A 103926-nucleotide genomic window follows, 5' to 3' on the forward strand; every position below is an offset into this window, starting at 1 on the left:
CCCAGTTTTTTAAGGAATCTCCACACTGTTCTCCATAGTGGCTGTACTAGTTTGCATTCCCACCAACAGTGTAAGAGGGTTCCCTTTTCTCCACACCCTCTCCAGCATTTATTGCTTGTAGACTTTTGGATAGCAGCCATTCTGACTGGTGTGAAATGATACCTCATTGTGGTTTTGATTTGCATTTCTCTAATAATGAGTGATGTTGAGCATCTTTTCATGTGTTTGTTAGCCATCTGTATGTCTTCTTTGGAGAAATGTCTGTTTAGTTCTTTGGCCCATTTTTTGATCGGGTCGTTTATTTTTTGTAGCTGTTGAGTTTCTTATCACCACTTGTTGAAGAGGCTGTCTTTGCTCCTTTGTATAGTCTTGCCTCCTTTATCCTAGATTAATTGACCACTGGGCAGAGGTTTCTCTCTGGACTTTCTGACTTGTTCCATTGATCATTCAATATATTTCTGTTTTTGTGCTAGGACCAGTGTTTTGATTACTGAAGCTTGCAGAGTAGGCTGAAGTCAGGGTCCCTGATTCTGTCATCTCTTGCTTTTCTTTCTCAAGATTGCTTTGGCTATTTGGGGTCTTCTGTTTCCATACACATTGTAAAATTTTTTGTTCTAGTTCTGTGAAAAATGCCATTGGTAATTTGATAGAAATTGCACTGAATCTGTAGATTGTTTTGGGTAGTATAGTTATTTTGACAGTTATATAGTTTTAATGTCGCTTTGATTTCTGTGTTTATTTCAGCTTCCTGTCTTTCCTTCTTAGTTTAGGTAAGGGTTTATTGATATTGTTTGTTTCTTTCAGAAAATGAACTTATAGTTCTTGCACATGTACACTTGTCAGTCTGGCACACCAAGCCACTGTGCGCACGGGCAATGTGTTTCAAGGTGTCGCTTAGCAACGATCATTCTGGGTTGAAAGATTCTAAACTGTTGAGCTTCCCAGCTGGGAGGTTGTGGCAGGACTGCTCTGGCTTACCTGTAGTGCTTGTGTTGGGTTTAGGGGACTCTGAAGAGCTGAGGGGGAGGTGAGGTGTGTTTGGAGCTTGTACGCTCTGCGATGAAGAAGAGTTTTGACTTCAGGAGTAAGAAGGGCATCTCGCCCTTTGGCTCCTCCATCAACCCGGTGAGAGACAGTGGTCATAGAATCAACTTCCAGCCCGGGTACCGCATCCGAGACAAGGACCTTGGAAAGATCCACAAAGCTGCCAGTGTAGGCAACATTGCCAAAGTGCAGCAGATTCTGTTGCTTGGGAAGAATGGCCTGAACGACAGGGACAAGATGAACAGGTAAGCGGGGTGGAAGGGCCTGGCAGGGGTCCCTCCTGTGAGTTTCCCCTCCAAGGCTCTTGGACACCTTCCTGGGATCCAGCACACCGAAGACTTTATAGGCAGCAAAAAGCCTTAGCTGGTTTCAGACTCACTTGTAATTCCCCTTATAGGACATCTTGCTGATCATTTTGAAGTCATTTAACTGAATGTCAGTAGTCACAGAAATGAAATGAAACATGAATAGCATCTGTTTTTTCTGTCTTCCTCCTACTTTTTATTTGCATGGGTTAGCATGATGTACTCATAAGTAAGAGCTCTCAAGTTCTATAGCCTTCAAGAAAACTTCTGGAACCTCCTGGCTCTCACATTTTTTCTCATGTGATTTATGGAAACACTTTTTCATGGATCGCCTATTGTGGATCATGGCAGTGGACAGATTTCTGATGGTGTCAGCATCTTATTTTTAATGTACACATTTTTATACCATAAGGTTATATATTACAAAAAACTGCCTAGTGAGCAAAATAATTCCCATGACAGATCAACTTCTGGATTAAAAATTCTTCAGGTACAATTCAATATCTGTTTTATATCAGTGTACACTTAGGTATATATGTTCTTTGCTGAAGGACCTCAGAAGACAGCTTTGAAGTAGGAATAGAAAGACATTTTCTTAGGATGTATGGTCTTTCTGTACTTAAACCAAATCAACATATCATGATTTTAAACATTTAGGGTTATATATGCTGTCTTTAATTTTTGTGATGAAATTAAAATTGTACGTGGTAGACTAAGACTTGCCCTTTTTGATACCAAAATGTGCTGTAAGTGCCCACAAAATATTCATTTACTGACAACTGAAAAGGGGATCTAGAACTAACATCCAAAAAAGATGTCCTTTTCATTATAGGGGACTGGAATGCAAAAGTAGGAAGTCAAGAAACACCTGGCGTAACAGGCAGGTTTGGCCTTGGGGTACAGAATGAAGCAGGGCAAAGGCTAATAGAGTTTTGCCACGAGAACGCACTGGTAATAGCAAACACCCTATTCCAACAACACAAGAGAAGACTCTACACATGGACATCACCAGATGGTCAACACCGAAATCAGATTGATTATATTCTTTGCAGCCAAAGATGGAGAAGCTCTATACAGTCAGCAAAAACAAGACCAGGAGCAGACTGTGGCTCAGATCATGAACTGCTTATTGCCAAATTCAGACTTAAATTGAAGAAAGTAGGGAAAACCACTAGACCATTCAGGTATGACCTAGATCAAATCCCTTATGAGTATACAGTGGAAGTGACAAATAGATTTAAGGGACTAGACCTGATAGACAGAATGCCTGATGAACTATGGACAGAGGTTCGTGACATTGTACAGGAGACAGGGATCAAGAAAATCCCCATGGAAAAGAAATGCAAAAAAGCAAAATGGCTGTCTGAGGAGGCCTTACAGATAGCTGGGAAGAGAAGAGAAGTGAAAAGCAAAGGAGAAAAGGAAAGATATTCTCATCTGAATGCAGAGTTCCAAAGAATAGCAAGGAGAGATAAGAAAGCCTTCCTCAGCGATCAGTGCAAACAAATAGAGGAAAACAACAGATTGGGAAAGACTAGAGACCTCTTCAAGAAAATTAGAGATACCAAGGGAACATTTCATGCAAAGATAGGCTCGATAAAGGACAGAAATGGTATGGACCTAACAGAAGCAGAAGATGTTAAGAAGAGGTGGCAAGAATACACAGAAGAACTGTACAAAAAAGATCTTCACGACCCAGATAATCACGATGGTGTGATCACTCACCTAGAGCCAGACATCCTGGAATGTGAAGTCAAGTGGGCCTTAGAAAGCATCACTACGAACAAAGCTAGTGGAGGTGATGGAATTCCAGTTGAGCTATTTCAAATCCTCAAAGGTGATGCTGTGAAAGTGCTGCACTCGATATGCCAGCAAATTTGGAAAACTCAGCAGTGGCCACAGGACTGGAAAAGGTCAGTCTTCGTTCCAATCCCAAAGAAAGGCAATGCCAAAGAATGCTCAAACTACCGCACAATTGCACTCATCTCACATGCTAGTAAAGTAATGCTCAAAATTCTCCAAGCCAGGCTTCAGCAATACGTGAACCGTGAACTTCCAGATGTTCAAGCTGGTTTTAGAAAAGGCAGAGGAACCAGAGATCAAATTGCCAATATGCGCTGGATCATCGAAAAAGCAAGAGAGTTCCAGAAAAACATCTATTTCTGCTTTATTGACTATGCCAAAGCCTTTGACTGTGTGGATCACAATAAACTGTGGAAAATTCTGAAAGAGATGGGAATACCAGATCATCTGACCTGTCTCTTGAGAAACCTGTATGCAGGTCAGGAAGCAACAGTTAGAACTGGACATGGAACAACAGACTGGTTCCAAATAGGAAAAGGAATACGTCAAGGCTGTATATTGTCACCCTACTTATTTAACTTATATGCAGAGTACATCATGAGAAACGCTGGGCTGGAAGAAACACAAGCTGGAATCAAGATTGCCGGGAGAAATATCAACAACCTCAGATATGCGGATGACACCACCCTTATGGCAGAGAGTGAAGAAGAACTAAAGAGCCTCTTGATGAAGGTGAAGGAGGAGAGTGAAAAAGTTGGCTTAAAGCTCAACGTTCAGAAAACTAAGATCATGGCATCTGGTCCCATCACTCCATGGGAAATAGATGGGGAAACAGTGGAAACAGTGTCAGACTTTACTTTTTTGGGCTCCAGAATCACTGCTGATGGTGACTGCAGCCATGAAATTAAAAGACGCTTACTGCTTGGAAGGAAGGTTATGGCCAACCTAGATAGCATGTTTAAAAGCAGAGACATTACTTTGCCAACAAAAGTCCATCTAGTCAAGACTATGGTTTTTCCAGTTGTCATGTATGGATGTGAGAGTTGGACGGTGAAGAAAGCTGAGCGCCGCAGAATTGATGCTTTTGAACTGTGGTGTTGGAGAAGACTCTTGAGAGTTTCTTGGACTGCAAGGAGATCCAATCAATCCATCCTAAAAGAGATCAATCCTGGGTGTTCATTGGAAGGTCTGATGTTGAAGCTGAAGCTCCAATACTTTGGCCACCTCATGCGAAGGGTTGACTCATTGGAAAAGACCCTAATGCTGGGTAGGATTGGGGGCGGGAGGAGAAGGGGACGACAGAGGATGAGATGGTTGGATGGCATCACCGACTCGATGAACATGGGTTTGGGTAGACTCTGGGAGTTGGTGATGGACAGAGAGGCCTGGCGTGCTGCAATTCATGGGGTCGCAGAGAGTCGGACACGACTGAGCGACTGAACTGAACTGAACTGAAAAGGGGATAGATAAATGAATGGAACAGAATAGAAAATGCCCAAACACCCAAATGTATGTAAATCTCTAGAACTTGATACTGATGACATTTTCTGTTAGAAAAGATAAATTGTGTGTAGATGGTGGAGAAATAACCTGATAAAATAGAAAAGTAACTAGATTTTTATCTCACCAAAAAGTTTCAGATGGAGTGTAGATCAAACATTTTAAATATGCACAGTGAGAAAAGTACCAGAAGAAAACTCAAATTCCTATTTATACATTTTTTTCCTGCTGACAGAGACCTTCTTTTTTTCCTAGTGTTTCTTAACCTCAATGTTTTTTAATTGGAGAATAATTGCTTTACAATGTTGTGTTGATTTCTGCTGTATAACATCATAAATCAGTACTAAGTATACATCTGTCCCCTTCCTGTGAGCCTCCCTCCCACCCCAAAGACCTCGCTAAGAAGAATTCTGGAGTTTCTTGGATTTTGGCACAAAAAAAATAAAAAAGGAAAAGAAATCTGGAGGTTGAATTAACATTTTAACAACAACAAAAAATTTAAAACTCTGTGTCAACCAAGCTGTCTATAGGCAAGTCGGATTAGCAGACAGGGCTGGTCTTTTTGGCACTAGTAGGAATGTAGTACAGATAAAAATAATTTGTAGCTTTCAGTTTTTTTTTTTTGAGGATTGATATCTTCTGACAACTTTCAGCCCTTTCAGAAGTCAAGGGAATCTTGGGAGTTCCTTGGCAGTCCAGTGGTTAAGACTCACTGCTGTGGGCCCGGCGTTCGATTCCTGGTGGGGGAACTAAAATCCTGCAAGCTACCAGGATATATTGTACACCATAGGGAATATAGGCTATAGCTTATAATAAATTTAAATGGAGCATAATCTATAAAAATTGAGAATCACTATGTTGTGTACCTGTAATATATAATAATATATAATATGCATCATCAATACTTTAAAAAAAGCAACTTTAAGCAAAAAGACCTTATGATAATTAGACCAACAGGAAAAATAAGCAAGGAACAAACAAAAATGCTACTAATTATAGTTGTACAGACATTGTGAATTATAAATTTCATTCCAATGTCAGAGATGTTAAAATGTGAGAAAATGAGGATATTAGAATCATCGAAGTACAATGTTGTCTCTAATCCTCAAAATATATCTGCAAAGGATGTGTCATATCCTTTGACTTCATTGAGATGTTGTCCTTGTAAAATAGTAGTCATAGTAATAAATATGATAATATTACCTAACAATTACTGAGCTGTCATCTGTGCCAGGAACCATTCTGAACCCTTTGCATGGATCTCATTTAAGCATCACAGTGCTGTCCTGTGAGATAACTACTACTCCCTCTCCATTTGTTGATGAGGAAATTGAGGCACAGAGAGGCCAAGCAATGGCTAATAAGTGACAGAGTGAAAGTCAAATACAAACCCAAGTTGAGCTGAATCTCAAGGTCATTCTCATTCTATTCAAGTAGATTGTTCTTTCATTACTGTGGTAAGAAGAGCTAAAGCTAATATATACTGTTCTTTCTCCAGAAGAAAATGAAATTTGTTTTAGAGCAATAGGAACGAAGTATTTGTTTTAGAGCAATAGGAATGGCATGCTATTGAATGTTTTCAATTCGTTTGTTCTGAAACAGTAACACTACAGTTTCCTAAAAACTGGTCTCGCTTTTGTAGGACTGCGCTCCACTTGGCCTGTGCCAATGGCCATTCAGCGGTGGTAGCTCTCCTCCTGGAGAGAAAATGCCTGCTTAACCTCTGTGACAATGAAAAGAGGACAGCACTGATGAAGGTATGGGGCAGCGAACCATATCCACATGAGATGGGTGTGATTTACTGAGACTAAAAGTAAACTTAACTCATTTAAGTATAGCAAACTGGTGAAGCTTGTGGACTATTTATTTTGAATTCCTAGAATTTACACTCTGTTTCTTGGCACAACCCTAACAGGCCGTAGAATGCCAAGAGGAGGAGTGTGCAACTCTTCTGCTGGAGCATGGTGCTGACCCAAATGTCATGGACGTCTATGGCAACACCGCTCTCCACTATGCTGCCTTTTGGCAGAATTTATCAATAGCAGCAAAGCTGCTTTCCTATGACGCCAATATAGACGCCAGGAACAAGGTATTGGTCAGCTAACTTTATTTACAAAATATTTGTGATGCATTTTTTTTAATCTACAAGTGTTTTATTTACAACAGTATGTAAATAGGTAAACTGAATAGTGTCCATCAGGCCCTGTTACCATGGAAACAACTCCAAACCCAAGTCTGGGGGCGGGGGTGAAAAAAGTTGGTGCCCACAGAAAGCGCAAAGCTCTGTCTCCCAGCCACCCTGCTACCCTAGAAGGAAGATTTTCCCATGTGCCTGGGAGTAGGCGGTAGGCTCAGAGCCCACAAAAAATGAAGGCCTGAGGGGAGTGAAGTGATGTAGGGACTGGCTGTTTACAGGGGTTCAGGGAATGTGCACCACTGGGGGTGGGCAGCGGAGGAAGGAGACCCAGTGCCCAGAAGGGGGAGCTGGGTGAGTGCAAGTGGGCCTGGGAGGCAGCAGGCCTGGAGCCCTGAGCCGTCCAGGACCCCGGGTTCTAAGATCTGGCTAGGTGGGTCAGGTTATGTTTGACACCCAGCAGGGGTGTTCACTTGTGCTGGTGACCACTTGGTTCACCAGACACACCTCGTGGTCTTCCACACTCATCCCTGGGGAGCTGCTCCAGGGGGTTGCAGCTGTGCCTGGGGAGCTGGTGATGGCGTAGCTGCCTCTCCTACTCTTTCTTTGGGAAGCATGTGAAGTCCGGCCTCCGCAGCCCCGCCAGGAACTCCCTCCACTCTCACAGGCGGGCTCAGTTTTCTGTGTTTGGAAGCTCCAGTCTTCCCTGAGTGAAAGTATTTTGAAGGAACCAAATTGTCTAAGACTTCACTTTAAATCATGATATTTCTCAAGAATTAGAGAGTAAAGCATTCCTTTATGTGTTTATGGCAGATATTTGTGATAACACTGCACTTGTTAAAGGTAAAATATTTTCCAAATATTTTCCCCTACTTAATTTTTTTTTTCTAATTAGTCTAAAATAACACAGTAAAGCAAAGTTTGCCTCAGCAGTAGACTTTGTCTTAAAGTTCAAACATAACAAAAGGATTTTACAACATAATATAAATCTTGCTGCTGTTCACAAATTCCCATTTTATGAAAAATGATTTATATAAACATGATTTCTCTCTCATTGCCCAAGTCTTAAGAGGGTAAAAGGAAAGGAAAAGGAGCGAGCAAGTGAAAAATGCAAGTCAAGTTGGAATTTTGGCAGTTGGGAAATGCCAAGAAGAGGATTTATTTATTTTAATATTTATTTATTTGGTTGTGCTGGGCATCCAGCATCTAGTTTCCCGACCAGGGGTCAGAGCCAGGCCCCCTTTACTGGGAGCACTGACACCCAGCCACTGGACCACCAAAGAATTCCTGAGACTTTAGTTTGTGCTTTTTATTCCCTTCAGTTCATGTATTTCTGTAAGGTGCTTTTCAGTCTTCAGGGATAATAGTTGTTATTTTGAACAAGAGAGTGAGTGAATTGTAAACTTTCCTAGATACCAGTTTTAAGAAGACTCTGAGCAAAACAGACTGGCAGTGGACAGGTGGCGATTAAGTGGGAATTAGAAGAGAAGAACAAATAATTAACTGATATATTATCCTATTCTGGGAGAAATCGCCACATAGATAAGAGTCTTGACTCTGCTCTTCAATCTAGAATGTCTTGATGGAAAGTAAGGGGTTTATAAATAATGAGATCAGATTGCCTTTTGGGTTTATTAGTCCCTGTTCTACCACTGCTTACCCAGGAAAATTTTAAAAATTTGCAGTTTTGATGACTCTTACCTGTTACACTTTTCTTTTTTATTCAAATCCTCAAGTAAGAGAAGAAATTGGCCTTGTGGGTAAGAGGTGAGACTGGAGTACTTGCTTCCCTAATTGTTGGCTAGATTGTGCTGCCGAACCACAATTACTTGGGAAAACTGATTAAAAAAATTTACAAGCCTAGGCTGTTCCCTGAAGATTTTGACTGAATAAATTGAGGAATGCTTGGACGTGTGTATTTAGAACTATTCCCTTGAGATTCTGATCCAATCCTTCATGAATAACTATGGAGTGAATACATGTAATTTCTAAATGCACCTATCACACAAAAAAAGTAGTCTCTAGAAGAGTTGGATTTGATCAGTGCTAGCTACTTCCATCAGCTCCCTCCTTTCCAACAATATTAGCCTGACTTTTTCTCTGCCCTTGTGATTGAGACGTTAAAAGGAATATCTTTGGCAATATGTATTGGCTTGAATGATAACTCCTTTTCCTTTCAACTACTCATCATTCAGTGGCACTGCAAGAGTCTTTAGCGATTTGCTTATGGGAAGTCACTTTGTCTGTAGAGTCTGACCCTGTAAGGATGTTGCACCTTCTCTTATCATCCAGGTCATTAGGTCAACAGATGTTTGTTACCAATAGGGTTTTCCTGACTGCAGTAATAGTAACTCATGTGCCTTCTTTTGGTGTCAGCTGCAGGACAGACTCTTGCAGTGTGTCTGTTAGATTTGCTGATCCCTGGCATAAGCAAATGAGAGCTTTAAAACCCATGAAGTTAGTAACAGTACAGATGGGAATTGTTTTAAACATTTATTTTCAAGAGGCTTGGGAACTCATTATCTATTTGATTAACAATCTAGAAGAATTCTAGAGATAGATTGTAGTTTCAACAGGCAGTGGAAACATTCTTGATTGTGAATTATGAGTCTTTTTAAAAGAATTTATGTTTAATTGAATTATGAGTCTTAATAGCCATATTTATTACATATTGGGACCCACTTTTTTTGTGAAATGTATGATACTAAAGAAAGGGAAGTTTTCACATACAAATATTTGCTTTTTATACCCACCTGTTTGAAAGCAGCAAACATAAAACCAAAAGTAGGCCATAGGCCAAACTTGGCCCTTGGATATGTTTAGTTTACCTACACACACTGAGTCAACATTTAAAATTTAGGAGACTCATGCAGAAGTCTGCAGTTCAGGTTTCTCCAAGGACCAAATCTGGACCCCCTTGAGTCCATCCTACTGTTTGGTCTGCGTGCAGAGGCCACCTCTTCTGTATGGGGCATGTGTTCTCAGGTTTACCGGTCTCACCTTGCTTTTTCTCTTACTCAGGTCATCGGCTTTCCCTCCATAAGCATTTGAGTTCCCAATTTTTTATTTATAGTTTATTTTGACAAGTATTTCAAGGTTTTAAAGACAGTCTAATTAATCTATAATTGATTTCATATTTTAAAAAATCTCTTAAGAATGGGTTGAATTTTTCAAATTAGAATTTTTTAGTTGGTTGTGGTGGTTTCACACTGAATAATTCTCACAAACACACAAGATTATAAGAGACAGCGCAGGGAGAGCTCATGGAAGAGCAGCTCCCCGAGAAAATGTTGAGTGCATGTTCATTGGTAACTTATGTTGTAATCTTTAACTAAGAGCAGTAAAGCAATACAGACACCAGAACTCTGGGATTTTGGAAGCTTCCTCCCTGTGGTCTAGTGGTAATCACATGAGAGTCATCAAGAAGGGTCTTTGAAAATAAGAGGGTGAGGGGGCACTCATTTTGCCTGCAGATAGCATCTAGCTAATGCAGACCTGTCAGGCAGAATGTCTAACTTAAGGATGGTGGAAAGAGCAAGCAAGGGAGAGAGACTGAGTAAGATTAAATTCTAGGAGACATTTCTGAGAAAGCAGTAAAACATGGTTCCCACAGTTGATTCTTTGAAAAAAAAAAAAATTCTCTCTTTGCATGTTCATGTAGAGTAATATTCCCACTGTAATGTCTGGAAATCTTTTGAGTTTACTCATGGTCATCCTTGGATAGGTTGCGCATGCTACAGATAATATTATATATTTCTGCCTCAGCATTGTTCCTAAAATATGCAGTTGATATAGTAGCTAAATGATACCCAGACCCCCTGCATTGGGAGCTTGACTCTTAGCCACTGGACCACCAGGGAAGGTCCAGAGGAGGAGCATATTAAAGAGAAAGAAGGTGCACAGGGGGATGAGGAGGAGGGGGCTCTCTTTTATTTACTTTCTGAATTATATTTTTAAGTTCAGAGAATCTATTGCACAATTTTAATTTCAGTTTAGAAATAGGTTAACTGTGTACATTAGAAATGGTTTTCCCTGTTTTACAGGATGACCTCACACCACTCCTGCTTGCTATACATGAGAGGAGAGAGCAAATGGTGGAGTTTTTAGTAAAGAAAGAAGCAAATATACAAAGGTACTGTTGTTCTTTTTCTTTTTCTTTTTCAAACCCTTGGTGCTGTTCTAGGATGGTAATATCAAGATTAAATGAATAAAAGGATTCATTTGTGATCAACACATCATCACTCAGGTAGAAAATCAATTATTCTGACTGGGAATCATGAACAATATATATAGCAGGAATATATAGCAGGATTCATATTCCTGTATAATATTGACTGATGTCATATGCAACCTGTTTTTTTGTTTGCTTGTTTGTTTGATCGATCTTGTAATAGCTGAGGGATTTCATATTAGTTTTATTAGCTTTATAAAATATGGATTCTGCTTTTTAGTTTACCTCATGACAGTATCGAGTTTCTTAATTCTTTTAAAAGAATTCTCTAACCTCTACTTTGTGTGTATATATTTTTAAAAGATGCATAGTAAACCTAAAAAACTTGATCTTGTCTTTTGGATAACTCTTTGCTTTAAATTACTTTATTTGAAGAATGCTGATGTTATTAGGTTGCAAAAGAGTCAGATACAACATAGCAACTAAATAACAGCAGCCACAAAAATGTGATTATTACTCGCTGTCACCAGATACTGTGGACTCATCAGTTTTTATCCTTCCTCATTTTAGTACATTTTGATATTTTCATTTTTAATGCAGGTAGAAGGAAGAAAGATAGCTTTGATTGGATAAACAGTTCCTTTAACAAACACAAGTCAGAGGTCGCTGATACAGACGAAAATGATGGGCTTTATATTCAGACTAGGTTCAGTTCCTAGGTTTCCTACTGATTAGGGGTATTTATCATCAGCAAATAAGTTTCCTGATACGAAAGGCGAATAGTAATGCATCTTTCAAAGGTGGCTGTGTGTAAGAAAGATTTTATATATAGTATTTCATTTTTAGTGCCTAGCACATGCTTGTCTACATCATTAACTGCCACCATGACTATTTTTATTCCCATTATTATCAATATTTTTGTTTTAAGCCTGCAAGTAGCCTTTCCTTAACCCAACCTCTAGATGACTTTGAAGCCGAATATATCAGACTAAGGAGGAAATGGGGAATTCATCCGTTAAATAGTCATCTGCCTCAGTTAAGTGACCTCAGCATTGTTTCTTGTCCATCAAGGACTTAATTATTTTTTTTTTAAAAAATATTCATTTATTTATTTCGTTGCATGAGGCCCTAGTTGTAGGAACTCTTAGTTGCAGCATATGGGATCAAGTTCCCTGACCAGAGATGGAACCTAGGCCCCCTGCTTAGGGAGCTTGGAGTCTTATCCACTGGCCCACCAGGGAAGTCCCCATCAGGGACTTTTGAAATAGTAAGTGCTGCTACCTGGCATCCCAATGGGACAGGAGGCTTCTTTTCCATCCCTTCATTTTAGCCTTGGAGGTAATTTACAAAGATGAATACTTGAGCCTGTAAATGGTCAGTTCTTCATGAAAGGGCAAGATGTTCACTTGGTAAAGCATATCACATTAACTGTTTAAGTAAGTTAACTCAACTTCCTAAGACTGAAGTCATCTCTCTGTAGTTTTAGAACAGCCCTCATGCTTGCTGTCAATTATGAATCACCAAATGTAGTCAGACTTCTTCTTCAGCAAGGTTTTGACATCTTTTCTCAAGATGTTTTTGGATGGAATGCAGAAGAATATCAGAGAAGGCAATGGCACCCCACTCCAGCAGTCTTACCTGGAAAATCCCATGGATGGAGGAGCCTAGTAGGCTGCAGTCCATGGGGTCGCTAAGAGTCGGACACGACTGAGCGACTTCACTTTCACTTTTCACTTTCATGCACTGGAGAAGGAAATGGCAACCCACTCCAGTGTTCTTGCCTGGAGAATCCCAGGGATGGAGGAGGCTGGTGGGCTGCCGTCTATAGGGTCACACAGAGTTGAACATGACTGAAGCGACTTAGCAGCAGCAGCAGCAGAAGAAGAATATGCTGTTATTAGTGGTTCTAATATGTAAGTGTTCACATTAAAATGCCAGTTCTCACTAAACTGCAGCCAAAAATAATTTTAACTGTTACTTGTTATGTGACCAGTGAGAGTTCCAGTTTGTTTGGATAATGGTGGTGAGATGTTCCCCCTCATTAGCTGAAAGCCAAGCAAAGGCCAGTTAATTGCTTGTGTCCATGGGTTTGGGGTGCTTTATCTCAGGAAATATAGACCTTGATCCTTAGAAAGTTTAACATTAGCCATTTCATTCCAAGTGTGACCTCTCGGTATGGGATACAAATAGTGTCACAATTGTGATATTTCTAACTAGTTCTTTGGGTCTTGAAATATTTAGTTCAGCAGCAAATCCTGTTTTCCCTTGAGGACTTGCCTCCCTATTCGTTCCCGCTTGAATTTTCCAAGAACTCGGCGGATTCCCTAAGATCAACAAGACAGTCCTCTTCCACAAGTCATTTGGGGGGAAAAAAAACAATTCATTCTCATCATTCTGTTACTTGCATTGATTCTACTGCTGCAGCACTGCTGCTACAGCTGGTCTTGACAGGGTCTCCTTGGCAGCTGGATTTGAAGTCTGGATGTTGCTCTATAAAGACCTTTAATAAAATCATTTTAAAAGAAAAAATAAAGAAACTCATCCTACAGTTGACTCACGATTGACCTTTGCTCCCAGGCCGCCCTGTGGGTCCACGTTCCCCAGTCTTTATGGTGATGCACATGTTGACTTCAGAGTGAGAGTTTCTTTGTTCTCATACATATGCTTGTCGCTCAGTCACTGTTGCAAAGCACCAGCACCCAGTTCAGGCAGCTGGGCCTCCTAGCTTCCCCCACACTCAGAGGCCTTATGTGGAGCCCATGTGTAAGCCTAGATCTTCACGATGAGGGGCCATTGAGGCTCTTATTTATCTTTTCTGCTAGCAGATGTCAGTGGAGACCATTTCAGGCTGTCAGAGAGGTTCGAGTGCTCCTGCAGGGATTGAGCAGCCTTCCCTTTCTGCTTTGTATCTAGACTTGAACCTCAAGGCAGCTTTCTCTCCTCTGGGGGCACCTTTTCTTAGGTCACAGGTTCCCTGTCATCCTTCCCAGAGTAATGGGTGCCAGCTTGCATGAGATTCCCTAATTATGGTTGGCCCCTCAAGGGATCTGTTTCCTGTAATAATGAAAATCTTCCAAAGGATTCCTATCTGCCTCCACCTGAAATGTTTTCAGAATCTGCCCATAAGGAACCCATTCACCAGAAATCCCTAAATCTCAGGTAAGATAGTTGGAATTCAGAGAGGTAAGCCCTCTCTAGAACTTGCCAGTATCCACCATAAGAGTAGGGATATGTCTTCCAAGTGAATTGGAGAGGAACATGGAGATTAAACATCATTGTCAGAAAGATCTGCTGGTTCAGAGTTTGAGTAGGTAGAGAAGGAAGAGTAGTGGTCCAGGCCAGGTCTTGATTGTGATTAGTTTTCTGCTCTTGGTGTGATTAGCTGCAATAATGGGGGATAAAATTATGTTATCTAATGTAGTGAATTCATATGTTATAAATAAATTTAGGTACACATTATATAAGAGCTGAGATTCCCTACATTACAAACCACAAAGAACAGCTAATCACCAGAATTAATAACAGTTTCATGAAACACTTGAATGTTACATGTATGAAAAAACACACATTGGGTTTTACTTGGAATTCCAAAGTAGTTCCAACGATAAAGTTCAAGAACAAATTATTCCATTCTTTGACTGTTTCTGCAAGCATTTTGGGGGTATATTATCTCATTAAATCCTCTTGTGAAATAAGGCAGTAAGATCCCAGTTGTGTAGAGGAAGACTTTGAACTGAAGAGAAGCAGCTTCTCCAGGAACAAAGAGCAGTTGGTTACAGAGCTAGGATTTGCAAGCTCTAGAGAGTTTTCGTATGCCAAACTAAATCTGGTTAATTAGTGGAGCCGTACTGCCCTCACTTCTTGACTACTTCATCTTCCTTTTCTTTCTCCTTTAAATACATGCTAAAATAAGAACTTAGAAACTTGAAATGTATGGGACAATTGAAGTTTTGATATTATCTCTGACATTGTCTGAAATGATCTAAGAATTTGGTAGTTGTTTTTCATATTAGTGTTAAAATATTATTTATCACATTTTTAATACGTAGCAGTCACCAACTGATTTCTGAATATAAAGAAAAGAGACTTCAAACTTTTCCTGAAAATAGCAACCCAGGTATGTCATCTGATACCAAATTACTCTTGGTGATTCTACCATAGATAATGTAGGAGTGAAGAAGTTTCAATAATGAAAGAACTATGAAAAAATTGGTGTAAATTGCATGTGTGTTTTATATTTTAAATTAATTTCTTAATACTCTAGTGTTGTGATCCTTTAATGGACCGGAACGTGGGGGTACAGAGTCGACCAATAAGAAAGTAAAAGAAGGAAGAAAAGAGGCTGATATTCCCTGGTTTACGCAGTATGCCAATATAACTCTAGGACAAAGAGCTAGCACCGTCTACGTAGGTTCAGGGCGCTCTCTCGAAGAGGTCTTGAAAGCCCAGGTAAATAAGTAGACACGGTGGACACCTGTGCTCCGTGGAAGCAGCCTGAAAGGGAGAGAGGGAGAGAGCGAGAGAGAGAGCGAGAGCGAAAGAGAGAGTGAGAGCGAGAGTGAGAGAGAGAGAGAGAGAGAAAATGAGGAAAGACACGGGGACCAGTGCTCTGGTGGAACAAAGGCATTTATTCAACATAGTGTGGGCATATATATACTCTCTTACAAAATAGCCCTTTTTAGCAGAGACAGGGATCAAAAATCTAACAAGTCATCTAGAAAGCCAGAGGCTAGACTCATTCTCAAGAGAGGGGCTTGTAAAAGTTACTTTACATGTTAGAAAGGAAGAGACTTGTAAATGGCTGCTGTTCACCGTATGGAATTTCCATACGAATGAGATACATGAATTTCTATTATTCCCGAAAGCCGGCTTGCCAGCTGTCTGGCACCTGTATTCAGGTGCTGTTAAGGAACATAGAATTCATGCAAGACTGAAAACAGCACACAGGAAGCCTCCTGTTAAATGTATTCTGACACTCTAGTATTCATAATTCTTTAAGAAGTTAATTGTAGGTGATTTAACATCAAAGACAGTATTGTCTGAAAAGAAATGCATGTATTTAATATGGCCCCTAAAGTCCTATATTAGATCTTTGTGTAAATAAGAAAAAAAATTTTAAGTTAGTATGATGTATATTTCATCTATAGTTATATCAAATTGGACTTCTTATGAAAGTGAACTTTCGTTTTTAGAAATGGTTTGCATTTAGTGAATGGTTAGTAGTTACTGTGTAGTCATTAGTCTCACTAAAATAGTTACCATCATTAAAACTGGGAACCTGAATGATCCCTTCCTGGTAGGATAAGAAATGATAAGCAATAAGAACTGCAAAGCAGAGCCAGTGTGTAGCATAATAGTGAGAGATTATTTCTGAAAGATACATACCAACAGTACAGAAGGTGGAAAAGCAATGCCTGGTTGAGAGCCAGTTATTTTGCCTATTGTTGTACCAAGCAGGTCTCTATCACCAACTTCATTCCTTATAGTTCCAAAGAGAGTGAGGTAGGTTGACTTCATTAGGACCAGATGTTTTCTTTTGTGTGTTGGATAATTGTCATGACAGTATAGTTTTGTAAGAACAAGATGATCTCTTGCCATCAGTTAAAAGATTATCATAATAGATATTCAAATAGATCAACTTGGGACTCTGCAGTTTCTAATAAAAGCACAAAAAATACTTTGCATTAACAAAAACAGCATTAAGTCCACTCGATGTGGCACCTAGCACATTGTACAGGGTGTCTGAGGATACCTACAACTGAGTACACTTCTTTCTAATCAAAGGGGGCTTCCCAGATGGCTCAGTAGTAAAGAATCCACCTGCCAATGCAGGAGATATGGTTTGATCCCTGTGTCGGGAAGATCCCCTGGAGAAGGAAATGACAATCCACTCCAGTACTTTTGCCTGGGAAATCCCATGGACAGAAGAGCCTAGTGAGCTGCAGTCCATAGGGTTGCAAGAATCAGACACGACTTGGTGAATGAACAACAAAAACATCTATCAAAGAACTGTAGGTTGGTTTAATACATTAGTCAGAGGAGATACAGAGATGACAGAGTCTTGGTCTTCAATACATTCATAATAGAAAAGGGTTGTCTCTGGTTAATTTCTATATTTTTCTAAACAAAATTTTCAAAGAAAACATGCTTACTTATTTGTTCATTTGTTCACTAAACAGATCATTTTCAAGAGTCTTTTGTGTACTAAACATTGTTCTGATGTCACAGGGTGCAAACATTTAAAAATCACTGCCCCTGCTCTCCAGGCTCAAGCTTGCCATGCTCCTCTCCCGTGGAGTCACTGCATGTGAGTCATGCCTCCAGCATCAGATCATGACGACCTCTGGGAAATGTCGTCCAAAGGCATCAGAGTCCGTGGCTCCCTCCGTCCTTCCCTCCCTCCCCTTGTTCATAAGCTTAGAATGTGATGATGTATGACTTCCAAGCTGAAAAAGCATGATTTCTATAAACATTTGCCATATAATGGATAGGACTGATATAATGATATCCCTCACTAGTACACAGCACTCCTTGGACCATCCTGCTCTATGTGGTCCAGATACTCTTGAGCAATGGAAGGAGAGAGTCTCAAGAGATTGTTTTTAAACATATTAGTGTGTGTGTATATGTATACACACACACACACACACACACACACATATATATATATGTATTTAGACTTTTTTCAAAAGTTCAGCTTCTGTGTACCCTACTGCATGGTCACCACTACAAGTCTAGTCCCCATTCTCACAACCGAGTTGACCCCCTTTACCTGTTTGCCCTCCCCCACCTCCCTTTCAAGAGATTATCCTTTCTAAACCTGGAATCACTACATCTTTCGTACTTCTCTTGCCTTTGGAAAGAGGGCCAGGAAGAGAAGACTTTGCTTCCTATGTTTTACCACGCTCTGAAGTTCAGTGCCTGTAGACGAAGCTTCCCTGTGATAGGGTGTTTTCGTTGTGAACTGAAGAGCCAGAGAAGTTGTGTTATGTCCCAGCAAGACACCTGTAGGCTCTGTTCACTGCTCCAGGCAATGGAAGTCCAGAAGTACTGTGCTGTTTAAGTGTGCTATTGTCAGCTTATAGTACTGATTCTATTAATGGTATAATATCATTTTCTGTCAGTCTCTTGGAGTTTGGTTAAGATTATGGTCATTGTAAACAGCAGTTCTTTCTTTGTTTTTTTGTTTTGCATTTGATGACTATAAAAGGGAGGAGTGGTTCTTAGGCATTAGTGGCCTACGAGTATAGTACAATCACTGTTCCCTCTAGTGTGGTCCCCAGGTGTGGTTTGAAAGGAATACTTTTAAACAAAGCATCAGTCTTGAGGTTTTAATATTCTGTATTTTTCTTTTGTTGATTTAAAATGTGTCTTGCTTTTATCTTTAATAGTGGATGAGAGTTCTGAAGAAGACTCTTTAAGAAGGTAGGATTTTCAGGATGTTTTAAATTATGTGTTTAACTAAGGGAACATGGAGAAGAGAAACTAATGTTTGCTGAGCGTTGCACTCTGGGTTAGACACTGCATTATGTGCTTAACATCTGTGACCTCATAGAGTCATCACAGCAGCTTTGTAAAGTAGCTGTGTCCTACTTTTACCTAATTAGGCAACTCTGGTTTCAGGAGGTTAATGAATTGACCCGCGATTCCGTGATTAAAATGAGTTGACCTGTGATTTGACAGTTGGCCTTCATGTCTCCCACGTCCACTCCCATGTCCCCCTCAGCAGAGACTGAGAAGTACCCATATAGCATATAAGTTAAAGATAGATATAAATTAGTTCTTTGACTTGTCTACATTTTAAGTTTTGACATTGTGGGGAAACTCCCTGTACTCCCTTTTAGAGTAAAGGAGAGAACTGGTGCCTTCTCAACAAGTGGTTTCTCTGCTGACGGACCTAGACTCCCCTTTTAGATGGACTCAGATTAGTCTCTGAACCGGGAACAGACAATGGAGAATGAAAAGCCTATTCTTCCACTTTGTTTTAAGTCATCAGGTTTATTCCAGCTTGGGCAAACAAAAATTATTTCAATCCATCAATTGGATTTTCTGTTCAGCTTAGAACTTTGGGTGAAGACAAATTATTTTTAGGCTCGGCCAATATATTGGCTGTCACTCTCTGTTATGGAAACTAAGAATGAGTATTAACTGGATATTTCATAGCTTGGGAGAGATGGAAGCAGAAATAGGTAACTAAAAACTTTTTTGGAGACTTGCCTAGGGTTGCAGCGGTTAAGATGGTTAATAAGACTTCTTCCACACTGTAGGCAGTGTGGGTACGATATTCAGTCAGGGAAGCTAAGATCTCACATGCCTCAGGGTCAGACAGCCAAAATATAACATAGAAGCACCACTGGAACAGATTCACTAAAGACTTTAAAACTGGTCCATATCAAAAAATCTTTAAAAAAAAAAAAAGCTGTTTTAAAACAGGCCAAATTTTATTCATGTCAAGAAAGTTCATTTATTATATAGAAAACTTTCACTTGTTTTTTTTTGTTGTTGTTCAAAGAAATGAACTCATTCATTTTTTTTTAAATAAATTTATTTATTTTAGTTGGGGGCTAATTACTTTACAATATTGTAGTAGTTTTTGCCATACATTGACATGAATTAGCCATGGGTTTACATGTGTTCCCCTTCCTGGACCCCCCACCCACCTCCCTCCCCATCCCATCCCTCTGGGTCATCCCATTGCCCCAGCCCTGAGCATTTGTCTCATGCATCGAGCATGGAATGGTGTTCTGTTTCACATATGATAATATACATGTTTCAATGCTATTCTCCCAGAACGTCCCACCCTCACCTTCTCCCTCAGAGTCCATAAGACTGTTCTATGCATCTGTGTCTCTTATTCTGTCTCGCATATAGGGTTATCGTTACCATCTTTCAAATTCCATATATATGCATTAGTATACTGTATTGGTGTTTTTCTTTCCGGCTTACTTCACTCTGTATAATGGGCTCCAATTTCATCGATCTCAATAGAACCCATTCAAATGTATTTTTTTTTTAATGGCTGAGTAATATTCCATTGTGTATATGTACCACAGCTTCCTTATCCATTCGTCTGCTGATGGACATCTAGGTTGCTTCCATGTCCTGGCTATTGTAAACAGTGCTGTGATGAACATTGGGGTACAAGCATCTCTTTCAATTCTGGTTTCCTCGGTGTGTATGCCCAGCAGTGGGATTGCTGGGTCATATGGCAGTTCTATTCCCAGTTTTTTAAGGAATCTCCACACTGTTCTCCATAGTGGCTGTACTAGTTTGCATTCCCACCAACAGTGTAAGAGGGTTCCCTTTTCTCCACACCCTCTCCAGCATTTATTGCTTGTAGACTTTTGGATAGCAGCCATTCTGACTGGTGTGAAATGATTCCTCATTGTGGTTTTGATTTGCATTTCTCTAATAATGAGTGATGTTGAGCATCTTTTCATGTGTTTGTTAGCCATCTGTGTGTCTTCTTTGGAGAAGTGTCTGTTTAGTTCTTTGGCCCATTTTTTGATCAGGTCATTTATTTTTCTGGAATTCAGCTGCAGAAGTTGCTTGTATATTTTTGAGATTAATTGTTTGTCTGTTGCTTCATTTGACATTCATTTTTATTGTATGTTTTTGCTTTAAAGGTTTCCGATTAAACCTGGTGTTGATTTAGGGCCTACATCAAACGATGAAGTCTTAGATTTTAAAACCAAGGTAAAGTGTTCTGTTGTGAAATTAATTTTCCTGCTCTGAATTTAGTTTCATGTAGTATTTATTTACTCTTATGATTAGACAATGAAAGTGAAAAATAGATTCAAAGGATTAGATCTGATAAACAGAGTGCCTGAAGAACTATGGACAGATATTTGTGACATTGTACAGGAGGCAGTGATCAAGACCATCCCCAAGAAAAAGAAATGCAAAAAGGCAAAATGGCTGTCTGAGGAGGCCTTACAAATAGCTGGGAAAAGAAGAGAAGCGAAAAGCAAAGGAGAAAAGGAAAGATATTCCCATCTGAATGCAGAGTTCCAAAGAATAGCAAGGAGAGATAAGAAAGCCTTCCTCAGCGATCAATGCAAAGAAATAGAGGGAAACAGCAGAACGGGAAAGACTAGAGATGTATTCAAAAAAATTAGAGATACCATGGAAATATTTCATGCAAAGATGGGCACCATAAAGGACAGAAATGGTATGCTCCTAACAGAAGCAGAATATATTAAGATAAGGTGGCAAGAATACACAGAACTATACAAAAAAGATCTTCACAACCCGGATAACCAGGATGGTGTGATCACTCACCTAGAGCCAAACATCCTGGGATGCAAAGTCAAGTGGGCCTTAGGAAGCATCACTAGGAACAAGCAGGTGGAGGTGATGGAATTGCAGTTTAGCTATTTCAAATCATAAAAGATGATACTGTGAAAGTGCTACACTCAAAATGCCAGCAAATCTGGAAAACTCAGCAGTAGCCACAAGACTGGAAAAAGTCAGTTTTCATTCCAATCCCAAAGAAAGGCAATGCCAAAGAATGTTAAAACTACTGCATAATTGCATTCATCTCATATGCTAGCCAAGTGATGCTCAAAATTCTCCAACCCAGGCTTCAGTAGTACGTGAATCATGAACTTCCCGGTGTTCAAGCTGGATTTAGAAAAGGCATAGGAACCAGAGATCAAATTACCAACATCCTCTGGATCATAAAAAAACCCAGAGAGTTCCAGAAAAGCATCTACTTCTGCTTTATTGACTGTGCCAAACCATTTGACTCTGTGGATCACAACAAAGTGTAGAAAATTCTTCAAGAGATGGGAATACCAGACCACCTGACCTGCCTCTTGAGAAATCGGTATACAGGACAAGAAGCAGCAGTTAGAACTGGATATGGAACAATAGACTGGTTCCAAATCGGAAGGAGTACGTCAAGGCTGTAATTGTCACCCTGCTTATTAAAATTATATGCAGAGTACATCATGTGAAATACCAGGCTGGATGAAGCACAAGCTGGAATCAAGATAGCCAGGAAAAATATCAATAACCTCAGATATTCAGATGACACCACCCTTATTGGCAGAAAGTGAAGAAGAACTAAAGAGCCTCTTGATGAAAGTGAAAAAGGGGAGTGAAAAAGTTGACTTAAAACTCAACCTTTAGAAAACTAAGATCATGGCATCCAGTCCCATCACTTCATGGCAAATAGATGGGGAAACAATGGAAACAGTGACAGACTTCTTTTTGGGGGCTTCAAAATCACTGCAGACGGTGACTGCAGCCATGAAACTAAAAGAGGCTTGCTCCTTGGATGAAAAGCTATGACCAACCTAGACCACATATTAAAAAGCAGGGACATTACTTTGCCAGCAAACTTCTGTCTAGTCTAAGCTATGGTTTATCCAGTTAGTCATGTATGGATATGATAGTTGGACAATATAGAAAGCTGCGCACCTAAGAATTGATGCTTTTTACTGTGGTGTTGGAGAAGACTCTTGAGAGTCCCTTGGACTGCAAGGAGATCAAACCAGTCTATCCTAACGTAAATCATTCCTGAATATTTATTGGAAGGTCTGATGCTGAATCTGAAACTCCAGTACTTTGGCCACCTGATGCGAAGAGCTGACTCACTGGAAAAGACCCTGATTCTGGCACAGTTTGAAAGCGGGAGAAGAAGGGGACAACAGAGGATGAGATGGTTGGATGGCATCACCGACTCAATGGACATGAATTTGAGTAAGCTCCAGGAGTTGGTGACGGACAGGGATGCTTGGAGTGTTGCAGTCCATGGGATCGCAAAGAGTCTGACACAACTGAGCAACTGAACTGAACTGATGTTGATATTTTCATAAAATTTGAAGAACAGTGTAGATGCATAAAAATGTATTAAAATCATGTAAGACAGAGGCTTGGCTTTGCTCATAGCGTATCCTTAAGAATACTGATATATTACTGATCTATTGTATATAGATGAAACTAAAAGACGCTCCTTCAATGAAAAGCTATGACCAACCTAGACAGCATATTAAAAAGCAGGGACATTACTTTGTGTATATATATATATACATTACTTTGTATATATATGTGTGTGTGTGTGTATATATATATATATATATATATATATATATACTTTGTATATATATTGCCAACATTCGCTGGATCATTGAAAAAGCAAGAGAGTTCCAGAAAAACATCTATTTCTGCTTTATTGACTATGCCAAAGCCTTTGACTGTGTGGATACATATAAACTGTGGAAAATTCTGAAAGAGATGGGAATACCAGACCACGTGACCTGCCTCTTGAGAAACCTGTATGCAGGTCAGGAAGCAACAGTTAGAACTGGACATGGAACAACAGACTGGTTCCAAATAGGAAAAGGAGTACCTCAAGGCTGTATATTGTCACCCTGCTCCTTTAACTTATATGCAGAGTACATCATGAGAAATGCTGGGATGAATGAAGCACAAGCTGGCATCAAGATTGCCAGGAGAAATATCAGTAACCTCAGATATGCAGATGACACTACCCTTATGGCAGAAAGCAAAGAAGAACTAAAGAGCCTCTTGATGAAAGTGAAAGAGGAGAATGAAAAAGTTGGCTTAAAGCTCAACATTCAGAAAACTAAGATCATGGCATCCTGTCCCATCACTTCATGGCAAATAGATGGGGAAACAGTGGCTGACTTTATTTTTGGGGGCTCCAAAATCACTGCAGATGGTGATTGCATCCATGAAATTAAAAGACGCTTACTCCTTGGCAGGAAAGTTATGACCAACCTAGACAGCATATTAAAAAGCAGAGACATTGCTTTGTCAACAAAGGTCTATCTAGTCAAGGCTATGATTTTTCCAGTGGTCATGTATGGATGTGAGAGTTGGACTATAAATAAAGCTGAGCGCCAAAGAATTGATGCTTTTGAACTGTGGTGTTGGAGAAGACTCTTGAGAGTCCCTTGGACTGCAAGGAGATCCAACCCGTCCATCCTTAAGGAGATCAGTCCTAGGTGTTCATTGGAAGGACTGATGTTGAAGCTGAAACTCCAATACTTTGGCCACCTGATGCGAAAGGCTGACTCATTTGAAAAGACCCTGATGCTGGGAAAGATTGAGGGCAGGAGGAGAGGGGGATGACGAAGAATGAGATGGTTGGATGGCATCATCAACTCAATGGATGTGGGTTTGGGTGGACACCAGGAGTTGGTGATGGACAGGGAGGCCTGGCGTGCTGCGGTTCATGGGGTCTCAAAGAGTCAGACACGACTGAGTGACTGAGCTGAACTGAACTGAACACCTTTACTTGTGTAGTAGATCCCCGTCATGTGAAGGAGAAGATGACACTTCCTTTCTCCCATTTGAACTTGATTCTCCCATTTTGCCTCTCTGTACGGTTCCCAGTAACTCTGCTCTAGTTTTCCACATGACTTGTGAACACTGTTTCACACCTCATCCATTTTTTCAGGCCACCCTTCCTAGAATCCCCCTCACATCCTGGCTCTGCGCTCTCTGTCCTCTGAGACACAGCCCTTTGTCACAGTGTTCCTTGAGCTTCGCAGGTCCACCTGCCTCCTCTCTCCTTTGTGCCGTTCCTGTGCTCTGTCTGCTTCAGTTGCAAAGCTGTTGAAGGATACTTTGCTGCTCTTGTTTGTTTTCATGTGTCTCTGCCTCACCTAGAACACAATGCAGAATCACTCTTTCCTTTACATTTCTGACTTCTCCCAGGACAGTGTCTATGATTTCCTAGACACAGTGAATGTTTGTCATCTTACTGATTGAGTGAATGACCAAATGAATGACTATGTTTTCTGAGGTTGGGTTTTTGTTTTATTTTGTCTTGTTTTTATAGGAAGGAGCCACAAAATCAGAACTTGTTGCAAAAGAAAGGCATACTGATATTATTGACAGGGCTCCCCAAGAGCAAACAAATCATGATGATTTGACTTCTGATGATGGAGCATACAAAAATAATGGAAGTGGTAAGTCGGTGAATGTCTGTGAATTTTTTCTATGCTTAAAAGCTAATATAAAACCATCTAAAGGGTATACATCCAAATATCATATATATTTCTTTTTAAGTACGTTTCTTTTGCTCTCTTTCTTCAGAACTGTCCCACTTACTACCAACTTTTTCTTCCTGAAAATGCTTCAACCCTCTGAAATTCTTTTCCACTACTTTATTTTATTGAAATATTCATGGATAGAGATAGGCTTATATATGTCTTTAAAATTCATATTTAGCAAATGTTCTCCTTAATGTATCTGTGACACCATTTTACAGATATGATGTCAGCCTTAGGATTGGGAGAGGAGAAATATATACAATCACCTTGGGATTCAGAGGTATTGTCTTCTATTATTATTTTGAAATGTAAGCACCGAGTGATGTAAGAACATAAAAGCAAGAGATGCTGTGACTTTCTCACCTTTGCATTTTCCCATCAAAACTTGGTTCTTATTTTAAACCTGTATTGAATAAAATAATTCTGTGCTAAATACTACCAAATAGTACACTTTTGTTCATTTGCAAGATTCACCTAATGAAATCAGTGTTGTACAGAAACCAAGGCTTAGAAGTCCTAAGGAATCTGTTTGGGTTCTGAAGTTACATTTATCTAAAAACTGTAGCATTATTCCAGGTCAGACTATGATCAAATGTTTCTTTCTTTCTTCTTCTGTTCCTTCCTTTCTTCTTTCAATTTTTATTGAAGTACAGTTGATATACAGTATTGTGGCAGTTTCCGGTGTGCAGAAAAATGAACCAGTTATATATATATATACACACTATATGTATATATATATTTAAATCAAATATATCTATATATTCAAATCAACTCTTTTTTATATTCATTTCCCATATGGGCTTTTACCGAATATTGAGTAGAGTTCCCGGTGCTATACAGTACGTCCTTATTACTTATCTGTTTTATACACAGTAGTGTGTATGTGTCAGTCCCAATCTCTGAACCAAATGTATGTTTCTTTGGTACATATGCATGTGTAAAACTGTTAGGGTCAGAGAGAAACAGGTTGAATTGTGGTTTTTTGCCACATCGACGTTGAAAAGCAAGTGCTTGAAACTTGAACGTATTACTACATTTGGATTATCAGGCTGATCTGCAAAGAGCATTTCAAGAGAAGCGAAAGCATGGGAAATAGTAATAAATATGTGGGGTTATAATAACGGCAGTTAGCTTTAGTGATGTTTTAGTAAGTGCAAACCATTTTGGATCGCTTAAGTGGCACATGCAGAGTAGATTTATGGCATCCGTACTTTGAAGTAACATAAAGTAACGATGCCCTGTTTGAAGGTGGCAACAATGGAAGGAGATAAGAAGGGCCTGATCTCTTAGATGCAGGCAGCCACTACCTGGTGATCCAGCACCGTGTTTGAATTCAGCATCCTGGTTCTGTCACATAGCAACTGTGGGATCTTGGCAAAACCTGTCTTAACCGGGTTAAAAGTAGGCAGTTTTTAAAAGTACAGTATTTTCTTCAAAAGGGACTCTTTGTGCAACTCATTATTATCATTAATTCTAGCTGAGTATCTCTGAGAGCCTTCCACAGAAGTATGTGGATTATTTATCTGGAACTGCTGGTGAAAGAGGAAAAAAGACATTAAATGGACAAGTAGAAGGTAAGAACGTATTTTACAGAAATGTCATTTGACAGAACGTTGATTGAAAATGGGAATGCTGATATATTCTAACAGGCAAAGAAAATCACCTGTCAGATGAGTAGTGAGAAAAACAACAAGAAAAGGAGGGCAATTGTGTATCTTATCAGGTGTCAACCACAGATTACATTGAGAATCCAGTTTAAGGAGCTAAATTATTAGGTCTTAGACTTACTTCGTGGTCCAGTGTTTAAGACTTTGTCTGGTTAAGGCTCTCCAATGCAGAGGGTGCAGGTTCGATCCCTGGTCAGGTAACTAAGATTCCATGTGACATATGAACAACAACAAAAAAATTATTAGTTCTGTTTCAAGACACTCTACGACCTAAGGAAGGTGAAGAAATAAGAGGCAAGAGGGTATGAAGGATGAGAGAGGCAGAGGGCACAGGGAGGAAATGAAGAAAAGGAAGCACAGGTCTGTTGGGGAAGGTGGCAATAAGTAATAAAGGTCTTTAGATAAAAGTAGAGTATTTGACATGAACGATGAATTTGAAGTGAGCTTCTGGCACCAAAACTTGTCAGAGAATAACAGCAAAGTTCTCCCCTTCTTCCTGTTTTACTCATTACTAAGAAGACATTCAGATCTGAGGTCCCTAGGCATGCAGAGCTGTGTTTTATCCTCTGTGGAAGAACACAAGCATAGGTGCTCAGCAGTAAATGTTTGCAAATTGATGTCATGGGAAATGTTGCTGCTTTCTAGGATGGTGTCACATAGGCCAAAACAAGAGAACTGGAAAGAAAGAGAGAGCAGGGGGGCGTGATGGGGAGACCAAGGAACACACAGCCTGAAAGAGAGTCCACTGGAAAGTTTCCAACTTCTAATGCAGTTTCAGTTTAGGGGAAAGTGTTAGTGTAAGGAAACAGAAGCTAAGATTTCAGGAGAATGAATTAAGTTGAAGTAATGTAGAAGTCAGATGTTCAAGCTGGTTTTAGAAATGGCAGAGGAACCAGAGATCAAATTGCCAACATCTGCTGGATCATCAAAAAAGCAAGAGAGTTCCAAAAGAACATCTATTTCTGCTTTATTGACTAGGCCAAAGCCTTTGACTGTGTGGATCACAATAAACTCTGGAAAATTCTGAAAGAAATTGGAATACCAGACCACGTGACCTGCCTCTTGATAAACCTGTATGCAGGTCAGGAAGCAAAAGTTACAACTGGACATGGAACAACAGACTGGTTCCAAATAGGAAAAGGAGTACCTCAAGGCTGTAGATTGTCACCCTGCTTATTTAACTTATATGCAGAGTATATCATGAGAAGCGCTGGGCTGGAAGAAGCACAAGCTGGAATCAAGATTGCCGGGAGAAATATCAATAACCTCAGATATGCAGATGACACCACCCTTATGGCAGAAAGTGAAGAAGAACTAAAAAGCCTCTTGATGAAAGTGAGAGAAGAGAGTGAAAAAGTTGGCTTAAAGCTCAACATACAGAAAACTAAGATCACGGCATCCGGTCCCATCACTTCATGGAAAATAGATGGGGAAACAGTGGAATCAGTGGCTGACTTTATTTTGGGGGGCTCCAAAATCACTGCAGGTGCTGATTGCAGCCATACAATTAAAAGACACTTACTCCTTGGAAGGAAAGCTATGACCAACCTAGACAGCATATTAAAAAGCAGAGACATGCTTTGCCAACAAAGGTCCGTCTAGTCAAGGCTATGGTTTTTCCAGTAGTCATGTATGGATGTGAGAGTTGGACAGTGAAGAAAGCTGAGCACCGAAGAACTGATGCTTTTGAACTGTGGTGTTGGAGAAGACTCTTGAGAGTCCCTTGGACTGCAAAGAGATCCAACCAGTCCATCCTAAAGGAGATCAGCCCTGGGTGTTCATTGGAAGGACTGATGTTGAAGCTGAAACTCCAATACTTTGGCCACCTCATGTGAAGAGTTGACTCATTGAAAAAGACCCTGATGCTGGGAAGGATTGGGAGCAGGAGGAGAAGGGGACAACAGAGGATGAGATGGCTGGATGGCATCACCGACTCGATGGACATGAATTTGCCAGGAGTTGGTGATGGACAGGGAGGCCTGGCATGATGCGGTTCATGGGGTTGCAAAGAGTTGGACACGACTGAGCGAATGAACTGAACTGAACTGAATGTAGAAGCAGACTCCGTATAGACCAGAGTTTCTCAAATTTTAATTAGTCACTTGGAGACCGTGTGTGAAGTACACATGCTGAGCAGGAGGCCTGAGAATCTGCGTTTCTAACAAGCTCTCAGACTAGAAAGAGTGTAGCCTTGCATTTAGAGAAATCTGGAAGAAGAGCTTTGGATAGTGCAGGACATAACAGGATCAAGGAAAAGCATTATTTTGTTTTTCTTTCTGAGCGTGTTTATAGCCAGAGGGAAACAAAGAGTTGAAGTAGCAGTTATAGGTGTAAAATACCATTGCTAAGCAAAGAGGGAGAAAGAAATGGTAGGGATGATCCATAGAAAGGATGTAAGGGGGGAAGATTTAAGACCACAGATCCAGAGATTACCATTTGGAGAGGAGAGAATCTAGTGAAAGGACAAAGGGAGGAACTTAAGGCCTTGGGGAGGTGAGTTTGGAGTTGATGAGGACACTTGAGAGAACTCCTAGATGGCTTCAGTGTATTTACAGGGAAAAGAGATAAGATCGTTGTTGCTCCAGAGAATCCTGGAGGTGGGAGGGGGTGCTCGAAGTGGGGGAAGCTGCAGCCACTCAGGCATCAAAGATATATGTTGTACCAATATTTGTTATTCAGATTAGATTAATTTGAAAAAGGAGGCATAGATTTTTTTTTAAACATAGCTGATTTTTTGAGAGTTGTTTATAGAAATCCTTTGAAGCATTAGCCTGATGTACCAACCCAAACTAAGTTTTGAAACCAAACAGATTAATATGGTTCATTCCCTAAATGCTAGAAATACTTTTAATAAATACTATACTGATTTTGAAACATGCAAATTTTTAATTTCTGATAATTCTGTGGCAATTAAGTTTATTATTTCCTTTTTGATAATTGTATTTCAGTATTGAGAATTTATTATACATTATTTCCTAGATGTGTCTTATATACCTTCTTTTATGAGTGGATCAAGAAACTTTAAGATGGCTAAACTAGAGGAGCCAAGACATGTGGGCAAACCAGTAGCCCACATGGATATGGGAAAAAAATGAATATTTTTATGAGCCATTTTTCTACAAGTGTATATCCAGACTAATCAGTTCATTACTCTATCTCTGATGAGAAATGAATTATACATTTTAGTGAACTGTCACCCCAACTGTGCACTTCTTAAATGACTGGACAGATTGAAGAACATGATGCTGCTAAGTCACTTCAGTTGTGTCCGACTCTGTGCGACCCCATAGACGGCAGCCCACCAGGCTCCCCTGTCACTGGGATTCTCCAGGCAAGAATACTGGAGTGGGTTGCCACTTCCTTCTCCAGTGGATGAAAGGGAAAAGTGAAAATGAAGTCGCTCAGCCGTGTCCGACTCTTAGCGACCCCATGGACTGTAGCCTACCAGGCTCCTCCGTCCATGGGATTTTCCAAGCAAGAGTACTGGAGTGGGGTGCCATTGATAAATACTTGTAATATAATGGTGCAAATGATAACTGCTGTGTTGCATTCAAGATATGCTGTTGCATTTTACCATCTGCTTTCACATTTATCTTCTTGGGTTCATGATTTGCTCCTCTGATTAAGATCCATTTTCTCCTCATCAGTCAGCATGTTCACATTGGTCTATATGCACTTTAATATTTTATAAAGCCATTGAAAACGTAGTGTTACTTTTGGAATATTAACTGTATGTTTTGGTAAACCTGTATTCCTATTTTTTTTCTTCACTATCTTTAGTGGATTCATATGTCTGTCTTACCAGTGTCCTAAGATCTCCCTAAAAACAAGACACTGAAACCAAATGTATTCAGTGCAAAGGCTGAGCACAAGGATTCTGCTCAGTACTAACTGCATGAATATACAGCTGGCTTTCATATTTGCATGTAATTAACTCTATGTCCCTTTTCCCTTTTAGATTCTCCTGGGAAATATCCTAACATGAAGGTAAAAATTTTTATGATTTTATCTTGAATTATGAACTGTAGATTGTATCATATATGCATTATTTAGTAATCAACTTGTTTCCAAACCCCATTCAGCCTGCAGTCAGAATGAAAGATTATGTTCCTAATAAAACAGTCAGAATGAAGGATTTACAAACATCTGGTTCAGGTAAATTTTGCAGTACATAATTAACTCTGGAAAGAGGAACACTGAAATATTTGAAATGCTCAGTCTTCATACTTCTAACATTTTTTTTTTGCAAATTTAATTTAAGAATTTAACATAAATAAGGCAAATGTTATTGTTGATACCTGTGCTTTGAAACAAAAGATATTTACAAGCATAAGAAAAAGAAATTTTTAAAATGTAAGCTTGAACTCAAGATGTTTCTGTATATGTTTCGATACCCTAAAGTTCTCAGTAGGGAATCTCTATACTTCTCAGGAATTCTCAGAGATTAGATATTAGACTCTTAAGATTTTTCCAATGTCCAAAAATGCTTGTTTGAACTCTGATCTTTCACTAGAGTAAAACTTCACTTGCTACTATGTCAGTTATATTTCAGCTTATAATTATTTCATTATAGTGTTGTTATACAGATGAATGTAGGCCAATCAGATGTTTTGATTAGCAGACTGTGTGTGTGTGTGTTTGTGTGTGTATGTGTGTGTGAGTTTGTGGTGACTTTGATTATTAGAAGTAGGGAAAGTTATCATAGTTTAATAAATATTTGATAGACATAATCTTTTAAAACAGTGATTCTGAACGTTGTTCGCTTCAGGATCCTTTTATACTTCTAGAAATTATTGAGAATTCCAAGGAACTTTTGTTTATGTGTACTGATGTTTACTATATTGGAGTTCAGTTCAGTTCAGTCACTGAGTCGTGTCCAACTCTGCGACCCCATGGACTGCTGCACACCAGGCTTCCCTGTCCATCACCAACTCCCAGAGTTTACTCAGACTCACGTCCATAGAGTTGGTGATGCCATCCAACCATGTCATCCTCTGTCATCTCCTTCTCCTCCTGCTTTCAGTTTTTCCCAGCATCAGGGTCTTTCCCCGTGAGTCAGTTCTTCACATCAGGTGGCCAAAGTATTGGAGTTTCAGCTTCAGCATCAGTCCTTCCAATGAATATTCAGGACTGATTTCCCATACATGGACTGGTTGGATCTCCTTGCAGTCCAAGGGACTCTCAAGAGTCTTCTCCAGCACCACAGTTCCAAAGCATCATTGCTCAGTGTGCAGGTTTCTGTATACAGTCCAACTCTCACATCCATACATGACTACTGGAAAAACCATACCTTTGACGAGACAGACTGATATTGGCAAAGTAATGTCTCTGCTCTTTAATATGCTGTCTAGGTTGGTCATAGCTTTTCTTCAAGGAGCAAGCGTCTTTTAATTTTATGGCTGCAGTCACCTTCTGCAGTGATTTTGGAGCCTCCCCAAATAAAGTCTGTCACTGTTTCCATTGTTTCCCCATCTATTTCCCATGATGGAATGGGACCAGATGCCATGATCTTAGTTTTCTGAATGTTGAGTTTTAAACCAACTTTGTCACTCTCCTCTTTCACTTTCATCAAAAGGCTTTTAAGTTCTTCTCCAATTTCTACCATAAGGCTGGTGTCATCTGCATATCTGAGGTTATTGATATTTCTCCCTGAAATCTTGATTTTAGCTTGTGCTTCATCTAGCCTGGCATTTCATATGACGTACTCTGCATATAAGCTAAATAAGCAGGGTGACAATATACAGCCTTGACGTACTCCTTTCCCTATTTGGAATCAGTCTGTTGTTCCATGTCCAATTCTAACTGTTGCTTCTTGACCTGCATACAGATTTCTCAGGAAGCCAGTCAGGTGGTCTGGTATTCCCATCTCTTTAAGAATTTTCCAGTTTGTTGTGATCCACACAGTTAAAAGCTTTGGAGTGATCAATAAAGCAGAAGTAGATGTTTTTCTGGAACTCTCTTGCTTTTTTGATGATCCAGTGGATGTTGGCAATCTGATCTTGGTTCCTTTGCCTTTTCTAAATCCATCTTGAATATCTGGAAGTTCACGTTTCATGTACTGTTGAAGCCTGGCCTGGAGAATTTTGAGTAATACTTTGCTAACGTGTGAAATGAGTGCAATTGTGCAGTAGTTTGAACATTCTTTCGCATTGCCTTTCATTGGGATTGGAATGAAAACTGACCATTTCCAGTCCTGTGGCCAGTACTGCGTTCTCCAGATTTGCTGGCATATTAAGTGCAGCACTTTCACAGTATCATCTTTTAGGATTTGAAATAGCTCAACTGGAATTCCATCACCTCCACTAGCTTTGTTCGTAGTGATGCTTCCTAAGGCCCACTTGACTTGACATTCCAGGATGTCTAGCTCTAAATGAGGGATCACACCATCATGCTTATCTGGGTCATGAAGATCTTTTCTGTATAGTTTTTTTGTGTGTTCTTACCACCTCTTCTTAATATCTTCTGCATCTGTTAGGTCCATACCATTTCTGTCCTTTATTGTGCCCATTTTTGCATGAATTATTCCCTTGGTATCTCTTACTTTCTTGAGAAGATCTCTATTCTTTCCCATTCTATTGTTTTCCTCTATTTCTTTGCATTGATCGCTGAGGAAGGGTTTCTTATCTCTCCTTGCTATTCTTTGGAACTCTGCATTCAAATGGGTCTATCTTTCCTTTTCTATTTTGCCTTTAGCTTCTCTTCTTTTCTCAGATATTTGTACGGCCTCCTCAGACAACCATTTTGCCTTTTTGCATATCTTTTTCTCGGAAATGTTCTTGATCACTACCTCCTCTACAATGTCATGAATCTCCATCCATAGTTCTTCAGGCACTCTATCAAATATACTCCCTTGAATCTATTTGTCAGTTCCACTGTATCATCCTAAGGGTTTTGATTTAGGTAATACCTGAATGGTCTAGTGGTTTTCCCTACTTTTCTTCAGTTTAAGTCTGAAGTTGGCAATAAGGAGTTCAGGATCTGAGCTGCAGTTAGCTCCCAGTCTTGTTTTTGCTGACTGTATAGAGCTTCTGCATCTTTGACTGCAAAAAATAGAATCAATCTGATTTCATCATTGACCATCTGGTGATGTCCATGTATAGAGTCTTCTCTTGTGTTTTTGGAAGAGGGTGTTTGCTATGACCAGTACGTTCTCTTGGCAAAGGTCTGTTCGCCTTTGCCCTGCTTCATTTTGTACTCCAAGGCCAAATTTGCCTGTTACTCCAGGTATCTTGTGACTTCCTATTTTTGCATTCAAGTCCCCTATAATGAAAAGAGCATCTTTTTTGGGTGTTAGTTCTAGAAGGTCTTGTACGTCATCATAGAACCGTTCAACTTCAGCCTCTTCAACGTAACTGGTCGGGGCATAGACTTGGATTACTGTGATATTGAATGGTTTGCTGTGGAAATGAACAAAAATCGTTCTGTCATTTCTGAGATTACATCTAAGCACTGCATTTCGGACTTTTGTTGACTGTGATGGCTACACCATTACCTCTAATGGATTCTTGCCCACAGTGCTATATATGATGGTCATCTGAGTTAAATTCACCCATTCCAGTCCATTGGGTGCTTCCCTGGTAGCTCAGTCGGTAAAGAATCTGCCTGCAGTGCAGGAGACCTGGATTCGATGCCTGGGTCAGGAAAATCTCCTGGGGAGGGAAATGGCAACCCACTCCAGCATTCTTGTTTGGAAAATCCTATCGCCAGAGGAGCCTGGTGAGCTACAGTCCATGGGGTCACGAGATTCGGACCTGACTTAGGACTAAACCACAAACTAGTCCATTTTAGTTCACTGAGTCCTAAAATGTCTCTGAAGAACTCCACTGTGCATTCAGAACAGAATGAGAATGGAAGTAATGTTTAGAGTTGTGAAAATAGTTTTGACCTCTTGGACCCCTGGCCCAGTGGGTCTCTGGACTTCACGGATTCTCAGGACACACTTCAGAACCACCATTTGAAACCACTGACCTGGTTGGATGTGAAATGATAAAGGGGCCCTTGTGTTGACACGGAGTTTAAAGTTTCAGTTTTACATTTCTTGCTTGTTTCTTTGATTTCTCTTAAGTAATTTAGACATGACAATTCATTTTTTTTAAAGCAAATATTTCTGTATTGTATTCATTCTTGCCTCATGGCACTCTGTACTCTTTGGATCCAGTGTGGTCCTAGACTTATCCTGTTTTCATGTGGAAACAATTAGTCACCCACGAGACTCATTTCTTTTTTTTTTTAATTTTTTATTTATTTATTTTTTTATTTTTTTTGTTTTTATAAATTTATTTATTTTAGTTGGGGGCTAATTACTTTACAATATTGTAAGTTTATGATGTCTATCTAAGGCTTAAAAAATCCATTCTGAAGATATTGATAATTTGAGGACAGATTGTCTCATTGTAATTAAAGAAGTTGGTGGTGGTGGTGGTATTGAGTCGCTAAGTTGGGTCCAACTCTTTGTGACCCATTGCACGGTAGCACGCTAGGCCTCCTTGTGCCTCACCATCTCCTGGAGTTTACCCGAGTTCATATCCATTGAATCAGCGATGATATCCCACCATCTCATCCTCTGCTGTCCCCTTCTCCTCCTGTCCTCAATCTTTCCCAGCATCAGGGTCTTCTCCAGTGAGTCGGCTCTTCACATCATGTGGCCACAGTATTGGAACTTTAGTTTCAGCATCAGTCCTTCCAGTGAACGTTCAGGGTTGATATCCCTTAGGACTGACTAGTTTGATGTCTTTGCTGTCCAAGGGACTCTCAGATGTCTTCTATAGCACCTCTCTCTGAAAGCATCAATTCTTCAGTGCTGAGCCTTCTTTATGGTCCAACTCTCACATCCGTATATCACTACTGAAAAAACCACGGCTTTGGCTGTACGGACCTTTGTCAACAAAGTGATATCTTTGCTTTTTGATGTTGTCTAGGTTTGTAACATTAATTAAAGTAGTAGCATTCATTAAAAGTGTTTTTAAAACCATGGTCTCTAGAACACACAGGATTATAAGGCATAATTAAGTATAAAATAAGGTATACATAGATTTTCTTAACAATTTATTTGTATGTTGAAAAAAATAATTGGTAAAATTCTTTTGGAATACAGAATATGTAATAGAAATTGAGTGAATCAAACTCAGTAATACTAGACAGTTAAAAAGTAGAAGAAATCAGACACACTAGTTAACATCTCTTCATGAATGACAGTGACGTGTAAGATACAGTTAGCTGTGAAGGACTAGTGAGTTTCAGGGGAGAGGAGGACATGGAACTGATTCTCTGAAGAAAAACTTTGTACAAGTTAGTCAGAATTGTATTCTTACTTACGTTCTAATAAATGGAGACCTTGTTTTCACATTTTTCAGATTGGGCTTCTACTGCTTTGAGCCTCAATAATGAGACTTGTCAAAGAGGCAGGCATTTGAAAGTTGTTGATCAGTTTGCATTGGTTCCCAATCAATGACCAAAAATCAGTCAGCATCCACAGAGTTTGGACAGAAGACCATAATAGATAAAGTAAAGATGACGATTGCAGCAGTGTTCATGGTAGGGAATTACACGCTCCATCAGCTGTGCAAGTCTCAACTGCCAGAAAACAGACAAAGCAAAGAAGTTAATGCAGAAACCCAAAGCAGTCAGCTGTGGGCCACCTGGGCGTGGCCTTACCATCCTTCTGATGGTTCCAAATTAGATTTGGGGGCAAAATCTACCTTGTGCTGACTGCTTTTATGCAAACTACAGCCAATCAATACCTCTTAGCAAGGTGTTTGCATTCTTTTTCTGACCATAGTAATACAATAAATAGCAGAGTTAGGAAAAAGTGAGTTCATTTAGGCTAGTATTTAGCATACACCTGAGAGTGGGTAGCAGGATTATGTTTAGAACACTTGGACTAGTTGGGAAACTAGGTAGACATCTAGAGATTGCCTTCTCAAAACATGACTTCATAGCAATATTTTTATATAGCTGTCAATTCTTAAGTATTAGTTATGATTATATCAGTATAACTGCAAAAGCACCTCTGATACCAAATACTAAAATATTTCTCGTGTTTTCTCTGACTTCATATATTTCAGAATTGGCTTTGCCAGTGGTAATGGGGGTCATGAGAAATTTGCTACACAGTGCCTCCTTCTCAGCTGTGTCCACATAGTATATCAACTTGTTTTATTATTTCTAATGAATTAAGAGTTCACAAGTGATGTTGGTATAAAGGAGTGCTGTATCATTTAAAAGCAGTATATAGAAAGTCAATTCTGACTCTACTAGGATGCCCAGTCTATTGAGTAACCACGTCTAATAATGTGTTGTCCATAAATACTAATTAATTTATCACCTTTAATCAGTCGTATGGTCAGAGCTATAGTAAGAAATCATACACTGTTTCTTTTTTCACTCCTGTACTTTTTTCTTTTCTATCCTCAACTTTGCATTTACAGAAGATTCTCAGTTATCTCCTAAAATAGTGACTACAAGCACTAAACTCAGAGTGTTTATCTTTTCCTTCTTTTAATCTATACAGCTGAATCATTTGCTCTGTTTCTCCATGAGCTTGGTAGGTACAGGAAAAACAAATTCAAATAAAACACCTACACGAGTCCCTTCAACACTGGACAACATGAAATAGGAAAACTACGAAATAAATAGAAGCAAATTCAGTCAGTTCATGTTGATCATTTCCCCTCTCACTCGAAACCTTTTCTAAAATAACAATCAGAATCTACTCCTTCAGAGTCCCTGGATTTGTACATTTATTGGTTTCTTAAAAATTTATCTATACCGTACCCTGAAAGTTTTATATCCTAAATATTTCTGTAAACAGTCCCTCAGTTCAGGCCTGCAGTATTAATGCCTTCAGATTTGTCTTCCTCCAGTTATTTGTATGCCCTTCAAATTCATCCCTCCTGTAGTATTTAGTCACCAATCTCAAAAGCACATGTGACCATGAAGCACTCTAAATCATATTAATGTCTAGACTTGTTAAAGTGCCATTGATGCCCATCAACTGCTGTTGATGCCCTCCTCACCTGTCCCTGTTGTTGTTGGTCAGTCGCTCGGTTGTGTCTGATTCTATGCAACCCGGTGGACTGCAGCAGACCAGGCTTCTGTGTCCTTCACCATCTCCCAGAGCTTGCTCAACTCACGTCCATGGAGTCAGTGATGCCATGCAACCATCTCATCCTCTGTCATTCCCTTCTCCTCCCAACTTCAATCTTTCCCAGTATCAGGGTCTTTTCTAATGAGTCAGTTCTTCGAATCTGGTGGCCAAAGTACTGGAGCTTCAGCATCAGGGTCAGTCCTTCCAATGAATATTCAGAACTGATTTTGTTTAGGATTGACTCGTTTGATCTCCTTGCAGAGAGTCACTTGGACTCTCAGGAGTCTTTTCCAACACCACAGTTGCAAAGGATCAGTTCTCCTGTGCTCAGTCTTCTTTTTGGTCCAACTCTCACATCCATAACATGGCTACCAGAAAAGCCTTAGCTTTGACTAGATGGACCTTTGTCAGCAAAGTAATGTCTCTGTTTTTTAATACGCCGTCTAAGTTTGTCATATCTTTTCTTCAAAGAAGCAGGCATCCTCTAATTTCATGACTGCAGTCACCATCTGCATTGATTTTGGAGCCCAAGAAAATAAAGCCTGTCTCTGTTTCCATTGTTTCCCCATCTCTTTGCCACGAAGTGATGGGACTGGGTGCCATGATCTTCGTCAGTCCCTGTCCCTTTACTTTTGACAAATATCTACCCTGTCGCGTGTGTGCTTCTCTCCCCATCTTGCTCCAGCCTTAAGTGCTCTCCTCCTCCTGCCCTGTGTTCCCTTCAACTGTGTAAGTCTCCGCTCAGGGATTATCTCTAGAAAAGCCATCCCTGACACCTTTTATCTACATTTTTCTTTAAACGCCAATGTCTAGTACTGAGAAGAAACCTGAGAAATAATTATTGAATAAGAGACTTGGGGGCTCTGTATCAACCTAGAGGGGTGGGATGGGGAGGGAGATAGGAAGGAGGTTCAAAAGGGAGGGGATACATGTATACCTATGGCTGATTCATGTTGAGGTTTGACAGAAAACAACAAAATTCTGTAAAGCAATTATCCTTCAGTAAAATAACAAATGGAAAAAAAAGGACAATTTATACCAACATGATTTTTAAGACCATCTCCTCTGCAGTCTAGGAGCCAAGAGGATAGACATGTGAAGAAATAATTTACAGTTCAGATGTATATCTATCACTAGGAAAATCTAGAAAGATACACTAGAAAAATCTTTAAAGTACTAAGGTAGCTACAAGGAAAGGGATACCTGTTTATCAGGGGAAAGATAGCAGTAATCAAAGACAACTTCACAAAGCAGGTTGAGCTTTAAAAGATGTAAAGTAATTTGTCGGAAGAGTACAGGGAAGCATTTCAGATTAAGGAACACCAACCTTATGGCAGAAAGTGAAGAAAAACTGAAAAGCCTCTTGATGAAAGTGAAAGAGGAGAATGAAAAAGTTGGCTTAAAGCTCAACATTCAAAAAGTAAGATCATGGCATCTGGTCCCATCACTTCATGGGAAATAGATAGGGAAACAGTGGAAACAGTGTCAGACTTTATTTTGGGGGGCTCCAAAATCACTGCAGATGGTGATTGCAGCCATGAAATTAAAAGATGCTTACTCCTTGGAAGGAAAGTTATGACCAACCTAGATAGCATATTTAAAAGCAGAGACATTACTTTACCAACAAAAGTCCGTCTAGTCAAGGCTATGGTTTTTCCAGTGGTCATGTATGGATGTGAGAGTTGGACAGTGAAGAAAGCTGAGCACCGAAGAATTGATGCTTTTGAACTGTGTTGTTGAAGAAGACTCTTGAGAGTCCCTTGGACTGCAAGGAGATCCAACCAGTCCATCCTAAAGGAGATCAGCCCTGGGTGTTCATTGGAAGGACTGATGTTGAAGCTGAAACTCCAATACTTTGGCCACCTCATGCGAAGAGCTGACCCATTGGAAAAGACCTTTTGCTGGGAAGGATTGGGGGCAGGAGGAGAAGGGGACGACAGAGGCTGAGATGGCTGGATGGCATCACCGACTCGATGGACATGAGTTTGGGTGAACTCTGGGAGTTGGTGATGGAGAGGGAGGCCTGGTGTGCTGCGATTCATGGGGTCACAAAGAGTCGGACACAACTGAGCGACTGAACTGACTGAAAAGCATAAAAAGTAAGAGGAATTTTATAAACCATCAATAATGTTGCAGTTGAAGCTTGGTGTGTTGTTAAAAAGGTTCTGTTATGAAGTAGAGAAGAGAATATATGGTGACTTTATATGTCTGTCCTGTATTTTGACATTTCATTTGGTTTCTGATTGTTTTGTTCACTGATGTTTGGATGAATCTGCGAATGATTCTTTGAGCTGTTTGTGTGCCTATAACCTGGTGACATCTGATATTTCCCAAATGGTTTGTTGAAGTTTTTAGATCATTGGAAGTAGTTCTTAAAGAAGTAAATATTCAGCTGAAGATTAGTTAGTTAGTTAGTTTACCCAAACCCATGTCCATCAAGTCGTTGATGCCATCCAACCATCTTATCCTCTGTCATCCCCTTCTCCTCCTGCCCCCAATCCTTCCCAGCATTAGGGTCTTTTCCAATGAGTCAACTCTTTGCATAAGGTGGCCAAAGTATTGGAGTTTCAGCTGAAGATTAAGATTGACTTAATCTGTCATTTGATACAATGTTTTAGATCTATGTTTTAAATGAAGATTATGTCTTTTATCTAAACATTCTAAGTAATTTTAACTAAACATGCAGATTTGTCAACAGACCTAGACTTAGAAATGATATCAGAGGAAGAACAAGAAAAACTTGATGGAGATGAGAATAACAATTCACAGGTATGTAAAACTGCAAATTTCAATTTTTGGTTTAATACTGTATGAGAAAATGTGTATCAAACAAGGCAAATTAGAATGGAAAGATAAGTTAAAACCCATCACAAATGAGTTAAAGCAGAAGTTCGGTGAAATTTGTGAGGAATACCAAATTACCGTTTGTCCTGAGGAAGATCCATTACGTGATAATCCTAAAGAAGGAACAAACCAAAAGGAAATATCTCCTAATTTCACAAATAATATACCTGATTGTGAGGAAAAAGATGCATTTGGAGTATCTGTCTCTCTAGTATTCCAAGCATTTTATGAACAAAAAGAATCCAGTCTCAAAAATGTTTTTCCATCATCTGTAAATTCTGGGTCCCTGGGATAGACTTGTCGGTCATCTTCAAAGCTTTGTTTCCCTGAAAATAAAGTAGACTTTGAAAATGATCAACTAGGCATTGAATGTGTGTTTATCAAAATTGAGGAGAGTTTTTATAATGATACAGAAAATAAAAATGTAGGGGACCCAGTAATTACATTTGAAGTGAAAAAAGACCAAGAATTTGATATGCAAATGTCACAAAATATGAGGCAAGATCCCACTAATTGGAAATTAGACATTGGACAGGCATGTCATTCTCGTCTGTAGCTTGTCTGCTTTGGTAAGATGAAACACGTAATTCAAATAAAAATTCACGGTCCTTCTACTGTTAAAAAAATACTGATCTGAAAAATAAAACAATATAGGACTGGTTCCAGAAGCCACTGCATGCAGATAATTGCAGTGCTAGTGACAACAAAAGCGTGGAACCCAAATTAGAAAATGGGAATTCTTCTCTACCTAATAGTCACAGTGCATCTGAAGTGTATGTAAATGAAGAATTAGAGAAGGCTATTCAGAGGTTTAAGAATGAAATAGACATGTTACAAATAGAGTTGCTGGCTCTGGAAAAAGAGAAAATTCAATTTCCAAAAGAGGTAGAGGTTCATTTACTCTTGCTTTGGTTTTTCTTTCTCGATGATCTGGTCCGTTTTGATTTTCCACTTATGAGTAAAGCGGGGTCATCTAAATAGGTGACTGTGTAGAAATCAATTGTTATCTCAATAATAGGAATTCAGGAAACTATTTTCATGGCTTTTGTCCTTCAATCAATCTATATCTAATTCTGTCTCTGTCAGTCTTTCCTATGGACTGGGAAACTCATTTAATTATCTACCATGTGATCTTCTGAGGCAGAATAAGCACCAAGGAAATCGCTTAAGAAGTATAATCAGCTAGGGTTTTGTGGGGTTTTTTTTCCTTTACCTCTGTTGGGTTAAATATAAGTTGTATTTCCATAGAATGGGAAGAAAACAGTGACTGAGAGAAGGGACATGAACACATGTTCCCTGTAATCTCCTCATTGTGGTTGAATATGTGTGATCTTCTTTGCTTTCCACAGTCCCTGGGCACTTAGATTTCCAGCATGGCCGCTTCAGGATCTTTTTAATAACAAATACATGTGCTCCCACATATGCTTTAATCACCACTCTCAGATGTTTCTTTTGAGACAGACCTTTCCATTATGTTGTTTACTAAAATGTAGAAAGTTTTGACATGTGTGATTTTGTCACATAGGTAGTGTGCGTGTGTGTGTGTGTGTGTGTGTGAAAGTTGCTCACTCATGTCCAACTCTTTGTGAACCCTTGGACTGTAGCCTGCCAGGCTCCTCTGTCCATGGAATTCTCCAGGCCAGAAAGAATACCACAGTGGGTAGCTGTTCCCATCTCCAGAGGAACTTCCCAACCCAGGGATCAAACTCAGGTCTCCCGCATTGAAGGTGGATTCTTTAACATTTGAGCTACTAGGGAAGCCCATAGGTAGTATAAACCCTGAGCAAAAAAAGAAAAATAAAAGAAATTTAAGTGTTTATCTCCAAAGGAGAAAACTGAGTATTGAGATGCTGTGAGATTTTTCTTTCTTCGGTAATAGGTTTTTAAAATTGTTTGTTTGCTCTTTTGTGTAAGAGGTGCTTTGACTGAGTTTGAGCAATAGATAAAAAAAAAAAAAAAACTCTATGTATTCTACTGTTAAAAAAAAAAAAAAAAGGAGATGAGCCCTACCCCCAACTAAAGCATTGAATTACTGTGCCAAAGTCACGCTTTTAACTTACCTGATTAATCTGATGAATTCATTTGGTAATTTATCACATTCAATGTCACAGAATTGTATCATCTCTTTGGTGCCATCAAATGCTAGGGAGTACTGCTTTAGGGGCTTTGAACAAAACCTTGAACATTTTTTTATTTTATTGCTGTTTTTGTTAAATAGTCGGGCAATCAGTTCAGTTGAGTCGCTCAGTCCTGTCCGACTCTTTGCGACCCCATGAACCACAGCACGCCAGGCCTCCCTGTTCATCACCAACTCCCTGAGTCCACCCAAACCCATTTCCAGTAGGTAATTACTTCTATACCTTCTAGCTGTAAGGTTTGATGGTTATTGAATGTGGAATTGGGAAGCATTACTTATATTCCAGAATTCCACACTAACTAACAACTCCTCAGTTTCTTTCTGCTCTTTGTGTTTTGGTAAACTTTGGTTCATTTATTTTAGTGAACACCATCACCTTTTTGCTATCTCCCGGATCCAAGTGAAAAAAGAATTGTAAAAGACAGTGGGGAAAGAATAGCTTTAGTGCAGAAAGAAGAATGTTTCCTTTCTGAAGCACTGCGGTGTCACATCCTCTACATCTGGCTGTTTAATGGAAAATCCAGGTGGTAAAGACCAAAGAGGACAGATTTTGTGTCTTTGTCTTTTTCTTTCTCTGTCTCTGCCAGTCAGATGGGGAAGACTGAATATGAATAATTGCATCTTATTAAGAAAGCCATTTTTGAAATTTTGGGAATTTTGTTTCTTTTCCTCAAACAGAAAGGAGCAGATTTTACAAAAATTTCAGTGACTTGTAAGTGATAAAATAAACAGAAAAATATTTTTATCAGTTAAATTCAGGGCAAACAGTGAGTCAAATAATAAAATTGAAAACAAAGATCTTTATAATAAAGAAGTAGCAATTATTCTTAGTGTCAAACTTTCATTAAAGGTTGAAGAAGAAAAGAAGCACAAAAGTAGTGAAGTGGAAGTATCAGCCAACGGATGCGATGCTGCTGACGAGAGTGGATTGATTCAGCAGAGAAAGAGTGGAGGAAACAGCAACCAGGAGTTTCCTGCTATGCAGAATGAAGGTTCTGATAGGTAATCCTGTATCAATATTTAACAGCAGGTCACTCGTTATTTTCCTATAAAATAATTTCTAACTTGAGCTAATGTTTGTGATTTACAGATTTTGTATTTTACTAGAGATATAGTTATTTTTAATACTCTTGTCCTTTAGCCTTAATACTAGAGTTCCTTTGTTAACATACCACCGTGTTACATATTAGAGTATTCTGGATTTGACTGCTTATTTGCCTTAACCAGTGTGTTGTATATTTAAATTTATTTTATGTCACTAATGGACATCCTTTCATTTCAGTTTGAGGACTTCTTTCAGCATTTCTTATGAGACAGGACTAGTGGTGATGAACTCCATCAGGTTTGCTTTGTCTGGGAAAGTTTTTATTTCTCCTTCATTTCTGAAAGACTTTTCTGGATAGAGTACCCTTGGTTGGCAGGTTTTTTTCTCCTAGCACTTTGAGTATGTCCATGGATGGAGGCCAACTTGTTGGTGGCGAGAGAACTCATGAGGCACCTGTCTTTCAGCCATGATGCTGATGTCATCCCATCATGTTTAAAAGTAAACTCCCCTCCCCTGGCCAAATATTTCCTTGATTTCTTCTTTCATGGTATATGTGCCTCATGTCATTTAAAATATCATCTAAATTAAGTGTTACTTTTTTCTTTGAATTCTTTTTTACTTATTTTTGGCTGCACTGGTTCTTTGCTGCTGTAATGCCTGGGCTTCTCAGTGTGGTGGCTTCTCTTGATGCTGAGCATGGGCTCTAGGGTGCTGGCTTCAGTAGTTGTGGAGCATGGGTTCAGTTGCACCAATGCATGTGGGATCTTCCCTGACCAGGAATTGAACCCATGCCCCCTCTATTGGCAGGTGGACTCCTAAGGACTGAACCACCAGGGAAATCCCTAAATTCACCATTATTATATTTAGAAGCAAAACAAAAAATAGAGTGTAAATCTAATTATGACTCCTATGTCTAAGAGTCAAGGTGCTTAGCCAGTGGACTCCAGGTTTTCAGTGTAGCTCTTGAGGTTCTTCTCAATGTCTTTCCAGATTCATCTCTCTACTTTCTTCCATGTATTTTGTACTCTTCCTTCCAGGTTCCTAGGAAACAACCTAAATGTCATGTGCCTGATGTTTGTGCTCACATTTGAATCTCCAAGTAGAATGATTTTCTCCCTTTTCTGTTTCTCATGACCTCCTCTCTTCACTTCTTCTGTAAATCCTTCCTTATTTCACTTATCACTTTCATATGTCAACTTTTACATATCATATTGTATCATAATTGTATATCTGTGTTTGAAGGAAGAATTTGTTTTCTTGTATATGGTTGGTACTTCATAACTGTTTTGTGAATTAATCAATGACTTTAGATGGGTAAGAGTTGGAATTTTATAAGAATTGTTTTTTATTCTTTATCAGTTGAATTATTAGAAAACATTGGCTTTTTTGTGGATTTTTTAAAGTAGTGATCCTGGTGTGCACAGGAAGGAAGTAAAGAAAAAGAACAATGGCAAATGGACACCAGAAGAATGTGTGATTGCACCAATATTTGAAAAGACTGATTCACTGACTGGTAGTCTGCTGCACGTGAGTGATGACAGCATTTTAAGGGAAGAGGATCAGGATGATAACAGGTACATTCTACAGATTCTTTGTTTGTAGGGGAGGAAATATTAGCATTAAATACTTCTTCTGGAAATAGAGCAGCATAATACAGTGCTCAGGCCAAGACAAGAAATTCCTCAACTTTAGTGGGCAAACACTGCTGAAAGGTTAAGGTGAGGACCAGTGCCTTTGGCCAGAAGTCATTTCAGTATATAGTCCATTTGGAAGCTGGACTGTAGTGAATACACGTAAACATTCCATAGGGAATATTATTGGGACAGGCAATGAAGAACTGGATGGTAACTGAAGAGGAATGTGGAGTTCAAAGGTGTTTCTTGTTTTATGTTAAGAAGGGAGCTTTTAGAGTATGCTATTGAAAATGAGCCAGCAGAAGATGTGTTTATTTAGTTTAATCTTGTTTGTATTTCCAATACTGGAAAGCTTATTGATTGTATGACATTATCTTTAAAGTATTACAATAAACTAATTGTACATAAACTTCTGTTCATGTATAGTTTTATGGTAAGGGCTTGTTCATTGGTTCTGAAGAGTAATATTCCTATGTAATGGAATATGCAGATGATTACTTTTAGTTAATTCTATCATGTATAGATTTTCAAAAATTACATAATTGTGAATTTACAAACACTTAGGCTATACTGAAGAGGATTTGATCATTCCTTGATGATTCTAGTTGATAGTAACATCGTGAGTAGCTTTGATTTTGCAAGGTACTCTGAAGCGTCACATCATATTAACTTCATAGTTGTTTATAGATTCCAGGCAAAAGGGGAAGATTTTGTTTATATTCAATATAAAAACATTATTAACAGTCTTTCACAAATTATTCCTTTTGGATGATAAAGATCTAAATGACAAAAACCGTGCTTCCTGTACTAAGAGTATCATTAACACATACTCTGTGCTTAATAAGTATATGTCAGATGCATGAAGAAACAGCAGAATGGTTGAATGAATGCCTATTGATGAATTTCTTTACAAAAAACAAAACTTTATTAAAGAATATTTCCAGTCTTGCCTACCTCTGAAGTCTTTTTAATTTTTAAGAAATATATTTTAAGATTCAGAAATTATTATTTATAGCTATAGCTAGACATGGAATAATACTATAGATTCATTTGGTCTCACATTACTTAAAAAGACTTTTCTTTTTTTTTTTTTTCTTTCTTTCTTTCTTTTTTTTTTTAAATAAATTTATCTATTTTAGTTGGGGGCTAATTACTTTACAATATTGTAGTAGTTTTTGCCATACATTGACATGAATCAGCCATGGGTTTACATGTGTTCCCCTGCCTGGACCCCCCTCCCACCTCCCTCCCCTTCCCATCCCTCTGGGTCATCCCATTGCCCCGGCCCTGAGCATTTGTGTCATGCATCGAACATGGAATGGTGTTCTGTTTCACATATGATAATATACATGTTTCAATGCTATTCTCCCAGAACGTCCCACCCTCACCTTCTCCCTCAGAGTCCATAAGACTGTTCTATGCATCTGTGTCTCTTATTCTGTCTCGCATATAGGGTTATCGTTACCATTTTTCAAATTCCATATATATGCATTAGTATACTGTATTGGTGTTTTTCTTTCTGGCTTACTTCACTCTGTATTATGGGCTCCAGTTTCATCCATCTCAATAGAACCCATTCAAATGTATTTTTTTTAATAGCTGAGTAATATTCCATTGTGTATATGTACCACAGCTTCCTTATCCAAAAAGACTTTTCAATATTACTTTCTCAGCATATTTTAGAAGAGCAGTGTGGAAGCCAGACTTCCTGGGTTTGGATTCTGGGTCTGTTGGTGACATGCTGAGTGGGCTTGGGCACGTTCCTCAGCCTCTGTGGGCTCCATTTCTTCCTATCCTATCTCCCAGAATGACTGTGAGGATCAAAATGCCTTTAAGACATGTTGAGTGTTTCTAATAATGCATAACTGATGCTAGGAAGTCCTCAAAAAGCTAATATCTTGGTTATTCAAATGGGTTTCTTTCTTAGAAGGACTGAAGGAATACCTCCCAGATAGGTTTTATTGCCATGAAAGTTAGTTCTTATTGAAAAGGACAGGTGCAAAAAACACTGGTATACTGTTTCCTATCACATAACACAAGTAACATTATGTTTTTCCTTTTCCTGGGATCTAACTTGAGTACTTAATATTACTGACATATTTTCTTTGTCCTTTAATGCTCCTCTTGTTTATTGTTGCATCCTTTTATAGAAAATTACCTGCCAATGCAAAGAGTTTATATAAAAAAGAAAAGTCTAGGTATTGTTTGTATTTTTGAATATTTAATATTAGCCTGAAGAGAATCATTTGTTCTTTTAGGCCTGCAAGGAAAACAGCGTATGAAAAGAAGAAGGTATGGTAAAAAAATGAACTTTCAAAAATATTATCCTTGTCAAAAATACTTTGTAAAAGGAATAGTGGTAAAATAAAAAATCTTCCTTTGTTGTAGAGAAGTTTACTTTGACCACATCGTTTAGAAACACTGTTGAAAAAGTTATCCTTTCGATAAAAATCTCTTCTTTTAAGAAATGTCTGTTTTTGCTTTGATAAAGAGATATTTATTACCTCTGTACACTTAGTATATTTTATACATATTTTAAGGACATTGTGAAACAGTATTATTTATGTGTAGGTCAAAGAACAAATTAATTACCTGAATGACCTGGACGACTTAAATCAGTTGTCTGAGACTGTTTCCCAGGATAGCGATGTGCTTTACTCTACAAATTCCACGTTGCAAGTAGAACCTCTTGACTTGGGATGTAAAGGTAGGACCACAGTGTAAATGTTAACAGAAAGCCTGTCTGTGTATAGAGTAGTGATATATGCACACCTTGTCAGTACTGCTCTAGAGCCAGAGATATGTTCCAGTGCTCTGCATCTCAGAAGTATGTTTGGCATTAAAGGAACATGAAAGTGAGTATATACTCTGAGCCACAGGCCTATGATCCTTCTCACTCAGTGTACCTTCTGTTGACTTTTATTCTTTCCTGTGCCTTCACCCATGGTCAGGTCAACATCATTTTCCTCCTAGAATAACTGAAATAACCTCAGGACTTCTTTCCCTGCCACTCCACCTCGCGGAACCTCGGTCTGCACAGCAACTGTAATTATTACCTATTTTTAAAAATTCAGTTCTCATCATGTTACCCCCTTGCTTAAAGCCCAACTGTTGATTCTTTTTGTTGCATGGTTAAAAGTCACAATTGTCTAGCTTCATATGGTTTTTATTTTTTACCTTTCTTTCTACATGAATTTTAGAATCAGCTTATCAATTTCCTAAAATGTCTGCTGGTCTTAACATCTTCATTTTCCTTCAGTTCAAAGTACTTTGTACTTTCTCTTTTCATTACCTCTTTGATCCAAGGGTTATTTAGATCCGTGTGATTTATTTTCCAAATATTGAGAGTTTTCCAGAGATCCTTCTGTGCTCTTGCTTCTCTGATTTCCTGCCTTGGAGGCAAGACCTTGCTGACTACCCTGTTCATTCTGCTGGTAAGTAGGAGTTTTTCCAGCCTGGCTCAGGAGAATAGATAGAATTCCTGGGATTGAGTGAGCACCAGGCATGGTTTCCTGTAGTCTTTTCAGATGGTTTCTCCCTGGTCGCAGGTGGTTTCTCACACATGTGCACTGTTCGTTCCTCTGCTGAATATCGGAGGGGCTCCTCCTCAGTTCTCTTGGGTCCTTTTTCTCTGTTCCACTCTCTCCTCTCCATGGTTCTGTCCTGTGATCTCTGCCCGTGTTGGTTTCACCAGACTCTCAGCTTCATCACCTCCACTTGGGGAGTCTGGTGGACTGTGTTTCCATTCCTTCTCCCCATGTCAGGGCCTGGAAATTCTCTCAAGGCAGTGAGCTAGGGCATTCCTTAGGCTCACCTTGTCTGTTTCCGGGATCATTGTCCTTCATTCCCTGAAATGCGTTGTCATTGAAAATCATTGTTTAATGTATTTTGTCAGTGTTGTTTTTGCTTGCTTCACTCAGGAAGGTAAATTGGTAGCTGTTCACTCTGTCTTGGTTAGAAACATATGGCAGCTGGAGACTATCCCCAGGGTTGTTCCTCCTACTCTGCTTTCTGCTTACTACTTCCTGCTCATCCTTCATTCCTCAATGTGGCACCTCTTCCCCAGGGAAATCTTTCCTGGACCCAATCTATATCAAGTTCTGTTATGTTATCATAGAACTCTCTTTTCTTATAGTATCTATCTGAGATCATAATTATGTGATTTGTCTTTCTCTTGTACTAGACTTCAAGCTAAACAAGAGCCAGGGTGTCTGTTTTATCTTCAGGGCTTAGAATAATGTCTTGCACATTATAGACGCTAATATTTGTTCAGTGTGTAGATGAGTGACCGTGAAAGGCACAGGCCTTTATATTCAAAACTTACTGACATAAATGTTTTTTTGTTTCTATCTTTTTTTTCTTCATCATACAGATTCTGGTAGCTTGTTAAAAATTCCGGATGCAATTTTTTCACATGAAAGATTAGTAGATTTTCAAAGAAGCCACTGTGAACTACTTAAAGAAGAAATTCACAAAATGAAAAGTAAGGTTCGTGGGCTACAAAAAGAGCTGTCAGAAACCAAAGAAGTGAAATCACAGTTAGAGCATCAGACAGTGGAGTGGGAACGAGAGCTCGACATCTTGAGGTACCATACATCTCACTTTCAAAGACATATTTGAACTGTTGTTTCCTTTAATACTGCAGAGATATAGACGTATTATAAGGACTAACTTATCTTCTCAGATTTTACAGGATAGAAAACGTCGTTAGTATTGTGGAGTGTGACATTCTTGCAAATAATATAGCAGGTTCTTAACAGTGAATACTAATAACTTAGTGTATATTTTTCCAAATCATTATTTTCATGACCATACAAAAATCCACCATAATGGAAACCCCATTAATTATTTACCAAATTGACTTTCGCTTGTTTTCCACTTTTGTGTATTCTATTTAATACTGCAAGGAACATCTTTTCTATAAATTCATTTCTACCATTCTAATTATTTTGAATACATTTTCTTTAATAATATTGTATTATTTGGTTAAAGTATGAGAAGTTTTAAAAAGATCTGTGATATATATTTCTAAACTATTCTTAGGCAAGCTTATATTGCTTTACATCCCGACCCCCAAATGTAGAAGTAGCCATTTTTCTCAAGACAAAATAAAAACAAAATTTTATGCAGTTTTATTCTTAACCCTCTCTATGAAAACAGTGATCATTATTAAGTGTTTTTCATTGTATTCCCCCCATTTTTACTATTTTAAACATTGTGAAGAGGGAACAAAAGTTATTGCAGCAGCAGCAAATAATCTCATAATTTTCTAAGAAGAGATCTCTAAAATTTTCAGATTCACCTTAAAGCAAGAAGAACAGAATAGAAGAAATGCCAATATGGCATGTGAAAAAATTAGGGAGCAGTTAAGAAGAAAAGAAGATGAATATAGTAAAGAAGTTGAAATGAAGCAGCAGCTTGAACTCACTCTCCGAGTACTAGAAATGGAACTGAAGACTGTAAGAAATAACCGGAATCAGGTAGAGTTATCTTTGGTGAAAATTTCAAATTTCTAACACTATTTCATCAATATTATTTATAATATCCCCGTTTTTTTGAAAAGTGCCATTTTATTTTGTGTCATATCAGTTATTTAGTGTCATTTTATTTAGTGTTATAGGAAATTTTAGGTTACTTCTTAAAAACAAAAGCAAAAAAATTCAAAATTCCCAAAGTAACAGGGCTGGAAATAAGAATTCTATAATCCTGAAATGCTGGGTGCACTTTTACGATCAGAGGGAGGAAGAGGTCACAGTCAGTAGCTCACACAATAGATACTGAGAAACCACAGGGTTGAGATTGGTGTAGAAACTGGAGGTTAAGCTCTCCGCCCGCCTCAGGCAACAGATCCTTCTGCCTTGAGGGACCATTGGTGAGTGAATAGGTCTAGCAGAGAAGGGGCACTAGGAGGGAAGATGGTGCCTAATTTCACATCAGGTTACCTCTGGCCTTCAATGTGGCAGGTGGCTGAGGGTCGTGGACCCCCTCACTCTGTGCCCTTCAGCCCTCCAGTCCACCTGCCCCGTGAACACCTCAGAGCTGGCTCCAGCTTTCCCAGCTGAGTTCTCCCTTACAGTAGAGTCCTCAAGGATAGGTGTTAACTGGCATCCTCGAGAGGTGCAGGAATACTCACCGTGGAATTTTTTTCCAGCAGTTGGTAGAAACCAAACACTCTTGAAGTTGATTGTCCTTCATCCTGCAGAGTTGTCGCGTGGCATCTCAGAGCAGAGGAATTCAGTCTCCTACCCCATATCCCTCTCAAATACGGACAGGGTCCCATGCCCAAGGTCCTAGCAGCAGATCTCCCACAACGAAAAGCTCTCAGGGAGAGCTTGGGAAAGTACTATTTGTAAATCAAATCCATTTGTCTACAGCAGTCATGTAAGGACATACAATGGCCTCGTCTAAGGAGAGGCCTTTATTACTTTCCATAGGAATTGATCTCAAATATTTTGCGACTGTCTCGAAGGACCTTGACCCTGATTGTGGTTTAGGCCAGGAAGACCGCATGTGCTCCCCCATCGACTGTGCTACCCAACAAAGTCCCTCTGCTTTGGGGTGAGCGTGTCCATCACTCCATGCACGTCATCACCTTCAGTGTCTAAACCCGAGTCCATTCTTGGCTCCACTGTCATTTCTTTAACCAATACCCTGTCAACGACCTTTTCACATCATTTACTGTTTTTCAATTTGTAAAAAGTGCAACATCCATTGTAAAAACACTTTTGAACACTTTAAAAAGTTGTTTCTTCTTTAGAATAAACTTATAAAAGTGCCTCCCCCTACCAAGGGAAAAACAAAAAAGCACTTGCTACTAATAATAGATATTCTGGGTTTTGGTAGTGAATTCACTTCCTCGATCGATCATTAGGGTAGTTTATCACTTCCACTGATGGTAAGGAGGTAACTATAGGCCGTTCAGAGACCATATTTTGGAAGTCATTCTTCTACTTGTGAGAAAATGAACACTCTGCTCTGTGTAGTGTCTTATTTCAGTACAAGAAACTTTTGAAAACAGTGATAGATATGCCATAATACATATTTAGTGATAGTTATTAAATGTTTTTCATTGTATTTCCCCCATCTTACTATGTTAAACATTATGGAGAGATAATGAAATTTATTGCAGCAGGAAATAATCTCATGGCTTTCTAAGAAGAGCTCTCCAAATTTTACCTTATTTACCATTAGTGTATGTGCCATGAATGAAATAGGAGGTTTATTTTGTATTTATATGTTGGTACTAGAGAAGTTACTGTGGTTTGATGTAAGAGGACTAGTAGAGTCAGAAGGCCTGGCGAAACACCTGCAGCTTAGTTATATTTTTAACTTCTCCTTTTCCAGAATCATTATAGCTAATAGTTAATTGATGTTTGTAGAAGTACTTAGTACAGTTGTCAATAGGTATAATTCTTCTAATTGCCTATGAAAATGTTAGAAGGTAGCATATTCTCAAGGAAAAACTTTGTACGAAATTTAATCTATTTAAGTATATACAGAGTTAACACTCTTAATGTGAAGTGGCTGTATAGGAGGTATCAGGTGCAGTATTTATAAAGCCACCAAGTGGTGGTGTTTATTAAATTATAGTTGATTTACAATATTGCATTAGTTTCAGGTATACAGCACAGTGATTCAGATACATTTGTATGTGTGTGTATATTATATAAATGGGGCTTCCCTGCTGGCTCAGACTGTAAAGAATCTGCCTGCAATGCAGGAGACCTGGGTTCAATCCTTGGGTTGGGAAGATCCCTTGGAGAAGGAAATGGCTACCCACTCCAGTATTCTTGCCTGGGAAATTCCATGGACAGAGGAGCCTGGTGGGCTACAGTCCATGGGGTTGCAAAGAGTCAGACATGACTGAGTGACTAACACACATACACACTCACTCACACACACACTCACACGTACACACATTTTCCTTTTCAGATTCTTCTTGCAGAATATTAAATGTAGTTCCTTATGTTGTACAGTAGATCCTTGTTGGTTATTTTATATCTACTAGCGTGTATATGTTAATCCCAACCTCCTAATTTATCCCTTCCCCTACCCCCCCTTTCCCCTGTGATGACCATAAGTTTTTTTTCTGTGTATTTCTATTTTGTGAATAAGTTCATTTTAGATTCCACGTATAAGCAGTATGATATAATACTTGTCTTTGTCTGACTTTCTTCACTTAGGGTGATAATGTCTAGGTCCATCCCTGTTGCTGCAAGTAGCATTATATCATTCTTTTTTATGACTTAGTAGTTTTCCATTGTATAAATATTCCACATCAGATGCAATTTTTAAGTGTATTTAGATCTATAAATCTTATATTTTAAGCCTTCTGGGTTTATTGTAGTTCAGAGAAAAGCCTCTCCAGGTCTGAGCTTCTTGAAAAAGTCTCTTAGGATTTCTTTTTGACTTTCATGGATTCATTGTCTTCAATAAAATTTTTGAACGTTTGAAAATTTCTGCTTTTATGAAGTCTGAGGTTTGTATCAAGCCTTATTTTTTCTGTTTGGAGACATACTTGGTGCAGCCTTTCATTGTGTAAACATACAGGATAGTCTTTCATTTCAGAGGAAATCATGAAATGTTACTTGATTGTGTACTAGCTAAAAATCTCCTTTGTTTCACTTAGGCTTCTGCTGGTCATGAAGAAGCAGAAGACCTGTTGCGCAAAAACCACATGCTGCAGGATGAAATTGCCATCCTAAGACTAGAAATAGACGCAGTGAAAAATCAGAACCTGGAAAAGGAAAAGAACTATTTTGAGGACATTGAAATTGTCAAAGCAAAGAATGATGATGCTCAAAAGGCAATAAAACTGAATGAGGAAATGTTATCAAAGACTATATCCCAGTATACAGGCCAGCTTAATGTTCTGACAGCTGAGAATGCAATGCTAAAGTCTAAGCTGGAGAGTGAAAAAGAAAACAAACAAAAACTGGAAACAGAAGTGGAATCCTACCATTCTAGACTGGCTGCTGCTTTACATGATCATGATCAAGGTCAGACATCACAAAGAGACCTGGAACTTGCCTTCCAGAAAGCAAAAGATGAGTGTTTATGCTTGCAAGACAAAATGAAGTCTGATGTGGCTAACCTAAAAGATAACAACGAGGCACTTACCCAGCAACTTTCTACAGTGAAAAGTAAATTCAATCAGCTAAAAATCAAGCTGCAGCACACGAGAGATAACCTTAGAGAAAAGACTTTGATGTTAGACCATGTCCAGAGAGACCTTCACCAAGCCCAGTGTCAAAAGCAGGAAATTGAACACATGTATCAGAATGAACACAGCAAAGTGAATGAATACCTTGGAAAGCAGGACTCCTTAGAGAGATTATCTCAACTCCAGAGTGAAAACATGTTGCTGCGACAGCAACTGGATGATGCACAAAACAAAGCCGACAGTAAGGAGAAGACAGTCATTAGCATCCAAGACCAGTTTCAGCAGATCGTGAGAAAACTTCATGCTGAAAATGAGAAACAAGGTCTGATGCTAGAAGAAAGAAACAAGGAGTTAATCAATGAATGCAATCATTTAAAAGAGAGAATGTATTGGTACAAAAATGAGAAAGCAGAAAGAGAAGTAAGTATCCACAAGGAGAAATAATTCTTAGACTTCCTGAAAGAAAATTCAAAGTTTTGATTTTGGCTTGATTCTGGCTAAATGTTGAATCTAGTTAAATATAAAAAATACATAGGCTGTGAATCTATGGTGTCTAAACCAGCCCAAAAGCACAACTTGTATCCAGCAAATAAAAATTAGACCCAGAAAATGCTTTACTTTGAGTAGAGACATCATGTCTTATGAAATATTAAGAGATTTGGTTCTAAATTGTTAATGCAGACAGATATTAGTAATTTACTCTTTTACTATTATTAAGGTAATAATTTTAATCTTTATGTTACCACATGTCAGTATCATGATGAAGCAGATAAATGAAATGCTCAAACCTAAAATGAATGTTTTGAAATTTAGCTTCAGTTACATGGATTACCTTGACAATCAATTCCAGGTTTCCCAGAGGCTATATCGTACTTTGGCTTCAGTAGCTTGTCATAGCTTTGTGTCATATTTGTTGGTATAATTTTATTTTTATTCATGTCAATTTGAGTTAATATGGGAAACATTTTAGCCTTGAATCATTTATTCTTAAAGCCTCTCAACTCTTTAAATGCATCTACTTATCATTCAAACATAATTTGGGACTCAAGTGGTGAGCTTTAGCAAAATGCTTCTTGATTTAATCTTCCCACTGCTATTTATGATTTACTTAGAATATTTTTACAAGAATTTGCTCATAATTCTCATTTTCAGTATCAATTTCTGTCATTTAGATACAAGCTTGTCCACTAAAAATGAAGGGTGTCAGGATTCGTGAGCAGCAGGAATGGAGTGAGTCAGGGAGAGGGTTATAGGGGCTGCGGTCTGGAGACAGGTAGAGGCCAGGTTAATGAGGATTCTTGAAGGCCATGGGAGCAACCTCATTTGTTAAATTTTATTTTTCTTTTATATTGGAATATAGTTGATTTACAATTTTGTGTTAGTTTCAGATGTACAGAGAATTGATTCAGTTGTGCTTATACATATATCCATTCTTTTTCAGTTCCTTTTCCCATGTAGGTGACTATAGAATATTTAGTAGAGTTCCCTGTCCTCTACAGTAGGTCCTTATGGTTAGCCAAAGGCAAAGGTAGGGAGGAGGGATAAATCAACAAAGACATACTACTAGGTAAAAAATAGATAAGCCACAAGGGAATGGCCTCATTTTTCTGCTGAGGTAGGAATCTGTTGGAAAGATCTGAGCACTGGTTGGAATTTGTGAAGATCTCTGAAGTTAATCGAAGCCTCTAATAAAGAAAGAAGGAAAATGTTCCACAGAGTGGAATTTTCCACTGCTTGTCCCTCATTCAAGCCTATTTCTTTCTGGTTGTGAGGTGGTGAAGCTCTGCAGATTTATTGGAAGGGGCAGGGCATGGACAGTGGGTCTGCATCTTTTGTCTGAGTAACTTAATATCAGAAAGACCGAAAGGTGGCCCCTTCTGTGTCTGTAACCAAATTCAGTGAGGAGGGAAAAGAAGGTGAGTTGCTGTCTGTGGTGATAGTTTTCAAAGTACATATGTTGGAGTTACCTATTCTTAACATAATGGAATAGTAAAGTGACTTGATAAACTCAGTGACAGAGCATCTTATTAGGCAGTTGTGAGACAACTTCAACAAGAACTGGCTGACACCATAAAAATGCAGTCTATGTCGGAGGCTTCACTGACAGTCAAGTCACGTTATTGTGCTAACTTAGAAGCTGAGACACAGGATTTAAAGAACAACTTACATCAACTCACAAGTCAGGTATGTATGAAATTGAACGTGTCAACAGTTAATATGTAGGATGAAGTGTTTTAGGACACTTGTTTTCATGGTCAGCTTTCTTTTGTATTTTTGTTACAAGTAATTTACTACAATTTTCTTATCTTTATAATGCACTCATTTCTTAAACTCTGACTTTCATTCTGCCATTTGCATTATATATTTTTTTCTTATATTATTTACCCTTAGGAAAGTTGAGAATTGTGCCTCATTGTTCACACAAGTTGAGAGACTTTTTTTTCTTTGAAACAATATTTTTTTAGTGATAGCTGTATTACATGATGAGGCAAGCCAGATAAAATCAGAGGAAAATGTTTAATGGAAGGTTCCAGAAAATTATCATTTCTCATCTTCCCTTTTATGACTGGCTGTAGAATTCTGTATTTATTTATTTCATGAATTTCAGAATAACTTGTGCAGAAAGGGTATTATAAAAACCAGGTGAAATATAGGCATTGCCTTCTTTCCTTTTCATATTAAGTATATTATAAAAGCATGGAGGTACTCAGATGGTGTATAGTAGGTACATCCAAACTAGAGAATTAAGAAGATTATCTAGATCCTACCATTGGATTTTTTTAAAAAGCTATTGAGATATAATTCACATATCATAGAATTCACCCACTCAACATGTGTAGTTCAACATCTCTTAGTCTAGAGACATGTCACCTGTGACCACAGTTAATTTTAGAGCCTTTCCATCACCCCACAAAAGAAACCCTGCGTCCCTTAGCCACCACCCGTGGCCTTCCACCCCTCAGCCCAGGCAGCCCCTAGTGTAATATCTGTATCTGTAGATGTGCCTGTTCTGGGTATTTTATATAAATGGAATCATACAATATGTGCTTCTTTGGGATTAGCTTTTCTCATCTGATGTCATGTTTTCAAGGTTCATCTGTGTGATTGCACGTATCAGTTCTTCTGTTTGTTGGTTGTCAATCAATCAATAGTACGTGGCTAAGCCATTTATCCATTCATCAGTTGATGGAGCTTTGGGTTGCTTCCACTTTGGGACAATTAATAATGCTGCTGTGAACACTGATTTACACGTTTCTGTGTGGACATGTTTTTATTTCCCTGTGGTTGGATTTTATCCCCAGAGTTAACTGGCTGATTTCACCTTTCTTAGCCCTTGCTCAGGCTATCCTTTCTGTCTTCACAGTTTCTTTTCCTCTTGACTAGGCCTCCATTATTTGAGACCTGGTGCCCAGCCTCTCCTTCTTCGTGGAGCCTTCCTGAATATCCACCTCTCATGGAGCCTTTTCACTTCAGCCATTGTTATCTAGTCTCTGAGGAAGAGTTTAGCCCCTAGTTTTACACTGTTGCCATTTTTTCCATGAGGGGTAATCCTGTCTAAGTATACATTGGTATTACAGGGAATATTTTTTAATAAGCACAGCACTTGTCTTGCATAAAAGGACAGTAACAAAGGATTACAAGAATGAGGCATTTTTTGTTGCTGTTCAGAAAAATGTATGGACCATCTCTGTAAACTGTTAGGAAATGGGATTTCTTTAACTTTGCAAATCATTTCTCTTTGGACTGCAATTCAAATTAGCAAAAAGTCTTTGTAGTTCAGAAAAAGGCTTATTGGATTAGAATCCATATTTATAAGATTTGTTAATTAGTCTTATTCTCACAGACTTCTTTTGGGAGGCATTTATTAACTTAGCCCTAGATAACTCAATATAGTATCCCTCAAACTACTTTAAAACCCTGGGACATTAAGATGGTGGAAGGATTAAGAGACATTCTACTAAGAGGGGACTTGTAGTCATTTTATGGAGGAAAGATAGAAAAATATTATTGTAGAACAATAAAAGAGTATAAAATCAAGTGCAAATGTTGTGTGACAAAGATGACAGTGAAGAATATATTTTGTGACTCTTGGTTGTGTGAACATCTTTCTTGAGTCTCTGAGTAATCCCTGGTCCTACATTCTACAATACAGATACCATCGTTTTAATTTGATCCTGGGTTTGAGTTAGGCTGTGCTCAATCCACCTTCCTCATTACCAAGCAGTGTCATTTTCTTCTTGAAGATTGATGATTTTCCAGCAGAGCTGGAAACTGCATCTTCAAAATGTCTACACCTGAATGCAGAAAAATCAAGTGTTTCAACAGGAGTTATTATCTATGATGAATGCAAAAGAAATGTGAAAAAACTAGAGATAAGAAAAAGAAGTTGGAGCAAGATGTAGTGACCCTCAAAAGTCATATAGAAATGAATATGATAGAACACAGTCAAGTAGAGCAGTATCAACAGGAGACTGCAGAAAGAGCGAGACAGAATCTAAGTAGAGAAATTAAAAGAAGTCAACCTAGTTTTGCAGTTTAATTTGTTGATCTGTCATGTGCTTGAAATCACTTTCACTATATACTACATTTCAGACATATACAGCTTGTGTGTTTCCTCTACCTCCCTTAGAGCAGTTTGTTTTGTAGATTTCTGGAAGGAAGGGGGCGCTTGTTTTCCCTTTAAATATTTCAGTTTCCCTCACAGTTATCACTAAATTGACCTATCAGAATGATTCTCACTAGAGAAACCTCTTACTTAGAAGACCAGTTGGTATAAAATAAGACTATTAGGAAGAAAAGAAAATATTGTGGTTTAGAGCTGGTACCATCCTCTTGAATTATTCTTAAATTGTCTCGTTCCATTTTTAAAATTTTAAGTTGATCCTCTTATTCTTTGAATTATCAGATTATATAAGTACTACTATAACAATCATTCCACTTTAATTTTATAATTCAGATTTAATTCACTTCACATTGACGATAATTGTTTTAAACTTCTCTTTTTTTTTCACCTTTGTAATCACTCTCTGAATCAATGACTCAAAACTAAGGGAAACAAATATAATTTTCCAGGTTATAATTATTTTAAAAATGTTATCTGTTTCAATTTGCCTTAGATACAAGCAAGATCTCAACAGATGGAACTCAGAAGTAAAGGCTTGGAATCTGAACTCTCCAAGATGAAAACTTTGCAAGATTCTAATAAAGCAGAGTTGGAAAAATATAAGCATCTATACCTAGTAGGACTTGAACTTAGAAAGTCATTGCAAGATAAACTAGACAAGTAAGTCAAAACACAGGATCACAGAAAATAAATTTACTTCATTAATTTGTCTCTAAAGCCTAATTTTTATAGAGCGCAGTTCCTGAGATTACTAGGAAGTGAAAGCTAACTAGATAGTCACTGCTAAGGGGACACCTTAAGACAAACTATTAGTACTGTATCAAGTTTCTCCACACTATGTAAAGGCATGCTTGTGAGAAGGGGGGAAATTAACACAGGGGTGAAAGGCAGGATAAATCAAAAAGTGGCTAAAAATAATATAGTGACCAGACTGAGGGGGAGTGTGGAGAATGGAAAGGGCAGATCCTACCTGCAGTGCCTAGTCCGGGTTTCCCCACCGTCTGAAAGCAGAGCATTCCTAGGAAGCCTTTCATAAGCCAAAACCGCATAAAGCAAAGAAGCAGGTACCCGAGGACACATTCTGCTGGTCGATGCCTAAAATGAATATGCACAAGTGAAGCACAGGTGCTCCCAGACACAGTTCAGGGTTGTGGTGACTTGATGCTGAGATGTGGGGTGTGGCTTCCAGAGAAGGAGCACAGTGGGGCCAGTCTCCCTGCTGGGGGAGCACGATGCCTCTCGCTCTAAAACATACACTGAATACTGTTTAGAGTTTTGGCTTTTTAAATGAGACCAAAATTTGTCTTCAGATTTTTTTTTTTGGACCATCGAAAACAGGTGCTGACATAGACCCTTCGTAGAAGTGAAGTAACATAAAGTGAACTTTGCAAAAGCAGGGGATACTTGTAGTTGTTCCTGGGGCTGTTTTAGCTCTTTTCAGTCTCAGCCACTGACTTTCTCATCCTCCCCTTGAGATTGTGGCTCTAGGTGATTCCTCAGAGTTGAATGCTTAATTTCTATGGGGTCATGAGTGAAACGTATATACAAGGGTGGTGAAAGGAAACAGTTGAACATGGCCTCATGGGATGGTGAGTTTCTTCATCCCTGAACTGTTTCCTGGAGGCAGGTGTGTCCCAGAGGGCAGCAGGGGTCACTGTGTGGCCACCTCCCTTTCTCTCCTCTCCCAACTGTCATTTGTTACTTGAGGAGCCCCAGACACATGTGGACTTCTTTAGAACAAGGTTACAGCTGTCATTGGTTACAGGAGGTCTGCTCTGTGTTTTCGGTGTTCAAACAGTTTAATGGGAATTCCATTTACTATATGGCAAGTTAAAAAAATGCATATCATTTAGGGAAACATGAACAAGATTGGTGTTTTCCATCTTCCCCAGGACTGCTGAGAAGCTGGCAGAGATCAGCACCAAACTTGAGGTGGAGAAACAGCGGAACAGATCTTTACTCAGCGCTCTCACCACGAGGCCAGTCCTGGAGCCCTCTTCTGTTGGAGATTTCAATCCTGCTTCAGGGTTCAACACAAATCTTATTTCAAGAGCAAACATAAGGTTTTCTACCTCAATTCCATGCCCTTCAAATGACAGTGTGGAGACTTACTTGAGCAAGGTTAGTTCTATTCTATTTTTTCCATTGGGTTTCAGATTTCGGATATGAATGATCCTTGTTTTTAATTTGGTGAACTTCTGAGTTGTTTTTTTGACTTATGCACACTAAGTAAAACCATACTTAACTGTGATAATCAAGGAGACATTTAATGGTTTTTTTGTCCTAGGTCTCTCATTTTTAAGAGATACTGATTAAATTCTTAAATTTGTTGAAAAGCTGCATTTAAATTCAACTTTAGAAATGGAATCTGATTGTCTAGTAACCAAAAGTGTACTTTCAGAAGTTTGATTAACTTTCTAATTGATCTCACTGTGGCCGCGCTTCATAATCAGCTCCAGGCTCCGCTGCACCCGCCGCAGCTTTCCCACCCCTCAGCATAAGGGACTGACTGGCATTGAAACACTAACCACATGTGGATGCTTTTTATTTGAAGGAATCCATATAAATCCTTTCTATGAATTGAACAAACTTGTGATACTTGATCAAAAGATTAATTTCTGGTTTTAGGTTAACATTTTTTGTTATTTTCTTAAATAAGAGTACATCTTTAACTGCTGTTTTACTTACAGAATTTTGATTCAAATTTCTAAAAAATAGTCTTGCTGAGCAGTTGTAGAATGTTTCTGAGTTTGTAGTTAAATATGTAAAAATTGTAAATGAAGCTCACTTTTGTCTCTGTTTTGACATCACCGGGATGTATGATGACTGAGATAGCAATGATGGGGAGTCTTTAAATTGCAACTAGTTTTCACTGGGTAATCATTGTGATTAAAATATCCATTTCAGTCAGTGCACATGGGTTTATGGTTTTGATGGTGTTTTCATGATGTTGGTGATGCAGAGAAAAATAGCCTTTGTTAAATGCAGTCTCAGCCTGTTTTCTCATTTGGCTTCTTGCCATCACAGAAGAGCAATCTAAAGTTTCTTCGAAAGCACCGCAGCTACACTGGGTCTTAGTACTTGAGAGCCTCATGAACCTGGAGGACGTGCTTTAGCTGTGCAGTCACAGCGGGCCTCCTAATACTTCATCCCAAGTCAGACACTTCCCCACGCAGGCCTAAGAGGAGGAAGCAAATGCTTGACCCCCGTCCCAGGGGCAAGCTGCCTACTGTAGACCCATGTTCACGGTGCTGTGGGCACATACATCTTTTCAAAGAAGAGATTTGGAACAAAGCAAGCACTTCTTAGTTCCTTCTCCCAAACTCACCTGTTAGGTAAATCTCCTCACTTCTCATAAGGAGGGTAGGAGTATAAGTCCTCCCCTTGAAACTTCAGGCTGAGGAAATGAAGTTCAACTGCAATTTCTGACTGGATTTAGATTATAATTGAGATTACATGCATAGTTTTTGTATATACCAACTGATGATGAGAGCTTGGATAGAAGTATGCTGAACAGTAAAGAAATCTGTTGTGTGTTTTAAATTTTGTCCTCAATAACCCAAAATGTGGATAATTCATTGTTGACTCACTTTAGCAAGCCAAGTTTTATCTAGAGGAAATGAACAAACATCCTTTTAAGGTTGAATCTCTTCAGTTTTGGCCTGTTTGATTCAACTAAAGATTCCTTCAAGTTCCCTGTCTTGTGTTTAAAAAATATTTATGCTTTCTAAATTAACTATATCAACTGCTACAAATAGGAATTTGACATTGATTTATTCTTGTTCATGCATTTAAAACACATTTACTTAGAAAGTCATGTCATGCCACAAGCATTATTGAACTATATAGCAAGGTTTTACATATTCATTTTGTCTGTGTTATAGTTAAAAATCTATGTGTTTTTTATTAATCTGAGGAAGTAGCTGGCATAGGACTCTGGACTCAGTAAGAAGGACATTGCCTTTGTTACTTCTTTTGTAGAATTAGGAACTTTGACTAAATCAATGACTCTCGTACCTTAAAAAAAAGTTTTGTTTTTTTTTTTCAAAGAAAACAACCTTTCTTTGGAAAAAAAAAAAAAAACACTTCTGCATGGAACTGTGTTATATAAAATGGAGCCGAGTATAGAGCCTTTAAGTAAAGAGTGGCCAGAGGCCCTGTAGCTGTGACTTCTCTGTTCCTCAACCCTGCAGTGAGTGACTCCTGTGGGAACTTCCCCTTCTATGGAACATAGTTTGGAAACTAACACTTATGAGAGAATCCTTCTCGCTAAACATCCTCAGATTGAAACTTGCTGGTACATCGTTTCTTGTGTGTAATTTTCTCACCTTTCTGTCTTTTTGTTAAATGGAGAAGTTTAAAGAAAATCACAGATGTGTTCTCCTTATTAACATTCAACTTCAGACTACTTCCTCCATTTGAACACGATCCTCACCTAGAAATCAAAATAAAGGTCTCAGAAGTACATATTTAAGGCAGGAACTGTTAGGGGAGAAGATAGTAATCTTGTGGGTCATTCCTAGGATTATGGGTCATTCCCTAATTCTCTGAAATTATGTGTACTCAATAGACTGATATTTATTGTACTTTTTATCAGATTAATCTAAATAGCATTCCATATATATGTTCTGTTATCTATAAACAGAATAAGTAGGAATTCGTTTTCTTTTATTTATGTGATTTTTTTCTACTGAGGTAATCTTGAAGTTAAGTCTAGTCTCTAAAAGTATTATTTAAAAATCGCATTTGGTAAGTTTTATGTCATTCCTATGATAATATCTCTTGTTTATCTTAAACATAAATAATATTTGACTTATTTCAGATGCAGCAGGAGTTGGACAGGAGTATAACTAGAGAACTAAGTAAAGGTATGTTGCCAAAACATTTGAATTAAATTTAGACATTGATGTCTGAAATATACTGTAAGCAGTAAATGGGATCTCTTTCCATTGTTTGGATAACAGATGCCATGTTAAGTATTTTTTCTTATACATAGCTAATGAGAAATTTGAAAACATGAGCGGTCATAGTGAAATACATCCTTCTTCCTCATTTATTCATCATGTTCCATAGCTTGAAAAACAATCTCTAAGGGTCTATGTATTTCCTTTTATTTCTGGCTATATCCTTCTTCTACTTCCTCCATCCCTGTGGAACTATCTGCCTACAACTGACGCTATTCTCAGAAAACGTGGAGTTCATCAACTTCTCAAGTGTTGGGAGTGGTTAAGGCTAGGAAACCCAGACTCAAGCAGTCACGTTTGTGTAGCTGTCACTTGGTGGGTGACTTTAAAATTTCTCTGTCACTGACTTTGTCACCAGTTTATCTTTTATCCTCAGTAAACACTCCAAACACCCACATCAATTTGGGTCCCGCCAAAGAAGTCGACCTTATCTCTTTACCACCCTCCTCTGCCCCTCAGCTCTGCATCTAACCAGCCAGACTCTGTAGGATCCCACAGGTGTGCTTCCTCACCTCTGGTCTTTGTATGTGCTTCTCCCCTCCATCTCCTGTACTTTTTCCTGTCCTTCAGGTAGCTACATACGTATCACCTCCACCAGAAAGCTGACAGGACTGACACAAAGCCGGCCGTCCCTCCTGAGTGTTCCTCGTGCCGTCTTTTATATCTGTCTTAGTATTTATGACTCTGTATGGAAATCGCCTGTTTGTCTATTTTTCCAGTTTGCATTTCATTTTTCAGGGTGGACTGGGTCACCTTCCTCTTATAATTCCAGTGCTTGTCACAGCACCTTTGCACATAGTTACTGAGTAAATGAATGAAGGATGAGAAAACCCGAAACTCCGATACTCAGCCACACATGCAACCATGAGCAGATTATAAAATTGTAATCTTGTATTTTATGTCGTGCCATCTATAGATATATCTCATTTTTTGGAACACTATGAAAGGTCTCAGGTTTTGGGGGCGGCTGTTTGTTTGTTTGTTTTTTTTTTACTAATACTTAGTTAACTCAAGTATTTTAGGTAAAGAATATAATTCTTTCCTTTTCTTTCCAGTTGATGCTGAATTTGCATCTGATGCCTTTAGAGTGTCTCCTCGAGAATCTGCAGATGGGTCAAATGTGTATGATGACCAATTTTTGAAAGCAAAAGCACAGTATACACAGATTTTGAAGGAAAAATATATGATTTAGAACCATAAATAGTAAAAGTTTCCCTACTGGACTGTTTCCATGACATTTCATTGTTTCCCATTAAAAATGATGAGAAAATCTTTATTAAAGGAAAATATTTTTGTATTACATGTCTATGATGAAAATTTATACAGCATTTTAAGTGATGTTTCTCTGCATCTAACTTATTTTAATAAGATTTAAAAACCAGCACTGTTGCATTTTCCATATTCTAAGCAATAGTGTAGTCACTCAATCATGTCTGACTGTTTGTGACCCCATGGACTGTAGCCCACCAGGCTCCTCCGTCCATGGAATTCTCCAGGCAGGAATACTGGAGCTGGAGTGGGGAGCCATTCCCTTCTCCAGGGGGATCTTCCAGACCCTGGGATCAAACTCGGGTCACGTGCATTGCAGGTGGATTCTTTACCATTTGAGCCACCAGGGACACCCTTTACAAACTCAGACTGAGCCCTAATACTAGCTGTTTAAACAGCACCCAAAGAGCCAGACTTGTCATTAATATTTAGTGGTGTTGATTGATAGCTTTTTTGTATGTTCCACTTTTTATCACTATATATAGACCCAAAGATTTAGATACTACTGTTATGGCTACTGTCAATGTTTTGATGTATTACAATCATTAATAGAGGCATAAAACTTACTATATGTAACTTTAAACACAGATTCATAGGTCCATCCTCATGGAGAAATAAGGCTTGCCTGAGGTTTTCCCTTTTAAATGAATGAACTTTAAAAATTTTTTATTTTTAATTAGAGGATAATTACTTTACAATATTGTGATGGTTTCTGCCACACATTGACTTGAATCAGCCATAGGTATGCATATGTCCCCTCCCTCTTGAACCTCCCTCCCACCTCCCTCCCTATTCCACCCCTCTAGGTTGTCATAAAACACCAGCTTTGAGTTCCCTGCATCATACAGCAAATTACAAAAAGACACATGTACCCCAGTATTCATTGCAGCACTATTTACAATAGCTAGGACATGGAAGTAACCTAGATGACCATCAACAGATGAACGGATAAAGAAGCTGCGTATTCACTTAAGTTCACTTCAGTCACTCAGTCGTGTCCAACTCTTTGCGGCCCCATGAATCACAGCACGCCAGGCCTCCCTGTCCATCACCAACTCCCAGAGTTTACCCAAACCCATGTCCATCGAGTCAGTGATGCCATCCAACCATCTCATCCTCTGCCGTCCCCTTCTCCTCCTGCCCCCAATCCTTCCCAGCATTAAGGTCTTTTCCAATGAGTCAACTCTTCGCATGAGGTGGCCAAAGTATTGGAGTTTCAGCTTCAACATCAGTCCTTCCAGTGAACACCCAGGACTGATCTCCTTTAGGATGGATTGATTGGATCTCCTTGCAGTCCAAGGTACTCTCAAGAGTCTTCTCTAACACCACAGTTCAAAAGCATCAGTTCTTCGGCACTCAGCTTTCTTCACCGTCCAACTCTCACATCCATACATGACCACTGGAAAAACCATAGCCTTGACTAGACGGACCTTTGTTGTCAAAATAATGTCTCTGCTTTTAAATATGCTGTCTAGGTTGGTCATAACCTTCCTTCCAAGGAGTAAGCGTCTTTTAATTTCATGACTGCAATCACCATCAGCAGTGATTTTGGAGCCCAAAAAAATAAAGTCTGACACTGTTTCCCCATCTATTTCCCATGAAGTGATGGGACCAGATGCCATGATCTTAGTTTTCTGAACGTTGATCTTTAAGCCAACTTTTTCACTCTCCTCTTTCACTTTCATCAAGAGGCTCTTTAGTTCTTCTTCACTTTCTGCCATAAGGGTGGTGTCATCTGCATATCTGAGGTTATTGATATTTCTCCCAGCAATCTTGATTCCAGCTTGTGTTTCTTCCAGCCCAGCGTTTCTCATGATGTACTCTGCATATAAGTTAAAGGAGCAGGGTGACAATATACAGCCTTGACGTACTCCTTTTCCTATTTGGAACCAGTCTGTTGTTCCATGTCCAGTTCTAACTGTTGCTTCCTGACCTGCATACAGGTTTCTCAAGAGGCAGGTCACGTGGTCTGGTATTCCCATCTCTTTCAGAATTTTCCACAGTTTATTGTGATCCACACAGTCAAAGGCTTTGGCATAGTCAATAAAGCAGAAATAGATGTTTTTCTGGAACTCTCTTGCTTTTTTGATGATCCAGCGGATGTTGGCAATTTGATCTCTGGTTCCTCTGCCTTTTCTAAAACCAGCTTGTAAGGCCTCCAGAGACAATCATTGTCTCTGAAGAGCCAAAGCAATCTTCAGAAAGAAAAGCAGGAGCTGACAGAATGAACCAGTCAATCTTAAAAGAAATCAACCCTGAATATTCATTGGAATGTCTGATGCTGAAGCTCAAAAACTTTGGACACTTGATGCGTAAGAGCCTACTTGCTGGAAAAGACCCTGATGCTGTGAAAGACTGAGGGCCAGAGGAGAAAGGGGCGACAGAGGATGAGATGGTTAGATGGCATCTTCAACTCAATGGCTGTGAGTTTCTCCAGACCTTTTGAATTTTCAGTGATACCAAAGACAGTGTTGTAGGAGTTTAGGCGGAAGTTGCGTGGATGTGCACTAGTGTGGTCAGGAGAGAAGGACAGCTCTGGGAGGGGCTGGGACATGGCTTGGGCCCTGATTGATGGGGAGTGAACCGGATATTTGAGATGAATGAACAGAAGTTGCTTCCTATGACAGTTGTTAAGCAAGGACGTTATGAACATCCATAAACCTACACTAAAGATAGCAGAGTGGCAAAGCATGGCCAGGGATTAAAAGAAGAATCTTGCTAACTACTTTCAGAGGAGTTATAAAGGATGAGAAGCCAGAAGTTTCTGATTCAGCAACATATCTCCATGTTTTTTCAGTGTTCTGGTGCCAATTGTACCATTTTTGTAAAAAATTTAATAAGTTGGTAAATGATAGGAAAGCTTGACATATTTATTGTGTGTATATATATATGTATATGTATATAGTATTGTATATATATCCTGCTTTTCACAGATCCATACTTACATCGTCCAGCTGCTTTTAAAAAGTTAAAATTACAGTCATAAGGCACATGAAGGGTGTAGACAATTAACATCTTAAGAAGAGTATCAGGACTACTTGAAACCAAAGGAGGAACATTCAATTCAGTTCAGTTGCTCAGTCGTGTCCGACTCTTTGTGACCCCATGAACCGCAACACGCCAGGCCTCCCTGTCCATCACCAACTGCCAGAGTCTACCCAAACCCATGTCCATTGAGTCGATGATGCCATCCAACCATCTCATCCTCTGTCGTCCTCTTCTCCTCCTGCCCTCAATCTTCCCCAGCATCAGGGTCTTCTCAAATGAGTCAGCTCTTTGCATCAGATGGCCAAAGTATTGGAGTTTCAGCCTCAACATCAGTCCTTCCAATGAACACCCAGGACTGATATCCTTTAGGATGGACTGGCTGGATCTCCTTGCAATCCAAGGAACATTAGTCTCATTAAAAGTTACTTCTTATTTAATAAAAAGAAATGTATTCCTCAAGACTTACGCTTAGACATATTATTATTTTTCACTATATTTTGCCTATCTCATTACATGAAAGAAGTTTTAATTTTTAATCTAGTTACTTTGCTTTCCTCACCCCGCTTTTCTTCCCCAGCCCTCCTACAAAGCATTAAAGATAAAATATTTAAGCCGAATTTGTCCAGGAGTTTACACTGAGCATGTAGAGTATCCTGCTCATGGCCTCGCTGTGTGGTGTTTATTTCCTGGCACTTCACTGGCAGATTTCCTGAACCTTAACGTCTAGAACTCATGACCTGAAGTGCTGAGAGCTCTCCCCCTTCACCTGTAGGCAAACCATTTGATTTCTGCTCCCCTTGTCGTCCCATAAACGGGAGTTTGGAAGGATAATTTCCTAGGAAATCTCCAGTGGTTTTAAGATCAAAAACTAGTTTTGATGCCTTATCTTGTTTCTTCCAGCTGTTTTAATTTCTGTTCTCGGTTTGCAGAGGCTTATAAAAATGCACTGGTTATTTTGCAGCTTCACAGGTGAGAGCACAGGCTCCCCAAGGGCCAAGCCAGTTCCAATTGAGGCTGGACCAATCATCCATGTGGTTGGCCTCTGGCTCTCACCATCACTCTTGTTCTGTGTAGAATGAAGGCAGTGTGCAGAGTGAAGGTATAGGCAGACACGCTTCACGGTTCCTGTGTTCCAAGAACAGAGATGCTCCACCAGCTCACTCTCCATCCTTCTTTCCCAGCAGATACGAATGATTTGTTTGAGTTCTGAGCTGCAGTCAGAGTGGAGAGTCTGACTGGATCTCCATGCTAACCAAAATGTTCAGCACTGGTGCATAGCATATTGACTGATTTCTAACTTGAAGTCCTGGAGGAAAGGCTAGCAGGGACTTGTTCTTGTGTGTTGTCAGTGGTGGTGTCTTAGATCATATGCCTGCAATGTTCCAAAATGTGACCCAAGTCAGGGGACCCTGCCCTCTTTTCCATGTAGTGAACAGCTTCGGGGACATCTCCCCTTAGAGGTGGTACTTGAGTATTCTCATCTTCATCATGATAATGTAGCCAACTCTTTGTGCTTGGCAATGAAAAGATGGACAATTCAAACCAGATGATTGCAATCCATGTGGCTCTGGATGTAATAAAAAGCAGTCATATGATGAGACACAGTCTATTTCTCACACATACATACCACTCACATATGTTTGGATTTTAATTGTACTCTGCCTGTAATCATAGTGCTCTCTTGACTTGGCCCACACTGTCATGGACCATGCGGCCCAGAAAGACAGCTAGGGAGGCACCCAACTGACCTTCCCCTGGTGGTTATTTGAGAGCTGATCATAAGGCTTCAAGTTCATGGCTGCAGTGGGTGCTGCCCCCACATCAGTAGCACAGACACCTTCCCGTACCAGAACGTCCATCTAAAAATGGATAATGTGAGTAGGAAGGCTGTGGCAGAGAGTAACACTGCCCTTGCAGGTAACAGTCCATGAAAACCAACCAATCTCAGATCCCCTGGAGACTAGAGAGGCCTGTAGTTGTCATGAACAGGTCAGGCCACGTATGAACTCACAGGAGACTCAGTTTGGAGCTTTGGGGACCAGAGCAGATGACTTAAAGTCTCATTTTATACAACTGTGTGTTCTTTGGGAGAAAAGATTGGGGTGGGGGAGCAAACTGGTTTCAAAAATTCTGCGATAAAGTGAAACAGCTTTCTTTAGACAATATTCTGGTTTGATTGCAAATCTCTAAGAGGGGGAAATAAAAAGGAGCTTTTCCCAAATGTTTTTCAAGTGGGTAGCCTTCACAATTGGGCCCCCACATGCTTGGTGGTATGTGAATGCTTGCTAAGGTTACATCAGTACATGAATTAAAAAGAAATCAAAGATTCCCCAGCCTGCATGTGCCCTCTTTCCAAAGGTTGCTCTGCAAAGGGCTGAGAGGCAGTGAGCGGTCCCAGTAGGGTGGAGGGTCTCGCTTTCTACAAAGACCTCTCCATGAAGGTGAGACCTGCCTCTCTCCCTCTACTTACTGTGATGAGTTTCGCCAGGCCCCACAGATTTCTCAGGTGCCAGACAGAGTGCTGTTTTTGAGAAAGGGAATGAGTCTATTCATTTAGTATTAAATTTTTTTACAACTGAAATGATTTCTAATACTTTGCTTTCATGAAAATTGATGGACAACCTAATTGAGCTTCAGAAATTAGATCATTATAAATCATGTTGATGATAAATCACCCTATCAGAGGAAGCTTGGTAATGGACATTGCTATGATAGAGTTCATTTCATTTTCATGAAAAAGGTTTCATAGTGTGTACAATAACTGTAACAACAATAAATGTAAAATGAGAATAATGTTGGTGAGGATTGAAATCTATTTTAGGAAATAGATGCATCTTAATTTAGTAAGTCTGATAAAAAGTGGTTTTTCCAATAAAATTGTACTTTTTATATTTAATCAGTTCAGTTCAGTTGTGCGATCATGTCAGACTCTTTGAAACCCTTGGACTGCAGCACACCAGGCCTCACTGTCCATCACCAACTGCCAGAGTTTAGTCAAACTCATGTCCATTGAGTAGGTGATACCATCCAACTATCTCATCCTCTGTCGTCCCCTTCTCCTCCTGCCTTCAATCTTTCCCAGCATCAGGGTCTTTTCAAATGAGTCAGTTCTTCACATTAGGTGGTCAAAGTATTGGAGTTTCAGCTTCAGTATCAGTCCTTCCAATGAATATTCAGGACTGATTCCCTGTAGGATGGACTGATTGGATCTCCTTGCAGTCCAAGGGACTCTCAAGAGTCTTCTCCAATGCCATAGTTCAAAAGTATCGATTCTTTGGCATTCAGCTTTCTTTATAGTTCAACTCTCACATCCATACATGACTACTGGAAAAACCATAGCCTTGACTAGACAGACCTTTGTTGGCAAAGTAATATCTCTGCTTTTTAATATGCTGTCTAGGTTGGTCATAATGTTTCTTCCAAGGATCAAGCTCTTTTAATTTCATGACTGCAATCACCATCTGCAGTGATTTTGGAGCCCCCCAAAAATAAAGTCTGTCACTGTTTCCACTGTTTCCCCATTTATTTGACATGAAATGATGGGACCAGATGCAATGATCTTAGTTTTCTGAATGTTGAGCTTTAAGCCAACTTTTTCACTCTCCTCTTTCACTTTCTTCAAGAGGCTCTTTAGTTCTTCTTTGCTTTCTGCCATAAGGGTAGTGTCATCTGCATATCTGAGGTTATTGATATTTCTCCCAGCAATCTTGATTTCAGCTTGTGTTTCATCCAGCCCAGTGTTTCTCTTGATGTACTCTGCATATAAGTTAAAGAAGCAGGGTGACAATATACAGCCTTGATGTACTCCTTTCCCGATTTGGAACCAGTCTGCTATTCCATGTCCAATTCTAACTGTTGCTTCCTGACATGCATATAGATTTCTCAAGAGGCAGGTAAGGTGGTCTGGTTTCCCACTCTTTAAGAATTTTCCACAGTTTTTGGTGATCCACACAGTCAAAGGCTTTGGCATAGTCAATAAAGCAGAAATCGATGTTTTTCTGGAACTCACTTGCTTTTTGATGATCCAACGGATGTTGGCAATTTGATCTCTGGTTCCTCTGCCTTTTCTAAATCCACCTTGAACATATGGAAGTTCACAGTTCACATTCTGTTGAAGCCCGGCTTGGAGAATTTTGAGCATTACTTTGCTAATGTGTGAGATGAGTGCAATTGTGTGGTAGTTTGAGCATTCTTTGGCATTGCCTTTCTTTGGGGTTGGAATAAAAACTGACCTTTTCCAGCCTTGTGGCCACTGCTGAGTTTTCCAAATTTGCTGGCACATTGAGTGTAACACTTTCACAGCATCATCTTTTAGGATTTGAAAGAGCTCAACTGGAATTCCATCACCTCCGTTAGCTTTGTTCATAGTGATGCTTCCTAAGGCCCACTTGACTTCACATTCCAGGATGCCTGGCTTTAGGTGAGTGATCACACCATCGTGATCATCTGGGTTATGAGGATCTTTTTTTGTATAGTTCTTCTGTGTATTCTTGCCACCTCTTCTCAATATCTTCTCCTTCTGTTAGGTCCATACCATTTCTGTCCTTTATTGTGTCCATCTTTGCATGAAATGTTCCTTTGCTATCTCTAATTTTCTCAAAGAGATCTCTATTCTTTCCCATTCTATTGTTTTCCTCTATTTCTTTCCACTCATCACTGAGAAAGGCTTTCTTATCTCTCCTTGCTATTCTTTGGAACTCTGCATTCCAATGGGTTTATCTTTGCTTTTCTCCTTTGCTTTTCGCTTCTCTTCTTTTCACAGCTATTTGTAAGGCCTCCTCAGACAGCCATTTTGCTTTTTTGCATTTCTTTTTCTTGAGGATGGTCTTGATCCCTGTCTCCTGTACAATGTTACGAACCTCTCTCCATAGTTCTTCAGGCACTCTGTCTATCAGATCTAATCCCTTGAATCTATTTCTTACTTCCACTTATAATCATAAGGGACTTTATTTATGTCATACCTGAATGGTCTAGTGGTTTTCCCTACTTTCATCAATTTAAGTCTACATTTGCAATAAGGAGTTCATGATCTGAACCACAGTCAGCTCCCAGTCTTGTTTTTGCTGACTGTATACAGCAAAAACTCTATTGACAATGGCTAATAGAGTTTTGCCCAGAAAACGCAGTGGTCATAGCAAACACCCTTTTCCAACAACACAAGAGAAGACTCTATACATGGACATCACATCTTTGAATATCACTGATGGAAGTGGGCATCCTTATCTTGTTCCTGATCTTAGAGAGAAAGATTTCTTTTTTTCACCATTGAGTGTAACATTAGCTGTGCAGTTTTCATAATTGCCTTTATAATTTTGAGGAACTTTCCTTCCATTCCTTGTTTTTGAGAGTTTTTATCATGAGAAGACATTGAGTTTTGTCAAGTGCCTTTTCTGTACCTTTTGAGAGATTAATATGGTTGTTATCCTTTGTTCTGTTAGTGTGCTGTATTACCTTGATTGATGCACTCATGTTGAACCACTCTTCCATTCCTGGGGTAAATCCCATATGGTCATGATGTATACTCCTTTTAATATGCTTATTGAATTGTGTTTGCTAGAATTTTGTTGAGGATTTTTATATCTATATTAATAAGAGGTATTATCTGTAGCTTCCTTGGGATGTCTTAGTCTGGCATTGCTATCAGTGTAATCATGGCCTCATCAAAAGAGTTAGGAAGTGTTCCCTTTCTTTCAGTTTTTTGGAAGGGTTTAAAAAGAATTGGCGTTAATTCTTCTTTACATATTTGATAAAATTCACTAGTGAAACTATCAATCCTGGACTTTATTTTGAAGGTGGGGAGAGGTTTTTGACTATGGATCAATCCTTTTATTTGTTACATGTTCTGTTGAGAGTTTCATCTTGAGTCAGTGATGTCTTTGTATATTTCTAGGAATTTGTATATTTTATCTAGGTTATCCAGTTTGTTGGCATAGGTTGCTTATGGTAATCTCTCAAATCCTTTCTATTTCTGTAAATTCACTAGGGAAGACCCCATTTTCATGTCTGATGTAGTTAGTTGTCTCTTTTTTCCCCTTTATTACTCTAGATATATGTCTTTCGATTTTGTTGATTTTTTTTTTTTTTGATTACCAACTTTTGGCTTTGTTGGTTTTCTCTACTGATTTTCTATTCTCAATTTTATTTAGCACTGTTCTTGTTTTATTCCTTCTGTTAGCTTTGTGTTTGATCTTCTCTTCTTTTTCTGGTTCCACAAGGTGTGTAAATCCACAAGGTGGTTTCAGATCTTTTCTTTTTTTTTTGTAATGTATTAAAAATTTGCCTCTGGGCACTGGTGTCACTACATCTCATAAGTGTTACGGTATTTTTTATGTTTTAATTTTCCTTATAGATTATCTGCCTAGATGTTTTATCCATTATTGAAAGTGATGTATTGAATTTTCCAGCTATTATTGTAGAGCTATGTATTTCTCTCTATAATACTGTTAATATTTGCTTCATATATATTGAGTCACTGTTATGAAGTCCATTTATGTTTATAGCTGTATCTTCTTGATTAATTGGCCCTTTTATAAATATGTAATATCCATATGTCTCAAAACTTTTAACAGTTTTTGAAATAGTCTATGTTGTCTGTTCGGAGAAGGCAATGGCACCCCACTCCAGTACTCTTGCCTGGGAAACCCCATGGACGGAGGAGCCTGGTAGGCTGCAGCCCATGGGGTCGCAAAGAGTCAGACACGACTGAGCGACTTCACTTTCACTTTTCACTTTCATGCACTGGAGGAGGAAATGGCAACCCACTCCAGTATTCTTGCCTGGAGAATCCCAGGGACGGTGGAGCCTGGTGGGCTGCCGTCTATGGGGTCGCAGAGAGTCGGACACGACTGAAGCAACTTAGCAGCAGCAGCAGCAGCAGATGTTGTCTGTTATCAATATAGGCACTTATAGCCTCTTTTGGTTACTATTCATAGGGAGTATCTTTTTCAGTCCTCTTAACTTTCAATCTATTTATGTCTTTGGATCTAAAGGGAATCTCTTGTAAACAGCATATAGTTGAATCATGCTGTTTTATCCACTCCGACAATATATGCTTTTGATTGGAAAGTTTAATCTGTTTAGATTTAAAATAATTGCTGACAAGGAAGGACTTCTATTGTTTTGGTATTTAATATTCTGTATATGTTATAGCTTATTAACCTTCATTTCATCCATTTATGTCCTTTTTTGGCCAAACCCAGGCCCCAGCAGTGAAAGCACCGAGAAGTCCTAACCATTGGACCACCAGGGCACTCCTGATTTACGCTTTCTTTAATGTATAGTTAGTGAGCTGTTTTGATTGGTCATTTTGCTGCCAGTGATGCCCAACTCAACCTGAACCCTGGAATCACATGAAGACATTTTTAGACTCATGGATTCTGCAACTTCTCTACAAACGGTAGATCAGAGTCTGCAGAGCTTTGTTCCAGGACTGCAGGAATCTAAAGCTCTAAGACTCTCCTAAGTCATTCTGATAAACTGCTTAACCAAAGTCCTTCTTGTGGACTAGAAAATCTGCAAGTGTATTCATTAGTGTTCTACATTCACATCTTTCCTTCCATTGCCTATTGATTATTAAAATAAAGGTCATTTAGGGAGAATCAACACAACAACTAGTCAAAGTCAAATCACTCTAGCCAATAATATACTTCACTCCCCCATCCTCTGAAAAATTTATACCACCAATCCACAAACCTGAAAGAGGGAATAGGGCTAAACATGTCATATGTAGCTTTTATCCTATTAATCTTTCTGATTTCAAGGTTTATCATGTTACTTTTATCTTAAACTCCTATAAACCAATATTGTTGCTTTAAAAAAGTATTGTGTGTGTGTGTGTGTGTGTTAGTCACTTAATCGTGTCCCACTCTTTGTGACCCCATGGTCTGTGCCAGCCAGACCTCTCTGTCCATAGGATTCTCCAGGCAAGAATACTGGAGTGTATTGCCATTTCATTTTCCAGGGGATCTTCCTGACCCAGGGATCAAACCCAGAACTTCTGCATTGCAGGCAGATTCTTTACCATCTGAGCTATAAGGAAGTCCACAGAAAGTATTGGTTTTAATCAAATATTTTTCTGTAATCAAAAAAATATATCCTTTTGTTTTGGTGTGTGTGTGTGGGCGTTCATGTGTCTATGTTGATATGGGGCCCTGAGTTTAACTAATAGCACCAGCAGTTTGAGAAAAAGTGAAATACAGACACACATAGCTGTTTTAATAAGAAGAAAGTTTAGTTATTTTAATGTGGCCTGCATGTATAAGGTCTTTAGTTATATTCTTGCTCTTTGGGAATCAGTAGCTCCTTTTCCATAATTGACTTTGCTAGTCTTCAAATCAAACTGAGTTTCCCTCTCCTACTAAAAGTTTCTAGAAGCAGTTATCCGTCATTTGTTTTGAAGAAGTTAGCAATGAAGTAAAACAGAAACCTAGAGATTGTCATCAATATTTTAAGATGTAAATTTGTGGTTGTTGGGGAGTTAAAGTATTAAATCCAGTCTTTTTAAAATGCTGTTTATATATTCCCATTTATGTTGGTCCAACCAAGAAACAGGCATAAGACTTGTTATGCAAAATGGAGCACATGTTACTTTTTTGTTGTTGCAATTAGTAGCCACCTTTCTTGGGCTGCCCTGGTGGCTCAACAGTAAAGAATCTGCCTGCAATGCGTTTCAGGAGACATGGGTTTGATCCCTGGGTGAGGAAGATATGCTAGAGGGAGGGCATGGCAACCTACCCCACTGTTTGTGCCTAGAGACTCCTGTGGACAGAGGAGCGTAGTGGGCTACACAGTCCATAGGGTCACAGTCGAACATGACTGAATCAATTGAGCGCACACACACACACACACACACACACACACACACACAGCCTCTTTTCTAGAGCACACTTCTCTAGCAGAAGAGAACCACGAAAATCTTCTAGGAGGAGGCTTTCATTCTTTTCATTAGCCACAATATATATTAAACAAGCTTTGATATACAGGACATATTTAGGATTGTGTTTATGGCTAAGGGACTCAAGTAGGTGAGAAGATATCTAGACGTGGGCACTTTCATACTGCTTGCTTCCATTCACGCTCCTTTGAAGATCAAAGTGGAATTAGCTATTTGCAATGCTTTAGTGTATCTTTGTGGTTCTGAAAGGTCAGTCGGTGGATTCATGCTTGGCTCCCTGCAGGAGAATCAACCAGTGTAATTTGGTAACAGCACAGATCCCCAACTTTTCTGTCCCCTCCTCTCTCTCCTTCTTCTGTTCAGTTGGTCTGGGCGAGTGCCTGGAAATTAAAGTTCTCAAAGCATACAAGTATGGGAATTATTGCATAAGAGGGCTCTGAGGAGGTGTCTGAATCGAGAATGTTATGAATTCCTAGAATTTCAGTATGGAAGCTACCACCACAAGTTCCATGACTTTTCCCTCGAAATTTACAGGTGTGACTGTATACAAAACAACATGTGGGTTACAGCCTTTGGAGTCATTTCTACTGCCTTGGTAGTGGTGAGCAGCTTTGGCCTGATGTTGTACATTGGGGTACCATTTATGATCATAGTTGCAAATTCACCATTTCTTATTCTAGGTGAGTAAAACAAAGGGTGAGGCTGCACACAGTGTATGTGGGGGTGTGGGGTGGGTAAAGGAAGGGTATTGTGTTAGAGTAAGCAAAATAATTATACATAGGTGACTCTACAGATCCAAAATGAGGAATCAGGAGAAAAATAAAATCAAATGGAATTATGTGCCTTTAAGAGTTGGAAAAATCTAGTACCCCAAATGGAAAAACACAGACCAAGGACATGAACAGGCAGTTCATACACACACACGTAATCCAAAATACTAGTCATTGAAAACATAAGAAAGAAATATTTGACCGTTAAATTAATGAAGGAATGCAAGTTAAACCAAAAGTGAGACACCTTGTCTTATTAGATTAAGGAATATTATAGCAAGACTGAAGGTTTGTGGAAGGTTGTATGCAAATGAACACATATTCTGCTGAGGAAAATTTGTAAATTAGTACACTTTTAAAATATAACTTTGCAGCAAATCAAAAGACTTAAAAATTTAAAACAGAGTACCTTTGACCTGCCAACTCCACTTCTGGGAATTTGTCCTATTTATTGAAAAGGTGGTCACAAAATAGAATAAGTATGTTCATTTCAGTGTGATATAGAATAGGAAAAAACAAAAACGGGCTAATCCTATGATAGCTTTCAGTGAACGATGTTGGATTTGTGATCTCTGAAGAAGATTCAGCTTCTTCTGGACCAGGGACCAGGCTTGATCACTCAAGAGATTTTGTGAAGCAGAGTTTTATTAAAGTATAAAAAGGGACAGAGAAAGCTTCTGACACAGACATCAGAAGGGGGAGGCAGAGCACCCCCCCAGCTAGTCTTATCAAGGCCTTATATACTTTTTCCAGACCCACTCTCACAATATACATCTTAAATGAACAAGATTAGAATGAACAATAGAAAGATCTTACCAGATCCACTCCCATAATATACATTTTAAGATGAGAGGATTAGTCAGAAGGTTCTTGTTAAGGAGAAACATGTCCTGGAGCAAGATACACTGTTATATTCACTGAGACAAAGTATTCACTGAGACAAAGCAATGTAGTCTTTTCTCCTTGGGAGCCCCAGACTACTTTGCCTTCTCGAGGGCTCCAGACCCGTTCCTCCTCCTCGGGGACCCTGGACTTCTTATCAACCTACCTAGGAATTGACTCTCTCATTCCCCCTTTTCTTTTAGGAAAATCACGTTGCCAAGGGAAAGGGCCGTCGTTTTCATTCCATAACTACTTCCTGCTGTTGAGCGGAATCGTCCCGAAGTTGTTGCAGCAACATATTCTCCTAACCCTCATACTGAGGGTCTCTGACCCGGGGCCCAAGTAATAGTTGGAGGAGGCTGTGGCACTCGTAGGAGCCTGGACGACCATTTGTAACTTAAAAGCTTTCAGATGGTTAGAGACACCCTGTTTTACAGATACAGATGTAAGGCAAAATAGCCATTAAACCAAGTTAAAACATAATCAAAATTAAAAGTTACATTATGTCCATAATTACATCAGTCCATTTTAGGACTGTTCCATGTCATCAGATCAAGAAGAGGCATCATATACAATTGTTGTCAGTGAAGGTATTTGCAGAGCTGAAGAAAGTCCTTTCCTTGAAGCAGAGAAACCCACCACACAAAGCCTTTCCCTGATGAGAAGATTGAAAAGCTGAAAGCTGAGTCACATAGTTAATTCTAAAGTTTTAGGATCTATTACAATATCTGTGCACAAAAACAATCTGTCATACAGACAGCCCCTTCTTCTTAGGGGGGCAGTTCAAGCCCTCACTAAAGCCATGGGTAAAACTTTAAACCAACTGTCTTGTGTTTCCTGAGTTAGCGTACATGAATGTCTTTTAATAACGGCATTAGCCTTTTCAACCTTTCCTGAAGTTTGGGGTCTCCAGGAACAGTGTAAGTGATATTCTATTCCTAGAATTTTTGATATCCCTTCAGTTACAGTAGCTTTAAGATGGAGAATTCTTGCTCTGAACTTTAGAGTTTAAGATCCCACTTACATCATTAGAAGTCAAGACAGTAAGGTTTCACCCATTCCTTAACCTCAGGCTTTAGTGGATACTGCTTTTGATGTGAAAATAAGTGAGGGTCTTTGAGCTATATAATAACAGGAACAGCATTTTGTGCTCAACCCACAGTTTTTCCATCAGCCCACACTCTAGAATTTACATTTTGTTCAATTAAAAGAGCAGGCTCCATATTCGTGAAAACAGAAGCCTGGCCAGAAGCCTGGACCATGTTCAGTATATCCCTCCCTAGAAGGGGTGAGGGAGACTCCAGCAGGATCAGAAACTCGTGAGAAAACAGCACAGAGTTCCAGTTGCAGCTTAAAGGATGACTGAAATAATAGCATTTGGCTCATCCTGACAGTCCCATTACAGTAGTGGATCAGGAAGAAAGCAGGCCAGGGGCTTCAGTGAGCTCAGAGAAAGTTGTCCCAGTGTCCAAAAGAAAGTCGACTGATTGCCCGCCCCCTCCCCTGTGCAGTTGTTAATACCCAGGGTTCCACATGTGTAATTAATATGGGAGCTTATGTGGGGACACCGGGCACTTTCAGTCCTGATTGCCTTGAGACACTGACCCCTGGGGCCTATGTCTCAGAGGGCAGTCTCTTTTCAGGTGTGGTCATTTTACAGACCAGACATGGAGCCACATGCAGCTTAGATGCCTGAGGGCAATCCCACTTGAGATGACTCTCCTTTAATAATAAGTCCACCTCTTTTCTCCTGGATTACTCTGGGCACTTTTCCTCAGGCTCTTTCAGAGTGGATCTAACAGCCATTGTTGTGGCTTTGGTCTTTTGCCAGGTTTTTTTTTTTCTCTTTTCCTCATATTCTTTACCATAATATACCATCTGAGCCAGCTGTAACAGTTTTTTGAAGACTAATTTGATCCAAATACCTGTTTTTGTAACTTACAGCAGATATCTGGAGCTGATAAATCTATCTTTAAGATCATTCCTTTCTCTGTACTTTTGGGATCAGTGGAGAGCCTCTTGTAGTCTATCTAGGAATTTATCAGTTTTCTTCTCTCCCTGTTCTAAGTCAGCCAACTTAGCATAGTTTAAAGTCTTAGTGTACACTCACTTGAGTCCTTCAAGAATACACCTGGCAAAGTGGTTCTGATCCCACCTTTCAGCCATGTTATAGGCCCAGTCTGGCTCTGTCGTGGGAACTGCTTGGCTCTCAGGAGGGAGGAGGGCTCTTTTATGTTCCCTCTTTCCCCTTGTCTCATGCTCAAGCCATTCATCTCCAAAAGTAGTAGCTTCTCCCAAAACTCTAGTTCTCAAGTCAGGAGTCAGCATCTGTCCCAAGACATACATTACATCTCTCCAAGTTAGTCCTGTAAAGCCTTCTATGAATTGGGACTGTTTGAATTTCTACTGAGACTGAGGCAACCTGTTGTGGAAGGGTACCATGACTCAGCCTGTTTAGTTGGGAGCCTCAGATACAGCGGCAAAGTAAGAGAAGAGGAGGCAGCTGAAGGTTTCACGCCCAAATCTGCACCCTTAGGACATAAGTCTGGCATGTCTCGCAGAGAGAGAAAGAGCAACACATATGGCACTTCTACCCATTTCTCTTGTTTTCTGCAGGACTGATCTAATTGTAAAACAGTATTATAATTGAGACTCTTCAACTGGCCAGTGTTCCCCATCTTCCATGGCCATTCAGTATCACAGAAAAAGATTAGGTGTGTCTTTTTTTAAACTCTGGGGATCAAACTTGTCCCTGTTTTTAAAAATACATTTTAAAGAAGTGGTTCTGGAACTGCTAGCTCTCATCTGTAAAAGAGAAAAATGTGGCATCCACAGCCATGGCTTCTTTCCACTGGAGGCCTCCCTCCTGCTCTAGATGGGGGTGTAGAAAGACTTTCGACCGAAGCTTTCCTTCCATGCTCAGACTTAGTCTGTCCCTTACCGACACAGGTGCCTTACCCGTACCTCCCAGTTCTACCACCAAGGCGGGGTGGAGATGCACCAGGGGTAGAGCTGATGGCATCTCAGACTGATGTCCAGTTCCTCACCATTAAGACCTTTGTCTGATTTTCGCTCCTCCTCTGATGCCACCCAGGGTGGAGCAGAGTAGCTTTCTCAGAATGTTTCCCAAGCAAGGACTACTAGGGGAAGCATCCATGTTCCATGTGCCTGTGCACATTTCTGGGTATAGTCCTGACCACAGTAGAAGCATTGAGTTATAAAGAGATGAGCAAAAAACCCAAGATGTCTCTTCTGAGCATTGCCACACCAGTATATGTGATAGCAGAAGAGGTAGTGGAGGGTCGGCCAGTGAGAAAAAAGAAATTTTTGTCCTCAAGCTACTAGGGCCAATCCTTCCAGTTCATTCCCAGTGATTTCACAAAAGGAATGTCTAGGGAGTTGAGACACAGCCATTGGAAAGATTTCTCTGGTCTGCTAAGAGCTAGCCCTACCAAAGGAAGAAGCCCACCCTACTTCCAATCTGACCAGATCCTGCAATTCCCGATCTGTGTCTTCAAAAACCTCATGGTCACCATCAATGCTGCTACCCAGATAGATCAGAGGCACAGCCATGACAAAGACTTACTTTTAGGACCCTAGCCCCTGAGACAGGCAGCCAAGAGAATGACTTCTAGCCTGAGAGACATTCCTGGAACTAGAGCTCCACCTCACTCCCAAACGTGCTCTTGTAACTTTCAGCTCCTAGCAAGGCTAGGCGCTTCCATTCATATAGTCTGAGGCCTAAGTAAAAGTACAGAGTAACAGCATGGATCACAAGTCCCTTGAAAGTCTATGATCCGACAGATTAGGTTAGTAGTTCTAACTCCCCATGCAATTATGGAATGGTCAGAGAGACCAGGAAAAGGTGACTGAGAAAACAAAGTTCAGTCCACACGCTTCACCCGTTTCAGGCCACTGCCCTCGCAGGGATATTGGGTGTCTCTTGGGATTGGGAGGTCGGTATATAAACCCCAACAAGTCTCCCATTTTGGGGTCTGCCTTCAGTCATTTCAAGGCACTGCAAAACCCCAGCACGGGGCTCATCACTTGTTTTGCTCAGGACATGTCATTCATTCACACAAGCACACTGCAAGATCAGTGAGACCTTGACAGACAGGCAAAGAAAATGGCTTGAGTTGATCTTGTTAATTTTTAATGGATGTTAAAAACATATGGAGACTCTGTTTCTTTCTCTAACAGGTGTTGGGGGGTCTATGACACGGATAGCATAAGAGAGCGGATGTCCAATGTATGTTCAAAAGTGGCAGTATCCATGACAATCACCACCATCACCAATGTCCTGGCCTTCTATACAGGAATTATGACCTCTTTCAGGTCTGTACAATACTTTTGCATTTATATAGGAGCAACCTTGCTCTTTTGTTATTTTCATAACATCACCTATTTTGGAGCATTTATTGCCATGGATGGTAAAAGAGAAGTAGCCTGTGTATGCTGGCTGACGAAGCAGGAAACTTCTGACCAAGAATGTTCCTCATTAAAAAATTCCTTCTGCCTCCCATGTAATTTTTTCCAAGATGAACATAAAGCTGATACCCATCCAATGAGTCTATTCTTTTTTTAATTTATTTTTTTATTGAAGGATAATTGCTTTACAGAATTTTGCTGTTTTCTATCAAACCTCAACATGAATCAGCTGTTGGTATACATATATCCCCTCCCTTTTGAACCTCCCTCCACACCCCACCCCTTTATATTGATACAGAGCCCATGTTTGAGTTTCCAAAGCCATACAGCAAATTCCCATTGGCTATCTATTTTACATATGGAATCCAGTGAATCTATTCTTTAGAGAATATTTTAGTCCTTTTCTCATAAGCACAAACTCCAAGTTTTTTGTAGTTCTCCTATACTTTGTACATCATAAGTAGTATATATGGGTGTTTCCAAGTGCAGGAAACTTTAGGCCTCCAAAATTTGGCAAGTGACAACTCCTGTATCACACCATATTGTAATGTAGAAGAAGAACATTTGTCAAGTTATGGTCCCAGGGTTATGGTTATCATTACTGAGACTCTTGACTAATGGGATAAAGAAACAAGGCAAAAATTGGAAAAATGTCGTCTGGCAGATTTTGAAAACAGTGAGTATGTAGATAAAAACCTTACGGAGTTTTGGTTGCGAGAAAGTATATGGAAAACCTCTGTCAAGATATAAATGATAAGACAGATTTCTAAGCAATAAACCCACTTTTTAAATGGAATTTCCGCTTTTTGTTTATAACATTAATATTACATCATCACAGGAAATCATTTGTTCCCAGGCCTTCATTCAAACCATGGGTTTTCTTCAACCAATAAGAAACTGATGTTACACCAGTTCCGAGACATGGCCGAGAAGTGTGAAGTTCCCCTAATAGTGTATAACCAGGCATTCATATATTTTGATCAGTATTCTGCAATATTAGAAAACACTGTTCGAAATGTGACTGTTACATCAACAGTTATGTTCATTGTTTCTTTATTGTTAATTCCTCATTACCTGTGTTCTTTGTGGGTAACTTTTGCTACTGCTTCTGTGATTATGGGCATCATGGGTTTTATGGCCTTCTGGAATGACAATCTTGATATCATAGCCATGATTAATCTTGTCATTTGTATAGGTTTTTCTTTTGACTTTTCTGCTCACATTTCCTATGCATTTGTTTCCAGTTCAGAGCCCTCGGTAAACTGAAAAACCACTGAGGCATTGTATCTGCTAGGCTACCCTGTGTTACAAAGTACAGTTTCAACAATAATAGGGATGTATGTCCTATATCGGAGAAGGCAATGGCACCCCACTCCAGTACTCTTGCCTGGAAAATCCCATGGACGGAGGAGCCTGGTGGGCTGCAGTCCATGGGGTCGCCAAGAATCGGACACGACTGAGCGATTTCACTTTCACTTTTCACTTTCGTGCATTGGAGAAGGAAATGGCAACCCACTCCAGTATTCTTGCCCGGAGAATACCAGGGACGGGGGAGCCTGGTGGGCTGCTGTCTATAGGTTCGCACAGAGTCGGACACGACTGAAGCGACTTAGCAGCAGCATGTCCTATATTCAACTAAAGCATACATCTTCAGGACATTTTTTAAGATTGTTTCTTGTGGTGGCATTTGGAGCTGCTCATGGTCTAATTTTATCCCAGTATTCTTAACCTTTTTTTGAGTTAGTTTGAAAAGCCACTAACAAATCAAAGACCAATTGCAGAATTCCTGATTGGCCCAATCCAATATGATGGAAATGCGCTATTAAGAATAGTAAATAGACTAAAAGCAAAGGCATGTTTCCTTGGCTTAGAAATACCATTTAAAAATGTTATTTAAAATGTCCTGAGAGGGGAGAGAACAAGATGGCAGAGGAGTAGGTGATCATAGAATACATCTCTCTGCACAGATACATCAGGAATACACCTTCAGACACAAAAGTGCACGCAGAACACCAGCTGAGAGCGGACAGGATTACCTGACCGGTGGAAAAGAATATATAGAACCACACAAAACTCGATAGGATGAAGGAACTAGGGGGGAAAACAGGAGTGTTAGGAGGACTAGACCTGACCTCGGCTGGTAAGGGAACTGAAGCAGGGGTCTGATCCCCACATCGGGGCAATTGTCTGAGTCAGAGGAGAAACATTTAAGGCTGAGAGTGAAACAGCTGATCTGTTGCAGCCTAAATGGAATGAGAATCAGACAGCCCTTGTGGCAACCATACAAACCCTGGACAGGGATGCAGATCCCCTGGAAGGTACAGCAGCTGGGAGCTGGAGTTTAGGGATTGTGGAACAATTCCAGGGCGAGGGCTGCTGTTGACTGCAGAGAGACAGATCGAGGGGATGTGAGGGAGGAGATTGTGATGGGAAATGCCTGTGGTGGGAAATTCCTGAGCCATACAGCAAATTCCCGTTGGCTATCTATTCTACATATGGAATCCAGTGAATCTGTTCTTTAGAGAAGAGTTTAGTCCTTTTCTCATAAGCACAAACTCCAAGTTTTTTGTAGTGCTCCTATACATTTTGTACATCACAAGTAGTATATACGGATGTTTCCAAGTGCAGGAAGCTTTAGGCCTCCAAAATTTGGCAAGTGACAACTCCTGTATCACACCATATTGTAATGTAGAAGAAGAACATTTGTCAAGTTATGGTCCCAGGGTTATGGTTATCATTACTGAGACTCTTGACTAATGGGATAAAGAAACAAAGCAAAAATTGGAAAAATGTCGTCTGGCAGATTTTGAAAACAGTGAGTATGTAGGTAAAAACCTTACGGAGTTTTGGTTGCGAGAATATATAAAGTATATGGAAAACCTCTGTCAAGATATAAATGATAAGACAGATTTCTAAGCAATAAACCCACTTTTTAAATGGAATTTCCGCTTTTTGTTTATAACATTAATATTACATCATCACAGGAAATCATTTGTTCCCAGGCCTTCATTCAAACCATGGGTATTTCTTCTTCAACCAATAAGAAACTGATGTTACACCAGTTCCGAGACAGGGCCGAGAAGTGTGAAGTTCCTCTAATGGTGTATAACCAGGCATTCATATATTTTGATCAGTATTCTGCAATATTAGAAAACACTGTTCAAAATGTGACTGTTGCATCAACAGTTATGTTCATTGTTTCCTTATTGTTAACTCCTCATCCCCTGTGTTACTTGTGGGTAACTTTTGCTATTGCTTCTGTGATTGGGCATCAAAAGGTAGAAATATTTCAAGTGCCCATAAAGAGATAGGTAGATAAACAATGTGGTATATACATAAAATGGAATATTATTCAGCCATGTAAAGGAATTCATGCTACGACATGGATAATCCTTGAAAACATTATGATAAGTGAAATAAATCAATCACCAAAGGACAAATACTGTATGATTCCACTTATATGAAATCTCTAGTATAGGCAAATTCATGAAAACAGAAACTAGATTAAAAATTAGCCAAGGCTTGGGGAAGACAATGGGGAAATATTACTTAATGGCTACTGAGTTTGTTTGGGGTGATGGAAAATAATCATAGATAGTTGTGATGGTTGCACAACACTGTGAATGTAGTTAATGCCACTGATTTGTCTACTTAAAAATGGTTTTTGAAATGGTACATTTTATGTTAGAAATATACGTTAGGTAGCTAGAACAGGAAAAAGGAGTCCAAAATGGTGGTGGCTAAAAGATAAAGAAAGGAAAAAGCCCCCCAAAATGGTACAAAAGTAAATCTGAGGACTGGAGTGAGAACCTCAGGTGAAACAAACAGCCCTCCTGGCTAGCCCAGTTTACATAGAGCAGACTCAGGGGGAGGAGACAAATGGATAAAAGGAGGAAGCTAAGAGGGACTGAGGTCTCTCCTTTGGGGTCGGCCCGCCCTCATGCCTTGAGGGTGTACTTTCCTTTGCTTGCTGAATAAAACTCTAAGCTGTAACCAAGCTCTAACAACTGGCCTGCCGTTTCAAATCTTTGCTGCAGAGAGACAGAACACAGAACCAAGGAAATTACTCTCTCACCAGACATAATCTGGTGCCGTGACTCAGAGTTCACCTGGCTGAAACAACCTCGGCTTAGCCCCCGTGAGGTGGAGGCCACGCACAGCAGAAACCAACTCTTCAAAAGCTCCCGCAGTGGAAGCTGAACGTGAAGAAAACCCAGCGCAGTGCAAATGACAAGCAGCCCAGCATGCTGGAAGCCAGGACAGCAAAAACAAACGTGGCAGAAAGCTCACGCAGCTCAGTCTCAGAGTCCAGAAGACCTCTGGTTAAGGTAGGAGGTCCTCACCCCTATGGCTGGAAGGACATATGGCTAACAAAGTCTTAATTCCTTTACAATCTCTCATTTCTTGTTTCCTCGAACCCCCTGCAAACAGGCAAGCGGCACTGGGTGTGTTGAGGGACTCTGGCAGGTGTGTCCCGAAGGCTCTACTTTCTGCTGTGCCTTAGTAGCTGCTGCCCAAGCGGGTTAGGGTTCTTCCATCCTTAATCTTCTTTGTCCTGAGGATAAGGCCAATGAAAACTGTGAGCACAGGTCAGATTTAGCAGATTTTCCAGCAGGTTTTGAAGGGGATTCCTCAGCATGTTTTTCCCGCTGGTTTTTCCTCCCATCCTTCAGCTCCTCTCTCCATCTATGCCACTGCTTACTAAGTATTGGGCAGGTCATCATCGTTCCTGAAGAGGAAAAGTTGTGTTTGAAACGATTTACCTAAGATTGGGACTCAAACCCACGTGACAGGGACTCTTTGCTATGCTTAGCCACTCAGTCGTGTCTGAATGGGACTTGAGCCCGGCCAAAACCCACAGTGCCTGGTTTCAGGACCTAATGAAGCTCAGGTTCTTGGTGTCTCATTGCAAAAATAATTCAGAGACACACACAGTGATAGGTAAGAGGTAGAATCATTCAGATTTAAAGAGAAGCACACTCCACAGGGCATGGGCCATCACAGAGTGCAGTGGCCATGGAATGTGGTGTGGTTAGTTTTTGAAAGCTGGGTGATTTCATATGCTAATGAATTGGAGGATCATTCCAACAATTGGGGAACCAGCCACTCCTTGGTCTTTTGATAGTGCCTTGGGACTATCCTGTTGCCTGTGTGTGTGTCATTTAGCTTGCAGATTGAGAAACCAAGGTTTAGTTGAATTTGACTTATCTGTCATCTTGGACCCATTTGATTTTAACCAGTTTATAATATGCCCTTGGGCTATGTCATTCTTTCAAAAGTTGTGCCCTGCCCTCTTTGCTCCTGTTTCATGCTCTTTTCCTGAGCCCTGTCTGGGCCCACAATGTTGCCTCTACAATCTTGTGGAGGGACAACCAGAAGATAGCAGACCTTTGGGAGGGAAACACTATGTAATATCCAATCCCTCTAGATATTCAGGCCTTCATCTTCCATGTTTCCTACAACATGTGTAACAACAGCATCTCTCAGTGAACCTGCTAGGGTGCGTGACAGGCACACAATGCCTGCTAGAAGTCCATCTGTTGGTGGCATCACTTCAAGGGCAATTGGGCGGGCTTCCAGGGATAATGTTTGCCACTTTGGGAGTTAGCCCTGAAGGCTATTTGGGCCCAAACCATCACCACCTTTCTCCTAAAGTTAAAAACATATCCCCAGATCAAATCTCTACTCCACTTTTATGGAACATCTGGTTTGTTGCCTCTTATCAATATGTTCTTAAGCCACTTACTAATACCTACAACCAGGACCATGCCCCCTTGTAGGCAACATCACTGCACCCCACTTATTATTCAAATACACTTAATGCCCATAGCAGGGCCAGATAACCCACTCCTTTGTCATTACTTCTGCTATTACCTAAAGTGGTTCTATGACAATGAAATGTTTACCATTGGAAACACCCTAAACTGCTCTTATGGAGGACTAGGGGAGGAAATCAGTGGCTTACATTCCCTCAGAGCAATAAGAGAATAAGGCTTATGGCTATTTCACTAGGTTCCCAGTCTCAAGGCACAGGCTTGGATTGCTTTACCTCATGGTATCTATTTCCATCCTCGGTGGACAAACCAGCAATAAGTTAAGATTACAACCCCTTAATCCTACCCAGCACTAGTCATGCTGGAGACCTTGGGGACACCCAACTCCAGCCTCAGAGTGCCTGGAGGTTGACCTGCCTCGACCTGCCTAGGGATCCAGTCCCTGGGAGTTTGTCATGCCTCGTCCTGCGCAGGGACCTGCCAGTCCAGTGGTCCCAGGAGGTCGACACGCCTCAACCTGCTCAGGGACCCAATTCTCAAGAGGCCAGCCTGCCTCAACCTGCCCAGGGATTCCATCTCCAGGAAGCTGTCACTCCTCAACCTGCCTGGGGATCTGTACCCTGACCCGGGGATGCCCAGCTCTCAGGTTGCAACAGTACTGGGTAGGATAAGCTTCAAAAAGACTCACCCCTAAGTCCACCCATGGAAATAAAAGGAAGCCTATTAGTTGTGGGGCTGTGCCCAGTCTCAGCAATAACTCAGGAGTCCAGTGAGAACCCCACTGCCTTTCTGGAAAGTCTAAAAGAGGCCCTCCAAAACTTTACCAATCTGGACTTAGACTCTTACGAGGGGCAGGTGATTTTAAAGGACAAATTACTGTTCCAATGTGCATCAGACATCAGGATAAAGTTACAACAGCTACAACTGCAGGACCCTGCTGCCTCTTTAAATGAGATAGTCCAGACAGTCACCAATACTTTTTATAACAGAGAACAGGAGAAGAACACCAAGGCCCAGGAAAGGGGGAAAAGGAAAGAGACAAGCCATGCCCAGGTGCTGGCCCTGCTCCAGGGAAGCCCTATGGCAAACCCCGAGTCCTTAAGTGACAAGGCATGAGGCAAATGCCTAATTTGTAGACAGGCGGGACATTGGGCCAAAAAGTGTCCAAACTGTGACAAGCCTCCTAAAACAGCTTGCTACAGATGCCATTAGTTGGGACATTGGGCGGCACTCTGCGCTCAGGACCCAAGAGCCTCAAGGTCAAGCGCCAAGCCTTCCTTCATGATGGTTCAACAGGACTGAAGCAGCCCGCTCCAGCCAGCCCACCTGTCACAGATAACCATCATGGGGCTGGAGCCAAGGGTCCATCAAGATGTGGCAGGTAGATCTGAGAATTTCTTGGTTGACACAGGGGCTACCTACTCTGTCCTGACCTCCTACTCCGGAGCCTTCTCCTCCCAAACCTGTACCATTTTGGGTGCTACAGGAAAAACAACTATAGAAAGATTCACCCGAGCACTTCTTTGTTGCTGGAATGGACAAACATTTTCCCACCAGTTTCTGGTGGTCCCTGAGTATCCTACTCCATTATTGGTAAGAGATCTTTCTGTACCTTCGAAATCTTGCAGCTATTGCAGTCCTGATACAAGATGCTTTAAAACTCTCTCTTAGGGGCAAACTATTTTTACCAGCCACCATGTGAAACAACTCCTGAATTGGAGGGGCCATTTATGGATGTCTGATCAAAGGATCCTCAGATATCAAGTAGTGCTGATGGAAAATCCAGGCCTGACTATATCCCCTTGTGAAGTTCTTAACCCTGCCACCCTCCTGCCTACCACCAAGGGCTTTCTCCCCTTTCACTCTTGCCTAGAAACCTTGGGCCACTGGACAAAACCCCGAGAGGGATTGTTGGAAGATCCTCTGACCAATCCTGAGAAAATCCTGAGGTACAGTGATAGAAGTACCTTTGTCTTGGGTGGAAAAAGAAGAGCTGGATATGCAATAAGCTCCAATTTTGAGACCACAGAGGCTAAACCTTTGCCACCAGGTACTTTAGCCCAATTGGCTGAGCTCATATCCCCGACTCAAGTTTTAAAGCTGGGAAAAGGAAAAAGAGTAGCCATTTACACTGACTCTAAGTATGCCTTTCTGGTGCTACATGCACATGCTGCTATTTGGAAAGAAAGAGGCCACTTGACCACCTGAGGGTCCCCAATCTAGTATGGTGACCAAATCCTTAGGCTTTTGGAGGCGCCCACCTGCCCACTGAGGTTTCAGTCTCCCACTGTAAAGGACACCAAAAAAGGAGCACAGAAGTGGCACGAGGGAACCAAGCAGCCGATCAGGCAGCTAAGAGAGCAGCATTTACAGAACAATGACCTGATAGGGGTTGCCACCCTAGTTCTGCAGACTACTTTGCCAGAAATTCCTTCATATACTGAAGGTGAGACTCTTAAAGCTAAGAGTAAGTGCTTTCAAAAAGATTTTATGGGGTGGTTCCAAAAGGAGGGACTCCTTTTTCTGCCTGTGAACGTCCAGTGGAAGTTGGTTAACTCCTTACATGCCACCACTCATTTAGGGGAGAAGGCCCTCCAAAGATTACTAGAAAGGTCCTTCAGAGGAACAGGCCTCCAAACGACTATAAGGTAAGTGGTCTCCTCTTGTCCCACTTGCCAATTAAATGACCCCCAAGGAGCTCGAAGACCCCAGCTGACCCAGCCCATCCAACGGTATGGGACCTACCCAGGAGAGGACTGGCAGATGGACTTCACCCAGATGCCAGTTTGTCAAGTGTATAAATACCTACTAGTCATGATAGATACATTCACAGGATGGATTGAAGGCTTTACCACCCAGACTGAGAAGGCTGAGGAGGTGGTAAAAAAACAAAAACAAAACTGTTCCATGAAATCATTCTGAGATTTGGTCTGCCCAGATCATTACAAAGTGACAATGGGAAATCATTTACTTCTAAGGTCACCCAAGGGGTCTCTAAAGCATTGGGCACTGCCATTTGGGACTCCTTTTTCCTATTCTAAAAAGCACATGAAAATGGAACAAAAGAAAACCTGAGGACTGAAGTGAGAATCTAAGGTAAAACAAACAGCCCTCCTGGCTAGCCCAATTTACATAGGGCAGACTCAGGGGGAGGAGACAAATGTATAAAAACAGGAAGCCAGTAGAGATATCCATTGTGCCTGGAGGCCTCAGTCTTTAGGAAAAGTAGGAAGAGCCAACCAATTCTTTTTTTTTTTTTTTAAATATGGAACGCTTCACGAATTTGCGTGTCATCCTTGCGCAGGGGCCATGCTAATCTTCTCTGTATCGTTCCAATTTTAGTATATGTGCTGCCGAAGCGAGCACCCAACCAATTCTTAAAATCAGTGATTAAAAGGATAACCCCAGGAGACCTCCCTGCGATAGAAGGAGGCTTTACCAATAGCTCTCCTCCGCACCCATATTGCCCCTATGAAAAAGGTTGGTCTTAGTCCTTAAGAGAGGCTATATGGGAGAGCTTTTGCTTATGTCAATGACCTCTTCCTAGATCCAGAGGCTCAGACCCTCTGGTCTTATACCATGGCCATTGGGCAATTCCAACAAGATGTACACTTGTAGGATGTCAATCAGGACCCAAAAGATTCTAAACAGCCACCACTGTATTATGCTCCAGGGACTCAAGTCCTATTTAAAGTCTGGAAAGATGGGTCCCCAAAGGCTCAACTCCAGCCCACATGGAAGGGCTCCTACATACCCTGTAATACTTTCTACCCCCACAGCAGTCAAGGTACCAGGGCACAACTCCTTCATTCACTACTCATGAGTCAAGCCATGGAAGAAAAGAGAAGAGGACACTCAATACACCTGTGAGCCCCTGGGAGATCTCAGATACCTATTCAGGACTACAAATGAGTCCCATTCTAATGAACACCCCAAAAATTAAGTTTCTGGGGATAAGATTTCTCAGGATAGATCTAAAGAGCCAACACTGCTTGGCAGGGGTTGTACTCCAAAATAGACAGGAGATAGATCTCCTGATCCCTGAACAAGGAGGGACTTGAGCCATCTTGAATGAGATGTGTTGTTTCTGGGTAAATACCTCCAGCTAAGTTAAAGAAAGTCTCACAGCCCTCAAGAAAAACATTCAGATCCTACAAGATCTCAAAGAATGAGCTGCAGAGTTCTCGGGGTGGCTACAATCTCTCTTTGGGGGCTCTTTCTCCTAGAGATGGGGAATTTGGAGTTGGCTAATCCCCCTACTAATCCCTGTTATCACCATACTGATGCTGCTTAGGATTGCTCCATGTATGATTGATTGTTTAACCCATTTTGTCTCTGCCCAGGTTAATAAGCTGCAACATGCAGTGCCAGTTCAACAAGGATATATAAAACTACACCCAACCACAGAAAATATCACTCACTCTTAGATCGACACCACTATTAGGACTCTGAGGCTTCAGACTAGCAAGAAGAGGAGGCCCTTTGCCCCTCACCATCCTAACTCAGCAGGAAGTAGCCAGGGAGAGCTCAACACACCGATTCCCAAAGAAGTGGTCCTCCCATCTCTTGAGGTGGGAATGTTAGATAGTTAGAATAGGAAAAAGGAGTACCAAATGGCAGTGACTAAAAGACAAGAAAGGAAAAAGCACGTGAAAATGGAACAAAAGAAAACCTGAGGACTGAAGTGAGAACCTAAGGTAAAACAAACAGCCCTCCTAGATAGCCCAATTTACATAGGGCAGACTCAGGGGGAGGAGACAAATGTATAAAAACAGGAAGCCAAGCTGGATTGAGGCCTTCCCTTTGGGGTTGGCCTCTCCTTATGCTTTGAGGGTATACTTTCCTTTGCTTTCTGAATAAAACTCTGAGCTATAACCAAGTTGTAACACTGGTTCACTCTGTTTCAAATCTTTGCTGCGGAGAGACAGAACCAAGGAAATTACATACTACCTTGACATATCTAAACATTAGATTTATTACACAATAAAATATTTTTTAGAGTTTACTAATAAAATTGTTTTACCTTTAACATGATACATTTGCAACTAATATGATTAGAAGGTATGCCAAGTGAAACAAGGGGACCACTGTCATACAAGTTACCTCAAATTCCAGTTGTCTAGAAAGTGATGTAGAGGACCTGTGACAAAAATATATTCAGGTAAATAATCTTCAATTCTGATATTGTATGTGAGTTACATATGATATTGTAACACTATAGTTTATTGATTTAAACATTAAAATTCAGTAAAAAGTCAAAATATATGGATTATGATTTTAGAATATAGAAGATAATAAAGATTTGCTCCTTCCCACAAATCTCTGGCATGCTTTTCAAAGTTTCTTTCAAAAATCTAAAGTTTAAAACTCCTGAATATACAAAATCTGAATCTTATACAAAACTGTGAAAGCATTAATTACTACAGACATTATGACTTTTGCTAAACTTCTATTAGGTTGTTATCTTTTACTATTTTAACTCCACAAACACCATTTCAGAAAGGCCTGAGTATTAAAAGGCTTTTTCCAGAAGGTGTCTTCTCATTTTCACCAGTTTTCTTCAGAGTATTAGGTTGCCAGTCCAAAAATTACTGAACAGGTAACATGTGTCTGGCACTATGCTATAATTTACTTTTTAAATGCTCATCTTTCTTTCTCAAAAACATCATGGAACTTTTGTTTAAAGTTTTGTTTTTTTATTCTAATGAACTCCAAACAAAGTGTAGGGGGCTCCCAGAAACAGCAAAGGCTTAAACTGGAAGTAAGAATTTCAGAGTAATTTGACCAGAAAACCAAATTAAACCTGAAGATCAACATCTGGACTGAACAGACCTACCCTGAGAATGTACAATTTGTGTTTTAACCAGACTGTTATCAAGGATTTAAGATTTGTGGCATTCTTCTTTTTTTTTTAGGTCCTATCTCTTTTTACTTTATTTAAAAAAATTTATTGTAGTAGAGTTGATTTACAATGTTGTGTTAGTTTCATGCATACAGCAAAGTGGATCAGTTATACACATATCCACTCTTTTTTAGATTCTTTCCTGGCTTTCTTCAGTGTGCTATTTTAAGAAAGTTGGATTAAGGGTCAAATAGAGCAGAGCACACCAAGCTTCCAGTCAAGGACTCTATCTGATACTCTGGGAGTGCTGCTGCTATGGTCCTTGGAACAAGTCCTCTTAACCCACCCACCTTCTCCTGGCCTCCCTATAAACCCCAGCCACTAGGTACCTTGATCTTCAAGGCCAGACTCTTTTCAAGGCTGCCTACCTTCATCAGGAAATGGATCATCCACGCCTTGCTACGTTCATTTTCCTCTCCTTCACCTGTCTTCAGGTAGTACTGCAGCCGCATGGCTTTGGCCTGGAAGAGTAACTGGCTCAGCCCCATCCTCTTGCAGTTCCTCCCAGGATGTTGGTATATGATATGACCGGCTTGGCTATAGATGGGGAAGGTGATAGTTTTCAGGTTGAGGCCCTTGTTCCTTTTCCAGGAGAACAAGAGTGGGTTGGCGGGGGACACAGGAGCTCTGGTTTCTTAGTGCACAGTTCATTGTAGGGGATCTGGATTCCATTGTCCTGTGTCACAATCAAAGCCTGCACCACATCGTCCATCTTGCAATTTTCTTCTAAGATTCCCAGCTCCAGCAGTGTCTCGGTGTTGGAGAGCTCTAGGATGGAGGCATAATTGACCTCGGTGCTCTTCCTAGAGATGGAGAAGATGAGACAGTCATTGGCAGTGAAATGTTCCTGCACAAAGCGTCACGCAGCCTTGGCGGGTCTCCCTACCGGGGTGTACTGCTCCTCGAGGTCGTCTTCTTCGTTCTGGGGCAGGTAAATCAGGCCAGTGCCGAGAACAGCTGTTAACACCATGGGCGGCAAGCAGCAAGATCCAGGGGAGCGAGCCCGTCTTCCAGTCCACCTGCTGGAAGGCCCGGGACAGCGGCACCTCCAGGCAGTCAGCGTGGCAGCAGGGCCGCTGGGCCGGTTGGTTCTCAGACCGCGATGCTGGCCGAGGTGGTGGAGCCTCGGCCACAACTCGGGAGAGGGCTCTGCGCTCTGCCCCGCCGCGCAGCCAAGCTCGGTTCCTGGTCTTGACCAGAGGCCGAGGGCGGCTCCGGCTCTAGGCCAGGCCCTGCGGGCGTCCAGCTCTCTGTCTCCAGGTCAGGCCCCGGCTCCAACCCGAGCCCCTGGGACTTGGACCCAGGCTCTTGCCCCGCCTCCCGCTCTGCCTCCGATGCAACCTTTGAGAGATTAAGGCTCATTTCCAGGAAAGAAAGACCAGGTTCTCAAACAGCACAGCAGATCAGAAAGGAGCTGTTGGACCGAGCACCCTTCTCCACCCAACCAACGGTTTCCTGGAAAAGTTCTAAGAGAATCTGTTAGAACCCAGGCTGCTCCTGCTGGAATGCTAGAGCGTCATTGACGGTCACGTGGTAGCCTCAGTTCAGTTCAGTCGCTCAGTCGTTTCCGACTCTTTAGGACCCCATGTACTGCAGCACGCCAGGCCTCTCTGTCCTCCACCAACTCCTGGAGCTTGTTCGAACTCGGGTCCATGGAGTCGGTGATGCCTTTCAACCATCTCATCCTCTGTCGTCGCCTTCTTCTCTTGCCTTCAATCTTTCCCAGCATCAGGGTCTTTTTCAAGGAGTCAGTTCTTTGCATCAGGTGGCCAAAGTATGAGTTTCAGCTTCAGCATCAGTCCTTCCAATGAATATTCAGGACTGATTTCCTTTAGGATGAATTGGTTGGATCTCCTTGCAGTCCAAGAGTCTTATTCAACAGAACACTTCAAAAGCATCAATTCTTCGGTGCTCAGCTTTCTTTAAAGTCCAACTCTCAAATCCATACATGACCACTGGAAAAACCATAGCTTTGACCTGACAGACCTTTGATAGCAAAGTAATATCTCTGCTTTTTAATATGCTGTCTAGGTTGGTCATAGCTTTTCTTCCAAGGAGCAAGTGTCTTTTAATTTCACAGCTGCAGTCACCATCTGCAGTGATTTTGGAGCCCCCCAAAATAAAGTCTGCCACTGTTTCCATTGTTTCCCCATCTATTTGCCATGATGTGATGGGACCAAATGCCATGATCTAACTAGCCCCCAATTTGTCCCTGGCACCCATCCTCTTAGGGTTTAGTTAATACAAGAGGCACTTCTTAAAGGCGAATGAAATGAATGCTTGCACGACTCACAATTGACTGGGAGAATTTGGCTTGTCCAGGTACACACACACACTCACACACACACAAACACACACTCACACACACACACACCCGCACACAAAAAGCATAGATTTTCCCTGTGTTCTAAGTGGCAGATTTTACCTTTGAGAGGATCATCCAGAAGCACGGTTCTCAGGTAAGGCTTTGGTGAATCTGGTACAGCACAGTTTGTTATTTTTTATTCTTTACAGACATAATGTTCTCCTTGTAAAAAGTTAGAAGTAAATGCATAAAATAAAACGTGGGAAAGGAAGAACCCAAAGCCCAGTCCTAAAACTTCCTTCTATTGCATTCCTCTTCTTAACAGAAGTGTTAAAAAGTGGGAGCTTATCCTTACAAACCGTTTTCTTTGCATTTGCAAGCATATCCAGATATATGCAAGTATGTCTTTTTCATAAATACTATTGCACTATCTGTGTATGCGAGACCTGGGTTTGATCCCTGGTTTGGGAAGATCCCCTGGAGAATGGAAAGGCTACCCACTCCAGTATTCTGGCCTGGAGAATTCCATGGACTGTATAGGCTATGGGGTGGCAAAGAGCGAAAAAGAAAAAAAAAATCTGTGTATGCACATTGCATTTTTCACCAAATACATCAAAGGAACTTAACATGACTGTATGTAGATTTATCTTATTTTTTTGAATTGCTTTATAAGTTTCCATTGTATGGCTGGAACATAAATTAGCCATAACACTATTGATAGATCTGTAGGTTGTTTAGAATGTTTTGCTGATATGAACAGTGCTAAGTGAACAAATCTTTTTCTTAGAGCACAAGAACTGTATTTGTGAGATGATTTTATAGAAGGGTATTTACTGGACCAAAGGTTATCCCATTTAAAATTTCACAGTTATTGATAAAATCCATAGAAGTTGGACTTTCCCAATGGCTCAGCGTGTAAAAAATATGCTTGCAATGCAGGAGACACAGGAGATGCAGGTTTGATCCCTGGGTGGGGAAGATCCCCTGGAGAAAGGAATGTCAACCCACTCCAGTATCCTTGGCTAGAAAATCCAATGGACAGAGAAGCCTGGCAGGCTACAGTCCACAGGGTCGCAAAGAGTTGGACACCACTGAGTGAATTTACTCACTCACTCACTCATAGAAGTTGTATCAATTTACACCCTCATAAGCAGTGTATGAAGTTCTTTTTTGTCACAGCCTATCCCAGAATGTCATTAAAGTGATCTGTGTCATTGGTATCTTATTTTGATTTTACTTTTTTAATTTATTGCTTAGACTCACCATATTTCCTCTTTGGGTAAATTGTCATCTTATACCTTTTCCTGGTTTCCCTTTTGGATGATTCAAATTTTCTTCTTCACTATAGAAACTATTCAGGTACTAAGAAACTAATCACTTGTTCCTGTATTTTGAGCAATAAATATCCTCCTACCCTGTTCTCCCACCCCCATTTTGCTGGTTGCCATGCCTTATGTTTGTAGTTGAATTAACTTAATTTTTTAAATGAGTTCTGAATTTTGTTGCATAATAAACAGTCGTTTCCCTTGCACTAGGGCTTCCCTTGTGGCTCACTGATAAAGAATCTGCCTGCAATGCAAGAAACCTGGGCTTGATCCCTGGGTTGGGAAGATACCCTAAAGAAGGGAAAGGCTACCCACTCCAGTATTCTGGCCTGGAGAATTCACGAACTATATAGTCCATGGGATCGCAAACAGTTGGACACAACTGAGTGACTTTCACTTTCACTTTCCCTTGCAGTAATTATAATCTACTTTAAAATTTCCATATATTCCTTTTTTAAATTGTTGAAGTATAGTTGATTTATAGTTGTGTTAATTTCCAGTGTACAGCAAAGTGATTCAGCTATACATATAAGTACACTTTTTATTTTTTAAGGTGGCCAAACATTTTATTCAGGCTACTGCAGTAGCAGAGAGACTTCAGTGTAAGCTGAGCTCACCTTTGCTGAAACAAAAGATGGGAGTGAGAGGGTAACAGGCAGGAAGGCTAGGGGTCTCCAAAGGGAGAAAACAAGCTTCAAGTGTCAGACATTTTTTATCTCTCTCTCAAGAGATAGGAGGAAACAAACCACAAGTGTCAGATATTTTTCCTTCTCTATACAAATTTAAAAGGAGGTTTCTTATAAAATTCTGTATTGCCATGACTATACCTGGTTCCACCTGAACTTAACTCTTCTCAAACCTTGAGCTAAGCAATGAGTTTTTCTTATGGAATGTTTTTCATAAGCTATGTTAATGAACTATGTATTTACCCTAGACTCTGTCTTTCTTCACGACCCAGATAATTCAGATGGTGTGATAACTCACCTAGAGTCAGACATCCTGGAATGCAAAGTCAAGTGGGTCTTAGGAAGCATCACTATGAACAAAGCTGGTGGAGGTGATAGAATTCCAGTTGAGCTATTTCAGATCCTAAAAGATGATGCTGTGAAAGTGGTATATTCAATATGCCAGCAAATCTGAAAAACTGAGCAGGGGCCACAGGACTGGAAAAGGTCAGTTTTCATTCCAATCCCAAAGAAAGGCAATGCCAAAAAATGCTCAAACTACCACACAATTGCACTCATCTCACACGCTAGCAAAGTAATACGAAAATTCTCCAAGCCAGCTTTCAACAGTACATGAATTGTGAACTTCCAGATGTTCAAGCTGGATTTAGAAAAGGTAGAAGAACCAGAGATCAAATTGCCAACATCCATTGGATCATTGAAAAAGCAAGAGAGTTCCAGAAAAACATCTACTTCTGCTTTATTGACTATGCCAAAGCCTTTGACTATGTGGATCACAACCAACTTTGGAAAATTCTTGAAGAGATGGAACTACCAGACCACCTGACAGGCCTCTTGAGAAATCTGTATGCAGGTCAGGAAGCAACAGTTAGAACTGGACATGGAACAACAGACTGGTTCCAAATTAGGAAAGGAGTATGTCAAGGCTGTATATTGTCATGCTGCTTATTTAACTTACATGCAAAGTACATCATGAGAAATGCTGGACTGGATGAAGCACAAGCTGGAATCAAGATTGCCAGATATTGGAGAAATATCAGTAACCTCAGATATGCAGATGACACCACCCTTATGGCAGAAAGCCAAAAACTAAAGAGCCTCTTGATGAAAACGAAAGAGGAGAGTGAAAAAGTTGGCTTAAAACTCAACATTCAGAAAACTAACATCACGGCATCCGGTCCCATCACTTCATGGCAAATAGATGGGGAAACAGTGGAAACAGTGTCTGACTTTATCTTTCTGGGCTCCAAAATCACTGCAGATGGTGATTGCAGCCATGAAATTAAAAGACGCTTACTCTTTGGAAGGAAAGTTATGACCAATCTAGACAGCATATTAAAAAGCAGAGACATTACTTTGCCAACAAAGGTCCATCTAGTCAAGGCTATGGTTTTTCCAGTGGTCATGTATGGATGTGAGAGTTTGACTGTGAAGAAAGGTGAGCACCGAAGAATTGATGCTTTTGAATTGTGGTATTGGAAAAGACTCTTGAGAGTCCTTTGGACTGCAAGGAGATCCAACCAGTCCATCCTAAAGGAGACCAGCCCTGGGTGTTCATTGGAAGGACTGATGTTGAAGCTGAAATTCCAATACTTTGGCCACCTCACGCGAAGAGCTGATTCATTGGAAAAGAGCCTAATGCTGGGAAAGATTGGGGGCAGGAGGAGAAGGGGACGACAGAGGTTGAGATGGTTGGATGGCATCACCGACTCGATGGACATGGGTTTGGGTAGACTCCGGGAATTGGTGATGGACAGGGAGGCCTAACATGCTGCGATTCATGGGGTCACAAAGAGTCGGACACAACTGAGCAACTGAACTGAACTGATGCTGGGAAAGATTGAGGGCAGGAGGAGAAGGGGACAACAGAGGATGAGATGGTTGGATGGCATCACTGATACAATGGACATAGGTTTGGGTAGACTCCGTGAGTTGGTGATGGACAAGGAGGCCTGGCGTGCAGTTCATGGGGTCGCAAAGAGTCGGACATGACTGAGCAACTTAACTGAACTAATACATATTGTGTATGTATGTATGTATATACATATATATATATATATATATATCCCCTCCCTCTTGAGCCTCTCTCCCACCTCACCCCATCCTACGCCTCTAGGTTGTCATAGAGTGCCAAGCTGGTCTCCCTGTGTTATATAGCAGCTTCCCACTAGCTATCTGTTTCATACATGGTAGTGCATATCGGTCAACGTTATAGTCTCAATTTATCCCAGCCTCTTCTTCCTCCACTGTGCTCATAAGTCCTCTATGTCTGCATCTCCATTCCTTCCCTACAGGTAGGATTATCAGTACAGTTCTTCTAGATTCCATATATACGTGTTAATATACTGTATTTTTCTCTTTTGGACTTACTTAGCTCTGTACAACAGTTTCTAGGTTCATCCACCTCACTACAAGTGACTCAAATATGTTCCCTTTTGTGGCTGAATCATATTCCATTGTATATACATACCACAGCTTCTTTATCCATTCATCTGTCCATGGACATCAAGGTCGTTTCCATGTCGTGGCTATTGTAAATAGTGCTGCAGTGAACACTGTGGTACATGTGTCTTTGAATTGTGGTTTTTCTCAGGGTATATTCCCAGTAGCAAATCTCCATACTGTTCTACGTAGTGACTGTATCAATTTACATTGCCACCAACTGTGTCCGACTCTTTGCGACCCCATGAACTGCAGCACGCCAGGCCTCCCTGTCCATCACCAATTCCCGGAGTCTACCCAAACCCATGTCCATCGAGTTGGGTTCCCTGTTCTCCACATCCTCTCCAGCATGTATTGTTTGTAGATTTTTTGATGATGGATATTCTGAGCAGTGGCCACAGCCCTGGAAAAGGTCAGTTTTTGGTCCAATCCCAAAGAAAGGCAATGCCAAAGAATGCTCAAACTACCGCACAATTGCACTCATCTCACATGCTAGTAAAGTAATGCTCAAAATTCTCCAAGCCAGGCTTCAGCAATACGTGAACTGTGAACTTCCAGATGTTCAAGCTGGTTTTAGAAAAGGCAGAGGAACCAGAGATCAAATTGCCAATATCCGCTGGATCATCGAAAAAGCAAGAGAGTTCCAGAAAAACATCTATTTCTGCTTTATTGACTATGCCAAAGCCTTTGACTGTGTGGATCACAATAAACTGTGGAAAATTCTGAAAGAGATGGGAATACTAGACCATCTGACCTGTCTCTTGAGAAACCTGTATGCAGGTCAGGAAGCAACAGTTAGAACTGGACATGGAACAACAGACTGGTTCCAAATATGAAAAGGAGTACGTCAAGGCTGTATATTGTCACCCTGCTTATTTAACTTCTATGCAGAGTACATCATGAGAAACGCTGGGCTGGAAGAAACACAAGCTGGAATCAAGATTGCCAGGAGAAATATCAACAACCTCAGATATGCGGATGACACCACCCTTATGGCAGAAAGTGAAGAAGAACTAAAGAGCCTCTTGATGAAAGTGAAAGAGGAGAGTCAAAAAGTTGGCTTAAAGCTCAACGTTCAGAAAACTAAGATCATGGCATCTGGTCCCATCACTTCATGGGAAATAGATGGGAAAACAGTGGAAACAGTGTCAGACTTTATTTTTTTGGGCTCCAGAATCACTGCTGATGGTGACTGCAGCTATGAAATTAAAAGACGCTTACTCCTTGGAAGGAAGGTTATGACCAATCTAGACAGCATATTTAAAAGCAGAGACATTACTTTGCCAACAAAAGCCCATCTAGTCAAGGCTATGGTTTTTCCAGTGGTCATGTATGGATGTGAGAGTTGGACGGTGAAGAAAGCCAAAGAATTGATGCTTTTGAACTGTGGTGTTGGAGAAGACTCTTGAGATTCCCTTGGACTGCAAGGAGATCCAATCAATCTATACTAAAAGAAATCAATCCTGGGTGTTCATTGGAAGGTCTGATGTTGAAGCTGAAACTCCAATACTTTGGCCACCTCATGCGAAGGGTTGACTCATTGCAAAAGACCCTAGTGCTGGGTAGGATTGGGGGCGGGAGGAGAAGGGGACGACAGAGGATGAGATGGTTGGATGGCATCACCGACTCGATGGACATGGGTTTGGGTGGACTCCGGGAGTTGGTGATGGACAGAGAGGCCTGGCGTGCTGCAATTCATGGGGTCGCAAAGAGTCGGACATGACTGAGTGACTGAACTGAACTGAACTGACTGATTCTGAGCAGTGTGAGGTGATACCTCATTATAGTTTGATTTGCATTTCTCTAATAATTAGCAAATTATTATAATTATCATATAATTATTATAAATTCTCTGTCTCCTGAGAAACCTGTGTGTGGGTCAAGAAGCAACCATTAGAATCAGACATGCAACAACAGACTGGTTGAAAATTGGGGAAGGAGTACCACAAGGCTATATATTGTTACCTTGCTTATTTAACTTATGTGCAGAGTACATCATCTGAAATGCCAGGCTGGATGAATCAGAAACTGGAATCAAGATTTCCAGGAGAAATATCAACAATCTCAGATATACAGATTTGCTGTTGTTCAGTCGCTCAGTTGTATCCAACTCT

The 103926-nt window shown here is 40.1% G+C and overlaps 1 protein-coding gene, 1 long non-coding RNA gene, 1 other non-coding gene and 1 pseudogene across 15 annotated transcripts; 2 read left to right on the forward strand and 2 right to left on the reverse strand.

The window, feature by feature from the left end:
- Nucleotides 1-920: 920 nt before the first annotated feature.
- LOC145533451 (ankyrin repeat domain-containing protein 26-like) lies at nucleotides 921-65445 on the forward strand. 12 transcript variants are annotated; one of them, XM_081560858.1, is made up of 26 exons: nucleotides 921-1289; nucleotides 6295-6409; nucleotides 6568-6741; nucleotides 10830-10918; nucleotides 14971-15074; nucleotides 18349-18382; nucleotides 20584-20653; nucleotides 24771-24900; nucleotides 25203-25264; nucleotides 26462-26558; nucleotides 30610-30638; nucleotides 30734-30806; nucleotides 40424-40506; nucleotides 43569-43720; nucleotides 44001-44060; nucleotides 45167-45337; nucleotides 47656-47689; nucleotides 47969-48104; nucleotides 49770-49983; nucleotides 50694-50877; nucleotides 54027-54980; nucleotides 56592-56744; nucleotides 59678-59844; nucleotides 61077-61305; nucleotides 64007-64052; nucleotides 65204-65445. In XM_081560858.1, exons 1-26 carry the CDS (start codon nucleotides 1060-1062, stop codon nucleotides 65338-65340), a joined length of 3927 nt encoding a protein of 1308 aa, XP_081416984.1. In that variant the 5' UTR covers nucleotides 921-1059; the 3' UTR covers nucleotides 65341-65445. The 12 variants fall into 12 exon arrangements, with proteins under 12 accessions (XP_081416984.1, XP_081416985.1, XP_081416987.1 ...); XM_081560859.1 differs by having other exon boundaries at nucleotides 15007-15074; XM_081560861.1 differs by having other exon boundaries at nucleotides 15007-15074; nucleotides 40436-40506; nucleotides 45170-45337.
- A 4782-nt stretch (nucleotides 65446-70227) lies between these two features.
- LOC145533457 (patched domain-containing protein 3-like) lies at nucleotides 70228-87766 on the forward strand (annotated as a pseudogene). The gene is made up of 5 exons (XR_014074093.1): nucleotides 70228-77978; nucleotides 79154-83518; nucleotides 83748-84099; nucleotides 84137-84719; nucleotides 84998-87766. The product of XR_014074093.1 is annotated as a patched domain-containing protein 3-like (transcript).
- Nucleotides 87767-92411: 4645 nt separating this feature from the next.
- LOC145533648 (U6 spliceosomal RNA) lies at nucleotides 92412-92518 on the reverse strand. The gene has a single exon (XR_014074228.1). It is a non-coding gene; the product is annotated as a U6 spliceosomal RNA (small nuclear RNA).
- Nucleotides 92519-94099: 1581 nt separating this feature from the next.
- LOC145533458 (uncharacterized) lies at nucleotides 94100-96511 on the reverse strand. Its single transcript, XR_014074094.1, has 3 exons — nucleotides 95941-96511; nucleotides 95423-95857; nucleotides 94100-94292 (listed from the first exon to the last, which is right to left on the reverse strand). It is a non-coding gene; the product is annotated as an uncharacterized LOC145533458 (long non-coding RNA).
- Between the last annotated feature and the right edge of the window lie 7415 nt (nucleotides 96512-103926).

Source organism: Giraffa tippelskirchi, chromosome 13 (genome assembly GCF_054371585.1).
Source record: "Giraffa tippelskirchi isolate mGirTip1 chromosome 13, T2T-mGirTip1v1.2.pri, whole genome shotgun sequence".
In the NCBI taxonomy this organism is placed as follows: Eukaryota; Metazoa; Chordata; class Mammalia; order Artiodactyla; family Giraffidae; genus Giraffa; species Giraffa tippelskirchi.

Bases quoted from the DNA above. Each gene is read 5' to 3' on its own strand.
- LOC145533451 (XM_081560858.1), top strand. From the start codon at position 1,060: ATGAAGAAGAGTTTTGACTTCAGGAGTAAGAAGGGCATCTCGCCCTTT. The intron at 30,639-30,733 runs GTAAAAATTTTT...AACCCCATTCAG, and splicing joins GGAAATATCCTAACATGAAG to CCTGCAGTCAGAATGAAAGA. The intron at 54,981-56,591 runs GTAAGTATCCAC...GCATCTTATTAG, and splicing joins ATGAGAAAGCAGAAAGAGAA to GCAGTTGTGAGACAACTTCA.